Source organism: Mytilus californianus, unplaced genomic scaffold (genome assembly GCF_021869535.1).
Source record: "Mytilus californianus isolate M0D057914Y unplaced genomic scaffold, xbMytCali1.0.p SCAF_1, whole genome shotgun sequence".
In the NCBI taxonomy this organism is placed as follows: Eukaryota; Metazoa; Mollusca; class Bivalvia; order Mytilida; family Mytilidae; genus Mytilus; species Mytilus californianus.
Window position 1 is genome coordinate 16,283,805 of NW_026262581.1, and position 144,179 is coordinate 16,427,983.

The window sequence follows — 144,179 nt, forward strand, 5'->3', positions numbered from 1 at the left end:
TACATTAAAATTATGGAAATCCTTTGACGTAATCTTGACTCATTAAACAACATATAATTGATGATAGATGGACAAACAGACAGAGAGATTACTATAAGGCACGACTGACTAGTCAGGGAGACCCTTTATAAAAGGTGGGCACCAACAAAAGTTACAAAAATTCCCATTCTCTGTAATCATAAATTTAGCAAATTTGCTTTCTGTAGTTAGACAGTATTTGTATTTATTTTGAAATATATTTCAGGAAAAATGTAAACAGTTGACTAATCAAGAACCCACTGAATAATAAGTAAAACCAAATACCCTAAAAAGGCATATATTTAATTCTCAACAGGTAACATCACAGTGATAAATTATTGCACAATAATATACAGCGATAAAACTCTTAGTCTAGTGAATATCATATATACCATAAATGTTGGATTCAACCTTTGAACCTTTTAAACAATTTACCATCTAAAATCTGATTATAAGCAATGTTGTATTGAGTATAAAATGCAGCACTGAAACAGAATAAACTTAACAATTAGTACAGTTATAATAAACATCAGTTTGACTGTTCATATTCACTTTATTCATATCACTTTCGGTACTTTTTCGCACCTATCTCCTGGAAATAAAGCACCATTTTCTCACAACTAGCATGTGCTACATATATTTACAACCAAAACCATACATATGTTAACCTTATTTCTTGAAAGTGGTCAATTCTATCTTAATTTCAAAGTTGAAGCCAATATCCCTCAGGTAAGTCAATAGTTAAATCATCTGATTAACACATGTATTATTTTTCAGCGTAAAACAAACAGAACATGGTCTTCAGTGTAAAACAAACAGAACATGGTCTTCAGTGTAAAACAAACAGAACATGACCTGCCGTGTTTAATGAAAAGCTGAGGTATAACATACCCTGAGATAATGTTGACCAATGGCAAATAGTATTTCTATTAAAGTTAAGGTGAAGTATACATAATTGGCCTTTTTGGGGGATTTTTTGCGAAATTTTGTTACATTTAAAACTAGTTGAAATAGCATATGAATATTGGTAAATAAAGGTTATGAATAGCCTTTTAATTCCAGAGATACAATCAATTTAAAAATTCAATATCTGTTTAATAGATCTATATATGTATTAGAATGTATGTTAAAAGTGATTTTTATATGCTGTTTACATAGATTCTTTACATTGATAGATCTGTAAAACAGATACAAAATAGGAAAAAAAAAGACTGCAAACAAAATTTTATATAATCAGAAATACCCATACATTTCATTAAACAATTAATTTTATTATCATGAAGTTAATGTAAATCAATAAAAAGTTGACAACATCCATTATTTAGTTCCCAAAATTTTTACATTTATATTAAAAACTGCCTTAACATGCAGAAAGTTGAATGAATGAAAAGACAAATTTGAACTGCAATAATTTGTAGGTATACTGAAAAAAACAAGAGTGCACACACTGAAATGTCTCGCCTGTTTGACTTATCATTGAATTCATGTTGAAAGTCTGTAATATGAAGGTTTTACTACAATGGACATATGACAGATGGAAACTTCGTAACATAAGGTATCTGCTTGTTTTAAGCTGAATTGATGTAATTTGAGTTAGAGTATTTAAAGTATACACTATATGGTAAATCTAACTACTTATCTGAGGATAATATGGTTTGAAGTTTGTTAGTCTCACATCCAAAACACCTCACTAGGAAAATATAAATAAAGAGACACATCCATTTCCAAGTTTTGGTGTAAAAATACCTGTATTATCAATCTCTATAAAATTACAACCTTCTCAGATGCTACAATAATCATGGCTTAAATTAGAAGATAACATAAACATAGAGTTGCTTCTTGTGAAATCTTAGTTCTTCATTCCCTCCTAGAAACTATAATTAATTCTCTTTCAAAAGATATTTTAATTATTGATTTCATAACATTCTGTCTAAAATTTCACATGGAAAGTTCTGTGTAAATTATATATCAGTTGTTTACTCTTTCTGTACAATTCGAAAAATTCATAATTCAAGTTTATGACACCAAAGCATATAAAGTAAGCAGACTAAATATCAGGAAAGATATGACCATTATTATACCAAGCCACCATATGAAGAAATACCAAGAATTCCTTCAACAATCAATTATAAGTTGCTTCCACCAAAATAAAAATGAATGCATTATAACAGAGTTGTATCTAACCAAAAATTAAGGTTAAAAAACAACATTTAGAATGGTAACAATTAATTGCTGCCTTAAACAGTTCTAAATATAGATTTTTCATTAACCGCTTTCAGAACACAATAAATTTCTTGATCAGCACATCTTACAATTTATGGCACATACATTACAGTTACATTACCAATAATAAAACCGACATCAAATTATATAGGCTGTTAAATAAATGATAGAAGTATGGATATTTAATCTTAGAAATATACTGCTGGAAATACATCTCATTTACTCCTTTAGTCTCCATTATCAAATTACAGACTCTGTCAGTTATATTGTCACAGGTCTTATCATCGACATATCAAATCAGGAATAATTCGGTTGACACTGAATTACATTTTATTTATTCTGCCTCAATGAAAAAGCACATATGAGGTTAATGGATGATAGAAAATTGAAAAATTCCTTGGAGCGAGCTTATTCATAAATTCTATTACGAGTACCCAGTTCTTTATACATTATTATATATTTTAACACTCTGGACAATTTATGTGAATCCTGACCAAGAAATCATTCCGATATAAATAGAATTACTTGTACATTTCGTATGTATTGATTCTTGTAGTTATTTATAACAAATTCTTTAATAAAATATGTTTACACTAAAAGGAGGCACAGAGTACATTATGTATGTATTTAGTATTGTATATTTTCAGACTTTAAAAAGACAGTCAGCACTTCAGTTTAAAGGTGATGACTGTTTTTTTTTTTCCTATTAAGAACACTCATAACTCTGTCTTATATAATCAGGTAAAATATAAGTTGTATTCCATGCATGGTTCCAGGATTTGAGGTAAGTGGGGTTAACAATATCTCCCTAGAAATTTTGCCTAAATTTTTTTCACGCATTTTACGTCAAAAAGTGACATTTTTCCTACATTACTGGGAACTTGAACCGTAGCGCTCCAGCCTGAATCTGCACCCGTTTGAAATACATAATGAACACATAAGAGAAAATGGAAGACATTCTCTCTTTAAAGCAATCTATAACAAATTCAAATTTATTACTTAATACAATGGATAACTTTAAATTGAAGGAATTTTAAAACAGTTACTCATGAAATAATTAAAATAGCTGAAATGATTTATTTCAAATGTTTTTATTAATTAACAAAACTTAAGTAGAAGTTTCAGAGAATTTGTATCATTCACCATGTATCAATGTATATGCCCTAAACCAAGAATGTCTACTCTCCAACCCAATATCACCTATTCAAACCCCCTCAGCAGGAATATGCACTTTACATACTTTCAGTGATTTCATTACTGTTATTTTTGGAATTTTTCCATTTCAAATAGGCAAAAGGATATGTGGTTGTACCAGAGAAAAATTTGTAATTGAAAAGAAAAATTAACCAAAAATCTGAAACATAAGTTAGAGGGAGAGTTGCTCAAAAAGTTTATGATTTGTAATTTACTTTAAAACATCACTAAAATAGGAAAATAGAAAAAAATTGTAAGAAAAATTTAGCATTACCATTTTCTTGTACAGGTGGTTGTGAATGGTGACAATTTGATTATATAAGAGGATTACAATATAATTTTATTAAAGTCTAGAAGATCTTAATTACTGTAAATACAGAAATTATTGCAAGGTTTTTATTAATGTGAATAATGCAGTTTATTTTTAATTATTGTGGTGATAATGTTTGATAATGGTTGGTTTCATCAATTAGATATTGATACCATTATTGATGAGGACAGATATGTTTCAATAGTTGTAACAATTCCGTCATCTTTTCCTTGAATGTGAGCTACCGAATTAGACTTATCACTGGATTTGTACCTACATGAGCAACACGATGGATGCTACATGTGGAGCAGGATCTGCTTACCCTTCCAGAGCACCTAAGATTACCCATGGTTTCTGGTGGGATTAGTGTTGCTCTTTAGTTTTTTATGTTGTGATTTGCGGTCTTTTGGTCATCTTTTTTTTTTTTTGCAACGGCACTGTCAGTTCATTTTTTAACTTATAAGTTTGAATATCCCTTTGATATCTTCCTCCTCTATTTAAAGGGATTAAAATGTATCATTGGACATAACTTTTAAATCAAACCCTTTAAAGATGATGACCAAGTGATTTCAGAAATGATTGGTTTTTATATAATTTATTTTAAATGATGACACCAAGTGATGGCAGCAGTTCAAACTTAACCTCTTTCCTGCAGAAATTAAATCATCTAACTGATAAAAACTAGGTCAAGGTCATCAATCTACACACAAAACAAATTGATACCATATAGAAACTATGATGCTTTTTTATGGTCGATGAAAAAATTATATTGCACAAGTACATATAATTAGGAATAAAAGTCCATTTCCAGATAACATGATCTGAAAATACTTAAAAGGATAATGTTCTACTAAGCTTTCCAAGCAGAATAACTAAAATACATCTATAAGAAAACCTAAAGATCATAAATACAATTTAAGCTTTAAATCTATATTTGTAATAGTTTTAGATATTTCAAACGCAGGGGACTTTTACTTTTCTAAAAGCAGTGACATTTTCAAGAAAATAGAAGCTTTCAAAGATTGAGTATATAAAACATGATAAAGTATGATGAGTGTTATACAGCTCTGGAATGTAATAAAATGAAATATGAAGTAAAGCGATCAAATAGAAAAACAAGAAAAAAATGAAGTGTTGTAGTATAAATAATTTATCTGTTGAGCGTAAAATTTGGCTTTTCTTTAAATCTAAAATTCTTAAAGTGATATTTGTCTTCCATAAAATGACACTTTTTCACACATATTCACATCTTTGCATTGATAATTCAAGTCAGAAACAATAATCACTGTACAAGTGAATGCAAATACTCTCTTTTCTCAAAAAACTCTTCTTCTTTGCATGATTTGTCCTTTTATATCAACAGGATATGGACATAACTTGTGAATAATCTCAATGTCTAGTATGCTGACTAAGTTGGTGTCAGGATTCTTTACTTATTACATGTTTATTTGTAGCTTCGGAGAGTTTATTTTTCTCCTCTGATATGTCTGAATAGGAATGACTGACACCTGTATTAGACTCTGTGTTGACTTTTTTTGCTGCACGAGCACCTGTTTCTTCTTTAAGCTTTTCATTATGAGCATCTACAGTTTGTAGTTTGCTCAATCGTACAACTTCCAAAGACATCGCTTCAAGATTCTAAAATACAGAAAGAAATTATAATGTAATTTAATCTATTTTACATCCTGAAGAAATTTTGATATTTGTAATAAAAGACAGCAGATTATTTCTTTAGGCATTACACTATTTATGCAAAACATCAGTCCTGCTTTAGAGAAATTCATCATAGAGAATATTTAAACAGCAAAGAGATGTCTTGTTTTTTATGCAACAATATCACAGCAGTTTGATAGCCTGTCATATTGCAACATGTAATCATTGGAGTGAATATGACTAGAATTCATCTGAAAATCTACTAGTATAAACAATGTAACTTATACAAAACTCCATTGAGCATGACTAACAAGTTTGGCTTCAGCATCTTCTTGTAAATTAGTTTTCCAATGCTATTTCAAAATAAATATCAAAGGTCTATCATTTTTATTTTATTTTTCCACAAAGGTTAAATATTTGGAGAATGTAAAATTCTAATTTAAAGTCACTAATGTCATTATGGTCATTGATTGACAATTCAAATGGAAACTCTATAGAACCCTCACAAAAACATTTGTTCAAACAGGCTTTGTAATTTGCCATTTCAGAATGTTTTGGTATATTTTTTGCAGTTATTACCAAAAGAATGTATTAGATTCTAAAATGTTAAATTTGATTGCACTGATAAGTACTGTCGTTGAAGTTGCTATTTATCCTAACAGCAGTCATACTGTAAGGTCAACTATAGAGTTGAATTTTAATTCCAATTTAAGTTAGATTATACACCTTGTCCTTTGGTCTTTGATAGATAATTGTCTCATTGGCAATCATACAACATCGCTCCTTATTTTTATAATAACAGGGGCAAAGATTTATAAACCCTTGACTCATTACCGCTAAATTTATTCTTCAGTTTCTAAAATGAGTTGAATTTCCAAAATCAATGAACATCTCAACCAAAACAACTGTCAACAACTAAAAAATAAAGTCCTTGTCTTTTATAAATGCATTGTGCAAATTTGTTGATTTTTATTCTGGAAGTATGATGTCGACAATTATACCCATTCTGAACCCCAATTGATGATGCTTTTGTTAAAGACAAATCCATTAGAAGAAGAAAAGGTGAACATCTTTCAAAGTTATACGATCATGACAATTCTCCTAAAAAATCACATTTAATTAAACTTCTCCTGAACTTGCATAATAGGGTAGACATAGAACTGACACTTTCAATAATGACGATGACTTCTGAAATATCCTTACATCGTTGGCTTATGTCATGTGAACAATGACAATTGAGCGTGATGTATTTGACTATCTATCCGTCTAATTGAATCAATCTAGATTAAACCTATGCAATAATATAATCAATATAAACATTCCCTAATGTTTGTAGTTTTGAGAACTATTTTGAAGAAATAGATCTTGATGAATATTGGGCTTTTCAGGTTAAGTTTGGTTTGAAATGATTAAAAACAAAAACCAATGAGAAACTTCATATATGTTCTATACTATCCATTAATGATACAGCTGATACATAAACATTTCAAATTGTATTCGCTCTAGTGGAGTGGCACTTTGATAGTAAACATGTATATTCAGAGTAAAAATATGGCATATTGGTATTCATATGGTACAAGTATTATTACTGATATATAATATTGGAAAATCTGGGATTTATGAAAATAAAGGGAAGGGACTAAGGGCACTCAACACTGTCCCCAATCACCTTGCATTGACCTCCAATATGGCAGCAAAGGAAAATAACTCTTACCAGTACTCAATTTTTTTTGTCAATCAAAACTTTCTATACATATTATGTTGAAAATGAGGCTCTTTTAAATATAAATTATACCAGAACACACCCGCGGGTCCATGACTGAATTAAAGTACTGATGCCTTATTTTCAGCCTGGATTTTAAGTATTCGTAATGTTATCTGATGAAGTCATACTGATTGTAAGGTGCACAGTTTTCTCTGCTTTCAAAGTCTTTCTGTTTGAACTCGTCCTGGTTTTCTTACAACAATAAACTTACTATCAACTAAATATAATTTTTTTAACTAATTAACCAAAATTAATAGTTATATTGATGTGGAAGAAAACAGACTTGTTAAATAGTGTACTTTAGTGTAACATAGAAATAACACAACCACTGGAAGAATTCCTGGTTTTCTCCTGTTAGAGGAGTGATTTACAGAAGGTAATAGGTTATAACCGGAAACTACATGTGACATATACTATTGGTATTGGTATCGGATTCAACCTGGAACTTATTAATAATAAGTAATATTAATTATGTGGAAAAAAAAGGGCCTGGAATGGTGTAATTTTTAAACAACACCATTGTCCTATATTAGTTATATATAAAGTTGAATTCTTTGATTTGTCGTTTTGATGTCATGCCGGCTAACAAACAGGATCTCATTATTTTAGTAGTATAGATAAGTTACTTTTATAAATATTACTTTACATTTATACAGATTTTACTTGCATAAATTTTTTTCTCAGACATCAGATAATTCTTTCATAAAGCATAAAAATTAATTCCTGCTGAAACATTAGCTGTCTTCCTAAAGCACTTGAGAGTTAATATGGACACCTTTGAGTCAAAGATTAGTGTTTAAGGACTATAAATTATAATATTCCTTAAAAAACTTGAAGGCAGACATATATAAATGATTTTATTGAGACTTGAACTTATTTACAATTTGTTACCCAAAACAAACTACATATGCCTTCTATATCATTTGGTCTCTAATTGAAAGTTGTTCCATTAGCAATCATGCCATATCTTCTTATTTTTATACATTTGCTCCTTATATAATTGTTATTATCAGTTATTTTCATGTATTAAATAATTTATAGGAGTAATATTTCTGTCAAAATTTTAATGATTATATTTTATCTGTATAGTCTATCAAATTTTAAGGAATTCTTAATTTTTTTGTCACAAAATAATTTAAAGATTTATATTCATAGTACCGGTACATTAACAGGTTCTTGTTGTGATATGCATGTTATATTTGCCACTGGCCATTAAAAACCAATCTTACGGTATCACCATCATATTTCAATAAATAGGCAGTGTTTTTCAATTATTTATGTAGGTTTTAAGAAATGAAAAAAAATTACTCGAAGGAATAATTTTAAATGACATAGAAGCATGGACTATATGTAGTTTTTATAAACCCTGCTTTTTAATAGACCAATAGGTTAAGCCAGAATTTTAATCTGCTAGTTCACAAGGTAACAGTTCACAGGAAGGTATGTCACCCTACTCAGACTCTAATCTGCTAGTTCACAAGGTAACAGTTCGCAGGAAGATATGTCACCCTACTCAGACTCTAATCTGCTAGTTCACAAGGTAACAGTTCACAGGAAGATATGTCACCCTACTCACACTCTAATCTGCTAGTTCACAAGGTAACAGTTCGCAGGAAGATATGTCACCCTACTCAGACTCTAAGCTGCTAGTTCACAAGGCAACAGTTCGCAGGAAGATATGTCACCCTACTCAGACTCTAAGCTGCTAGTTCACAAGGTAACAGTTCGCAGGAAGATATGTCACCCTGCTCAGACTCTAAGCTGCTAGTTCACAAGGTAACAGTTCGTAGGAAGATATGTCACCCTACTCAGACTCTAAGCTGCACGTTCACAAGGTAACAGTTCACAGGAAGATATGTCACCCTACTCAGAATCTAAGCTGCACTTTCACAAGGTAACAGTTCGCAGGAATATATGTCACCCTACTCAGACTCTAAGCTGCACGTTCACAAGGTAACAGTTTGCAGGAAGATATGTCACCCTACTCAGACTCTAAGCTGCACGTTCACAAGGTAACAGTTCGTAGGAAGATATGTCACCCTACTCAGACTCTAAGTTGCTAGTTCACAAGGTAACAGTTCGCAGGAAGATATGTCACCCTACTCAGCCTCTAAGCTGCACGTTCATTGCTCTTACACCAAGATACTGCATGCATAACAGAAAAGCAGCAAATACCAAATATCAAGTCCAAGGTTTAACCAAGCCTGGAATTAACCATATGCTGTAAAACTAAAACATAATCTAATTCTTTTCTTAAATGTTACCAAATTCTTAGCATTCCTAATGGTTTTTATGTCAACATACATCATAACTTCACTAAGAATCAGTCTATTTTCTATAAATTCTGTAGATGTATAATGGATAAAAAGTAGTCATAATCTGATATTTTGTAAAAACAGATAATCAAATAGGATAAAATATCAATAAAAAGATTGGTCAATATTTATAGAGCATTCTTTTTTTTCCTATATAATAATTCTCAATAGATTGAAAGCAGCACTAAAATTGTACATAGAGCAAAATCAATTCTAAAGCCACGTTCTCCTCACTGCAATGATAGTAGTAATCTACCCAAACTCAAGTTTCTATTTTCATGTCTTTCACGTGGAAGTGGGAAGTCCTCTGGGAGATGAACCATTACGTTAACTATATTAATGCCAAAAAGTAACAGAAAATTTGATAGATGTGCTTTCAAAGCATTTAGATCTAGTGTTATATAATTTTCCTGCAATCGATTATTTTACTCTAAGGGCAAATTATGGACAAGAATAGATCGATAGAAACTGATGAAGATAAGCAGATTTTGTTTTAAAAAATAGTTTTTACATGACTATACATCAATAAAGTGATATTAAAATCCTTACTTGATACACATTTCATTTACTTCTGATAGTATTCATTAGAATCAATTTAATTAGGATTAATCTTAAAAATGTTCAAATATCAAAAGGAGGCTATTTTTCACGTAAAATTTAAAACTGATATTTGGAACTATGAAAGTATGTACAAAAAACAAAAGTCAGAGGGTCCAAAAAGCCTAAAATGCTAAAAAGTTCCCGATTTACAGTACTTGAAATTGCATTGTGTTTTATTGGATTTCAAAATGGTGATTCAGAATTTGAAGGCGATGGAAGTATATTAATGCCACAACGTTACCTCATGAATGGCTTTTAGGGATTTGAATACCCAATTAGAAAAAGGGTAGTTCATGGTTCTCCCATATAATTGAACATCAAACTTAAAAATTCAATATGTTGTTTACTATCATTTGAACACCTAACATCCCCCCCCCCCTCCCCAAAAAAAAAAGAAAATCCTTGAATATCACATTAAGAGACATTTTGGCCACTCTGATCTGTAACTATTAATTACACAATAACATACAAAAATTCAACTTCATATAAGGGAAAGGAAAAAGTCACTTCTTTGAGATTTTCAAGGATCATGCGGATAAAAATAGCTATTTCATCAACAATTAAAATTTGTGGTTTTCCTATACCCATGCATTCATATCCCGCAAATATTAATGAATCCACAATATACAAGAATTGGAAACGAAACTACCATTTTGCAAGTTTTCAACCCATCTATTTATGACAATAACTATCATCTTAGTCTGTAAGATAACCATCAAATAATGAAGTTTCAAGCAGTGGGAAATCTAGTGACAAAATATTACCTCCCCTGTAAACACTGAAAACTAGATCTTCTCAATGTTTATCCGGTTTTAGCAAGGGCTCTATCAATTATGAATTTACAGGAAAACATTCTTGTAAATAGTAAAAATAAAAATAAGTTGAAATAAAAACAAAACTTCCATTTAATGTTATCAGTTTCCTCCTTAAATAGAAAACAATGAGTACAGCAGGCTGTATAGAAGCTTGATGTACAATTGGTTTAAAATGTTGCTATGCGAATAAATTCCTGGAATACCAACTTCAATTTATTTTTCTACTGGCTGTATACCTCTCTGGAACATGCTAATTATCTGTATTTATATGCAGCTAGATCAGAGAAAGTCAGGGAAAGAATTCCAAAGGAATCGTTAGATATGCAGCAAAGATTAGCAATTTTTAAATTATGTAACTAAGCAAATTCAAACTGACCTTATCCCAATGTAAACATTGAATGTGAATAGATGGAGAAGACCTCAAATACATGAACAAAAATCGAGATGACCTTATCCTAACATTGTATAAAAAAATGTAGAAAGATACCTACTTAAAAAGAATAGTTATCTTTAATTTTTTAACCTGCACAGACAGAATTTAAAATTATTAGATTCACAAAAATACAATATTTCTATATTGAATGTACATGTGACAAGAGCAGACCGGTGTACTCGAAAACTTAGATGTGAACAATAAGTATATTTTGGGGAATTGTAACATGCTAAGGACTTTGTGGAACACTCCGAAAATTAGTGACCCAAATGATCTTTAGATTTTGTATGTACATGATTTTTCCAATTTTTTTTATCAATATGTAGCAAAGATTAGCATTTTTAGGTTTCAGTTTCACCATCTTCTTATTTAATTATCTCGATAAATACCGAACATAAAACATTGTGTATTTGCATATATGTTTCTAATAACACAGTTTAACAAATAATTTCTTTATCATGTACAGTTATTATTTAGATATAACTTTTGATCAGTATTATCACCAGCATTGCATATGCTATTCATAAATATGATGTACATAGGCCAGTATTCTTAATATGGCATAATATACTAAACCCATCATCTAAAGGCACAACAATATTTCTTTCATGAAAATAATATCCGATTTACACAAAAAAAAGTGTTCTCATTTATAAATCCTACAATGGACTTGGAACTTCAATACATTTAAAGCAACCTGATTTAATATTTTACACTTTAACTTTCTTATTTGAATTGCTCTTATTTTTCTAATCATCAGCTGGGATATATGTTTATTGGCATAAGGTATGTGTCTGTGGCTCTTTTCACAAAAATACTTGAAAGTCATACACATTTCAGTAAGATTTTTTGTGAAAAGTGTCGCTGACTTCTAATTAAACACAAGAAACTTGTATTATAATATGCCAAGAATGCATTACTGTCAAGATGCTGTCTTATTATCATCTCAGATCATGTCTTTATTCTATTCAATGTAATTACCATAAAATTTAAATGTGATTATCAGTAAATAAACTTCACATTGGATTAAAAGAAGATATATTACTTCAAAGCAGTCGATTCTTTCACTTTAATGTCATTAAGAAAAGCAAATGGGTATTTAATGAATTATTCAATGACTAAATCCAAAACTGTAATGGCCAATGTATTGATAAAAGAGAAATAACTCTGTAGAAATACATAACGTCACTTACATAATGTATCCCCCCCCCCCACCCCCTTATGGAGCTACATATATGATAAATGTACCGTATATACTTTTTACAAGCATCAGTCCAAACGTTGGCTAACTAGAGGCCCCCCACTTTTTCAAAATCCTGGATCCGCACCTGAAAACTTCCCTATGCAAATTAATGAGAGAACCAAAAGTGCAATCAATATTAAGAGCAGGGTTTTAACTCATCATTATTAAAACAGGAAATCTTTTTACGTGGAGGGTACAATAACTATACAAATTTTTTTTGTTAGGAAAATGTGGTGTTCATTCAACCAGTTTAGTTAAAAAAAAACAATACATGAGAAAAATATCAAATGTGCTGAACCAGTCTAGGAGATGTTTTGCCGAATAAAACCAAGAAAAATGTGATGGCATGTCCTTGAATGTCTGTGATCAGCATGTTTTGAAATGATTTCTACTAATGTCGTTTTAATGAGAATATTGAAATGTCTCTTTTCAACACTTAAATCGCATCATTTAGCAATTTACAATATTGTAAACCCTCGTACTAGTCATTAATATTGCCCTTTTCTTGTTAAATCAGTTCTTCCATGTAAAGGATAAAATGACTTTCATAATGTCTTTACTCACAGACATTTTATTTTTCTGCACATTTGGAAAGTTTACCAGACTGTCTTGTAGAAAACATCAAATTTAATTTACAGAGAAGAAAAGAGTAATTTAATGAAAAGATGGCTTTAGGACATTTCAGCATAGACAAATTAATAAATTTATAATACATTTATATCTAAGGGCAGAAAGTTTGACTTGGAAAATACAATTTCAACATGCACTCTATCTGAATATGTGTACAATGAAATTAACTTCATTTGAGGCAATTCAAAAGAAATAAGTCTGCTGCACAAATTTATATGCAAATTGACATGATACTTCTAGTACAATGATATTAAACACTAACTTGTAAATATGTATTAATGCAGGTACATAACTCAGTTTCTTAATCATGTCTGGGATCAACAAACTTTGATTTAACTTATATAATTCATTGTAACAAGCATGAAAACCAAAGAAAGAAAACTGAATCTAGTCTCTAACTCAAGAATAATAAAGTGTTTGCCAAGTTTAAAAGTATCACAGGATATTATTGCATTAGATTTTCTTTTCATTTTTATGTATAAATATATTTTTTTCTTGAACAAAATACTGAATCATTTCAATTTCCATGAATAAGTAGTCAAGATTTTTAACATACTTTGTTTTTGAAAAATGAAACAATATGTCTGGCAACAAAAATTAAATTTGAAGATATTGTCTTTTCAAAAGTGCATACAAGTAGCTTGAGCACACAGTTATTTCAATGTGCATTTCTTTTTGACAAAAAAAATTAAAAATTAAAAAAATCACACCTGCTCTATCCAATAAAGCTTTTTACATGTAGTGTACTACTTTTGGGACAAATTGTATCAGAATTATAGAAAAGTCTATCGAACTCTAACTCAAAATATGAACAATAATTCAGTTTGACAGCTTCAGTTCAGACATACTAATTTTTGTCCTTTTCAAACTGGACCAAATCACTACTTCACCTAAATATTTTTACATGTAATTTTATCCCCCTACTTACTATTTTGTGCATAAAATATAAAGAAATAAATTTGAAAGGTGTATGAAAAAATTTGCAAGTTATACACTGTCCACACTAGGGACTCTATTTGTAAACAATGAATATCAAAGGACAATAACTGTGTCTTCAGACCAAGTCCTACTCCTTGTACTTTAAGAGTCAGTACATATAACAATGAATACCTAATAACAAGTCCTAATATGTTTCTGATGATTTGTCTTAATTTAATCAAATTTCTGGATCCTTGCTTCATTAACACCCTATTTTTAAATATATCAGGTCAATTGAATCCTCATTGAATTCTTTAGACTGAGGTCAGGATTTAATAAACTCACAGTAAACTTGACCAATCATTGGATTTTGGCCATGTACACTATGACAGATGTCACATATGAGTAGGAGGATATGCTAACCCTTCCAGAGTACCTAACAGTTAGTTTGGTATCTTCTTTTGGCCATGTACACTATGACAGATGTCACATATGAGAAGGAGGATATGCTAACCCTTCCAGAGTACCTAACAGTTAGTTTGGTATCTTCTTTTGGTCATGTACACTATGACAGATGTCACATATGAGAAGGAGGATATGCTAACCCTTCCAGAGTACCTAACAGTTAGTTTGGTATCTTCTACATGATATATTTACATATTGGTAATTTTCACATGTGTCTAGTTCATACTATGTTCGCTGCTGAATTTACATATTGGGAATTTTCACATGTGTCTAGTTCATGCTATGTTCGCTGATGAATTTTTCCAGCAGAATTTACCCTACATGAACATTTCACTTTTCATCATAAAGGCATGGTACAAGACCATAAAACGCAAATAACGAACACAGTGAAGATTCAACTGGCCCTTTAAGGGCCAAAGCACGAACAAAACCAGACGCAAAAATAACCTGATATACATATACTGGAATATCTTTACCAATACTAAGGTTCATTTTCCTCTGGTCTACATGTTGGTGACATTAAATAGTTGCTGTTTTAATTAAGGACCTTATATCCTCTAAAGCTTCAAACTTTTACATATGTTCAGCTATCAAGAATTTGATGCTGTAAAAACAGTGGTAGTTAAGTACAGAAATCATTTAATTATAATAGAGGTACAAAATGGATTTAAGTAAAATAAATTCACAGATTAACAGTCAAATTTTTTTATTAATTAACTGAACATGTTCTAAAAATGCGTTCTTAATTTTGGGTCTTTATGGTCTATAAGTGTCCTAACTATTTTGAATACAAAATGTTGGTCAATGGTACATAATAAGCATGCAAAGTTATCTTGAATTTTGATATGGATATTCAAATATCTGTTACTAATACAGCTTTATAAGATTATATTTCTTAATTGTCACATGTCAAACTATGAATGCTCCCTGCCAGACCTCATGGTTTTGTATTTTTAGTATTATCTTTTGAGTCATAAACCACATATTTACTAAACTTATAGATAGATAATTCCCCTTTAGAAGAGGAAAAGCCAACTGATACTTAGGTGATTGGTTCAATGATCAAGGTCACAATTTTCATCAACAAGTGTGCACATGCTTTTAAATGTCTCACCTGCTTTACTGAACATGATTGGATTTTATGTTCTAAGTCTTACCAATAACAGTTTTACATGTTCTTTTGAATTACTCGTCACAGACAAACGTGAACAGCAATTAAAGCCCTGTTCCTTTACTTAGGGTTTATAAAGTGCATGCCAAACTTTTGTGTCATAAATTAATACAACATATTCCTTAATTTCCATTATACTTATGTACAAAATAAAAATGCCAAAAACTATAAACTTCCATCACAGTTTGGGCATATAAGTTATTAACAGTAAAAATTGACCTGTTCTATATGCATATTTTTGGTTATAAGCAGTTAATATTTACCTATTCTAAACACATATTTTTGGTTATAAGCAGTTAATATTTACCTGTTCTAAACACATATTTTTGGTTATTATAAACATACTGCCCTTGGATAAAGGTGTTATGGTAGATTAACACATGAGGAATAAATGGGGAATGTGTCCATGGGACACAGATGATGCCCTCGCTTACATATCATATAAAGTTATAAAGGGACATAACTGAAGAACCGTAAAAGTGACGCTACCCAAATTTGTACTTGATCTGAGTTTTGTGGTAATAAGTATTGTGTATAAGTTTCATAAAATTTGGTTGAGGCAAACTTAAGTAAGAGAACGGAAACGAAAAATTCAGCATTTTTTCCATTTGTAAAGGGGCATAACTCTAAAACAGTAAAAGTGACACCCCAAAATTCAAACTAGATCTGTATTTTGTGGTAATAAGCATTGTGTATAAGTTTCATAACATTTGGTTGAAGCTAACTTAAGTTAGAGAACAGAAACGAAAAATTCAGCAATTTTTCCATTTGTAAAGGGGCATAACTCTAGAACGGTTAAAGTGACATCACCAAAATTCAAACTTGATCTGTGTTTTGTTGTAATAAGCATTGTCTATAAGTTTCATAACATTTGGTTGAGGCAAACTAAAGTAAGAGAACGGAAACGAAAAATTCAGCATTTTTTCCATTTGTAAAGGGGCACAACTCTAAAACAGTAAAAGTGACACCACCAAAATTCAAACTTGATCTGTATTTTGTGGTAAAAAGCGTTGTGTATAAGTTTCATAACATTTGGTTGAGAATAACTTAAGTTAGAGAATGGAAACGAAAAATTCAGCAATTTTTCCATTTGTAAAGGGGCATAACTCTAGAACGGTTAAAGTGACACCACCAAAATTCAAACTTGATCTGTATTTTGTGGTAATAAGCATTGTGTATAAGTTTCATAACATTTGGTTGAGGCAAACTAAAGTAAAAGAACGGAAACGAAAAATTCAGCAATTTTTCCATTTGTAATTGGGCATAACTCTAGAATGGTAAAAGTGACGCCACCATAAACTTAATGCCCCCTCCGCTACGGTGGGGGCATAAAAAATTTTCACCCAAGACGAAGTTTTTCAACAAGTGTGTTAATCACCCCAACACCTTCATCCAAGGGCAGTACGTCTTTTTATTATACTGAATGCCTTATGATTCAAGTGTGCACTATGTTATTAGAAGGACAATTGTAAAAAAATTTCAAAAATTATCACCCGAGACGAAGTTTTTCAACAAGTGTGTTAATCACCCCAACACCTTCATCCAAGGGCAGTATGTTTTTTTATTATACTGAATGCCTTATGATTCAAGTGTGCACTATATTATTAGAAGGACAATTGTAAAAAAATAAAGTCATAAATTAAGATAGTTTACTAATAGCAACCACAAAACGACGGAAATGATGTAAAAAAAGAATCGGTAAACCTCGGCCAGAGCAGGTGTTAATTGTTCCAGATTGGCAAACTTCGGGCTCAGCCGGTGTTAATTTTAGGCATTAGCACCCGTTGCTATGGATGGGCAGGGCTTATGAAAGGTTAGTGAAAATTAACAAATGCCGCATGTCTAATGAAATAAATGGATAATATAAGAAATTTGTATAAAGTATAAGAAAAGCAGTTAATATCTACCTGTTCTAAACACATATTTTTGGTGAGGGTTTCCTCTAACATTCTCTGTAATTTTTTATTCATATCTTTAAGATTTTGTTCATCTGTTTTATTAACAAGGTCTAAAACTTTTTTCAATGTTAGTTTGTCATCTTGTGGCTGATGTATTTTGGCATCTGAAATACATGAAAAAATCAATTTCAGTACTGTGCAACAATGATGTTTATTCCACTGTTTATACATATTGATAGTTTAATCAATATTTGATTGGTTGAGACTATCCCACGTGTCATTGAACACATCTTCATATTCCCTTCTCAGGATCATATTCCCCTCTGAAATGTCGGGATCACATCGTGTGATGTTACGCGCGGTTAATGTACATAATGCTTTGAACTTCTATTTCTTCTTAAAATAGTGATAGCAAAAATCATTATCATGTTCAAATTTATTTCAGACGATAAAACAAAAAGACTTATAATGAACTTTTGGTCCGTACTGTTTATCAATGTGTATGTCATGATAAGTTTAACTTATAAAAACAAGTGGATAAGATAAAAAAAATTATACAAAATAATAATTAATGTATTGATAGTAAACAAAGCATAGGCAGTGGAATAAAACATTCGTTTCCCCTTGCCTCAGGAGATATGAAGATTTGCTCACCCTAGAAAAAATCATATTTCCCTCGGGCAGAGCCCTCGTGAAATATGACTATTCTTGGGTGAACAAATCTTCATATCTCCCTCAGGCATGGGAAATAAATGTATAGTATTCCATTTATGCAATGAAGTATCCAAATTTTAGATTCAGTTATTGTTGAAGGATATCACTTTGTTTTAACTTACTTACTTAGCTTTGTTTATTATTGTAAGTTTTAATTTCTATTATTACTGTAAATTCAGAAATTATTGCGAGGTTTTTATTAATGCGAATAACGCGACTGGGTGAGTATCGCAATAATATGAACTCGCATTCTGATATCTGGCACATATGTCTAATATTATGCTGTAATAAAGGCATACTTTGTAAAATATTTATGAACAGAACATTTAAAGAGAAAAATATAATTATACATTAGGCAATACTATTGACAAGAAAAGGCTTCAATAATTTACAATTGACCCTTTAGGGAAGTTGAGATAAAATACCAATTCCTTACCATTTTTGGTTCCAGTATCTCTGACATAATGTTCTATGATCTTGGTTTTCTGTATTAAGTCTTCGGCCATAGCTGAGTTACTTGTTTCTAAGTGTGAAACCTAAAATATAATTAAAACATGATCATTTCACTCCACTTGTGCAAAAAATAAAATTGAGAATGGAAACAGGGAATGCGTCAAAGAGACAACAACCCGACCAAAGAGCAGAAAACAGCCCAAGGCCACCAATGGGTCTTCAACACAGCGAGAAAATCCTGCATCCGAAGGCAGGCTTCACCTGGCCCCTAAACAATAATGTATACTAGTTCAGTGAAAATGGACGTCACACTAAACTCCAAAAGACTACTGTAATGTTTTTAAATTATCTTTTAAGGAGATAGACATGAGTCATTGGGTGAGACAAAGTTTAAAAAGAACTTGAAAGCATAAGACTACATACAACCATTTTCCCATGTTTTTCAATATTACTCAATTCACTTTGAAGTTGAAAGGGTGGAACATAAATTGTTAAATTCTCAATCCAAGAATAGACTACACATTACAAGACTTTAAGGTCAAATTTCCAGTCATCTCTGACTCAGCCAAGTTTCGTAAGTAAGAGATTGGAAATCTTAGCCTTACATGTGTTACATTATGTTTCTCATATACCTTTTCTTCCAAGTTCCATTTGGCTTGCTGTAAATTTCCTAATCTATTTAACAATTCATTGTGTTCTTCTTCATGGATATCATTGGACGTTGATGGGAAGGGATCACATTTTTCTGGTGACTATAATATAAAACATTTATTAACTATCAAATAATGACAATTTTAAAAAAGAAAAAATATAAATTTTAATTACAAAAGTCAACTAATATTTGTAAATGTTTTATTTTAATAATAAAATATATATTCACTGAAGCAAGAAATTATAATTTGGTTTTACAAAAGATACAAAGAATAACAATGTTCCTGCAACATCATATCCAGTACTGTTATAACATAACAGTGCAACACCTGCATGGGAGGTATTTCTAAGACATTGCAAAACATTTTTGTGGTTTAATTTTTTGTTTGTTTGGGGGTGGGGGTACGTTCATGAAAAGTGCTATGTTGCCTTTATGTAACATTTAATGTCCAATAGCAAATATAACATGCATATTCAGGACAAAAAAATGTTAACGTCATATGCATATTTCCTACATCTGACAAACAGGAAAAGTCCAATGTTTAGTGTGTTAGCACAAATAACATAATCCTGTTGAATACATTTGGCTGAATACTAGCCAACCAGTCTTTGCCCCTACTCATATAAGCTGCATTCTTAGAAGAAAAGGATTAGATATCAATTTTAGTCTATTTTTAATTTACTTTGGATTCATTTATTTTCATTGGTATCAATTTTCATGGTATGAAAAAATAAGATATTTCCAGGGTACACAATTTTGTGGTTTTAACATTTATTCTATAAAATTTAAAGTAACTTTAAATTGGTATTTCTGCAAATATTTAAATTTGTGGTTTCTCAGTACCCACGAAAATTGGTATCCCATGAATATGAATGAATCCATACTTATTTAATTTTAAGTTTTGGCTTGCCCTGGTTCAGAACGGAAACTGTAACTTCCTGCTTAAAGAAAAGTACACCACCTTAAGACCACTGAGTTGATTTGAAGCTTAAAGACAAGTACACCACCTGAAGACCACTGAGTTGATTTGAAGCTTAAAGAAAAGTACACCACCTTAAGACCACTGAGTTGATTTAAGGCTTAAAGAAAAGTACACCACCTTAAGACCACTGAGTTGATTTGAATCTTCTGTTATATGCTCTGAAAGGATAAAACAATTTCTGATTTAAGGAGCAGGAATATATTGCTCTTATAATCCCTTTTCAGATTTTCTAAGAAATGACCTACTGAATGAAAACTGGATTTTTCATATTTTGATGGTAAAACAGTGAATGTGAGTTTGCTAAATAACTAACCTGTGGTGAACTGACTACACTAGTGTTGGCTTGACTATACCCTGTATTCCATGAAGATACTGAGCAAAAATAACTAACCTGAGGTGAACTGAAAACACTAGTGTTGGCTTGACTATACCCTGTATTCCATGAAGATACTGTTCTAAAAAACTAACCTGAGGTGAACTGACAACACTAGTGTTGGCTTGACTATACCCTGTATTCCATGGAGTACTGAGCTAAAATAACTAGCCTGAGGTGAACTGACAACACCAGTGTTGGCTTGACTATACCCTGTATTCCATGAAGATACTGAGCTAAAATAACTAACCTGAGGTGAACTGACAACACTAGTGGCTTGACTATACCCTGTATTCCATGAAGATACTGAGCTAAAATAACTAACCTGAAGTGAACTGACAACACTAGTGTTGGCTTGACTATACACTGTATTCCATGAAGATACTGAGCTAAAAAACTAACCTGATGTGAACTGACAACAATAGTGTTGGCTTGACTATACCCTGTATTCCATGAAGATACTGAGCTAAAATAACTAACCTGTGGTGAACTGACAACACCAGTGTTGGCTTGACTATACCCTGTATTCCATGAAGATACTGAACTAAAAAACTAACCTGAGGTGAACTGACAACACTAGTGTTGGCTTGACTATACCCTGTATTCCATGAAGATACTGAACTAAAAAACTAACCTGAGGTGAACTGACAACACTAGTGTTGGCTTGACTTTACCCTGTATTCCATGGAGTACTGAGCTAAAATAACTAACCTGAGGCGAACTGACAACACCAGTGTTGGCTTGACTATACCCTGTATTCCATGGAGTACTGAGCTAAAAATAACTAACCTGAGGTGAACTGACAACACCAGTGTTGGCTTTACTATACCCTGTATTCCATGAAGATACTGAGCTAAAATAACCTGTATTCCACAAAGATACTGAGCTCAATAACTAACCTGAGGTGAACTGACAACACTAGTGGCTTGACTATACCCTGTATTCCATGAAGATACTGAGCTAAAATAACTAACCTGAGGTGAACTGACAACACTAGTGTTGGCTTGACTATACCCTGTATTCCATGAAGATACTGAGCTAAAATAACTAATCTGAGGTGAACTGACAACACTAGTGTTGGCTTGACTATCCCCTGTATTCCATGAAGATACTGAGCTAAAAAACTTAACTGAGGTGAACTGACAACACTAGTGTTGGCTTGACTATACCCTGTATTCCATGAAGATACTGTTCTAAAAAACTAACCTGAGGTGAACTGACAACACTAGTGTTGGCTTGACTATACCCTGTATTCCATGGAGTACTGAGCTAAAATAACTAGCCTGAGGTGAACTGACAACACCAGTGTTGGCTTGACTATACCCTGTATTCCATGAAGATACTGAGCTAAAATAACTAACCTGAGGTGAACTGACAACACTAGTGGCTTGACTATACCCTGTATTCCATTAAGATACTGAGCTAAAATAACTAACCCGAGGTGAACTGACAACACTAGTGTTGGCTTGACTATACCCTGTATTCCATGAAGATACTGAGCTAAAATAACTAACCTGTGGTGAACTGACAACACCAGTGTTGGCTTGACTATACCCTGTACTCCATGAAGATACTGAGCTAAAATAACTAACCTGAGGTAAACTGACAACACTAGTGTTGGCTTGACTATATCCTGTATTCCATGAAGATACTGAGCTAAATAACCTGTATTCCACAAAGATACTGAGCTCAATAACTAACCTGAGGTGAACTGACTACACTAGTGTTGGCTTGACTATATCCTGTATTCCACAAAGATACTGAGCTAAATAACCTGTATTCCACCAAGATACTGAGCTAAATAACTAACCTGAGGTGAACTGACTACACTAGTGTTGGCTTGACTATACACTGTATTCCATGAAGATACTGAGCTAAAAAACTAACCTGAGGTGAACTGACAACACTAGTGTTGGCTTGACTATATCCTGTATTCCATGGAGATACTGAGCTAAATAACTAACCTGAGGTGAACTGACAACACTAGTGTTGGCTTGACTATACCCTGTATTCCATGAAGATACTGAGCTAAAATAACTAACCTGTGGTGAACTGACAACACTTGTGTTGGCTTGACTATACCCTGTATTCCACCAAGATACTGAGCTAAAATAACTTACCTGTGGTGAACTGACAACACTTGTGTTGGCTTGACTATACCCTGTATTCCATGAAGATACTGAGCTAAAATAACTAACCTGACGTGAACTGACAACACTTGTGTTGGCTTGACTATACCCTGTATTCCATGAAGATACTGAGCTAAAATAACTAACCTGTGGTGAACTGACAACACTTGTGTTGGCCTGACTATACCATGTATTCCATGAAAGATACTAAGCTAAAATAAGTAACCTGAGGTGAACTGACAACACTTGTGTTGGCTTGACTATACCCTGTATTCCATGAAGATACTGAGCTAAAATAACTAACCTGTGGTGAACTGACAACACTTGTTTTGGCTTGACTATACCCTGTATTCCATGAAGATACTGAAATAAATTTACTAACCTGAGGTGAACTGACAACGCTAGTGTTGGCTTGACTATATCCTGTATTCCACGAAGATACTGAGCTAAAATAATAAGAAGCAGACAGCAACTTGTAAAAAACCTTGTACCAAAAATCAAAGAAAAAAAATGAAATATATAATCCTGCTTTTGTTTGTCAAATGTGTGGGGGTTTATTTTTTGAAATAAGATATCACAAAGGTCTTTAATAAGAATTAACAATGCATTGTGTTGGAATTCAAGGTTTATTTGCATAAAATTTAAAAACAGACTTTTTGCTGGCTACACAAATCTATTTATTATTTGGTTGTTCTTTTATCTGTTATTCTTTATGCTATTCAAAAATTTATATTTGGAGTAAAACTTCTTTTTTATCATGAAACACATTATGGAAATGTTGTCAGCCTGTCCTGCTTTAGGCAGAAATGTTGATACAATCATTATTTTATGGTCTTATAGTTAATATCAGTTAAATTTTTCATGTGAACATTAAACAATATACCTTCTATCTTCTATCAATGAATCATTTCTGTCCACAGAACTCAGCAACTCTTCTACACCTATTAATTGATAGGAAATTTGTTTAGAAATATAAATGTACAATACATTTTTTTAATTGTGGATGTTTTGCCTGAAAAAGCCTGGCAAAAATTTCTAGCAGAACATGTGTACAATTTACATTGTAGCATGAATATGTATTCCTTTAAACTGATCAATGGTAAAGCATCAGGGTCTGTGTATAACCTGACCGATCATTATCATTTTGATCCAATTCATAATTGCAATGTTGCCAACCAGATTCTTACCTATTTTTGTTGACATTAATTTTAAAAATATGGTAAGTACATAGTTAAAGAAAACATTTTGAATCTGTCATTGAATTCCAAAAAGAAAAAAAATGTCCAACTGATTGCCCCTACTGTATATAGAAACTTCTATATATTTAAAATGATACTTTCTTATTTTGACTTTATTTTCTTGATATGAAAGTTACATGATGTAAATACCATACTTATCATTGATTCATCAGATATTTATATTTGGATGGGAGATAGAGTTTTTACAACATCTACTTAATTTTCATGCAGAATAACAACAAAATAATGAAAAGCTGGTTAGGTAGGAACAAAAGAATAAAAGGTTTAAAACAAATTATGGGTTTAAAATCAAGAATGGATAAGCATTGCTACACAATAAGAGCTATCAAAAGCATTTCAAAGGAACAAAGCTTTTCAACAAAAGAGTTTTTTTTTGTAAGGTTTGGGTGTAAACTTGATCAATATTTTGAAAGTCAGATGAGATAAAGTACTGTATCTTAAATAATTCTGATAGAGAATAATCTTAATAATGGTACTATAATACTTTTGATATTTTTTTGTGGACTGCTCTCTTAAATTTTAGATTAAAAATATCAATATTGGTGCTCTACATCATTAAGATAGGCAGCCCTATAAGCGAGTCAGCTTGGTCACTAAATGAAATTCTGTGTAGGAATGAACTAAGGAGCAGTCAAGCAAAATAATCTGGAAACTTTTATTCAAAATTGAAACAAAACCACATGGTGAAAGCAATAATTTTAATTTCAGATAGCTTATACTGTTATTTTCCCTCGACATTCCAAATTTAAGGTTTGTGATCATGATGTGATTTCTGAATAAGTCGGTCAATCAATTTCAAATAGTCACATTCTTCTTTCCTAATATACATGTATTCTGAAATATTAACAGCCTTCATGAACAATTTTTACTTTCTATCTAAAGTCTAAGCTAGTCAAAACCATTCCAAGAAAATCAGAGTGTTTTATTTGTACATCATGAATAAACTATTATTCACTAAAAAATGTAGTAAATACTGTGTACAGCATTTGTACAGGAGGATGACTCAAACAAGGAAAAATCCAGCCTTATACAGACAACAGTCCTCTATTAAAGATCATCAAAGGCTATTTTTATCAACACTTGAATAAGACCTCTCATATAAAAAAAAACATTTCATTTTGACAATCATTTTAAATGGCTATATTTTCAGTGGAAATGGGATGCCTCAAACAATAGGAACTACTAGTACTGTATATAATTAATACATTCATGCATACAGATGCTGTCAGAACTATCAACAAAGTTAACAAATTAAATGAGATAAATTTATATACAGTAAATGTTATTTTAAATATGTACATGCAATGCTGGATATTTTATCTGAAGATATATCGGAGAATAAGAGATGGTGTCAAATTTACCTGAATAAGACCCTTTAACAATATGTACAAGTATCAACTATATTTATAAATCTACTGTGTACTGTAAATTCACAATACTTTGTGTGCATTTATTATTGAGATTGTTAAACAATGGTCACAAAAGAGATTAATTTTTACGATAACAGAAAATGCTGCACACAAATAAAACTATAAACATGTAAAACGCAACTTGTTTATTTTACCACATCTATCACATTGCAATTTTTGCAATAATAAAAACATCCCAAAAATTTCTGCATTTACAGTATATAAATAGCAACATCATTAAATATATGTAATACTGTAGAAGTATCAATTTATGTGTACTAATTTTTTTAAATTTCTGTCATACTCAAAATGCTAAATATAGTATCTTAAAAATAAAATACTTGACAATACAGCCAAAAATATGTGCAAATCTGTTCTTATATAACAATGGCATGAAAATAAATATTTGTTATAAAGTCAGTAGTAACTATAAAACAAACATTTAACAAAGAGCAGGAATATTTATTCAAGATGAAATGGTATAGTGAAGAGTTAACTCACTCATAATAAAAAGAGCTGTCCATTCCCCTCACCCCAACCAAACCAATTAAATCTTTTCCTAGAATAGCCCTCACTTATCCAAATTTCACCCACTTTAAAACAAAGTCCTTTCATTGGTATTGAAAACCCAAAAATCATTTTAATATGAAAATAAAATAGTATGTACACATTAACATTATATAATGAAACCTTTGTAATAAAACAGCGATATCAGTTAATTAATTTAGGAGAATTTGAAAATGAAGAATGCCTACCTGTCCAATCATAAGAAGAATTAGCATTAATTTTAATATTTTGTTATGGAAGTCTATTAAATAAATAACAAGTTGTACAATTCCATTATGTACTGTGGATTCTGTGAAAGTTCAAATCACTTGTCCAGATTTGGCACAAATTTTGTTGAATTTTTATTTTATTTTTTTTATTGTGTTCAACTTTGTAATTGATTTGGCTTCCAACAGTTTTGATTTAAGTGCCACTGATTAGTATTATGTAGACAAAACATGGGTCTGGCGTACTAAATTATAAATTATATGCCTGTTACTTTTGATGAGTTTTAAGTACCAGATTTAGAGTGGTTCCAAATAAAATGACAAACACCATATTATCACTATTATAACCATGCTTCATTCAGATGGGGTATTAACAAGAGGTATGATATGTATTACGATATCTTACTTTTGTTATGTTTTGTATCAGTTAACACTTCCTGAAGTTTATCTTGTAATTTCTCTGCTCTTTTTCTCTCTGCATGTAACTGCCTTTTCAGATCTTTTAACTGAAACAAAAATATGTAATTATGAATAAATAAGTAGGTGGTTGCGAAAAAATAAGCTATACCCCTCCAAGAGTTACAACTAAAGCAATTAGAAAGAAAATATCTTTTACATGACTATGCAAGGTGGCAAAAAATTATATTACAAACTTTTCCAAGAAATAGATAATTTTTTAGTCCTTTGTATCTATCATAATTTTGAAATCGAAAAAACAGAGTGTAAAGTTTGCTTCTTTCCAACGACAAAAAATATTAAATTTATTTAACTTTTTATTATTTCATGTCAAAACGCAAAAAAAATCAGTTTAAACATTAATTTTAATTTCACTTACTGTTTTCAAACCTTTCTTCTCATGAATTTTTTTCTCATCCACACCATCTTTTAATTCCTGAAACAAAATAATTACTGCAAATCTAAGAACAAAATATTAGCAAAATATAATTTGACCTATATTGAATATTAATTTTATCAAATCCTCAATTCGGAAAACTTTAACCAAAATAACTTAGTCGATATATGACCCTGTTGTACAATGGATACATTAACACCTTAATGCCTAATATAAATTTCTATTATAAAGAAAAATCGTCAATATCATTTGGAATTAACTCAGGATTTCATATCTCCTTAAAATTAGCCATAAGCTCATTGGATCTCTCGCCCAGAGAGCACAAATCAAAATCCAGGATTCATGACAATTGACAAATTTATTTGTAAAAAGAGTTCATACCTGTGTGGAGTATGAGAGATTGATTATAGGTAGGGCCTGAATTATTCAGGTTAGGAAATTTTTGTCACTTGAAAGCCATTTGACAATAGACCAATTAAGAAATAGTGTTGCATTAGTTCAGACATTTTCATTGGTCCAGATGTCATTTACAAGGATGCTGAGACTGTCCAACATAATTTACAAGAACAAAAGTTGGATTTCTAAATGGTCTTTTGAGTTTTTTGTATGCCAATAACACAAGTAACAATACCTGTTTTAGCTTTTCTACTTTCTGTTTTTCATCATCTAGTTCTGTCTGAAGGGTCTTTTCTTTTTCAACATATTCCTGCAAAATTAGTGTTTCTTTATTAAGAAATCATGATTGTACAAGCATTTGATATTAAAGTTATATCTGTTGTGATATGTGCAGGTTTTAAATAGTAATAACAGGATGTTGTGCAGCACATACCCCCACTTGTAATTCAAAGTATCAGATAACGACAGAAGGAGGATGACAGATCCTGAAAATGGTCACACATTACAACGCATCACTGTGAAGCTGCTAACCAAGTATGGAGTGTTTCTGTTTAGTAGTACTTGAGAAAACTTTAAGTTCATTCAATTCATTGAAAATATATAAGAAGTAGGTGTCTGAAAGATTCAAAAAGTGTTTCTCACTTAACAACTCACCACTGCCAAGCTACTGACCAAGTATGAATTCTTTTTGTTTCTGTAGTACTTGAGACAAATGTGATGAAAAATCAATATTGAAAAATTCAAAATATCAGCAAACAAATTCTGAAAAGATGCAACAACTCATCACTTCAAAGCTGCTGATCAAGTATGAAGTCTTTCTGGTCAGTAGTATGTGAGAAATATCATGAAAGTAGTAGCTACTATACATTGTGGTTGTGGTACACAATAAAGCAATAAAATAAAACAAGATTTTGTGTTAGCCATGTTTCAATACAGTATTAGGACACAAATCTGACAGAATCTGTTGGGATCAGTTGTTTTCAAACAGTAAGAATAATATAGAGGTGAAAGATACCAAAGGTACATTCAAACTCTTAAGTCAGAAAATAAACTGACAATGCCATGGCGAAAAAAGTACACAAAACACAACATAGAAAACTAATGCATATCATACATTTTGCCATCTGTATCTTTACAATCCCCAAAGGAAACTGACCGTGTACAATGACAGTAAATAAATGTATATCAATTGGTCTTTCTGCCAATCATATCACATCTAATTTTTATATTTGAAAAGTAAATACATGTATATTACCTTTATTCTAGAAGAATGATCTTCTGCTGCACCTTCTTTCTCTGTCTGGTATTTTTCCTCTAAAGTAGCTATTTCTATATCATGTTTCTGGAGGATTTCTGTCATCTCTGCCTCTCTCTGTTCTTTATACAAATTAAACTGATCCTGCCAAAAAAAATTATACTTTTGATCCCTCGTAGTAAATTTTTGGTTTCTTTGGTCTATATCACATTTCTCAAAAGGAACAATGTCTTATCTTAACCTTATCCTCTGGTCTTCCTATCATTGGCAATCATACAGCATCTTATTTCTATTTTAGTGATTTCTTTTTTTTTTTCTTGTAGTGGGGGAGAGGTTCTCTATTTTAAAACAAAAGTAAACACACAAATTTTTAATAGACTTTATGTTGATTGTTAATAACTTGGGACAAATGAAATAGCTTTTAATATACCGTATCCCCTGCAGTCCATTTTGAACAAGAGTGCACACGCTGAAATGTCTCACCTGCTTTATTGACCATTAATTTTATGTTAATAGTCCTAAATATAAAGCTTTACTACAATTATCACATAAACTTAACATGTTCCAAGAAAATGAGGTCAAGGTCAGATAAACTAAACTGGAAATTCATGTACACCTTACAATCATTCCATACACCAAATACAGTTGACCTATTGCTTATAGTTTCTAAGAAACAAACTTAATCAAGAAAACTTAACATTGACCAATGAACCATGAAAATGAGGTCAAGTTTAGATGATACCTGCCAGACAGTCATATACACCTTACAATCATTCCATACACTAAATATAGTTGACCTATTGCTTATAGTTTAAGAAAAACAGACCAAAACAAAACAAGAGTGCACACGCTGAAATGTCTCACCTTCTATACTGACCATTGATTTTATGTTGATAGTCCTAAATATAAAGTTTTACTACAAGTATCATATCAACATTTAGGATCCAAGAAAATGAGGTCAAGGTCAGATAAACCAAGCCGGAAATACATGTACACCTTTAATACAATCATTCCATACAACAAATATAGATGACCTAGTGCTTATAGTATAAAAGAAACAGACCAAACCATGGAAATTTCATATTGACAAATGAACCATGAAAATGAGGTCAAGGTCAGATGAACCCTGCCAGACAGACATGTACACCTTAAAATCATTCTATGCATCAAATATAGTTGACCTATTGCTTATAGTATCTAAGAAACAAAGTTAACCAGGAAAACTGAACATTGATCAATGAACCATGAAAATGAGGTTGAGGTCAGATGATACCTGCTAGACAGACATATACACCTTACAATCATTCCATACACCAAATATAGTTGACCTATTGCTTAAAGTTTAAGAAAAACAGACCAAAACACAAAAACTTAACTTTTACCACTGAACCATGAAAATGAGGTCAAGGTCAGATGACACCTACCTGTTTGACATGTACACCTTACAATCATTATATACACCGAATATAATAGACCTATTGCTTATAGTATCTGAGATATGGACTTGACCACGAAAACTTAACCTTGTTCACTGATCCATGAAATGAGGTCGAGGTCAAGTGAAAACTGTCTGACAGGCATGAGGACCTTGCAAGGTACGCACATACCAAATATAGTTATCCTATTACTCATAATAAGAGAGAAATTAACATTACAAATAATCTTTTTCAAGTAGTCACTGAACCATGAAAATGAGGTCAAGAACAGTGGACATATGACAGACGGAAACTTCACAACATAAGGCATCTATATACAAAGTATGAAGCATCCAGGTCTTCTACCTTCTGAAATATTTAGCTTTTAAGAAGTTAGTTAACGCCGCTGCCAGATCACTATCCCTATGTCAAGCTTTCTGCAACAGAAGTCGCAGGCTCAACAAAAACCTTAACACTAAACCATGAAAATGAGGTCAAGGACAGATGACACCTACGAGTTGGACATGTACATCTTACAATCAATCCATACATCAAATAAAGTAGACATATTGCTTATAGTATCTGATATATGGATATATGATATATGGAAACTTCATAACATAAGGCATCTATATACAAAGTATGAAGTATCTAGGTCTTCCACCTTCTAAAATATAAAGCTTTGAAGTAACTAGTTAACGCAGCTGCCGGATCACTATCCCTATGTCGAGCTTTCTGCGACAGAAGTCGCAGGCTCGACAATAAAATCATGACCAGACAATTTTAAATTGAGGGAGTGTATTTCAAAAAAATAAGAAATATAAAACCTAAAAGCCCTCCTCTATTTGAAAATAAAATTCCAAGAAAACATAAAATTTGATCTCATGGGCATGACAGATAAATAGCTACGGTCAAAGTTATAAGGAACATTAAAAAAAAGTATTGGAACTGACTGCTGTGAAAATGAAGCCATTTGATAATATTCAGTGTGCAGACATGTTTCAGGCAACTGGCATTTTGTCTCCTTTTTTAATTTTTTTGCAGTTTTTGTAACAGGTACATGAGTTTGCTTAATTTGATGTTTTCATGTACAATGTATGCTTGCATTTTTTGTATTTAAATAATAACTAATACTACTGTACAACTGGTCAATTTTCCTTAAAATTGTACCTCAGTTTCTTTCAACCTTCTTTCTAACCATCCTTTGGCTTCTTCTAAACTGCTGACCTGCTGTTTTATCTCCTCAAACTGGGACTTCATCTTCTCTAACTCAATTACTCTTTTCTGCAAAATTATAAATATACTTGTAATAATTGAATCATTCTTTAAACTTTTAGTTTACAGATTTTTCATTTAGAATATTTGAGAATTAACAAATAATACTGCACACACTTCCCCCTTGTTACCTTTTCTCTTGAAACACATATTGGTTGACCAAAAACAATATCACTCTATTTAGTAATCCAACCTGAATGACCTGAGATTGTAAGCTTATTGAATCAGGATAATCTCCCTTTATGGATAAACAGATTAATATTTCAATTAAAGATGGGAAATGGTAAATTCATTATCAATGGAATAAATGATAAACTAACAAGATGACCATAAATGGTCTGCAGTTTTTAGAGTATTCATGTATATATACCACATACTAAATAAATTCTTTTTTAATAAATTGATTGCATATTAAATCAAATATTTATTATAATAGACATATTATTCTCTCCGAAGTCAGAAACCTCTTGTTAGTTATGTCTTAATGTCTTTTTTATTTACTATATGTGTTGAAGGTAGATCTTTGATAGGCTCTCCGAAGTCAGAAACCTCTTGTTAGTTATGTCTTAATGTCTTTGTTATTTACTATATGTGTTGAAGGTAGATCTTTGATAGGCTCTGTTAAACTTCTTCGCAACCTTCTGAAGATTTAGAGTTTGACCTATTGTTTAGACATTGCATTGCCCTTATAATAAAGACCATATGTGACGTCTAGATATCTTTTGATATTTTATTTGCCTTTTTAGGTTGCTGCCTCATTGATACAAAAGATAATAAAGGTGAGACATCAGAAATACAATTACATACATGTTCAGCATTTAGTTTGTCTTGTAGATTTCTGATTTCTATTTCTTGTTCTTCTTCCATTAGACGTAACATTTCCTGATGGCTGGCACTGTCTCTCTGGTATTTATTAGCTAACTCATCTAACATAGACTTTCTCTTTTCTGCAACCTAAAACATCAAATTCAATAAGTTTACTTTCTACTAGTCTTTATTTCTTTATCTTACCAACAAATATTTTTGAACTAAAATGTCTAAAGTAAAGCAATTAAGAAGAGGTTACTTGTGGTAAAGAATGGTCTTATTTTTTGTCTTACATAATAAACTAAGATATGTCTTTCCTGAGTGTTATTTAGATAGTATATTATAAATGCAAATGTAATTTAAATGGCAACACTTTTATATATTAACTATGCAAAAGTTTCAAATGCAATGGACCATGACTGAGGGGACTTGGACTAATAACATCCATTCAAACAAGAAGACATGGTCAACCTATGCTTCTTGAAAAATACATTTCAGTCTTAGATACATGATTTTTTTCATTAGTTATTATTGGCTTTGAACTAGCTGTCAGTAACTGTGAGTACTCACAGATCTATACTTAGTGTATTTCTGTTGTGTGGATGTATAAGTACCCATCCACGTCCACTCTGTGATTTTGTTAAATGTATTTCTATTTCTATCCATCTGATGAGTTAAGCCTTTTTCAACTGATTTTTATAGTTTGTTCTTATCTTGTACTGTTACACCACTGTCCCAAGTTAGGGGGAGGGTTGGCGCCTTTAAACAAGTTTAACCCTGCCACATTCTGTATGTGCCTGTCCCAAGTCAGGAGCCTGTAATTCAGTGGTTGTCGTTTGTTGCTGTGTAACATATTTGTTTTTCGTTCATTATTTTGTACTTAAATTAGGCCTTTAGTTTTCTCGTTTGAATTGTTTTACATTTGTAATTTTGGGGCCTTTTATAGCTGACTATGCGGTATGTGCTTTGCTCATTGTTGAAGACCGTACGGTGACCTATACATTGACCTATAGTTGTTAATTTCTGTGTTATTTGGTCTCTTGTCGAGAGTTGTCTTATTGGCAATCATACCACATCTTCTTATTTTTATATTCACAGATGATGGATGGTCAACACCCCATCACTATACAATGCTGTGTTCAGCAATAGTGCTGCAGTAGGGTTTAAAAAGAAATAATAAAATCCTTACCTTATTAACTTCTTGCCATTGTTGTATATGTCCTTCTCTCTCTTGTTGTAAAGCATATAACTGGTCTAGAGTTTCCTGGTTAGCATTTTTACAGGCCTGTAATTAATTTTCATACATAATAAAATAATAATTCCATTTTCAAATCTTTTTTTAAGGTAGATAGGGTGTCTTCCTCCATCTTGGATTTTGAAATACCAGAAAATAATCGGTCTAGACCTTTAATAAAATGTGCAAATTTTGAGAGTAGTGGGTAATTCATGTGTAAGAATTTACATTTTAATATAGAAAATGACATGTTTAATCATATTTATGGTTGTATTTTACAAAAAACAGAATACTTTTGTTTGATTCAATTTTTTCCAACTTGGCCACATAAGGGGAGGCAACTCAAATGTAAGGGCAGATAATTCAAATATTGTTACTTTTACAATGGGTAGGCCACAGACCACAATTAAATTCCCCTATTAGTTCTTTATAACGTTTTGTTTCATTAAAAAAATTGCACCTTGCATTTTTGTCAAATCTTTTGTGTGTGTAATGTATAGTACTAGTCCAAAAATATATCCAAAATTCAGAAAGATTGAACCAATGACTCTTACAAATTTAGCCAATACACCTCCATACCCCTATGGACAAGTCAAGAGATGTTCCGAAAACTGTAAATATCACCTTTTTGCACCTGGCCTAATCACTCTTTCCATATCAAAATCAGTTAAAATTCAACATCCAAAAGTTTATTTCACCTCTCTTCTTTTATTTCCACCCAAAAAAAACTAAGAAATGAGTGACGAAGGGAAAGAAAAAAAATTAAGAAAAACTACACTCTAATTAAAAGGAACTATATTCGTGGACAACGAAAAGCGGGATCATTAATTGTGGTCTTGGGCCTATTAGGGGTCTAAAACTTGACCAATTATAATAAAACTTGGCATGATTTAAGCTTAGTGTATTATAAAACAGTTTACAAAGTTTCAAAGCCATATGATACCAATTATAAAATATGTGGCATTTTTTATATCTGAACTTTGGGTGCTGAATTGTGGCGTTGAATTAGAACAATTTCAACTATCAAATTTGGGCTTCTAAAAACCAAAAAATACCAAAACTTACATTTTTTAATGTTTCTATGCATAAGTTATCACCTATTAAAAGCAACAGATAGCATACTTTATGTTTCAGACTTATAAAAAATGGCCAGAAGTAAATTTTATATGAGCCTGTGCCAAAAAATAGAGGTTTTCAAATGAAGTCAGGCCTTATATGAAATGTAATATTTTTCACGTACCACAATTTTCTGAAGTTGTTAAGTTATAAAAAAACCTTTTACATGTTATAAATGTACTTTTAATGGAAATATAAGTTTCAAATAGCATAACACATGTGAATAAAATGGTCTTCAGCAATGTCAAGCTTAAAAAAACAGGTTGTCAATTTAGGTCGTTCCCCACATTTGCATATTAAAAAGCATATAAATGATATGGTAGATAGAGATATGCTTCTTTTTGCTCAAATCTTTGTTTAGATATGATAAAACATGGAGCCTGGATGTAACATGACTGTCACTTTCAACTATATATGTAGACAGTATGATTTGATGCAAAGTTATTTACTTTACTTTTTAAAACCGGCATGAAATTTCAGCCTCAAAAGGCCAATATTTTAACCACTAGCTATCAAACAAAAGAAAATAAAGGTAGTCTGTGAAACAGACAAGGTCAAACAACCAGTAATAAGTGCTTTTGATACAGATTCAGTGAAATCTGCTAAAAGGAATTCAACTTGTATGTGCATAGAACCTCATTTTTCACTTGCTTCATACTGACCGTTAGACTAAGACCATTAAAGCAGCACATTTTGCACTCTTATTCTGATTTTATCTACTTTTTTTTGTGTTCAGTGTTCAAAAATGAGTTAAACATCTACATTAGACACCACAAACACAAATAAAAAACCAGAAAAATCTGTCAGAGAGAAAGTAAGCATGCTACTTTTGTAAAAATATTGAAACAACTGAAAAAGTTCAATTTTGGGCATGTAGGCTGAAATGTCACTTTTTTACAAAATTTCTATCAAATAAAAGTGGAAATCATTTATTCTCATGTAGTTTGACAAATTAATACCAATAGATCATTCAGGGAAGTTGTCAAAGTACAAATTCAATATTTCCTGAATTCACCTCTTAGGCCACAGACCACAATTAAATTCCCCTATTAGTTCTTTATAACGTTTTGTTTCATTAAAAAAATTGCACCTTGCATTTTTGTCAAATCTTTTGTGTGTGTAATGTATAGTACTAGTCCAAAAATATATCCAAAATTCAGAAAGATTGAACCAATGACTCTTACAAATTTAGCCAATACACCTCCATACCCCTATGGACAAGTCAAGAGATGTTCCGAAAACTGTAAATATCACCTTTTTACACCTGGCCTAATCACTCTTTCCATATCAAAATCAGTTAAAATTCAACATCCAAAAGTTTATTTCACCTCTCTTCTTTTATTTCCACCCAAAAAAAACTAAGAAATGAGTGACGAAGGGAAAGAAAAAAAATTAAGAAAAACTACACTCTAATTAAAAGGAACTATATTCGTGGACAACGAAAAGCGGGATCATTAATTGTGGTCTTGGGCCAGAATGTGTTAGGAATTTATCTATTTTATTATGTAGCAAGAAAACGGGCTCGGTGACCCCATTTTTTCTTTTTCTTATCTGAAAGTATAATATTAGAGCTATCTTCTCATATTTTATCTCAAAATTCTATGGTGCAGTTTTCGTTTTATAGCAGAAAATTGCGTTTTCCATGCATAATCTATACAAAATCTGTCAATTTTGCACAACCTGTAGCGTGAAAATAAGCCCTGTGACCCATTCTTTTTATTATTTTTTCCAAAAAAGCATGATATAAACTACATTTTGGCAAATTATTAAAAAATTCTATGGATTATAATTTAGACACCCCATCTACCTTAAACATGTAAACAACTATCCGCTCAAATAAGGTATGTTGTCCTTAAATTGCTACAAGTTTTTAAGATTCTTGTGATATGGAAAATAGAGTTTATGCTCTAATCGTCTTAAACAGCATTATTTAGCTGCTTTTTGTTGAGCCTGCGACTTTTGTCGCAAAAGCGAGACATAGCAATCCTACATTCCGTCTGCGTCGTCGGCCACAAATATTCACTCTGTGGTTAAAAGTTTTTGAAATCATAATAATTTTCTAAAACTATCCTTGATTTATACCAAACTTGGACATAAGCTTGTTTATGATCATAAGATAGTATCCAGAAGTAAATTTTGTACAAAAAAAATCCTGTTTATCCGTATTTTACTTATAAATGGACTTAGTTTTTCTGCCAGTTAACATTACATTCACTCTGTGGTTAAGGTTTTTAAAATTTTAATAACTTTCTTAAACTATCCTGGATTTGTACCAAACTTGGACAGAAGCTTGTTTATGATCAAAAGCTAGTATCTAGAAGGAAATTTTGTCAAAATTTATTTCCTGTTTTTCCGTATTTTACTTATAAATGGACTTAGTTTTTCTTCCAGTTAACATGACAATCAGTCTGCAGTTAAAATTTTTTAATCATGTATTAGATTCATAAACCATCCTGGATTTTTACCAAACTTGGATAGAAGCTTCTTACAATCAAAAGATTCTATCTAGAGGTAAATTTTTAATAATTTTTTCCCCATTTTTGTTGAGCCTGCGACTGACAGCAAAAGTAGGTGAGACACTGGGTTCCGCGGAACCCTTACGAAATTTTTATACAAATGTTTCCTTTGTATTTTAAATGAAAATTTGTAACATCAATTTCATATCAATTTCTTTTCAATTTTAAGTTACTTTATACAAACCTGTAACTGAGTAACGAGATCACCCTTCTCTAGTAACAGTTTGGAATTTTTGTTCCGTAGTTCCTCTAATTGTTGATCATATTTTGTAGAACATTCTTTGACTTTCTGACTATTTACAATGTCAGATGCATCAATCTAATAAGAAAAAGTATAATTTACAAGTACATGTGTATCAATATTTTAATAAATGTTGATCGTAGAGAGCTTTTGAAGATAACCTCTTTAAAAAACAATTTCAATCTTGACCTCCATTTTGTCATCAGTAAAAATATACTAAAATTTGAAAAGCTTTGATTGAACGGTTTATAAGTTACTGCACAGAAACTGCCCACTGTAGCACACCATTTTAATGACTGGTGTTTTCCTTCAGAAAACTTGGCTAAAAAGTGTGAACTAACCTGTTGCTGAAGAGTTTGTAGTTTACTATGTAAATGTTTGACAGTCTGGTCTGATGAGTCATGACTTTCTTCTAATGACTGAAAAAAACAATTACACTTTATCAATATACTCAAATTCATATGTTTTTTTCCTGATTGTTGGATAATGTTATGATTACAACCAATCCTATATCTTAAAAAGGTATATTATAAAAGAGATACAAATTTTAGAAAAACTGGAATCATTATCTTTCGGTTTGCTTCAATATCAAAACCATTCCTGCCCACAAAATATAAAACCTAAAAAAATTCTTCAATCCTATAAGGGTTTGTGGTAAAACTCTTGTTCTAGGAGACTGAAATGCCTAGTAAAAGTTCTGTCATTTCTTCATTAGAAGTCTGTCTCAAACAAACGGCCCTTCACAGAAAAAAGATAGCTTTCTACATTCTTCCACTATAAGTTCACACTAATATATTAATAGCCCTCTTTTCACAAAGTATAACTGATGTTTGTATGGAATCAAATTAACTTTCATTGAAAAAATCATGAATGTCTCCTGCACATTTTTCTTCATTTGCAATTTCCGATTAAAGATTTTAATGAAAGAGATATAAGACTATTAACTTGCCTGTTTACTTCTTTGAATTTCTTGCTGCAGTTTATTTATTTGGTCAGTATAATATATTTTGTCTCTGTCTCTACTTGATTGGGATTCTTCTAGTTTTAGGCTATAAATGAAAAGAAAATAAACGTATAAACAAGTATGTGCAAATTACCAGAAGTATAAGTGTATAACAGGATCAAACTTGGAGAAACAAAAATTTTTCCGGATTTGGTTTATTTGCAAATAAATGGGGAATGTGTCCATGGGACACAGATGATGCCCCCGCTTGCATATCATATAAAGCTATAAAGGGACAAAACTGAAGAAAGTTAAAAGTGACACGACCAAAATCTGTAATTGATTTGAGTATTGTGGTAATAAGTATTGTGTATAAGTTTCATAACATTTGGTTGAGGCAAACTTACGTTAGAGAACAGAAACGAAAAAATTCAGCAATTTTTCCATTTGTAAAGGGGCATAACTCTAGAACAGTAAAAGTGATACCACCAAAATTCCATCTTGATCTGTGTTTTGTGATAATAAGCATTGTGTATAAGTTTCATAACATTTGGTTGAGGCAAACTAAAGTTAAAGAACGAAAACGAAAAATCAGCAATTTTCCATTTGTAAAGGGGCATAACTCTTAAACGGTTAAAGAGACACCACCAAAAATTCAAAATTGATCTGTGTTTTGTGGTAATAACATTGTGTACAAGTTTCATAACATTTGGTTGAGGCAAACTAAAGTTAGAGAACAGAAAAAAAATTTCAGCAATTTTTCCATTTGGAAAGGGGCATAACTCTTGAACAGTTAAATTGACACCACCAAAATTCAAACTTGATCTGTGTTTTGTGGTAATAAGCATTTTGTATAAGTTTCATAACATTTGGTTGAAGCAAACTAAAGTTAGAGAGCGGAAACCAACTTTGGGACGTACGGACGGACGGACGTACGTACAGACAGACAAGGGTAAAACTTAATGCCCCGTCCGCTACGGATATTTGTCTCAACAAATATCTCATGGTTTCTCTCCAATGAAACCTTTTATCAAAAGTTCTCAATTTAAATTTTCAAAATCAAAGATTTAGAGTAATTAGGAATATTTGAAATTAGAAATAAAGAACAAACTTCATATTCTTTCTTTATGCAATAAAAGACTAATGCTATTTGTTTATAAAAATATACAATAAATGAAAAAAAAACTTTAGCGAGCAGGCTCACATTTACCACAACCCACACAATAAATATGGAAAATGTTACCATCCCTCTCTTTAACAAATGTGCTTCGCCCAGCACAGCTGGATACGACCGCAGAGGTCCAACCCTGAACAGTTGGGGCAAAAATGGACACAATACTCAAGCTTGATACAGGTCTGAATTTGGATTGAAATTAAATTTTTGACACATTATAGGTTTCTGACACAGAATAAATATAGTCAAAGAACTTGAAATTGGTTATATGATTTGAATTTATATTCAATTGAAGATTTCTTGCTGTTGTGCAATACACTGTGCTGATGTGCAATACTTAGTAAATCTGTTTTCAGACTATATACAAAGAATTAGCATAATAAATTGTTACCCCCTATTTTTTTGGGGGGAAATTTGATAATTTCTTACATCTTGAGGAAAAAAATTGACCCCCTCCCCTAAAACCCCTAAAAAAAACAAGTTATTGTCCTGAAACTAGAAAAATGCTTGTTTTGGGCCCCTTTTTGGCCCCTTATTCCTAAACGGTTGGGACCATCACTCCCAAATACAATCCCAACCTTCCTTTTGTAATATTGAACCTTTTGCTTAAATTTCATAGAAATCCATACACTTAAACTAAAGTAATTGTCCGGAAACCAAATGTCTTCGGACGACGACTACGTGATAGCAATATACGAAATCATTTTTTTTGCGGTTGTATAAAAATAGCCCCTCATTCTAGATTATCTTTACTGGATTATATTTTTACAAAAGATTTAGATTGGTCTGATAACTGAACTCATCTATGATTTTTGCCAGTGGAAAAGTTATTTCCAATTTGGAAAGAATCAGACAAATTGTGATGAATAACTAAACTTTGATCAGGATGTCTTTTGTACTTTACCTCAAACTATATAACTGTTAGAAGAAAATCTTTATCTACTCTCAAAACCTAATAATTATATATTAAAAACTCTCCAAGTATCACTCTTTAAATTCATTGTAAAACAACTTGGAAGAGTTTGAAGTAATGTTTTATTTTCCAATAAAATGAAACACCAATCGAAGCCAGTGCTTTCCATGACAAAGTTTAAGCAATGCTTAGGATAATATAAAACTTTTTGTCACAAAACTTTAAAACATTCCACAATTTATTGATTGATTGGTGTTTAACACCACCATCAGTACTATTGGCTATGGCTATTTCGTGGCAGTCAGTTTTATTGTTGGAAGAAACTGAGTGCATAGAGAGAACCACCAACCTTCACAGGAAAAATGACAACACTAATCAATTAAGAATGAAATGCATCTGCCATGTGCCAGATTTTTAAATTGAAAACAATTCATTAATCTCTTTATATTTAATATTACGAACACATGGAAAAGTGATAAATAAGTGCTTATATTTTACATAATTTAGTATATCATATTTCTTACTTTGTTTCTTTAAATAGTTTTTCCTTTTCTTCTTGTAAATGGATGAAGCTACAAAAAATATCAACCTTTTAGTAGAAAATTAGTTAAATTATAGTTATTTGTCTCTTCATAATTATAAAACCATGAGAGAACCTATTTAAAGACCATGGTATTTGTCATCTTTTTTTATCAAGCAGATTCATCAGGAAACACTGAAATGTTTTGGGATACTGTTCAGTTGGAATATATCGAATCAGTTAACATACACCGATTTATATTTTTTTATTGTACATTACTATTTTCCTTGGTTCCTAATAAAGGAAGTCAAGTGCTTTCCTCTAGCATGTAAAATTCAGTACCAACTATATAAAGGTCAGTCATATAATTGTAGAGATGCTTGTTTCACTTAGAAGGATTAATTTAGACAACTAAAAATTTTCTCATTCTTTTGATTTTTACAACATACCTTTCTTGTTTCTTCTTTAACTTTTCTGATGTCTATAGAAATAAATAAATAGCACTTAAAATTTATACAATTAGCTACACATCAATTTTTTGTTTGTTTGATTGTGATAAAAGGAAATATTTGGCAAGGTCCATTACAAGGAAATTCTACATAGTTGCCAACTCACATGATATTCGCGTGTAATACAAGCTTTTTCAACGGTTTACACGCGAAGATTTTGTCACATGGCGTGTACACACTTTTCACCACTTTACACATCATTACATGTTTTTCGTTGTTTTGATTTTTTGGTTGTTAGTGATATCGCGATTCTAGGGTCTTTTCATTATTAGACGATAAATACTGAAGACTTCGAAGTATTTGTTGGGTCGTCATTGTTTATTTTTCGATATGGACGAACAACAAAAGCCCTTCAGGTAAGTTTGCAAGTAGTTTTTAAGGTTGTTTTACTTTCTTTCTTTCAAATTCACTTTAGGGAAATGTCCAGCAGAAAGAGATCGCTTTCTGGACCTGTACCGTCGTCTTAAGAGCGGAGTGCTAAGCGAAAACATTACGTGTGTACATACCAAAAAAGTTGGGAGTCCGAATCGGGCATATTAATTACAAAGTATTATGCATCTTAAACATTATCAATCATTTGCAAGCATAAAAACATGTGTGAGAGGAGAACTAGCTATTTGATAAAGCATTCAATGGTATTCAAATTATAAAATTATTTTTCTTTTTCAGTTTCAAATCTAGCAAACAGATTTCCACAGGCCATAGGGGATGGGAATACCATATAACTGTTGGATCAGTTCTCAGAGTATCAGCTGTCTTCTCCTGATGAACTACCCAGCTTTGACCAGGAAATAGCAACATTCTGGGGAGCAATGGCATATATAGATGACATTTTTAATGACAAAAAACATTATGACATACTTTCAAAGCTTGCTAAAGCTATTTTAGTACACATACACTCTATCTTTATCACATGTGGTTTTATTACCTTATCTAATTCTTCTTGTAAATGATCCACTTTTACTTTGTTTTCATTCTATAAATCATGTAGAATAAAAGAAAAAAAAATATAATATACATGTATCTAATGATAACAAGTTCATACAAATATTGAATTACCAACAATAATGTGAACTTTAATATATGAATATGCAGCTTAAGTTTCAGTGTTCTCCCCCAGGGTACTGTAGCACCATGATGTTATCTGAATAGGTTTTAATTACAATGTATTGTTAATTTATGCTAAATTTAAGGAAAATGTGCCATTTCAAATCCTGTGGTGCTATTTGAATAAAAAAGCTAGGGAGCACACTGTTGTAATTATCAGCTAAATCTGTAAAATAATATTTGAAACCAAAACCATGCATAAATAAACCAATTTATCTTTTGCAGCAAATTGTTTCAATATTATTTTTTTCTAAAGCTCTTAAAGTACAATGTACTATAAGATATTTAAAATGACAATGCTCAGGTACAACCACTTGCCTTTGTTGAATTTACCTCAGATTAACATATTCTCTACCTAACCAATTTTTGTTTCAACATCTGGCTTTTTTCACTGCCTCTGATGAAATTAAAACAGAATATACAAGAAGTTGTATGAAAATTGATTGACGAAGTATGGTTTTGGTTGTAAAAAAATTAAGATTTACCTAATGCAAAAATTAAACTTTAACCTTGAATGGCTTAGATTATAGACATTGCAAGCACAATAAAACACTGCAAGTGTTTTTATCCCTTTATCAGACAGAAAAGGTAGATCGGGTTTTCTAAGGGTTTTAGTTGTCCCTGTAAGTAAAATCAAACAAGCCTCACACCTCTTTTTATTCATATCATATACTTTTTGCTTTAAAATTTTTGACAGATAGGGGCCAAGTTTAAACTGAAAGGTCTTTCAAATATTCATGTATATGCATACTATTTAAATGCTGCTAGGAAGGGATGCAGGATATAAGAAATATCTTTGAGGGTTAAAAGTCAAGTTTAAGGTAGGTTTTATTCATACTTTACCTTTTGTTTCTGTCAATAAAATCAATTGAAATTTAGAATACTTGCTCTTCTTAATGAAAAAATATTGTATTAAGCTTTAACTCATTTAATTTTACGATTGTAAAGGCTCCACTTAGTATGTATCTAGGATACTTACCAATGATCTTATTAAATATTATAAAAGAACAGTGTTCTAATGTCCCCTGTTACAGCACATATTTTTATGTACAAGGGCAGACAACCCAATAATTATCTATTTTAACTGCAAAGATCATTCATTTTTCCATGACATGGTTAATATAAACCTTCTATAAAATTTTCATAAAAATCTGACAAGACATGTACACCTGTAGACCTTACAATACAATATTTCAAATAATCATATTTTTAAGAGGAGCAACTCACATAAAATATTTGATTGTCGCTGATTTTATAACATTACTGATATAAACCTTTGATATAAGTTTCATAAAATCCAACAAGAAATGTGGACATGTGATGATATCTTAAATGTCATTTTGAACCAATTGAGACACAAAAAAATTGAAATAAGATTCCTTTTTGAACCCCTTACAGATAAAAAGGCAATGCATGGTGAATAAAAGTTGGTCTCTTGGGAGGCATTCAACCAATACACTTCTAGAATTTTTTAAACTGGAATTTGATATCTTATTTGCATCCCATTGGATGCCATAACATTGAAACCTAATCAGAGAAAAAATAAGACAGGAGTATCCAAACTCCAGCCTAATATATGATAAATTCAAGAGTAGGTCATGCAAAGGTATGGAAATTTTGTTACAAAAATCAATCATTTTATGAGGACTTGGAAGTTTAGGGCATTATTTTTTTTAAAAACTGGTAAAGTCATAACAAACATCACAATATAAACAAACTTATGTCAACAGTTTTATAGCATGCAACAATTACAAAACATTTTGTACCTGTTTCAGTAAAAACATTTTTTATAAAGAGCTTTTTCAAAGAATAAAGTACCATAACTCCTCAATGTCATATCAGAAATTTATAAAAAAAACTAAAGGGAGGTTATTTTAATAGATATAAACCAGTCACCAAATTTTATTGAAAACTGCTCAAAGCACTTTTGAGTTATTGTCTGAAAAACTGGAAAATCCCCCTTTTTTAATGAATAAAACCCCATAACTCAGAAAATCTAAAATGTATAATGTCGAAAGAGAGCTCACGTCAATAGATATAAACAATTCACCAAAGTTTCATGAAAACTGCTATAAGCATTTTTGAGTTATAGTCCGAAAAATTGGAAAATCCCCCTTTTTTAATGAATAAAACCCCATAACTCAGAAACGTAAAAATCTAAAATTCAAAAAAATCGAAAGGGAGCTCACGTCAATAGATATAAACAGTTCACCAAAGTTTCATGAAAACTGCTCAAAGTGTTTTTGAGTTATTGTCCGACATGTTGACAACGGACGGAGGGACGGACAGAGGTATACCATAATACGTCCCGTAAACGGGCGTATAAAAATGACAAATGTATGCATTACAGGTATACCATGAAGAAGATATAGTTATCATAACTTAAAAAAAAAAATTATCTTATAGCTTTAAGGTTAATGAAATCTTCCTGTGTGAGCTCTATTCATATTGAAGATATCAATGATGTAAGACAAATACATATCAATTTCAGAAATAAACCCACCTCTATTGTAGATAACTTCTCTCGCAGCATTCTCTTTTCTTCTAGCTCTGTGTCCAGTTGTAATTTGAGCACTGAAATGACAATCAATACAGTGTATTTTATTCAAAAATAGAAAGTATTAAAGTAAATTCAAGTGTGTAAACCTGAAACTTTATAAATGATTAATAAACTGTTGTTGATTACATTAAACATACATTTGTTGTTGGTTGGTGTTCCATATATTTTAACCCTTCTCCGACAATTCCTTTTATTCATATGTAGATAAGAAAAATAAATAAAAGTAGCATTCCTGTTTTAAAGTTTTAAACATATGATAGTTACAATCTTTAAAAATTTTAATATCTTATTAAACTTATTGCTCAAAAACATTTTGTTGATGTATTTGAATTCTAAGATACATATTTTCTGTCGTAAGTATATATGTATTTGATTGATGAAATAATTGTTGATAATGGACTGAAACAGTGACTATTTCTTCCATTTTTCATAACATATCTGTACTAGGGTGGAATAGGGTTATTAAAGTGGGAGTCTTTTTCAGTTTTGAATTCAAATTTGAATGCAGAAAGAAATTATAGATTTTATCCAGCGCAAAAAGAAGAAATGCACAGTTCTAGACTAAATATCACTTTCTTTTCATGAAGAATTCATACTTTTATTTCCCATTCTTCTACCAACCTTCCTTTTTTACTAGCACATACATAAGCATCATTTACACCCCTCAAGTAAAGGTATATGAAACATTAGAACAATTGCTTCCTGAACAGTAAACAATAGGATTATGCTTTACCATTAATTTCATGCCCATGTTCCTCTGAAGAAACCTGCACTTCATCTTCAACCTTTAATGCTCTTATTGATGGTTCTGAAAATAAAACTTTCACTGTAATTATATTAAAATTAAATATTACTCTCAGTTTAAAAAGTTTGAACATATGGTTACTGATGAATAAAATGTATCTATTGTATACATGTATTTGACAATATTAGTCCTATTGCAATAAATAGTATTGTATGAAATATATTTTCCCTTATGTACCCCCAATCATACTTTTATACTTATTAATCCTTCCAAGTTCTTTTTTTATAGTTGTTTCATACAGCAAAAAAATAAATAAATAAATAAAAAGGCAAGCAATGTGTTTCATTTTCAAATCTCATTAAAGAGATAAGTTATTGTTGCATACCAGTACCGATTTCTTCCTGCTGACCACTTTCCTCATTCTCTTTAGCACCAGTAGTGGAGGACTCTGTTTTGTGTAGCTGATCATGTAATTTATCAAACTTATCCTGGCAAGCTACAAAAAATGTTTTTAAAATAAATATAACTCTTTGTATCACAAGGAGATCTTAACTACAAAATTCCTTATACTAAAATCCACGTTAAAAGATATTATACATTCAAAATCCTACACAGATGGTTTAATATGTGCAGGTGCCATCTTTGAATCAGGGTTATGACCAGGATCTGGATATTTTTTCACACAATTTTTGTAATTTTTGGGATGACTTGACAGTAAAAGTCCTTTTTCAAACTCTGAATTTCATACTACATTTACCTAATCAACGAAGTTATATTGACAGTTTCATCACATTAAATTCATGAAATTTCTTACCGTTTTTTTTTTAAAAACAAATTCAAAAACGATTTATGGAATGCAACCTATTAAAATTAAAATGATTTGAATGACTTAAAACTGTTAATTTCTCAGGAATCAACAATTATACTTTCCATTTTGAGAAATGTAAATAAAATAATAAACAGAAGTTAGAAGTTAATCATAAATTATGAGTGATTCTAGATTCATCTAGGGAGTTATGATGTTTTGTTAACAAACCTGTTAAGTTTTTCTGTAAGACCGTATTTTGTCTACTGATTTCATCCTCCAGCTCTGTGTTTTTCTATGTTTTGTTAACATACCTGTTAGATTTTTCTGTAAGACGGTATTTTGTGCCTGTAATCTTCTGATTTCATCCTCCAGCTCTGTGTTGTCTATGTGTTGAGTGTTGACAGCTGTATCTTTAGCACTCTGTACTTCTTTTAATTCCTTTTCTAGAACTTCATTTGTTGCCACCAACTTAAAATATATGATGAAATAATAAATGTTTATTTTTTTGTCATCTGAAGTGTGAACACAATATTAAAAGATAACGAATTAAACATGTTGTTTGTAATATGCCAACGAGACAGCAACCCAAGGGCCCAAAAACCAATCAAGTGGTGATTATACAGTCTTCAGAAGTTAGAAAATGACTATCCAACATGTCAAACTCTATTAATTATACAAAGCCTCAAAAATGTGATATACTTATTATCTCATGACCACAAACTCCAAAATTGACAAAAATGTAGGAGCATGTACCTCAAACTTGGGGATACATTCTACATGTACCCCATTGGCAATAGTGATGATACTATTTCACACAAAAACTCATTTTAATGTCTTTTTCTGTAATTTCTAAGCCACAGACAACTGGAAAATCAATTATTGATTTAATCAATTTATCAAAAACCAAAAAAATAGATTTTTTTATTCATAAGTATTGAAATTTCTATCATATAATAAGTACCAATAACCTGGTTTTCTGCTTATTGATTCTTATCAATTATGGACTTTTGACAAAGTCAATGTTATATATGGACCTGTTCAGATTATATTGACCGAGGAAGAAGTCCGAGGTTAAATATAATTTAACAGGTCCATATATAGCATACTGACTGAATGAAAGTCCTTAATTTATATATTACATGTATATATATGTTAGTTTGAAAATGATATTGACTCGATGTTACTATTTTTGGAAATGATATTGACTCAATGTTACTATTTTTGGAAATGATATTGACTCAATGTTACTATTTTTAGTAACATGGAGTCAATATCATTTTTAATAAACTGCTTTGCTGAGCGCAGCTGGATACGCCCGCATAGGTCCAACCCTGAACAGTTGGGGCAAAAATGGACACAATATTCAAGCTTGATTCAGGTCTGAATTTGGATTGTAATTAAATATTTGACATATTATAGGTTTCTGAATAAATGTAGTCAAAGAACTTGAAATTGGTTATATGAATTGAATTTATATTCAATTAAAGATTTCTTGCTGTTGTGCAATACTTAGTATATCTGTTGTCAGCCTATAAACAAATAAAGTTCAATTAATTTTCAATGTCATATTAGAAATAAATGAAAATAAAAAAGGAGCTTACATCAATAGATATAAACAATTCACCAAAGTTTCATGAGAATTGGTGAGAGCATTTTTGAGTTATTGTCCGAAAACTGGAAAATCACCCCTTTTTTTAATGAATAAAACCCCATAACTTAGAAATGTAAAATGTAAAATTTATAAAATTTTAAAGAGAGCTTACATCAATACATACAAACAATTCAACAAAGTTTCATAAGAATTGCTGAAAGCCTTTTAGAGTTTTTGTCTGAAAACTGGAAAATCCCCCCTTTTTTTATGAATAAAACCCTGTAACTCGGAAACGTAAAATCTAAAATTTATAAAAATCGAAAGGGAGCTCATGTCAATAGTTAAACAATTCACCAAAGTTTCTTGCAAGTTGGTGAAAGCATTCTTGACTTATTGTCCGAAAACTGGAAAATTACCCTTTTTTTTATGAATAAAACCCCATAACTCGGAAACTTAAAATCTAAATTTAAAAAAAAAACGAAAGGGAGCTCACGTCAATAGATATAAACAATTCACCAAAGTTTTATACAAATTGGTGAAAGCATTTTTGAGTTAATGTCCAACATGTTGACGATGGACAGACGGACGGACAACGGTATACCATAATACGTCCCGTAAACGGGCGTATAAAAATTCTATAGTAAACCCCTCCCTTCCTCAGGCCCCTCCAAATACCCCTAAATAGACCCCAATGCACAAACAAAAGATCAATGGCTCCGCTAGACATGTTAAGTCTAATATTTTATGAAACCCTCTAAGTAAAACTGACAAACGGTCAAAGTTGTCTTCTTAGACGGTTTGAGTGGATTCGGTCTGACTTGTCTTGGGGACGAGTTGTCCACATTACTTAAAACATCCCATCAACGTTGATTTTCGCATCTGTTTCATGACCTTGTTCATTCATAAAATAACAACAACCTTATTTGGCAAGATAAGTTAAAAATTACCGCCCACTTATATAACTTTATTTCCTCTATCATATAGATTTGTTGTACATGAACAATATTCCTGCGCATTTTGCCATTTAGGAAATATAAACGACTTGTAATTACTGATTTTCGGCGATGAAATATTTCATACAATTGTTCTTTGACATCGTAGCCAAAAGCACAGGGGATAATAAACTACGTACGGATTTCTATTGAGCACTACTTCCTATGTGCAACTTCAAAAGTTTTGGGTAGTTCGATGATCATTTAAGGTTTTTCTGGTCATATTTTTTGTATTCCAGAAATAAAAGTATTAAAAAAATGTCCAATTAGTTATAAATAACATAATAGCCCAATAGATAATAACAATGGCACGTATTTCAGCATTTATTGGGTAGAACACAAATCTAGGGTGCTCGCATAAGGCAGCTTAACTGCCTAATAAAATTTATAAAATTCTAAAGGGAGCTTACATCAATAGATATAATCAATTCACCAAAGTTTCATAAGAATTGCTGAAAGCATTTTTGAGTTATTGTCTGAAAACTGGAAAATCACCCCTTTTTTAATGAATAAAACCCCATAACTCGGAAATGTAAAATCTAAAATTTATAAAATTCTAAAGGGAGCTTACATCAATAGATATCAACAATTCATCAAAGTTTCATGAGAACTGCTGAAAGCATTTTTGAGTTATTGTCCGAAAACTGGAATATCCCCCTTTTTTTTATGAATAAAACCCCGTAACTTGGAAACGTAAAATCTAAAATTTATAAATTGAAAGGGAGCTCATGTCAATAGATATAAACAATTAACCAAAATTTCTTGCAAGTTGGTGAAAGCATTCTTGAGTTATTGTCCGAAAACTGGAAAATTCCCCTTTTTTTAATGAATAAAACCCCATAACTCGGAAACGTAAAATCTAAAATTTATAAAAAATGAAAGGGAGCGCACGTCAATAGATATAAACAATTCACCAAAGTTTTATGCAAATTGGTTAAAGCGTTTTTGAGTTAATGTCCGACATGTTGACGACGGACGGACAGACGGACAATGGTATACCATAATACGCCCTGTAAACGGGCGTATATAAATAGTAACATCGAGTCAATATGTCAAAATAGTGAAAAAATACAAAATATATATTGGGAAAAACTTGACCAAATAAACCAATGAAAAACAAGAAGCATCAAACCATATGTAATATTGTAAAATATTTGCTGTGAAGCTTTTTGTCAAGTGAGAGCACAAAATGTATTCAAAAAGGATTCATGATGGGTCAAGCAGATAATATTTTACAACATCACTATTTTGGGTATTTTTCCTTTGATCTTTTTTTGTGACAATTTTTCATATTGTGCTAGTCACTTAAGATAGAAAATCATTGCTAGAAACTAAGGGAGCACATGCTGTTGTCAAGGTAAACATCCACAACATCACAAGCAAATTAGCGACAAATAGATTATCATTGGTCTTTTGAACTCAAGGATGTTGCCCTTCAATGAGATTGTAGCTGAAAACACCCTCTCGTTTGAAAAACCATCGATAATCTATAAATATCAAAATAATGAAAATGTGATTATCAATTTGTCTGATTTTATTTGTGTTTTTTCCTGACAGAAACAATTGTTTCTTTGTTTCTCCAGTAAACCAAAAGAAAACATGATAACTTCTGGTCAAACTTATCAACTTAGTGTTCAAACATACAACACATGTGACAAGTTTGGGTCAAAGTTATTATGGTAGGATCAACATATTTGATCCACAATGCCATCATATGCAATTTTTTATAAAAAGCTGAGCAGAATTAATTGATACAGGCAGAGGGAAGACATATAAGAGAAATATAAATATTATAGGAGATTACATGCAAAATATCTAAACCAAAAATTTGTATAAGCTGCTTTAAGTCCAATGATAAGAGTTTTCTAAATTATCCTTTTATGTTTCAGTGGACTAAATAATCCAGTTAAGTTTAGAAAGTTTGACAAATTACAATTACAGGTCACATGTCAATCATATACAAATAGTTAGTTGTCATATTGATAAGTTTCAAAATTATTTTATGAATTAAAAAAAAAGAGAAATTTTATTTTAAAAGCTAAAAATATGAACTATCTCCACTTTCAAGGGTAACACCTTCCTCATATTATTTTTTGCAGATAAAACTTACAGCAGTGAGTTCTTGCATCAATGTTTGATTCTGTAGTCTAAAGTCATCTTCCTGACTCAGTAATTTTCTCTGTAAGTTATCATTTTCTTGTAATAGTACTTCTACTTCCTGTCAAAGATAACAATTCTCCTCAGTATAAACCAATCAAGTGCTAGCCAATCTTCTTGTAACAAGTTTGTCAAAAATATTTTCAAAAATAATTAAAAATGTACTAGAATTGATGATATTCTGGTGAAACAGACTAAGGTTATTGATATAGATGACCTTACCTTAGATTTACCGAGAGGTCATCATGGGTTATTTGGGTGTCTGTATCAGACATTCTTAAATTGTTTGTGGTAAAATTAATATAGAACTGAGTCAACTGACTCCTTGCAAGAAAAAGTTCATTCACATATGTATTATTTATATTGACTTGTACATTTGAGAATCTCATCATTATTAAATTATTTTACTTATATGTACAATAATAATTTGTACCCTGTATACAACGTGAAAGACCAGACAACTCTGTATACTTTTAACCAGTGTAAATCAATCCTTTGGTTTTCTGTTTTGAATTGTTTCACATTTTGTCACAGCAGAATCTGTCATAGCTTACTGTTTGGTATGTGTGTTGCTCATTGTTGAAGGCTCTACAATGACTTGTAACTGTTCACGTCTTTGTCCTTTGGTCTATGGATAGTTGTCTAATTGACAATAATACCACAGCTCTATATTTGTTATATTTAAAGGTGTTAATCAAAAGTCGACAAGCAAGACTTTTTCTGCCATGACTCCAAACTTTAAATCTGTACTCTTTAAAATATCTGTGTTATATACTGTAAATTCAGAAATTATTGCGAGGTTTTTATTAATATGACTGGATGACTATCGCAATAATAAGAACTCGCATTCTGATGTAAGTTACATATATCTGTATGCAGATTTTTATGATATCACAATAATTAATCTCGCATTTTTGTCCACTCTTGAAAAATCGCATTTATAAATGCACGCAATAATTTCTGAATTTACAGTACAAAAACTATTAAATATGTTGGATTTACCTTGGCCTTTTTGCTCTTCTGAATTGCCTGAAAAATAAAAATAGATCTTTACTGGTCAGGAAAAGGTATCCTCCTATACTGACATTACTGGAAAAAAAACATTTTTTTCTTGAATACTAACAGGGTACATGGCAAACTGCTGAAATAAATACATTACTTCTTGAGCAATGCACAGAAATTTTACACTATTTTTAGTAGTGCTTATTGAAACATTCCTGCTAAGAAAAGGTTAAAAAAATATTAATCATATTGCAAAATTACCCAAGAAGTATTCCTTTATAAACCACATCTGGTATCCTTTAAATGTGTTTTCCAGGTGGTCCATGTAGTAACAATAAGAAAATATTTCCAAAGTAATTCTTTCCATAGATTTCTTCAAATGTTATTATGTATATGGTCAAAATATCTTAATATACATATAGTATTTAAATCTTGTTTCATCTGGATCAATTTTTTTGCAGTAAAATGCTTTTTTTTCAAACTGCTTGAATCATATTGTTCTATAACATCTTTGTAAATGTTAAACAAACTTTCAGCTTAATAACATCAAAATGGATAACATCATGGACAATGGATCATGTTTGTACTTACAAATCAAGCTGATACTATGGAGATTTAAGTTAATTTTCATCAGAGTACAAAATATTATCTGATATAGCTAGCTATCCTGCTATTTTTCTTATTTCATATTTATCTCAGGTCAAGTTGCAAACTCCCAAAACAATACATCTAATATGTCTTTTCTGGTTACCCTATTCTTGTCCTGCTATAGTAGTATATACATGTATATAATCTGATGTTCAGTAGTTGTCGTTTGTTGATGTGGTTCATAAGTGTTTCTCGTTTCTCGTTTTTTATATAGATTAGACCGTTGGTTTTCCCGTTTGAATGGTTTTACACTAGTAATTTTTTGGGGCCCTTTATAGCTTACTGTTCGGTGTGAGCCAAGGCTCCGTGTTGAAGACCGTACTGTGACCTATAATGGTTTACTTTTATAAATTTTGACTTGGATGGAGAGTTGTCTCATTGGCACTCATACCACATCTTCTTATATCTATGTATTTAAACCTCAATTCAAAGGTCACCTCTCTCATATATTTTCTATGGTCCCAAAAGGGACATTTATATACATGTACTTGATATATAATTAAACTATAACTCTATAACCTTACCTTGTTTGCATTCTGTAGTTGCCTGTCTATATTTTCAATTTTCTCATTTGAAGCAATGTTTTCTAAAACAAACAAACAAATCAGTCAATGTAAATGATAGATTTAATCTTCTTTACAAAATGTCAAAATTTTTATGCTAAAAAGGCAAAATGCAACAAAGCTAATTTAAGCATCAGAAAAAACCTAATTCATATAAAAAAATAATCTTATAAGTGCTCTTAAATTATATATAATTACTGACAGGATTTAATATAAAATACGATCATTCTCCTTCATCCCTTTAGACCCTCTCAAAACTCCAAAACAGTCATAATATTTGAATATAAGCACCAAAGAAAAAGAACTATTATTCAATATCTTACAAGGAACATTTCTGTGGGTTTTTTTTTTTTTTTGGGGGGGGGGGGGGGGGGCTGCCTAAGTAGTTTTTCTAGATTTATTTTACATATATATTTCAAAGGAGGTCAACTGTAAAAATTAAGAAGTAACACAACTGCTGCAACAATTGCACTTACAAGTATTAAATAATTCTCACAGAATAGTTTTGTCATATCATATTTTAACTCTTTGATTTCAATGAAATTTTTCTGCATTACTTTACATAAAATAATTTGAAATTTTGAACAATTATTTAAATCTAAAATACTCATATTGAATAATGATGAGCATGAAAACATAATCAAGTAAGGATCTTCCCTAACAAATATCAAGTTCTTTTTATTCAGTGATTAACATGAAGGAAAAGAAATGCTAAATTATTATGAGGATATAGAACATGTACAAACTATTGATAATAGTTGAATCATAGGTTTCTGGTTAACATGGTTAATGGATACATTATAAATGATATCTAGATCCAATACATGTATTAACTTCTGTGTTTTACATGTATATTTATATAAAGCAATAAATGTTTAGAATATCTTTGCTGACAACTCATTTATGGATGCCTAATTTAATCAAGCATTCTGTGAGTATTGCCTTGCAATACATAGTCCCCAACCAGTTAAAAATTCATTGTACTGGAACAAAATGCTAACTTGATCTATAACTTGTCATGGTGTAAACTATATAACAAATATCTTGTCAATATCTTCAAGCATGACGAAAAAAAGTGGGAAATTGATTATTTGAGTGAATTTTCTAAGTCCAAGGACCATAACTCTGCACAAAATCATTAGACCGGACCAAAATTCGAACTTGATCTGTAACTTGTCATGATAAAACTGTATACCAATCATCAAATCAATATCTTCAAGCATGACAAAAAAAGTGTGGAAAACTGATTATTTGAGTGAATTTTCTAAGTTCAAGGACCATAACTCTGCACAAAATCATCAGACCAGAACAAAATTCGAACTTGATCTGTAACTTGTTATGATAAAACAAACGGACCGATGGAGTGCAAACCTCAAGTCCCTTCGACTTCGTCACTAGGGGACTTATAATAGTTTTATTTGGTAGTTAGAATGTGCTATATGGGATGATAGTTTTGTATCAACAAAGACAAATTTAGACAAATTACATTTACAGCTATATCATTTTGGTGGACCACTAACCAACTGGAAATTGAGCCCTGGCAACATACTTTTTGGAATAATCCAATATTTTTTTTGTTTCATTATGTATGTGAGAAAGTAGATATTTATGCATCTCCTTCCTTCCCCCTTTTGATTGATTTATTGATTTTTGGTGTTTTAACGCCACTTTTAAGCACCGCTTTTGGGCTATTTCGTGGCGGCCAGTTTTTATTGGTGGAGGAAGCCGGAGTGCCCGGAGAAAACCACGACCTTCGATAGGAAAACTGACAATTCTAGTCAATTAAGATTGGAGTCAAGTGCACCCGCACGAGCAGGGTTCGAACTCCGGAGTTCAGTGTTGACTGGCTAGTGATTACAGTAGTAACTACTTAGACCACTCGGCCACAGAGGCCCCCCCCCCTCCCTTCCCCCTTTTGAAAACTGTTTCTACCTAATGAAAATATAATGAATGCTTTCTGACAAATTTCAGTTTTTGTGATTAAAAATAGACAGAGAAACATCACAAATATAAAATCATCACATAAATCACTGAATGTACATTATCCAAGACAAAACAAATCATTATTATCTGTTTGGCTGAAAAATTTAAAATCAGATATACATGTACAAGATTCCTATGATGATACTGGTAAGTTTATTGTAATCTTAAGATTTTCAGGATTTATTCATACCTCTTTCAAGCTTCTTGCACTTGCCATCCAATTCATAGTTTGTTGTTCTCAAATCAATTAATTGCAACTGAAAAAAATAATGATCTGCTGTCATTTAATGGACCTTTGAATTCATCTTTCATATCAAGTTATTTAGGTAAGTATTCAGACCAAGTCAAATGTTCATTCCCCTACGTTCCTACTCTGAATACCTTTGGTTAGGTAATACAATGTAGAAAGGCAATTATTTGCATGATGATGGTATGGACTATGGTAAAGATATTTATATTCTTAATGTGCTTTAACTTTCAGAACATTAATACATGTACATGTAGACTAAAAAAATGTAGTTCTAGAATGAATTTAAACTAGATCAGAGGCTGATTTAGTGGGGGCAGGGTATCCCCCTCCCTTTTATAGAGCTACATTTATGGTTAATGCATAGACTTTTTACATGTTCCATTCCAAGCATTGCCCCCCTTTTTCAAAATCATGGATCCACATCTGAACAAGGCAAATGATGAAACCTTTCAGACATTGCAAAACAAAGGTTGTTGCTAGTAAAGCTACATGTATTGCAGCGTTATGAATTCTTTATGCTTATTGCAAAATGAAAGTTTTTTTGTAATTTTAAGTATAGTGTAATACAAATACATGTATCTTTTTTACTTTTTAAATTCAGATGATTTACTTTTGAATGATTTAAAGAGTGGAAATTCAAATGTATATATCAGACAGCTAAAAAACAGCATTCCATGGGAACCAACTGCTCCTCTTCTTGTCGACTTGTTCCTTTATTCATATGAGGCTGACTTCATACAGGAACTTCTTAGGATGAAAGAAAAGAAGATAGCAGAATCCTTTGACTTTTTCCGCTATATAGATGATGTTCTCTCAATAAATAATTCAAAGTTTGGTGACTATCTTGAAAGCATCTAACCCATTCAGCTTAAGATAAAGGATACGACAGATACAATTAAGTCTGCCTCATATCTTGACTTACATCTAAAAATTGACAATGAGGGTTGATTGAAAACATAATTTTACAACAAAAGTGATGATTTCAGCTTCCCAATTGTGAACTTTCCATTTCCCTGTAGCAACATTTTAGCAGCGCCTAAATATGAAGTACATATCTCCCAGTTGATACGATATTCCAGTGCTTGTATTTCCTATCATGATTTCCTTGATAGAGTGCTGCTGCTCACAAGGAAGCTATTAAACCAAGAGCTGCAAGTGGTGAAGTTGAAATCATCCCTTCGTAAATTTAATGAACGCCATCACAATTTGCCTTTGGTTGACCATTATGGATTATCTGTTTCACAGATGACGACCGATAGGTTCCAATTGTCATAACTATAATCCCATCCCCTTTTCCCTGAATGTGACCTGCCAAATGAGACTTATCACCGGGTTTGTACTTACTATAGCAACACGACAGGTGCAACATGTAGAGCAGGATCTGCTTACCCTTCCAGAGCACCTGAGATCACCCCATTTTTGGTGGGGTTTGTGTTGCTGAGTCTTTAGTTTTCTATGTTGTGTTTTGTGTACTGTTGTTTGTCTTTTGGTCTTTTTCTTTTTTAAAAACAGGGCGTTGTGATTTCATTTTCGACTTACGTGTTTGAATGTCCCTTTAGTATCATTCGCCTCTCTTTTTTAATAACTGACATAAGAATATATAAGGTTTATTTATCTTCTATATGAAAACTTCCATCCTATTAAAATTTTGTAATCAATTTGTCAACCAATCCAAACAGCATTGACTTTGAAGAACAGATAGAGGTTTGAAAGTTCAAATCCTTTTTATTGATTTTGCGGTCCTGCCATTGGTTTTGCCTTGAATCATAATCCAACAGACTGAATAGAGATCAACAGTTACCCAAATAAGTAAAATATAACTAAATCGAAGGATTGTTACTCATTTGGGAAGTAGAACAATTTCTATAGTCTGCATCATGTATAAATGGCACCAGGTTTTGGTCCAAAATTTTGAAACTATCAATCACTTTTACTCAGAAATGTCATTTTTCACTTAGCAAAATTTAAACTGTTTTAATTTGGAATGACAGAAACTATAGTCCCTTTTCTTATGAAAGATTGAGTTATACCAATTTACCCGAGGACAGTCAGCATAAATGACTTCATTAAACAAGCAACTCTTCCTGTTACTTAATAACATAAGAATTGCTACATCGAAAATGTTCTTTAAAATGCATGAAGTTGAAAGTTGTCTATACAGTCCTCTAATAGACAGTTTCCAACTTCAATTTTATGAATCAACTCCCCAGTCAGAAGAAAATGCTTGGTTGGACATTGTGATATGAAGTTGCTGGCTTTAGGACTTCAATTTTTTTCGATAAAAAGCACCAGTTAGGAATTCATGTATTTTGTGGGTAGTGTTGTATAACTGGAGATTTAATAGTAGTCTAACTGGTTGAGTTAGGGAAGATTTTTTTGGCTCAATTGCTTAGAGAGCTGCCTTTAGATCCCGAGATTGAGGGATAGTATTAGTAGTCCCCATTCGAATGGATTCGCTCAGAAACTATTCATTTCGTCACAATCATGTAAAGCGTCTTCTTTCTTCATTTGTAAATGATTTGTTGGCAATTTGGGCTAAAGTCAGTTATAGGCACCTGCATTCGGTGAAATTCATCCTCAGACAGGGAGGACGACATTTCTGTTGACGTTTTTCTCTGATCTTTTCATTGAACAACGAAAAATACCGGAGGTTCTCCGAACATTCCAATCAATCTAAGTACCAGCAAATATATTTTATAAAACAAATACAATAACGACCAATAAATGTTTTTGGAAAGATATGTTATACTTTAACTTAAGAGACGGAAACAACTGAAAGAAATAGAGTTTAGATTGTACAGCTTGTTCTGTCTTTTGCAATATTTCATCTGTAACGATTTGGCGAAAGGATTGATGTTAAATTTAGTGACTCCTTTATAATGATATGATGGGAGTTTTTAACGACGTTGACTGGCTATACAGCCCTCGCACGGTCGGTTTTATAATATGCATAGCTTTAATTTGTTTTATTCTAAAATAATGACGTCATCATAACTTGCTTTTAACAGAATCTATTAAAAGAATTATATCAAACCAGAGTATATCCTTTAGGTCCTCTTGAATACTAAGTTCTTGAAAAGTGAGTAGATGTTTTTTGATAAAATGACACTTGTTAACTTCTCCTGCTAGAGGAGTTAGATAAATGCTAGATGTTTTTGTATATTGTTAATGATGTTATACACCATATTTATTTATTTACAAGTCTAAACATCCGAACAATCTTTCAATCATACTGTCACAGGTCCTTCCCTTGAAGAAATTTTAATAACTGAGAATTTCTTATATCATTGAGTAGTGAGAATAATTTTATACTAATTGTCTCACTTGGCATCCATCGTCAGTCTTCACTCTAAATTCGTCTGTTACGTCACGATTAGTTGTTTTGAATTGGACATGCTAGTCATACGGTGATAAAAGAATTGCATCAAGGCCAATTTGTAGACATTTTCAGATAACAAGGGGGGACTGACGAATCCAAACCCGAACCTCCTGCTACAACTTTTAAGAGTTACATGTGTAAAGTTTCTTTGTGTTTTTTATGTGCACGTTTGAATGCCAAATTCTCAGTATTGATTCCTGTGGCACAATAAATATCATCATTCGTATTAGGTACTAATAATCAAAGATGTAACCAAATGTGTATGACCGTATAGTGAAGTCTTCAAATTTCACCCATTCAGTCACTTTTTTATTCCGTGTAATAAAAAATAATCGGATTCTGTGCTTCTTTCTTTCAAATACGGTTCTAATGGAATACCTTAACTTGAACTCGGATCCAAGACAAGTTGGATAAAGAAAACTTGGATCAGTTTGAAAGACAACTCGAACAACTTATTACTTCTAGGGAGACAAGTATATATCTTATTTTTTTCATAATTTCAATGCATATAAAGATATTTGTTGTTGTATTCAAAGATGTTTGTTTTTCATGAGTTATTCAGAGTTTTTTTTAAACTGTTCCAAGTCAGTCTTTAAATTGGTATGAAATAGGAGAAATATCTTTGTACACATGTTCTTTGTTTTCTCCGACTGTTTATGACGTCTTTAAACGTGAACTAATTGATATGTTAGTCTTGGCCATGATAAATGATTTTTTCATTAGTTGCATATTGTCTTTGAACTAGCTTCCAGCTGGGACTATTATACAACAATATATTATGTCCCAGCTTTCAGTGACTGCGAGATCATCATCATTTCCTTTTTTCTCAAGTTCGGTACTTTGTGCCTTGAGTTGTATTGTATGTGCTTTGTGTCGATGAGATGAGTCAAACCTATTAGAACTGTATAGTTTATTCTTTTATTGTGCTGTTACACTAATGTCCCAGGTTAGGGAAGGGTTGGGCATCCGCTGTCAACGTATATTTGTTATGCCTAAAAGAAGTTCCCCTGGAGTTCTGTAAGAACAAATATTCTATATATATATATATATGAGTCTAAAAGATTGTGTAACAATACCGATAAATAGATGGAAAACAAAACACTAAAAAGTGTTGAATATCATCGCACAAAGATGGAAAAACTGAACAGATGATATAAATTATACAATAATTGCAAATATTTCGGCTCAACAAATGGCCTTCCTCAGTGTTAAAAGTTTTAACAATACTGATATATAATGTATAAGGTGTAAACATAGATCAGTAATAATACAGGTAAGTTTTGGTCGATTGATTTTAATCCAAAATCCTGAATATCATAATATAAACATTAGACTGTAAATTTAATTATTTCTTTCTATTGATTCCATCTGGATGGAGGACACCCAGTGTTTTTATCCAAAACTTCTCCCGATTCTCTCTTTGCCTATTTTGCCATGTACAATCCTGTTCGATCACAAGGATCTTCATGTGATCAAAATCTTTCAGATTGTGATCTGGTAACCTGAAGTGTTGACTGACAGGAATATACGTTTTTTTTTGTGAGGTCACTCCTGTGGCCATTAAGGCGTTTGTGAAATGGCTGCATAGATTCACCAACATATTGGAGACAACATATAGGACACTCAAGAACGTAAATCACGTTTGAGCTTTTGCAGAAGATCTTGTATGTCTTTTCTGTGGTCTTACTGTGAAATGTTGATGAATGCTGCAATTGGTTGCAACATTTGCAGCGCTTATCCCACAAGGCTGGCAATTACCTACAGTATGGTTAGGTTTGTAGGTACTGTAGGTAATTGCCAGCCTTGTGGGGATAATCATATTTGTTTTTCGTTTATTGTTTTGTACATAAATTAGGCAATTAATTTTCTTTCTCGTTTGATTTGATTTACATTTTTCATGACGGGGCCTTGTATAGCTTGCTTCGCGGTATAGGTTTTGATCATTGTTGAAGGCCGTACGGCGACCTATAGTTGCTAATTTCTGTGTCAGTTGGTCTCTGGTTGGAAGTTTTCTCATTGGCAATCAAACCACATCTTCTTGTTTTTATATTGTGTCAAAAACAACTTAAAGATCTGCGTAGAAATTTTCAAAATTCTCTTCTTACTGAGTTTGTTTGTCACGTTTTGATTCAATAGATTATCAAATTACTGATGTGTTATTTAAGGAAAGATTATAAGCACAAGCCCTGGTTTAACTCTAATATAATGGTTGAGAATCATTTGGAAACAGATTTAGGGGAGCCATTGAGAACAACAAACATTATAATGTTGAGTGTAAATTAAGAGACCTCAGCTGTCTAATTTGATAATCTAATTGAGTCAGTTATACAATTTTGTTGAAATTATAAAGACTGACAATCATGCTGTTGATTATTGAGATTCCAATTTAGTACGCCATGTTGACGTATATCTAGGTGTTTAATTAATTTACTCATCAAGCAGTTATATAATGTGATTTACACACCCCAAAAACGCCAAAAAATCAAAGTCGGGTCTGTGTTTCATAAAACATCTTACGACTTAAATTCCTCGTATGCCTTGACAAGATTAGTATACTTATATTATCAGTCGTTAAAAAAATATGAAAAGGAGGCCTGCTATATTTAGTGAGGTTTGCAGGCCTGTTGTGTTTTGTGAGGTTCTTGTGAAACGCAGGACTGGTATGAGTAGTGAGGTTTGCAAGTCTATGGAGTTGGCGAGGTTTTTGTGAAACGCAGGCATGGTATGTTTAGTGAGGTTTTTATTGTGAAATTTTAGTTACTGTAATGTACTATAAAGTATCATAAGTCTACTGGAAGAGAAATGAGCGTTATTATTTAACTTATATAGTTAAAAAAAACGGTGTTAAGCTCAGGTGATTCAGAAGACCAGGATCTACTAGAGGCACCCTTCGTGTTTCTCGTCAAATTATAATGCCTGGTTACTTTAGTATCTATAAATGTGTTAAAAACTTCAATGATAAACCGGTTATTTTTTTAGCTTGGTATCTTCTGGAAAAGTTCGGTTTACACCGGCTGTAAATGAGATTTATTTTATTACAGGGCACTTTCTTTCAGGCAAGACAAGACAAGATGAAGATTTAAATTGTAGTAATGGGTTAGAAATGTTTCTTCATACAGTCTAGTGGTTTATTCCGTCTGTAGTTATTTGTTACTTGTTTTTGAGTTTCCTATTAAAGGTTCTGGATTTAGTTTTATCACTAAGATGACGGGTATAATGTGTCATCTTGACTTTTTATAATTCTGTAATATTTTCAACTTTAGGTTTTCGAGTGCTTGGTATTTGTTTTGTACATTGTATACCACGACAATGGCTTTATGTGGAACTTCGGTGAAATTCCTGACATTTTGTATCAACGCCTCAGCTGAATTTAACTCCCTAGGACTTTAAATACATGTGACTTAAATTGGCAGAACACTTCCTGGAATGATAAGTAAACTTAAATTTGTTTGGTTTTATAATCCCTAACTAATTAGATCTAGATTAGTCGTATAACTTTTCATACCTTACTTTTATAAAAGATTTATTTTCTGGAGGTGCACTTGTCTTCGTGTCACTGTTTATTTGATTTATAAAGAATGATTGTTTGCCAAAATATTTGACTATACAGAAATGTGACAATAGGTTCTACTAAATCAACACATTTTCCAGATTGTCAATTAAGAAGTTCTGATATTTTATTTCTGAACTTCTTAATAGTTATAGGTTCAATGATGATAAACAGTCAATGGTGCCTCTCCATTCTGTGGTGACTGTTTATGTGCCACAACTTCATGGAAACATGTCATTGCCATGAACATATCATACCGACAAAGGGCGTTATGATAATATTTAGGTTCAAAATAAAAGTGATTCAATTATTTTTTTTTCTTGAAGACTGTTGGACTACCTGCTGTAAAAATAATAATATGCTTCATTTTTTGTACATAAATTAGGCCGTTAGTTTTCTCGTTTGAATTGTTTTACATTGTCATTTCGGGGCCTTTTACAGCTGACTGTGCGGTATGGGCTTTGCTCATTGTTGAAGGCCGTACGGTGACCTATAGTTGTTAATTTCTGTGTCATTTGGTCTCTTGTGGAGAGTTGTCTCATTGGCAATCATACCACATCTTCTTTTTATATTCCTTTCAAAAACGGTTACTAAATATTCAACTACAAGTAAATCGTGGTATATCGCACCATTATTCTAGTAAAACTCTTCAAATTCATATTTTTATCCGTTATTAGTTCACATCACCACTCATTAAAGAGATAGTCCCTTTATTTTTTTAATTTTGGACTTTGTGAACAACAAAAACATCGTTCTGATAATCCTGTTGCACTATGTTTGAATTGTGGGTCATTACCCCAACAAAATTGTCATAAATATGGAGTTTCGATTAAAAATAAAGTTGATGTTGGGTAAACTATGGAATGTCAAACAATGCATGATGAAGGCAAATCCTGGTTTACGATTTACATCAAATAAAAATCAAGTAGTCTGCTGAGCTGAATGGATACAAAATGAACAGCTCAGTTTTTGACGAAATTGCTTGATTCTTAATGTGTAGACAATAGGATCAAACAGTGCATTGATAACCAGAAACCAGTTACCAACTACCAGAGCTGCAATGGTACTTGCGGTATTTTCATTCAGAATAGCAATTAATGCTGTACAACATCTTGGAAGGATAGAAGCTAGACCTAGCACAATGATGACCCCCAGAGTTAACACATTTCGCTTCATTCGTTTGGTTGATTCCTTTCCATGGCCAGATTGACCTTGTTGACCTTGTGGAGTAGAAGATGCCGGTGCAGTTGCATGTTGAATTTTTTTATGTATACTTATGACGCGTGCAATTGTTAGAGAATAGAAAGCAACGATAAGCACTGTTAGCAGCATGGCAGGGATATCAAATGACAGTATTCTGACCATCGAAGATAATGCAATACAGGAATTTTCCTTTCTTACGTGTTCTGTTATTGGCGCTATACTTGGATAGATGTGTGCAACAACGAAAGACACGGTTATCGCCTTACCGCTGGTTAATTGTCTCAAGACTCTGTTAGAAATTTGCAACGTGGCATTAAATCGTTCCAAGCATATCGTCAGCTTCTGATAAATTGAAAATAATACTGTTCCTGCACATAATGTCTTCACCATTGAACATAAACTGATATATGCGGTGGCATCTAGTGTGCTTTTTAAATATTTTTCAACTATCACAAATATAAGAATTTCTAAACCTATAACAGCATTACTAATGCTCAGGTATAATGCCAAACAGTAAAATCGTTTCTTACGCAGGGTCGTCGATCGCAGTAATATTATAAATGATAAGACGTTCAGAATTACAGCAAACGTCGACAGAAGGGTTGCAAACAATGGCATCATATCCATGGTACGACCAAAGCAGTATTCCTGGTAGAAAAGGTCCCTTGTCACATGATTCTGGTTAAAACATTGCTTTTATGAACTTTCTGTCAGTCTCCTAAACTGTGCTACAAATGAAAAAAAATGTTTTTTATTAATAAACCCACGACCAATGACCAGTATATAACTTGTATATATATATATATAGTTTATGTACATCTGTTTACTTAGAGTTATAGAATTGGTAATTCGTCATGTTCCCGACAATTTTTTCTTATGTATATTCAGGAACATATATACTGTTCCCAGGTATATTTGGATGCCTACACGACAAGCATATCAATATTGTTTATTATTTCATTGTGAATTGCATATTAAATTAGACATATACAAAGTTACATTATACTTGATTCCTTTTAAGGTGGATCACCACTATATATTTTATCAGATATATTTTCTTATACTTTGCCAAAATAGAGATTTTGCCATGCTTTTTTAAAAAATATAATCAAAAGTATGGGTCACCGTGCTGTTTTTCAAACTACAAGTCGTCCAAAACTGCCCAATTTGGCATATATTATTCATGAAAAAACATCTATGAGATAGAATTTTGAAATAAAATATGAGAAGATAGGTTTCATAATATGCTTTAAGAAAATAAAAAGAAAAAATGGTGTCACCGAACTCGTTTGCTTGCTACAATTAAAAATGAAAATTTCACTTTATTTCCTGTATAAAAATTTTACTACAAAGGTTATCTCCCCTTATATGGCTAAGTTGAAAAATTGAATCAAACAAAACAAAAATCTAGTTTTTGATAAAACAGTCTTAATAATACAATAAATCACTTATTTTTCTTTACTTAAACGAACATTTTTACATAGTAATTGTTAATCAACTTTGACTCGTTGAACTATAACAGAAAATCGAGAAAAAAAATAAGGCATTTATCTCTTTTATATTCTGAAATATTGCTGATTGAATTCTCTCAAAATTTCTAGTACCGGTACATAGATTTTTCTTGAAAAAATATATGTTGTTGATATATAAATTTCCGTTTCAATAAATATATTATAATAGGGTCACCGACTTCGTTTTCGGTGTATTGACCAATCTGTAACCTAGTTGGTATTGAAAAACGTTAAAAATATCGACGTTTTATGGCCGCTTATAACGCGATGACGTTATGCTTATTTCGACGTTTTGTGGTATTTTTTTTCACCTAGAACACCACTTTGAATTTATATAGCGTAAAAAAACGAAGTCGGTGACCCTATTATTACTTTAAATCAATAAAACGTAAATTTATATATTGATCAACAAGATATGAATTTAAAAAAAATCTATGTACTAGAAATTGGAGATTTTATGATTTTAAGACAAAAGAAAGAACGATTTTCGCCAATTTTAAACGCTCTCTATACAAATGCTCAGCTATTTTGAGAGATTTCAATCGGTAATATTTCAGAAAATATAAGAGATAAATGCATTTTTTCGATTTTTAGTTACAGTTCAACGAGCCAAAGTTATGTGCAAAATTTTACCCAAAAGTTTGACATGGCCCATTTACTGTTTGTCGTCCACTTATGAGTTTGAATATCCCTTTGGTATCGTCCGCCACTCTTTCGCATTGAAACAAGTACTATTGAACAAATCATATTAGATTGTCCTAAATTTGACGCTTAAAATCTAGCAATTCTGAAATTGAGATACAGTAAATGACTACTGACAACAGCATGACACGACAGCAACATGTTGACACTGAAACGTTGAACGAAAATGTATTAAACACGACTGTGGTCACAGTATCGCGAAACTTGATTTTATTTACCACGTTAAAGAGTTAGCTCTTATTGCTTGGAAACTCTCAAGAGTTATATGTAATATTTCTACAAGCTCTAGTCACAAGTATCTTGATGACGAAAAAAAATTGGATGAAAATAAATACGTTATGTATCATACCTGAAGGAAATTTTCAGTCCTATCCAAATGTTGTCCCTTGAAACACAAAATTTGTACAATATTCAATAAATCGAAATCTCAAAATATCCACTTTATCTAAAAATGAAGGTATGTTTTGTTTAATCGAAGTATGCTCAACAAAATAAAATAAAAGATAAACAGCATATTTAAACTTTACAAATACCTTGTGAGGAATAATATTCCCACAGTAGCTTGACATGTAAATGATAGAAGCAATTCAGATGAATATTATCTTATAGATCGGTGAACTTTCTGGGTTGTTTTCTAATTTGGATTGATATTTACCACATACTTATTTAGTTGAATATCTAATGAAAGGATTAATACTAAATTGTAGGAATAATACACAATTAAATCATCTACCCTCTTGATTATCACTTTTATATTTTAGATATTATTATGTCCCGTCACAGCCATTATCAGCTATTTACACTATTTGCAGGGATCATTATGGCCAAGTAGTTCAAATCAGTATTGGGGACGATCATTTGATTTTCTGGGGATGGGTGTGTGTGAAAGGGGCGGAGGATATATTTTTTCACGTCGCTTAGCCTGCTATATTATTTCACACGTGGGGCAGCATATTTTATTCGTTAATCCTGTCTTATGTAAGATTATTCCTTTGTAAAGAGACCAGGATGTTCATTTTCAAACTATACCTCCCCCTAAAATCAATGGTCGTCCCCTAACCATGTACTTGAATGATTAAACTACTAATATACGAAATTCTGCAACAGCAAGATTTTGATACCTCTTTACTGAGATCTTAACCATAGCCTACGGAAACTGCATCCTTGCTGAACCAATCTATAAAATTTAGCTTAAAATGAATTGCATGTATTGAAGTAGAGAACCTCAGCCTAATAACAATTCATATACCAAATGTAGTAGACTTATCAATGTCTACTTTGATAGAAGGGGGGGCGTTTTGATAACTGATGGGCTGACGGACGGATCGACTGGCGAGTCAAAACTGTATTCCCTGCCACTTAGAATTCGTAGCTGAGTATAATTAAGGGTTTTATGGATGCATAAAATATGCTGTTTCAATAAAATCATCCCGGGAGAATTGTGCCTGAAGTTTTAGACTATTTCTATGGTATTTTGTGATGTTTTCTTATCAAATGTTTTTGAAGATTACTGTACTTAAATTTCATAAAAATTTAAGGCAAATATTGACCTTTTGTAAACCTGCCCCTTTTTATAACAAAACCCATATGTAATGTAATTGAATGTCTGTACGAATCAATTCTCAACATTACACAATAACATGTATGTCTCTTCTGCTTATGACTTTGCTGTCTACAAAAAAGTACATTCGCCGATATTATATTGTAGAACAGCATTTTTTCTCATCAACTAAATCGATGAAATTGATTGAAATATTTTATCTATGGAAGTTACTTCGGTAAAGTATCACTGGACTGAGCACCCTATTAAGGCTCCGTGCACTAACTGAGACGTTCATTGTTATGCATTATCTTTAGATTTATAAACAGAATAAACACATGTTCATATGAACTGTAATGTAGGATGGCTGAAGCATTCGCATAATCTACATAATAAATATCAGCATATGATATCATTAAGCATAATATAGACTGCCAAAGGGCACTTAGAGCTTTTCGTTTTCATTGCAAGCAAACATTTGTTTTTTCCCTGCAAGACATCCAAATAAAAGATTAACTCTATTTTACTAGAAAACTGCCATCAGGTGTTTAACCTGTTTTAATCATGTATTGCCTACTGAAGAGGTACCAGTACAAATTGTCTCTCATTTATATTTATATTCATGTAAAGTGGCAAATCTCATAAGGCCTAACAGACTACCAATTTGTCTTGCATTGTTCAACTTAATCATTATTTGATAAAATCAAAATTTTGATCTATCTAATAACAGAAATTAACATCTGCATGCTCCACTAGTATTTGCAATAACGCATTCGTTTCAAAAGTTCGTCATTTATATCTTTCTGTCACAGGCACTGTTAATAAAGGTATATTAATTTTTACAGTGCAAGGCCCAGTGCGTTCTCTAGCATAACTTCAAAAACAAAATTCTACGCTAACTTTTTAGTTTCAAATTCAGTTGAAATATCATATTTCTTTCAATCAACACACTCTTTTTTAATAAATTTCTCCGAGAAAGAAGACATACAAAATCATGAACACACATAATGGGGTTACCATTTTAAAATGAATTTTAGATTGGTATTTATTTCTTTTACATATTGTCAACCAGTCATTGGGAGTCTAGGCAGAAAACATGTTCAATATAGAACATGACATACACAAGAAAGTCTGATGACATCGTCGTCGGTAAACTTCCTCGCGTATTAATCTTCATTTTGTACAATCACTTGCAAATTGGAAACCAAACTTGCTGTTGGTCAGAAATTTAATATGGCTGCCAGGACCAAACATATTTTCTAATTGCCAAAAATTGAAAGGTCTTTTGATGAAACGCTTGGCATATTGAATTGGGAGTTTTAGGTTTTGGTTTGATTCCAAATCAAAGAAGATTGCTATTTCGGATCATGGTGTAACATAGAACCCTGTGTGACATGCATACAAAAAGTATCTCAGAAAACTACTACCTCATTAAAATGAATTCTTGCACTTATGATAATAGGTTAATCCTATACTTATTAGCATTATAATTTGCAGGTTTCTTTTCGTGAACTAAACTTAGAAATATTAACTACCTCCATAGTGTAACATACTAACAAAATATGGGAAATACATACACCAGCTGCTAAGAAACCATCTGAAACTTTAAAACCAAATGATGCACAATTGCACCAGGAATGCTCCTCTGTTAATCTTGAGTGTTTGGTGAATACCTAAAATTCTCAATTTAACTACATTGGAAATACATACACATGTCTTCATCTCTGAAACCATCTCGAACATTTAAACCTTACAATATCTTGAATAAATGATACTAGAGTGATCCTATATCAATTTTGAGGTGTCTGTGTCTATCTGAAATCCAAGATGGCTGTCATCGTGGAACACAGTTTAACATGGAACCATACGAGAAATCATTTAAACACCTATTCTCAGAAATCTACAGACTCACTAAACAAGACAATACATAAATGATATTAAGATGGTGAACACCATACTAAATATTCATTGTAGTCATATTCAAACGGGGGTCAAATAAAAGGGATAATTCTTCCATAATATATTACTATTTGTATCATGCAAAATGCACTATGAAAGTCCAAAAGTACCATGACTCCATATCCAGCAATTACTATCCACACTGATCAGTGTCCACACTTGTTAAGAAAAAAAAATGAAGCAGATAAATATATATGTGTAACCTTTAATATATCAATAATACATGCATATAAATAACAAGAACCATAAAACACGGTTTAAATAAAACAAAGCACTGAAAAGTATTTTATCACAGATTATTCAAAGCACTAGTTATAAATCACCATTTATATCACAGTTCTAAAATCTCATAGCTTTCCTGGCAAATCTGCGTTTTTCTCCAGCTGTCCATGACTTTGACTTGACTCGGAAATGGCGCAAATCTTCTGAGTGGTCGGAATGAAGCATTGGTCGATAGCTCACTGGGTCACATAGATCTGGCTGTTCATTAAAGAAAGCCTTGTAGCCACTATCTAGTAAATAAATTTCTGGAAAGTTCAGTGATGGATAGTTTTCTTTATTGAGTTCACGGTCTTTGCTTCTTAGGAATCTTAACATTTTAGGACCTCTTTCAGATGAAAACTCACAGTGGAAGATGACGATCTGTTTGTGTTTAGTCGGTTGACGAAGCAAAGTTAGAATGGTTTCATGCAAATACATATTTTCTGCTCCTCTGATATGTCCGCCTGCAAATTCGTATGGGTATCGGCAGTCGATGATCTTGTAGTCACTGATTACGTCATCGTAGTCTCCATTAAAAACATTAGCAAGTGTCTGCGGAGTTATGCTTTTCAAATCGGAATGTTTTCCAGTGACAGTTGGTAAAGTATGTATTCTACTACCATCAGCTATGAAATCGTCGTTCTCTTCAAGTTTGGTTACCACAGCCTTTATATCGGTACAAACTTTTGGTCGTTTTGAACATCTTGAGTTGTCATCTTCTTGACGCTGTCTCTTGGCAGATTTCGTCAAGCTATGTGTAAAAGTAATATGATCATCCATACCAAGACCGGAATCCTCGTCATCATCAGGAAACAGACTTCGTCTGATGTTTGGAGTCATCACAGACATAAGGTCATCAGCCTTTACTGGAGTAGAATCAAAACTCAGAGTAGATACAGAGGATGAGATTGCATCAAATTCATCGTCTGTGTCGAATAATTTTTTTGAAAGCATAATTGTTGTTTCTGTGATTTCTGACTGTCAAGTTTAACTATTTGAATGTTTTATGTGGAATTTGAAATATTATGAATTTTATATTAAATTTTTGAATTGACAATAAGTGATATCGGTCTTTAATTGGGAACTCGTGCTCATCTCATTACTCAAGAGTGTTTAAGTAGTGTTCAACTCGGGGTCGACCTTGTAAAGCTTTTGTTAATTATTTAATTAATCGCCAATCAATGTCTATAATTGAATTTGTTGGATCTAAAAGATTTTCAAATCATTACGTATCCATCAAAGGCTTCATAATTGATTGCAATCATGGCACAAAGTAATAAATGCACAGGAGTATGAAAAATGTTCACATACTAAAAGCGTAAATAAAGAAAATAAATCAAAATTAGATCACATACAAAAATAAATGTTATTGAATGAATGCCGCCAATAGGTATAATCGCGACAATAAGTTTATGATGCAAAGTATTCAGTATTGAAAAAGCGTAGATAAAATTGAAATAAAAATATTTTAAAAATCCGGGCAACATGAATGAAATGAGTTTAAGAAGACAATAACACTAGTATCAATGATACTGCACTATCCGGGAATAAAACATACTTTTTATATAAGGAACATTACAGATAAGAAAGCAGGAATTGCATGTTAACATTTTTTTTCTTTCTACTCTAAATTACGTTCCCAAAAAAAGGAAAAATATTTATGTCAGTTTGAAAATTTTTCACTGTAAAGAATGATTGATTGGTTGCTGCAAGCCCAAATCGCAAGTAGTTCATGCATATTCAGGACGACGGTAAAAAATAGGAGTGCAAATCCTAAACAAGATGAAAATTGAAGGATTTTAAACATACGCAAAATCTGAGTAGAATGTTTTACTTAGCTTAAAATTTCAACAAAGAGAACTAAACAAAACAAGAGGCTCACAAGAGTTTGAATCGCTCATCTGGTAAATTCAACCCTGAACAGCTCAAGAGACTCGGTCGGTATTATTTCAGATAAGTTTATAACTACAGATGATTTTGCTGTTTATCAAATAGATACAAGAAGATGTGGTATGAGTGCCAATGAGACAACTCTCCATCCAAGTCAAAATTTATAAAAGTAAACCATTATAGGTCACAGTACGGTCTTCAACACGGAGCCTTGGCTCACACCGAACAGTAAGCTATAAAGGGCCCCAAAAAATTACTAGTGTAAAACCATTCAAACGGGAAATCCCCATTAAATTTTCAAAACAGATTATCTTGTAGTTTAAGAGAAGATTTTTCAAAAAAGATGGCCCATCAAAATCTAAACAATTTATGTCATCCTATCGGAACCAAAAGAGGAAGGTTAATAAAATACATACATTATATCATTCCATGGAAAGTTTTAGCTAAAGTTGACTGATGAGTAGTTTAGTTATACATGTTTTATTTCGAAATACACAAAAGAATCAGTCATAAGTTGTTCCAACATACACAAGTCCTCTTCAGTTAATAAACAAACATTATAATCAAATCAAATCAAATATTTTATTGTCGTATAAACTTTACAGTTTGTGACCAACATGTATTAACACAATAAACATATAATAAACATATATATACGCACATATCAAACAAACACAATAAAAACAGCATCAGAATTTATAAAAACAAACAAGCTGTTAAAGAGTCCACTGCCCTCAGTTCTAATGACTTTTTCAAGAAGGATCCTATCTTATTTGTTTGTAAAGGCGTTGATGGATTTAGTAAATAATGAATTTTTTCTTCTTCATTTAAATTATTAAAGTTATTATTTTCAGTACATATGTGTTCAAAAAAGGCATTTCTTAGTGTTTTATTATAATCACAATAGAGTAAAAAATGTTTCTCATCCTCTAGTATTTTACATTTATGACAAAGTCTTTCCTCTCTTGGGATTTTAAAATATCTCCCCTTTTCAATTAACAGGGAGTGATCACTTAGTCTAAATTTAGTGATCAATCTCCTTGTCTGAAAATTAGATATATTTAGATAAGATTCTAGTTTGCAATCTTTTTTAAGTTTTTTATATAGATAAAATTTACTTTTATCATCAATGTTTTCAAATCTAGTTTCAATTAAATCTTCATATCTATTTTTCATTTTTAACTTTATATCGTTTTTTATTTTGTTTACATCTTTTATGTCCTTTATTATACTACACATGCATCAGCAATACATATATAAAGAAATATCTTAAATGTAAAACAAAAGTCAATTGTGTGAGAAAAAAAAAGATGGTACAGATGAAAGTGCTTACAATGCAATTTTCAATATAATTTATATTTCCAAGGGCCATAAGTTTTTTAAAAATAACTGATCAGCTCTGATTTTCGAATTTGTTTGAGACATTGCTTATATAAACCTTTTGATATTAATTTCATAAAAATCATGAACCCCCACCAAAATCAACAGGTATTCTCATGTTCTCTGTAAGGATAAGCAGATCCTGCTTAACTAGTGGTACCTGTCATGTTGTTCATTTTAAATACAAATTCTGCGATAAGTCTCATTTGGTGATGTCATAATTGAGGAAAAGAGGATGGGGTTTTGGTTACGACAATTGGAACATATCTGTGGTATTTACAGATATTCCATAATGGTCAACCAACTCATGATGGCGTCCTTAACTTTTGAAGGGATATCTTCAACCCTTGGTTCAATCACGTCTTGTAAGCAGCAAACCTCTATCAAAGAAATCATGATAGTAAACGCTGGGACATAATATATTCCCAGAAAAATGCAAGCTCTTGGAAATCACATCAACTTGGAGGTATATACTCCATAGCAGATGCTGCTGTAATGTTGATACATAGAAATGGAAAGTTCACAATTGTCCCTTTTGTGGTCAAGTTTTGTTCCCAACCAACCCTAATTTTCAGTTTCTAGATGTTAATCAAGATATGAGGCGAAAACTGTTTCTGTGGTATCCTTTATTTCAAGTTCGAAGGGAAAGATGTGCTCAACATAGTCACCAAACTTTGTGGTTTGTATGCCCATTTTGTAATGTCTAATACTTTTTGGTAATTCCTGTTACCTATTTTCTTTAGGAAAAATGAACAAGAAACTGGACTGTGTGCGAAAAAATTAAGTTACTAGTTAGCTGTGATAAAAGGTCAAGATTAGTTGACCAACGTCAGATGTACATGTATACGTTACAGTATTTTAGGCCAAAAAACAGTAGACTTTATTGAAGGAAAGAGAGTAGAAATATATGGGTCTATTTATCATTTTATTATGAAATATAAACAATTAATTCATATCACAGTCCAGAATTTGAGAGCAAATATAAAAAATGTTGCTGTTCCATTATGGCACAAAAGTTTTTAACACCATTTCATTGATGAACCACACAAATAAATAAAGGGCTGTTATGACTTGGTTTTTCTAATAAATGTTGAATAAGCATCAATAAATGCTGTAGGAGCCTCCCATTGTGGATAGTGACCTATCTTAGGGTCAAGAACTGTGATACCATGCTGTGGTACTGATTTCCTGAAAATAGTATGTAGAACTTTATATTAAGGTCATTAAGGTAATGAATGCATTTATCATACTTTAGAATAAAATATATACTTTTCAAAAAGGTGATCGACTTCAGTAGAAACTTTTTAACTCTGCAATAAGATCTTTGAATATTTTTTTATCAGTATTAACATTGATTTTGATATTAATAAACTAAAACATATAAACTCAATGTATTGCCATACAGTTTGAACTCTTATTGTCCTACATCCTGTTGACAATTATGTTTTGTCATTGCACAAGGTCATGTGTTTCTTATACTGTTTATGATATCTTTATTAAATCCATTGGATGTGTACTGATTGATATTTTAGGCTGGGAAAAATAATTTATTTGTTAGTTATGATTGGCTTAGTACTAAATTTCAGCAACTTCTTGTACTCTATCAATGGTACTTTGTGTCTAACGTCTTTTTTGAGTTTTTTTATGCTTTGTGTCGATTCGATGAGTCAAGACTTTTTCAACCGATTTTTACTGTTTGTTATGTTGTGCTGTTACACTGCTGTTCCAGATCAGGGAGAGTGTTGACCGAACAAAAACATGTTTTACCCCACTGTATATGCCTGTCTCAAGTCAGGAGCTTGTAATTCAGTGGTTGTCTTTCTTCGCTGACTATCATATTTATTTTTCCTTTATTGTATTTTCCATAAATCAGGCCAACAGGTTTCTAGTTTCAATTATTTTAAGTTTTGTCATGGTGAGGTATAATTTAGCTTACTAAACTGTATGTGTTTTGCTCACTTTTGAAGGCTATGGTTGCTTACACCTAAATAATTTGCCAATATCAGGTTCTGTGCAAATGCAAAATTACTTTATATGAATTATGAATAATGCAAATCAACCAAGTCAAACTATAACAAAGTAATGATTTCAAATGGTACAAATTTTAAAATATCACCAAAAAACAAAATGTTCATTATGGCATATTTTTATACCTACCTAGAAAAAACATTATTTTTCAAGATTGATTGAGATTTCTATGTGTATTTTACATTGAAACAGAAAACTTAACATCTGAAATTATTGTATTTTTTACCTGAATAATAAATATTGAATTAAATCAAACTAAACTTCAAATTATGTGACTGAAATTCACTAATCTGGTTGAAAAGTGTAAAGTATATTCATTTGACATTTAAATAGATATAACATAAACAACTTTTAAATGCACTGATAAAAATGCCCTGTCATTTCAAGATTACTGTCAACATACTTTTACTGTTTGTTCCAATGATGTTCTAATACACCACTGTCCCAGATGATAGGAAGGGATGAAAGTTCACAAACTTGTTTAATCCAGCCACATTCTTATGTTTTGTCCAAAGCCAGAAGCTTGTAGCCCAGTGGTTTAGCAGTTGCTGTCTGTTATAATTGTTTCTTTCTTTATTGTTCATAGCTTAACTTTAAATTTATGTTTTTTCTTTTGAACTGTTTCAAATTTTGCTTTTCCAGAGCTTTTTATAGCTTACTATACAGATGGATTTTGCACATTGTTGAAGGCCAAACATTGACCTGTAGTTGTTTAAATCCTTGTCCATTGCTCTTTATTAGATTTCTCTCTATTGGCAATCATACCCAATCTCCATAATTCTATATATCAAAAAAATATTTTAAAGTCTCTAAAAAGAAATGAATACTCACTTGTAGAAGTCAATAAAAGAATCTGGATTTACTGGGTCTGCTGGGCCAAAAATCATATGAACTAAAAACAATACACACATTAAAAAGATCACTGCTTAAAAAGCTTTTAAAACTTTGAAACTATTTTTTTTTTTTAACATTGTTTCAATAAATATTGAATTGTTGCTTTGACAAGATTGTTTTCTAATAAAAACTAGTTATTGCATGTTCGTTTCTGAATATTTTTCTAGTTATTATTACATATACTTGTTTGTTATCTTTATCAACCACACTTGCAATAAAATGCATTAGTATTAAAAAAAAAAACATACTATAGATTCTTTATCTACGTATTCTTTAAGAACTTAAATAGTTCTTGTTTAACTTTTTTTTTTTTTTATCTCATTGTTTGTATTGTATTATGAAAAATTATTGATGTTGTAATGTTTATGCCCTTTGGGGCCCATAATTGGAAATAAAATATCTTATCTTATCTTATCTTATACTGAACTTAAAGGGAGATAATTTTAAAGCAAAATAACTGATGTAAAGTGTAACCCAGATAATCTCCGATTTATATAATGTATCCAACTTTTTTTCTACAGAATTTTAACCTACCAAACAATTAAATTTTAAAATTTCTTTTCTTAACACATAGCAAATAGTTTTAAAAATAATGATTAGAACAAATTAACTACTAAATGCCTTTATTATAATAGAATATTGAAGTTACACAGCTTTATAAAAGGTATAACTAGGTATTTTATTTTCATAACTTTTTGTGAAACAGAAAATCAATCATATGAATTGGATGGTAGAAATATTTTTAGAGTGCTATTTCAAAACTATTATTGAGACCATAACAGTAAATCTCAGCACTTTTTAATACTAACTACTACTTTTCTCTAGTAATGGCTATAACTTTTCAGCAGTCAGTTTGAAGAAATGAATTCAAAGTGCTGCTTTAAAGTTTTTTGGCAATTAGAAAAGCACAGTGACAAATATTTAAGCCAATTATGTCAAGGGTTAATCTACATTAATCTTTTATCCATACCTTTAACTGGTGTATTTTTCAAGGCACCAACCCATCTGTCCTTGAACTCTGTTCTTTGTGTAATATATTGCATTAGTCTATAAAAACATAAAAAATGAAAGTTGGGTATATTATTGGTATACAAGTATTGATCCATACTGCTTACAGCATAAGATATCCAGCTTACAAGATCTCACTGTAGTGGAAAATATTTTTAACATGAGTTCACAAATAAAAAAAATCCAACTCAGCATATCAGCTAAGTACAAAGAAGTGGGTAATATAAATAAGAAGATGTGGTATGAGTGCCAATGAGACAACTCTCCATCCAAGTCACAATGTGTAAAAAGTTAACAATAATAGGCTATATGAATTTAACAGGTTATATTCTTGAGAATGCATGTAATATTTGTCACTGGATTTTTATCAATTAATACATCAATCTCTAATATTTTTTTATCTTTTAAAATAGCAATACAGTTTCATGCCAGTTAATGAGGCAAGATACCATTAATATAATCTATAAACTATTGTCAAAGCTATCTTCATACTTGGATTTCAAACGGTCACCAATGACAAATCGTATCCTAGCATACATCATGCATTATTTCTTCTTTTTTTTTTAAATTTATAGTTTCCTTATATCTTTCTGACAGATTCTGGTTATAAAAATTATCATTTAAGTAAATGAATTACATAAGCAGAGTATAATATATCATAAATTCAAGTGATAATCAACAAAATTTATTAATAGTACATTTTGACCCAAATGTTCAAAGAACAAAACTATTTGCTTTTCATTGTGAAAACACATGAAATAACAAATATATTTTACCTGTGACTAATGACGTGACCATTTTTGTGTAATATAATTACAAAGAAGTCCCACAAGTCATCTTCTAATGGAACTGTTTCAGGTCCAAATATTTCACCAAAGCTAAATGATAAAATGATTCCATGACTGATTCCTTTATACGAGTGTATGTTTTGCAAAGATATGCATCATAATTAATATGGGATATACAAAAGTGCAAAAACAAAACCACAGTCAATTGGGGTCTTGAAGTCTTTGTTTAACTAAAATACCTCCAGTTATTTCAACACATTAAATTTCACTGACTTATAGTTATATGAATGAGAAAAAATATTTGATGAAAAAGAAGTTGTTGGAGTGTATTCTTTCTTCTCTCCATATCATATTTTTTCTGTTTAAATATTATAAACAAGTTACATATTTAATTAATTTTGTATCTTCCAGAACAAGCACGCACAAAATCCTCTGTGTTTCCAGTTGATTTATTTATGAAGACATATCAGGGAAAAACTGGTGCTGCTGCCATTTTCTACCTATTACTGTAAATTCAGAAATTATTGCATGCATTTCTTATTATGATTTTTGAAGAATAGACCAAAATGCGAGATTTATTATTTATTATTACACAATTATATTTTTCATATTATTGCGATTCTCACCCAATCTAATTATTGAAATAAATAAAAACCTCCCAATAATTTCTAAATTTACAGTACTTGGCTTGAGATCTAATTTGAAAGATTTACTCACGCTGTTTTAAATATAAAGAAGAATGTAACTCTTGAGGCTATTGGTCCAGCATAAGGGTTTAAAAGTAACTAAAAATAAAGTAGCACTGTAATGTCAGTAAAGGACATGTAATTGTACACTCAGGATGTCAGCCCTAAATTTTGTATATGCATTAAAGTCTAGGTAAAGGAATTGCACAGACTTAAGGGAAAGACAAATTACTGGACTTCACAGTATATTAGGCTTTTTTTTTCAAACAACATACAGAAATAGGATTTTGCATATTCCTAAGGACAAGGTACATTTTTAAGCATGTGCAGGTCAAATATTCAAGATTTGCATAATTTGCCATTTGTTGTTTTATTAAAGTTCATACATTCAGCATTTAATTAATTCTGAAATCAGAGATAGTTTGAAATATATTTGATAATAAGACCAATTTGGCCCAGAAATGTTCTTGTCCTTTTACTTTCAACAAGATTAGATAATTTCCTATATTTGATGATAATTTCATATATTTGCTCTTGTACTTTAAATACATGCATACTTTTTGATATTAAACTAAAGCTGGGAAATGCAGTCAAGCCAAATATCCTCAACAGAGACTCATTTTAAGGGGAAGGAACTCCTCCACTAAACTATTTCTATTTTCAAGAATGCTTCTAAAAGTACATAATTCATTATGTTACTTGGAAAAAGGAAGTGTTGATTAAATAATGTACTTACTTTTTGAATGGGTCTAGGGGCATAAGTTTCTGGAAAGATGCCTTAAAAAGTAAAATATATAAGAGTACATAATTCATTATTTTACTTGGAAAAAGGAAGTGTTAATTAAATAATGTACTTACTTTTTGAATGGGTCTAGGGGCATAAGTTTCTGGAAAGATGCCTTAAAAAGTAAAATATATAAGAGTACATAATTCATTATTTTACTTGGAAAAAGGAAGTGTTAATTAAATAATGTACTTACTTTCTGAATGGGTCTAGGGGTATTAGTTTCTGGGAAGATGCCTTAAAAAGTAAAATATATAAGAGATATACTAACATTTGGTCTATTGTATTAGTTTTCTCGTTTGAATTGTTTTACATTTGTCATTTCAGGGCCTTTTATAGCTAATTTATTATATGCGGTATGGGCTTTGCTCATTGTTGATGGCCATACGGTGACCTATAGTTGTTAATTTCTGTGTCATTTGTTCTATTGTGGAGAGTTGTCTCCATGGCAATCATACCACATCTTCTTTTTATAACACAATAACAAAACTTGATGGATAAACAAAAATCTGAAAGGGGTATTAGCTCTAGCATATCTGTTCACTTATTTGACTAAAATTCTTATGTTTGATTATAACATACTAAAACAAATATCCAAATTACCAAAAAAGTCCAAAAGAACCAATTTAATTAACAATGCATGGACTTATTATAATTTATCCAAATTTTGGTGTATTTTAGATTAGACACCTTCTTATTAACAAACAAAGTCTGTTGATGGTCACATGACCCATTATAAACCTAAATATAAATATATATAGACATAGAAGCACATGCAATCGTAAAATGAAGATTTCTCAAGGTCTTTTTGATTTCATGTCATAAATAAGAAAATATGTGAATAATCGTTTCACCATTTTTTGTGGGTAGAATCCGTCAACGAAATGGTCTTACCTAGTGGCTCTCTTGTTTCACTTTTCAGTGGTGGCCTTTTCTTTTTAATAACTGAACATGCTCAGCACATGTGTAACCTGTCTCTAGCTAAGTGTCAAATTAAAGGTCACATGACTGTATTCAAATGACACGGAATTGTTGACTTGCAAGCAAATAATACAGCAGCAATGTTTTTGAGATTATTTTGACCAAATCGAACCAAACTCACTTAACTTAAATACGGAAATATCATTTCAATATTCAACTTTTAAAATGTTTGAAACAAACAAAAAAAAGCCTATCTTATTTTTTTGTCTTAATCATAGCTAATGCCTCAAAAAGGAAATTATATTACAAGTTCATTTCCTATCGTTAATTATCCATTTTTAGATTGTGACGTTCCCTTGTCACCATCTTATGATGTTTGTGTATGTAACAACGTATTTGATTTTTACGAAAGAAATCGCTGTATTACTGAAAAATTATTACACCAGGGTTTTTGATATCACAAACTTGTCAAAACATTTACTAAATTTTATCATCGGTACAAGGACATCAATCGTAAATAAAAATCAACGTGCAGACATCTTATACCTTCAGGTATTTCACATCCAATCTTTTATGGTAATATTCTATACAAAGCACAAAAATGTCGTAATTCACCTCAAAAGCTAACCAAACCTTTAAACAGACTTATTCAGAAGGGATATAGTTATGATACTGTTGTCAGGTCATTAAACTTAAAGATGACATTTTTTGGAATTAATATTGATTCACTTATAGGATCTTTGCATCGGAAATAAACACATTTATTCTAAAACCAGTTGTTGGCATGATACAGGTTATGTTCTTCTCGTATATTTTATGATGGTATGATACTAAACCCTTAACGAGAGGGATTGTGCTTGATTTTCATATGATGAAGACATAATCTTTCAATCAGTTTAGTTGAGGTCTGGAGCTTGCATGTCAGTAACTGCTAGTAGTCCTTTGTTAATTTATGTTGATCATTGTCATTTTGCTTAGTTTCTTCTGTTACCTATTCTATCATCAGACTCAGACTTCTTTTGAACTGAGTTTTACTGTGCATATTGCTGTGTGTTTGTTTATTCTACATTGGCTAGAGGTAAAGGGGAAGGTTGAGATCTAACAAAACATGTTTAACCCCGCCGCATTTTTGCGCCTGTCCCAAGTCAGGAACCTCTGGCCTTTGTTAGTTTTGTATGTTTTTATTAATTTTGGTTCATTTATATGTTTCAGAGTTTAGTGTGACGTCCATTTTCTAGTACACATTTTTGTTTAGGGGCTAGCTGAAGACCGCCTCCGGGTGCTGTATTTTTTTGCTGCATTGAAGACCCAATGGTAGCCTTTGGCTGTTTTATGCTCTTAGGTCGGGTTGTTGTCTCTTTGAAACATTCCCCATTTCCATTCTCAATTTTAAGTACAAATTATATTCAACAACAATTTTTTTTTCTTTCGGACAAATATTTCTGCAAAAAAAAATTTCAACCTGAACGACTCAATCATCCTAGGACGTCATTGGCTATAGTCAGCAAAAATATCTTTAAGTTTGCTATGATTGTAAATATAATATTCAGCAAACAAATTTTCATAACTTATTATTTGGAGAAAAAACATGAGACATCTCATTCTTAAATACGGTAATCTTTTAATATTTGTCACTTGATGTAAAGCATACATCAGTTAATGGTTTAAATACTGTGGATTCATTATATTTCGTGGGATACTAATTTTTGTGGATTTCATGGGTACAGTTCAACTACCATTTTAAATGTTCAAGGAAGTACAAATTCTCTATAGGATTGTATGCACACTTTCGCAAAACCACGAAATCACGTATCCACGAAAATACAATTTTTCCTTAATCTAAAAAAAAAATGGTACACACAAAAAATAAAGAATCCACAGTACTCTGGATTAAACATTTTTATTTTATTACCTCCATTAGACAGACAAAGTGTCTGTATTCCTGGAATTCTGTCTTTGTTTTCTTTATTATTGTATCTAAAATTAAATAAATAGGTAACAGAGAGAGAGCTGTAATCCCAAGACATGTCTGTCCTATTATTAATCATTATAAAATTATGTGGATCTTTTTGTGAACATCCTAATTTTTGTATCAAACTGCTACACAAGTGTACTTATGTTCAAAAACTTGACAATAGTACCAAAAAAATTATAATTAAATTCAACATGTGACAATAGAAGTTTTTTGACATGCTTACTTAATATTATGAAATTAATTGTTTTTACCAACAAGATAGTCTATAACCAATGGATGGTTTAAGAAAACATTTTATAAGAGGTATATTCAAGTTACCGGGGGTAAGTGATTAAAACTCACCAAGAAATTAGAGATATATTAATACCCAAAACAAAAAGTACTTTTATTTTTTTTTGTTACAATACAAGCAAATGCTTGGAGAAGACATAAATAAGTGTACAATTTATGACTTATCCATTTTTCATTTGGAACAATAAATATGTTTAAACTATGTGGAAAGACTATATTTTAAGTCAAAAAATTACTAGTTCACAGATATATATGCTAAACAGAGCTATCTCCCCTCATCTATTAATTTGTACCATTTATAGAAAATCAAATTGCATTTACTTTTTATCAACAATAAACTGAGATTTAGTTTCTATTGGTGTATAAGATAGTATATTAATAAATCAAAGTGTTTTCCTTATCAATATATAAATATCGTGAAATTTCCAAAATTATATAAAAAGTATATGTACAAGTTTGCTTTCAAGATGTGAAAATTTTCATAGTTTCCAAAGAAATATATGGTGAAAAAAAACTCAGTTCTGTTAACAGATATAAAAGTACATGACAGAATTGTGTAACAAAGTAAAAAAAAGATAGCTTTCATCTAAAACTTCTGAAAAATTAATAGAAAAATGCAGGATTACTATTCTGATTTATTATAATTAAATGGCTGAGTTATCTCCCCATATATATCAAATTCTTTAAAGTTGTAAATGAACTGAAAGGTTTTCTGTAATTCATCTCAGGCATTCATGATATTAAGAAATATTAAATATAGCAAATATCAAATAGACTATTTAAGTATTGATGAAAAGTGTAATTATCAGTTTTGATTGAGAGCTTTAATAATTCTCTTTCAGCACATGGTATCTATCAATTGAGGAAATTATAGTTGAAGCCAAGTTTCCCAAAATTCCAGGAGCCTGAAAGTTCCAATAACTTCTATTAAATTAAGCTACTTTGACCTTTTATGAATATACCTTGCAAGCAATTCTAATGCAACTGTATCTCCATAGTCATGTGCCAAGATATGAACTTTGGTGACCTTAAGTTCCTTCAAAATTCTCTCCCCTATATCTGCCTGTTCCATTATAGTATATGTTTGGTTATCCTGAAAATTAAATGTTCAGAATGTCAACAAGTTATTCAAAAGCTATTCAATATTCATATTTTGGTGTCTGTAAGAATCTATATGCCTTTCCTTTAATATTTAGTTGTTTAAAATTATAATCTCACACAGAATGAAACTAAAACTTGATCTGTAACTTTCGATGATATGACCATATACCAAATATTTAATCAATTTATTCAGGTATTATAGAAAAAGTATAGGAAACTTTCATGAAGAACTTACAAACTGACTGACTAACTGTGAATAACCATCACAGGACTTATAATGTTCTCAAGAGATAGGCCTATATGTACAAAAACTAATAAATTGAACTTCAAAGGTGAAGGTCAATGTTAGTCTTGATAACACGAAACACATTATCTTATGGTGATACACCAACATACTTAATACTTCAAAGGTTCTAGCCTGGACACATGTATAAGAAGAACAATTCTGGCAAAAGACAATGGTGTCTCTCTTCCTTGAAAAAAAATAAGGCATAACAAAAATAAAAGAAAACTTTCTGGTGGGATTCGTGGAGCTCCATCTTTCTATGTAACATTTTGTTGTTTTTTTTCTTTTTGCCATGGTGTTATTTGTGTTATTTTGACATGTGGTTATTGATTTTCCCCTTGGTATTGTCATCCCTCTTTAAAAAAAAAGAATAGCTAGACAATGTATAAAGAAAAATTATAATCTCAACATATAGTAAATTTTGTAATTGTAAATGATTGATATACTTACAGGTTTATCACTAAAACCAAACCCAATATAGTCATACAGTATAATTTTGGAAAAGTGTTCTTTCAGACCATCCAATATCTGAAATCATAATTGTTTACCTATTAATTTTCCATTCAGAGCTCAGAAAGATAAACTTTTTTTAAGCTATGAATATCACATCCAAAGACAAAATTAAAAATAGGACATACTGGCATAACCCTTATGATACATGGTAAAAAATTCGTATCTAAATGATCTAAACACGAATTTTCAGAATGATTGTGATTTTTTCAGGCAAAGGTCCTAGCGGTTTTCACTTAGTACTACATTTTAATTATAAATGATTGTGTTAAATGGTAAAAGGGTCTGTCTATCAATGGAAGGTCTGATTTTTTTCATGATTTTTTTCCAAACAAGAGCACACACACTGAAATGTCTCACCTACTATAATGATCATGATTGAATTTATGTTGAAAGTCTTTTGAGAAAAATGTTACAACAAGTCTTAAATAAAATTAACATTATCAATGATCAATGTAAATGAAGTCTTAAAAACTTATATACCTCTTATAAAAGGCCAAGGCTAATGAAATTTTGCAAGCTCTGCAACCATGCTCTTGGTCCTTTGTTAATTTTTAGAGTGAACTAATTGATTAACCTCTAGTAAAATTTCTTAAAAAAAAAGACATTACCATTGTGTATCTAGAAAGTTTACTTGCTCTTCAGACTAATCAGTTTAGTGGACTTCTGGGAAGTTGGGAAAGACAAATAGATTAAGGAGGTCATTCAGTGACCTACAGTTGATTACTGGTATACTATTTGGTCTCTGGTGGAGAGTTGTCTCATTGCATTGGGAATTATACTGCATCTTCTTATTTCTATAAGTCAAGATGACTGATTTGTACATGATTCATTGACTTGTCAAATTAATCAAACTTTGGACAGAAAAATGTTTAAAGATATCATTATCCAATCATAACTAGATATAGGATATCCATGAAGACAAAGTACTGTACTCCCATCATTTGACTAACCTTTATCCAATCATAACTAGACGTAGAATATCCATGAAAACAAAGTAATGTACTCCCATCATTTGACTAACCTTTATCCAATTATAACTAGATGTAGGATATCCATGAAGACAGAGTAATGTACTCCCATCATTAGACTAACTTTTATCCAATCATAAATAGACGTAGGACATCCATGAAGACAAAGTTATGTACTCCCATCATTTGACTAACCTTTATCCAATCATAACTAGACGTAGAATATCCATGAAAACAAAGTAATGTACTCCCATCATTTGACTTACCTTTATCCAATCATAACTAGAAGTAGGATATCCATGAAAACTAAGTAATGTACTCCCATCATTTAACTAACTTTTATCCAATCATAACTAGAAGTAGGATATCCATGAAGACAAAGTAATGTACTCCCATCATTTGAAAAACCTTATCAAATCATAACTAGAAGTAGGATATCAATGAAGACAATATAAAGATCTCCCATCATTTGACTTACCTTTATCCAATCATAACTAGACAAAGGATATCCATGAAAACTAAGTAATGTACTCCCATCATTTGACTTACCTTTATCCAATCATAACTAGAAGTAGGATATCCATGAAGACAAAGTAATGTACTCCCATCATTTAACTAACTTTTATCCAATCATAACTAGAAGTAGGATATCCATGAAGACTAAGTAATGTTCTCCCATCATTTAACTAACTTTTATCCAATCATAACTAGATGTAGGATATTCATAAAGACAAAGTTATGTACTCTCATCATTTGACTAACCTTTATCCAATCATAACTAGAAGTATGATATCCATGAAGACAAAGTAATGTACTCACATCATTTGAATAACCTTATCAAATCATAACTAGACATAGGATATCCATGAAGACAAAGTAATGTACTCACATCATTTGAATAACCTTATCAAATCATAACTAGACATAGGATATCCATTAAGACAAAGTAATGTAATCCCATCATTTGACTAACCTTTATCCAATCATAACTACAAGTTCGATATCCGCGAAGACAAAGTAATGTATTCCCATCATTTGAATAACTTAATCCAATTATAACTAGACGTAGTATATCCATGAAGACAATATAATGTAATCCCATCATTTGACTAACCTTTATCCAATCATAACTAGACATAAGATATCCATGAAGACAAAGTAATGTACTCCCATCATTTCACTAACCTTTTTTTTTTTAATTTATCATATTTTATTGAAAACTGTACATTTGTTAGTTATAAAACATCTAGTACCGGTACCTTATCCCGGCCTCGTTAACATTAGTAAATAACATATTTATACAGCTGTTAGTATTTGTTAGTAATGTACATACAATTTTCCATTTTTAAAAATTATATACCATGTCAGTAATATCAAAAAGAAGCTTACCATTAAGATTATCAAACATATGATTATCTTATATAACAAATGCACAGGTTATGAAAAATATATAGTTTGTGTTGTTTGAGTAGTAAAATATAAAGATATATGTTTAAGTATGTCTATAGATTTTTTTTCGTAATCAAATAATGAAGGAGAGAAAAAAAAAAAATAATAATAATACTAATAATTGAAAGAAAAATAATCAGAAGAATTTTATTGAAATTAAAAGTTGTTTGTTTGTTTTGGTTATTTATTGCACAGATGAATTATGTTGTATTTTCTCATATAAGAGCCAATATAGCATATGACAATTCTATTTCTACTAATTTATGTACACATATACATTGTAAAAAATAACTGATCATTCACTGAAAAGAGTGGCAAAAGCATTCCAACTCTTGTCAAAAATATCTTTTCTTTTATTTTTAACAGCAATTAATTTTTCAGTGCTGTATAAAGACTTTATTTTACTTTGCACTGCCTGCAATGTTAACGCTTTCTTAAAATATTCGCAGTTGAAAATATATTGTTTTATTTGCAAATATAGGATATCCATGAAGACAAAGTAATGTACTCCCATCATTTGACTAACCTTTATCCAATCATAACTAGACGTAGAATATCCATGAAAACAAAGTAATGTACTCCCATCATTTGACTAACCTTTATCCAATCATAACTAGACGTAGGATATCCATGAAGACAAAGTAATGTACTCCCATCATTTGACTAACCTTTATCCAATCATAACTAGAAGTAGGATATCCATAAAGATAAAGTAATGTACTCCCATCATTTGACTTAACTTTATCCAATATCATATCTAGAAGTAGGATATCCATGAAGACAATATAAAGATCTCCCATCATTTGACTTACCTTTATCCAATCATAACTAGGCGTAGGATATCCATGAAGACAAAGTAATGTACTCCCATCATTTGACTAACCTTTATCCAATCATAACTAGACGTAGGATATCCATGAAAACAAAGTAATGTTCTCTCATCATTTGACTAACCTTCATCCAATCATAACTAGACGTAGGATATCCATGAAGACAAAGTAATGTACTGCCATCATTTGTTTTCCCATTTTCCACTGAAAAAAAGCATAAATCAATATTGTTATTTATTCTATTCAAAAATAATATCATTTTTGTAGTACAAATTTTCATGAGATTTCCATTTTTGCGAATCCACATAAAATATATTTTTCATTAATTTGTGTAGTAAAGAGTCTACTATGAATCTCAAAATCTTTAAAGATTCAATATTTTTTTCACAAACCAAGATAATTAGATTCCATTGTGAGTATTCGGTAATTCAGTACTTTTACTGTTTTTTTACATCAAAAAGAACTGAACTTACATTTGGGTGACAATAATGATGAATATTTATATAAATATCTGCATAGTTTCTGTTGCATTATCATCCTGACGATGTCTATCATTGGATGTCATAGAAGATTCAAACCATTGTAAATAATCATTTAAAACTTATCATTTAAACTAATACTTGGCTAAATAAATGGACTGTGCTCATAAACGATGTAACATTTCCAAATTGGTAGAAATACTTATCATTTGTATTGAGAAATGAGAATATCAAAACACTAAAATATGAATGTTATCCAGATATTTTCATCAAAGCACATGAAAAAGGATGACTTATCTCCCCTTTTTAGACACTGTTTCAAGTCTTTAAAAATTAGTTGTAGTTGGCGCAAATGTACTTTTACACAATGTAATTGATATCATATGCATATTAGGACTAAATTAAATGCATCAGGTATGAAAGTTCTTGATCTCTGCTCAATAAACATGTATTCATAAACATTTATAGCTTACTTTTCGGTGTGAGCCAAGGCTCAGTGTTGAAGACCGCACTGTGACCTATAATGGTTTACTTTTATAAATTTTGACTTGGATGGAGAGTTGTCTCATTGGCACTCATACCACATCTTCTTATATCTATGTAGTAAATATTTGAAAATTTAATTAAAATGGAGAAGTGTGGAATATGCAATGTGATGTATTGAAATAATCCCTTAAGCAAATAATTGCTTTGAAGATTTGCATTAAAAAACTGGCTTTATATGAAGTCAAAATGTATGGTCAACCTTTTCATGCTGCTACAACAAAATATTAGACAAATGATATAAATTAGTTTATAACTAAATTAAAACTACATGTAGTTGAAAGCAGAGATCATAAAGAGCTTGAATATTGCTGCGGCAGTTTAAGAGTGAAATTTAAAACTTTCTGTTATTATCTAATTATCACAAAAACATAGTAAAAAGGGCATAATGGCAAATAATAAAAACCTAGAATCTTAATACCTTCACTTAGACCATAATAAAAAAAATCCCAAATTCTTATCCCAAACACTTTGCTCAATTTTTTTTTAGCCAAATTAACTTTGATTTTTATTCAGCAAGGAGTTTTCACCAAATATTAAAATAAATAAGTAATTCAATGATAGTTTTCAATAGCCTGTCAACAATGAGGTTGTGATTTCCAACCCTGCTTGTGATATGTGCATTCAACTCATATAATATTATGGACTAGGACTGCCAGTATTCCTCACAGGCACTTTTTTTTTCAGAAAAAACAATTCCATGGATAGAAAAACAAAGTTTAATATTCAGGTATATATGAAATTTTTGTCAGAGACAAGTGCCTGTGGTGTTCATGAAGAAGATTGGCGATTCTCTCCAGGTATTCCTCCCTTCCTCACCAATAAAAATGGCTGTAAAGATATAGCCAAGAGTGCTGAAAGTGGCATTGAACAGCAACAATCAATAAAAACATGCCAGAATCATTAAGATTTTAACCATCTTTCATACATTCCTTCCTTGATTATGATAATGAAATCCAAGTCTTAACTAACTATTGCATTTACTGTACATTTTGGATTTTGGATGTCCTTCTTTGACACTTTGACATGATTAAAAGTTTTCAACAAAAGGTTGGTAAGTGTTATTACCCCTGTAAAATATCTGGTAGCTCTTGTATTGAAGATACTTCCCTCCTTCTTTCCATGCTATCACCTTAGGAGTCAAGTGCGGTTCTGGATACATAATAAATATCACACCTATGATGACAACACTCACAGCTATCCATGTTTTCAAACCCATTTTCTTCTTGTTTTAACAATGATGCATCAGGAAGTCTGTATTTGTATAAATGAAATACATGTCAATTATTCATATCATTATACAAGCCTAGCATTTACCAGTAAGCAGACTAGTAACAGAATAACCTTTCTATCAATGTCATAGGTACATGGGGACAGGATAATGTTTTTAGCCCTCTCCCTTTTTCTCAAAATCCATTATGTTTTAGTTTTCTTTTGAATTCAATAATTTCGTGTTTTTCCGTGTTATATTAACATAAATATACTAGAAATAACATGTATTTACTATTTGCTATCAATTCCTTGTTTACTATCCACAGTAGTCACTAATAATATATATATAGTAGGTATATTTATGTTAATGTGTTTATTCAAGTATGAAAAGGTTCAACAACAATACGTTTATAACCAGTAACTTCATCTGAGGAAGCAAGTGATGTTTAACCTTGTATTCAGTAATTTACACATATTTTTTTAAATTTGTCTCCTTCCTGTGGACAAAATGGTTACGATATAACAAAGTTTTTCACTCAGATTTCTATGTTAAATGTAACGCTCAATCTTTTAGTGAATTAACCTGTCAATAGGTAAACATTAAAAATCCAAAAATACATTTATAAGTTAATGTTTTCAAACTTCATTAATCCACCGTTATATTTAACTAATTTCTTATAATGTATAATTGAAAAAAATGTAGATTTGAGAATTTGCCTAATTTCGGTGAACTCGATATGTTTGAGGTCTTTGCGTTCCGTTCGTTGTGGCATACTGCAAATGACTTCTTTGTGGTTTTTGGATAAAATAGCAGGGAATGTTCAGTTGTTCACGAAAAACACCTTTGCCACGAAAAATAAGCATATTAAAGATAACTCTTCTTTGTTTAAATGTTACAAGTTATTGGTACAATATCTTTTGACACGACCCTCTTATAGGACTTTAGCTCAGCCTCCGGTCTGCATACACTACCTGAGTTTATCATGTGACATGATCTTTGTTTTCATCACGTGAAAAGAAAATGGCTGCTTACTTGATTTGTTTTGTTTTGCTGTGTTCTTATGTTAATTCATTGAAATACGATCCGACATGGGATTCTTTAGATGCAAGACCACTCCCACCATGGTTTGATGATGCCAAGTTTGGTGTATTTGTAAACTGGGGTTTATATTCTGTACCAGCCTTTTCATCGGAGTGGTTTTGGTGGCAATGGAAAGGCCAACCAATGCCGGCTATTGTGGATTACATGCAGAAAAACTACCGTCCAGATTTTACTTATGCAGATTTTGCAGCTATGTTCACAACAGAATTTTTTGTTCCAGAGGAATGGGCTGAAATGTTCCAGAACTCTGGTGCAAAGTAAGAATACAAATCCTGCAAAACATAGTACAGAAAAGAATGTTTTTTTAGAGAACAATTGACTGGAACAAACTACCTGATAACATCATAAACTGTACATCAGTAGACTCTTTCACATACCTGTCAACTGACCTGTATTCTGCGAGTGACACCCGTAAATTTCACCTCTCACACAGGATTTTTAAATACCTGCCAGGTCGTTAAATAACCCAGGAATTCCGTAAATGACCAGTTTTCACCTGGATTCTTGAGCCCTCAAACTTTTTAGGTATGAAATGATAGATTTCATAAGTGATTTTCCTTTGAAATACTGGCAAATTGGTAATAGACGTATTTACACTTGTTTGCTAATTTGTCCGCCATTTAATACGTAAAATCACACAAGTTCCCGTAAATTTGACATCACAATTTAAAAAATTTGACGTCATAATGAAAAAGTGATTGTTGCTTGACGTCAAAAGGTTAACTTATTCAGAGCAGATCTAAGGTCATTCGGAGACAAAATTCAGCTAAATTTCAAAAATGTAAATAATTTATTCTTCCTGAACAGGAAGTTCAACTACATTTTGATTGATTGATTGTTGGTGTTTTAACGCCACTTTAAAGCGCCATTTTTGGGCTATTTTGTGGCTGTCAGTTTTTTATGGGTGGAGGAAGCCGGAGTGCCCAGAGAAAACCACCGACCTTTGATAGGAAAACTGACAATCCTAGTCAAGTAAGATTGGAGTCGAGTACACCCGCAAGAGCGGGGTTGGAACTCACAACCTCAGTGTTGACTGGCTAGTGATTACAGTAGTAGAACTACTTAGACCACCTGGCCACCGAGGCCCCAACTACATTTTGTAGCTGTGTTAACTGTCAAATTACAAGTATGGTATGTGACCCATTAAGTGAATGGCTTCACTTGACAGCTTTGGTGTCAAACACACTGCTAATTAACAATACTTAACTTACATGTAGTTTATTAAAGGTCAGAAATGAATTGTGTATTTCAAAGTATTTCAACATTTGAGTTACATCCTCTTTTTTGCCACTTTTCACAGTATACTCCTCAAATTGATGTTTTTTTGTAAAAAGATTAAATCTTAAACAAATTGAATGCAAAAACATATCAGAATATTACTTCCCGGTAAAAGATTTTTTTCTATCTTGTAACATTTAAAGAATTGATATTTTGAAAAAAAAAAAATTTCATGACCTGCATTTTCATTTTCATAGATTGACAGGTACATTTGTACATGCTCTCAAATCTGCAATCTCAAAACATCAATATTAAAGTCAGCTATTCACATCAAACTGATTGTACATTTGTAATTTTCATTTTTCCTCTATTTTTAATTTGTACATATATCATTCAGGGGTACTACTTGTACAAGTAATTTTTATTTACTTGAAGAAGTAATTATAATATACTTATATTTTATAGTGTGTCTTTCTATGTTGTGATGTTACACTATTGTTTCAGGAAAAAGGGTGAAGGTTTGGTACCATTAAAATGTTTAAACCCGCTGCATTTGTTTGCACCTGTCCTAAGTCAGGAATCTGATGTTCAGTAGTTGTCGTTTGTTGATGTGGTTCATAAGTGTTTCTCGTTTCTCGTTTTTTATATAGATTAGACCGTTGGTTTTCCCATTTGAATGGTTTTACACTAGTAATTTTTTGGGGCCCTTTATAGCTTACTGTTCGGTGTGAGCCAAGGCTCTGTGTTGAAGACCGTACTGTGACCTATAATGGTTTACTTTTATAAATTTTGACTTGGATGGAGAGTTGTCTCATTGGCACTCATACCACAACTTCTTATATCTATTATATAAGTAAATTTGTAGTATACTTATACAAGTGTATTTTATTTACTTGAATAAGTAAATTATTTTTTGGCCTAGTTATGTCCCTTAGACATTCAGATTTTTTTTTACTTATACAATTAAAAAAGTCATCCTATCTTCTTTTCTTGAATTCTTAGAACTTCTTTAATTTGCTCTAACAGAGTTTTGAATTGTCTGTCCTTTGCAGATGTCTTTACTATTCATTTAAGTGTAATTTCATGGACAATGAAAATCTCATTTGTCTGTTATCTTTAGAACACTGCTCATTTACAAGCCCCAAAGGAGCAATTTTTGAAGGCCTTGCGCAAATACTTAAGATCTTTGCCCAATCAGTTTCTTTGTAATATACAGTTTTTTGTACAAGTAAATTTTTAAGAAAATTAAGGGGAGATCATTCAAACAATATAATTAACTTGTATAAGTATATTTTATTTACTTCTTCAAGTAAATAAAGATTACTTGTACAAGTAGTACCCCTGACTGTATATCATGTATATAAATCTATAGATATAAGAAGATGTGGTAAAAAACAGTGGTATGAGTGCCAATGAGACAACTCTCCATCCAAGTCAAAATTTATAAAAGTAAACCATTATAGGTCACAGTACGGTCTTTGCCTTGTTATAAGTTATCCTCCAGTGACATAACCTTCAATTTGTTGAAGGCGTTCACTATATGATTGAAGTAGAAGTATGTCCAAAATATAATTAAAATTCTAGCTTAATACATGTATACATAGTACAATGAGCAGAACACATGGAACAGGTTTAAACTAAAATTGTTGTTTATATACTGTCAAGTCTCCAAAAAGTTACAAAAGTGGCAAAATAATCAGTTTATTGACGGTGGCCGCAAAATGGTAGAAATAAAAGTAGAAGTCCAGTACTTTTTTTTTTTATGTTCTTTGTTTGTCCTGTAAGTCCATGCACATTATAAACATACTGAAAGAAGAATATATGCGACCAACACCATACATGTAGCTGGATTTAGCCCCCTGCCAAAGTTTTAAATTTTTCAAATGAAATTTCAGTTCAATATTTGGTAGCTATAACTATAAGTATTATCTACCAATTTGAATTTACTTTTTGTAAGATGAGTTACAGAGTGTTTATAACATCAGTGAATAAAAGACTCTAACTGTGATGAAATGCAAAAAAAAAAATGTAACATAAGAATTGAGTATTGGAAGTGAACAGGATAATGCACAAATGTAGTTTAATAAATTCTAAAATGCATATACATGTATCAATGTATAGTGTTGGCACTTTTATCATGATTTTGGGATATTATTTCTTCACCATGTTCACTAGTAAATGTAAAAATTGATTTCATAATTTTATTCTGGAGTGATTATTCATTATGTCTACCGTACATGTTCTATAGACAATCAAGTTAAAGAATGCATTTCCAAATAATAAGTGAAAACAGAAATTTCATTTAAGTTGTAAATGGAAATGATTTTTTATTGTATACACATATTTCAGCTGAGCTAAAACATGAACATAGCCATATTAAGCAAGCTATAATCATAATAATTGCTCAAACTGTAGATTTATTGTACAGAACGAGATAAATTATCAGGGCTTCATCACTGGTTCATGTGTTTTTGTAAATATTTTTTCTGTATATTCTGGTACTTTTTCCAGTGGATGTAATCCAAATGCAGGGAGCTTGGTATCAGGTCGTTCCGGCCCCATTCCAAACCTGCCACAAGTTAATCTGTCCCAAGTCTTTGCTGCCTCAAGACGGCTCAAGTCAATCTAGCTCCATACATGTAGTTAAATCCCTATGAATAATAACTATAGAAATCAGAGGGGTTAGTGACATATGTGATTCATGGCAAGTGGAATTTGCACTTGAAAAATTTGTGTAAATTTCGTTGATGATCAGAGGATTATTAGGAAACAGTATTGATGACTAATGACATTCTGCAAATCAAAACAACATTTTTCATGTTGAGTAGTTTTTATACGATGGCAAAAAAATTTTGAGGTCGTATATTGGTATGACGTTGGCGTCGTCGTCCGAAGACACATTGGTTTTCGCACTCTAACTTTAGTTTAAGTGAATGGATCTCTATGAAATTTTACCATAAGGTTCAATACCACAAAAGGAAGGTGGGGATTGATTTTGGGGGTTATGGTACCAACAGTTAAGGAATTAGGGGCCAAAATTAAGCATTTTTGTAACTTCCAGACATAACTTGTGTGTTAGTGTATGGATTTCTCTGACATTGTACATGTACCACAAGGTTCCATATCACAAAGGGAATGCTGGGATTGATTTTGGGGGTAATTGCCTCCAAATTTTAGAAATTAGGGCCAAACAAGCATTTTTATAGTTTCATGTCAATAACTTGTGTGTAAGTGTGTGTGGATCTCTCTGACATTGTACCACAAGGTTCCATATCACAAAGGGAATGCTGGGATTGATTTTGGGGGTAATTGCCTCCAAATTTTAGGAATTAGGGGCCAAAAAGGGGCAAAAATAAGCATTTTTCTAGTTTCATGACAATAACTTGTGTTCAAGTGTATGGATCTTTATGAAATTGTACTACAAGGTTCCATATCACAAAAGGAAAGCTGGAATTGAGTTTGGGGGTAATTGCCCAAAACGTTTAGGAATAAGGGGCCAAAAAGGAGCCAAAAATAAGCATTTTTCTAGTTTCCAGACAATAACTTGTGTTCAAGTGTATGGATCTCTCTGAAATTGTACTGCAAGGTACCATACCACAAAGGGAAGGCTGGGATTGATTTTGGGGGTAAATCCTTCAAAATTTTAGGAATTAGGGGTCATAAAAGGGCAAAAAAACAAGCATTTTTCTAGTTTCAGGACAATAACTTGTGTGTAAATGTATGGATCTTTATGAAATTGTACTGCAAGGTTCCATATCACAAAGGGAAAGCTGGGTTTGAGTTTGGGGGTAATTCCCTAAAGGTTTAGGAATTTGGGGCCAAAAAACAAGCATTTTTCTAGTTTCCAGACAATAACTTGTGTTCAAGTAATGGATCTCTCTGAAATTGTACTGTGAGGTACCATACCACAAAGGGAAGGCTGGGATTGAGTTTGGGGGTGATGAATCATAAGGGGGTTCAAAAAATTTGGGGGGGGGGAGATTTTTTTTCCTTTTTTATTTTCTTTAAAATTTTCCATTTTCAATTGGTTATTTCTGATTTATATATAAAAGCAAATAATAATGATATGGTTTGAATAGGTAAATTAGAAATTTTTAAGTTCTTAGACCACATTCATTCTGTGTTAGAAACCTATGCTGTGTCAAATATTTAATTACAATCCAAATTCAGTGCTGTATCAGGCTTGAATATTGTGTCCATACTTGCCCCAACTGTTCAGGGTTCGACCTCTGTGGTCGTATCAAGCTGCGCCCCAGCGGAGCATTTTATTATAACATCAAATTATTCAAATGTCATGATTATCCGCATTACAGAGGGCAGACCTTATTCCCAGTACCCTATTTGGGAATTTGCAAGACCTAAGCTGAGATTTTGCGACCATTGAATAACTGATGTCATACAACAATTACTTTTGCTCTGTCAGTGTCTGTGGTGTGAGACATTTTTAACTTTGAATTTAGCTCACCATCACAAACGTCCAGTTATTTCCATCACTTGGTGTATATTGACTGTTGCCATCTGTTCACTTTAGTTTTTAATCATTTCAATTGAAACTACATGTAACAAATTTATGTACTATAAATGCAGAAATTATTGCGAGGTTTTTATTAATGCGAATAATGCAACCAGGTGAGTATCGCAATAATAAGAACTCGCATTTTGATAACTGAAACATAGATCTTTATGCAGATGTTTGTGTAATCGCAATAATTAAACTCACAATTTTGTCCATTCGTGAAAAATCACAATAATAAATGCACGCAATAATTTCTGAATTTACAGTATTATAAATCCCTTCCTGAATATTTTTTACTACATGTATTGGATAGTTTGTCATTTTGCTATTTAACATACCTTGTAGATAAATGTAAAAATATAATTTGGTATGATTTTAGGTTGATTTGAATTCTTTGCTTTTATATTATAGATATGTTGTATTAAGCAGTAAACATCATGAAGGATACACCATGTGGCCATCCAAGTATTCCTTTAACTGGAATTCTAATGCAACTGGTCCTAAAAGAGATCTTGTTGGTAAGAATTTTTACAACAATACTGTATGTTATATGAATAAAGGGAGAATTGTGGGGTTGACCTTAGGTACATTTTTAGCTCACTTGGCCCTCTGGGCCAGGTGAGTTTTTCTCATCATTTAGCGTCCTTTGTGTCATCTGTTAACTTTAAAGGGGCATTAGCTACGAGATATAAAAAAAATAAAATTTGATTTATTTTTGTTCAATCATTAATGAAAGTAAAAAAGTGAAATAATAAATTTCGCTTTTTAACAACCAGTTTGGTTCAGTTTTGTCAAAATAAGCAAAGAAACATTGCTAAAGAATTATTCACTTGGAAGTGAATAATTTGACCTCATTGAATCCGTATTCATGTATACTTTAATTGATTCCTATAGCTAGAGATGGGTTATGCATGAACTAGGCGTGTTCAGTTATTAAATGGAAAAGAATGTAAACATTGGAAGTGAAACAAGGGATAAACATTTGGTTGACTGTTTCGATCTAAAAAAACTCATTCTTATTCAGGTAAAAACGATTATAAACATCTTTTTTTAACCTATAATATGAAATCAAACAGACCTAGAAAATCCAATTGCACGAGTTCGCAATCTATTTATATCTATGTTTATGTTTATATTTTGTTATATGACCGTCAGTAGTCTTCGGAGATCACATCAATGGTTAATTAGATGGCGTCTAGACTAAAATACACACGAAATGCTAATACATACTATCGAGTCTATGCACCGTAAATTGTTTATTTTAAACTTTTTATAATTTGAATGTGTTTTAAAATCAAATATAAGAATTTGAGTCAAATCGGTGAACATGAATTTGATAGCTAATTTCCCTTTGACAAAAATGTTCTCCTCTGAAACTACTAAGCCAAATCTCACCAAACTTGGACACTAGTATCATTTGGGTATCTAGTTTAAAGAAAAATGTGTTTGATAACCCTGTAAGTCAACCAACAAAAATTGACGAAATTTCACAATTGCCATCCTTTAGTAATGGTTATTGATTGAGAAATGGCGCTTTATGTCGTTTCTGTGCATTAAGTTGAGAATAGTTCAACCAAATTGAATGCTTTTCATATTTTAATATGTTGTTGCTTATGACAAAATTGAGGTTAATACAATGATTTTCACTGTTGCCTTTCAGGATATATTAATGCAATAAAAACCTGGTCTGCTTTCATTTTGACAGCTATTTTGTTGTTTTAATACAACCCTAGGTTTTTATTTCCAGTTATTATGTTAATTATTTACTGTATTGAAAAGAAATGTATATAATGTAAACAATTACAATTTTGAATTTTTTTTACAGGTGAGTTAGCCGCTGCAGTCAGAGCTAAAACACAGATGAAGTTTGGATTGTATCACTCATTGTTTGAATGGTTTAATCCAGTTTATTTGAATGACAAACACTCAGGATTTCAGAAGCAAGACTTTGTCAGGGTATTGTTTTTAGAAACTAATTACTATTTTGAACCAATGCATGCATATAAACTAAACTAAGTCCTCTGTGTATGTTTTTTTTTACTAAGATAATCCCAAAAAATATTTCATTCATTGATTGTCAATTGAAAACTTTGGCTGCTAATAAACTTTCAATTTTTCATTACTTGTTGAAGTATTGCCATTTTAATTTCAACAAATTATTTTACTATCAAAATTTCTTAAAGGCCAGACATATCTCTGCGTCAACAGTTTACTTTTAGATTTATGGTCTACATAAACATATATTTTAAACTAAGGATTAGCATACGAACAGCAAAGTTAGATATACAAGTGACATGAAACAAACATAATTAGCAGGCACAAGTATAAGCTAAGCTGTTGTTGTTTGTTTTGATGACATGTGGTGGATATTAGGAAATTTGATTCTTCAAATGTAACACCATTATAACAGCATTTATTATAGGCAAAACCCTACATTATTGATTTCTTAGGGCATGACACGTTTTTTTTAAATAACACCATCAAAGCTCTAATAAAAAGTTTAGAAAATCAAACTCATCAAAACAATATGATCATTGACAAACCAAATGATTCAAAACAGTCAGGGTCATGCCTTGTAATGTCAGATAATGGGCAAACAGTTTAGGAATTAAGGGCCTAAAAGGGGCCAAAAACAACAATTTTTGTAGTTTCCAGACAATAACTTGTGTGTAAGTGTATGGATCTCTCTTATATTGTACCATAAGGTTCCATATCACTAAGGGAAGGCTGGGATTGAGTTTGGGGGTAATTTCCTCAAACATGTAGGAATTAGGGGCCAAAAACATGCATTATTCTAGTTTCCAAACAATAACTTGTGTTAGATGTGTATGGATCTCTCCGAGATTTTACTACAAGGTTCCATACTACAAAGGAAAGAATTGGATCGAGTCTTGGGGTAATTGCGGCGGGGGGGGGGGGGTGTTCCAATTTTTTTAAGGAATTCATATTTTTTTCAAAAATTTTCAAATTTCAAATTTTGTAAAAGTTTCAAGAAGTAATCTTCAATTGCACAGTATTGCGCAGTAGATTTGTAAGATCTTTTACCACATTTATTTTGTGTCAGAAACCTATATTATGTCAAAAATTTGATCACAATCAAAATTCAGACAGTATCAAGCTTGAATATTATATCCAAATTTGCCCCAACTGTTCAGGGTTTGACCTCTGCGGTCGTATCAGGCTGGGCTCAGCGAAGCATTTTATTATACAAATATGAGTATGCTTTTAGTATTTGCAAAAGTGATCTCAAAATGATTTAACATTTTTTAGACCAAGACTATGCCTGAATTATATGAACTGGTGAATGCGTACAAACCTGAAGTTATATGGTCTGATGGAGACTGGGAGGCTGCTGATGCCTACTGGAATTCAACCAACTTCCTGGCTTGGCTTTATAATGAAAGGTCAGTATTAACTTCAGTTATAACTACAGAATAGAATGCCACAATTGGTCATTTTTTTCACAGTTATCATAATTTTTGTGGTATTTTGTAAAGTACAAAAATCTGGTTAGAATCTATTTACTAAATGACCAGTGAAAAAATCATTTCAGTAAAACTTTGTTTTGACAGTGATTATGACAATCAACTGCACAAGTGTGTTTAGACTGAGATTGCCCCTTTGATATCTTTCCTTTTTTGATTAAGTTTATGAGGAATAGTGAATTCTTAAATCTGTTTAGCAGTTAAGCATATGGTGACATTAACAAGTCAAAATAGACATATATTTGAATTTATTACATGGCAGATTTAAATGTAGCATTGGATCAAATTCAATTGGCAGATTTAAATGTAGCATTGGATCAAATTAAATTTTAGTAGCAAATTTACCTATAAAGGATATTTTACTAACATCAACATTTTTGTATGAGATTTCCTGTAGCAAAATATATGTTTGGGTGAGGCTGTTGCTCATATCATATCTTTAAGACATTGTACATGTATATGAAATTTTCCATCATTATTCACAAGAATCAGATAAAAACTAGACAAAGTGATGCCCCCACACTCCACTCTGAAGTAACTGTATTATAACAAAGTCAATGTAGGACTTTCTTTGAGATATTATTGTGTCTTGGAGACACAAATGATGCCCCCGTAAATGCAATGTGTTATTTTGATATACACAAAGTTGAGCATGGGAGCACATAGGTCTATGGTTCACTGTAGGAGGAGTTATCCGGAAACCCTATGCACCTCTTATGCAAGTATATACTCCACAAAAATGACAAAGTTCAACTCTCTCCCAAAAAAGCAAATATTAATAAAAATCAAAACCCTGACCTCATGTACACCTTCAATATATGTACAAACACCCAGCAAAGTGAAAACTTTCTAGCATTCAAACTGTAGGAGGAGTTATCCGGAAACACTATGCACCTCTTATGCAAGTAAATACTCCAAAAAATGACAAAGTTCAACTATCTCCCAAAAGAGCAAATATTGATAAAAATCAAAACCCTGACCACATGCACACCTTCAATATATTCAAACAGCCAGCAAAGGGAAAACTCCCTAGCATTCAAACTGTTGGAGGAGTTATCTGGAATAACTATGTACCCATAATGGGACAGATGGAAGGATAGACAGACGGATGGACGGACAGACAGACAGGGGTAAAACAATATGCCCCCCAACTTTTAGTTGCAGGGGCATAAAAATTTAGTAGCTGCTTCATTTTCAAGACTTTTTTTAATATTTCTCAATTCTAGAAATAACTAAAGTTTATATTTTTCTAAATTTTCACACAACACTGGTTAAAGAGTAGGTATCCTTGTAATTTGGTTGGTACTTTGGACCTGTGTAAATTTCACAGTGAAAACTATACAACTTGTTCAATTGTTTTGCTCAACTTTGCAGTCCAGTAAAAGATACAGTAGTGACCAATGACAGATGGGGACATGGATGTCCCTGTAAACATGGTGGATATTTTTCATGTACTGATAGATTTAATCCAGGTATTAGCAATGTGATAAATGTTAATTTTATTTAGTTTTCTATATATTATTTTGTGGACTTGTTTGTCTTTTCATGTTGTTTTTATATGACCGCAAAAAATTTTTTGCGTCATATAATGCTATCATGTCGTCGTCTGCGTTGTCCGAAGACGCATTTGTTTCCGGACAATAACTTTAGTTTAAGTGAATGGATCTCTATAGATTTTTACCAGAAGGTTCAATACCACTAAAGGAAGGTTGGGATTAATTTTGGGGGTTATGGTTCCAAACGTTGAGCAAATTAAGGGGTCAAAAAGGGGCCAAAAAGAAGCATTTTTGTAGTTTGTGGACAATAACTTGTATGTTAGTGTATGGATCTGTCTGAAAATTTTCCACAAGGTTCCATATCACAAAGGGAATGCTGGGAATTAGTTTGGGGTTAATTGCCCATTTGATATTTGGTGTATTATTTTATCATGACAAGTTACAGGTCAAGTTCGATTTTCACGATTTTGGCTTTTCTCCTTGTTCAGTCAAGGCCCTTTCCCTAGAATTAAATTTTTGGTGAAATACTTAAAAAATACTAGATTTCTGTTCAAAGGGAAATAACTCATATTTTAACTTTCCCTAGAATTAAATTTTTGATGAAATACTTATTAATTACTAGATTTCTGTTCAAAAGGAAATTACTCATTTTTTAAAAGATTTGTAAAAGACATTGTATTAAGATAAATGACATTTTGGATTTTTTTCCTTTTCTTTAGTAAATTGTTTGAAGAATTTAGTGGTAGGTTTATTATTTTATGTAGTTTACACCATGACAAGTTATAGATCAAGTTAGAATTTCGTTCCATTACAATGATATTTTAACCGGTAGGGGACTATGTATTGCCATGCAATACTCACAGAATTCTTGTTAGTTTTGAATGTCCCCTTGGTATCTTCTGCCTGTTTTGTTTTCTATGTACAGGCATGGTTTTCTCTGTACAGGCATGGTTTTCTCTGTACAGGCATGGTTTTCTCTTACAGGCATGGTTTTATCTGTACAGGCATGGTTTTCTCTTACAGGCATGGTTCTCTCTTACAGGCATGGTTTCCTCTTACAGGCATGGTTTTCATTATTTTTATAAAATTGAATACTGTGAAATCTTCACTATTCCTGGGGCATACTACTTCTACGACTAGGGAAAATTTAAAGAGTCAAATCTAGACTCTTCATTTATGATGCAATATATTGTTAGAAATACCAAGAGCTATACCGGTACACATGTATCTGCTTAAAGTATTGAAAATCTATTTGGCTTTTCTTGAAAGACAGGATGCACACAAACTAAGTAAAAAGTGAAATAACAAAAATACGGAACTCCAAGGAAAGTTCAAAACGGAAAGTCCCTTATCAAATGGCAAAGTTAAAAGCTCAAACACATTAAACTAATGGAAAACAACTGTCATATTGCTGACTTGGTACAGGCATTTCCATATGTAGAAAACAGTGGATTAAACCTGATTTTATAGCTAGCTAAACCTCTCACTTGTATGACAATCACATAAAATTCCAATATATTGACAACAATGTGTGAACAAAACAAACATACACAAACTCACTTGAATTACAAAGTATGACTAACATTAAAATTAATTACATGGAATGAGGTTAAAGGACACTAACACTCAAGTAATGTACACTGTATAATATGCAGTATTTTTTTTAGGAGAAGAATGTAAATAATAAGTTAATTTCAAAAGTGAATATTTTATGTTATTTTAAAGGCAAGCTGCAGAACCACAAATGGGAGAATGCTATGACAATAGACAAATTTTCCTGGGGATACCGCAAAAATGCTAGGATTGAAGATTTCCTAACAATAGAGGATCTTATATCACAGCTTACTTCTACTGTCAGGTAATAAAAAAAGGACTGGGTATTCCTTAAATATTTTCGTGCTAGTTTTAGGTCCAATTTTTTGTCTCCTGTTGGAAGAAAGTAGCAAAGGCTTAACATCACTATCCTAAATTCTGTTGTCAGCTTTGCCTGCATTGTCAACAGTAAGGTTCAGTCTGTGGGGAGAGTGTTTTAGACATCAATAACTCTGTCAAATCTTCATGGAATTTAAAAAAAAACTTAGACAGAAGTATTTTGCTGATCAAGAGACAGCATCCAGAAAAAATTTTGAAAATATTTATTTCCTTTTTCTGTATTTTACTGACAGATTGACTTCTTTTATTTGCACTAACAGTTTAATACAGTCTGAGGTTAATTTTTTTTAGACTTATTAACATTGTCAAATCTTTATGGAAGTTTAAAAAGCTAAGAAAGAAGCTCCTTCACAATCAAGAAGCACCCTGAGCAATGTTTTGATTTTTCTTCTTATTCAATTTTGTGTATTTAACTGATAATTGGAGTTTTCTGGCAGACAACATTTCACTGTTAATTTTTTGGCAGACAACATTTCACGTTTACGGCAACAGCAGCAGTCAACATTATGAGTTTACACTGACAGATCCAGTCACAGGCAACAGCAGTGATCCCAAAAAAAATTGTTCTTGTATTTGTGGGTTGTTGGTTAAAGTTTTTATTTAGAAGCTTATCCAATGGAAGCAGTTCTTTCTTTTTGGGATATTATTACCCATTTTCATTCTACAGGTTAAATGTTTGTTTGATGGTTGTTTGAATGGTTATTTTTAATGATTTGATTTTTTTATTTGCCCTTTAAGGTGGTACCTAACACTACAGGGAGATAACTCTGTAAAAATCAGCTAAACGTTTTAATTACGTTGTATTGTTAAGGAAATATTAAGCTTCTCAATGATCAAAATTAGTGTTTGTCAAACTGCTATATAACCAACGAAATTTTTCTGATAAAGTGGTTGGTTCAAATTTTTTGAAATTTTTATATTTTTGTCAAAGGGTCAAAGTAAACATTTTGTCAAAATTTTATGAAAATTAAACGAGCCAAATTAGAATGAAGTCAAGGTGTTGGGTACCACCTTAAGGTGACATATTTCATTTTGTTCAAATGAGTATACTTTTATGTAACTATATGTTTTTCCACTTCCTGTATTTAGCTGTGGAGGTAATATGTTGATGAGTGTTGGTCCTACAAAATATGGAACGATTAGTCCTCTTTATCAAGAGAGACTCCATCAGATGGGACAATGGCTTCGTGTAAATGGAGATGGAATCTATGGAACTAAACCCTGGGTTCACCAGAATGACACTGTTGTTAAAAACGTGTGGTATGTAGAAATTGTTTAATAGTGTACTAACAACCTGATCACTTGGATAACAAAACTATTTAAAGAAGAGATTATTAACAATTAGTAAAGTTTAAAAATAAGTGGAAATGATTTAGTTCATTATTTTAATGTAAATAGATTATACCTTCAGGCTGTAATTTTGTTTAAAACTGATTTTTTTCTACTAAATAACAAAATTGTTTCATAGGGGATAAGCTGTTTCTTGAATATACCTGTTTGTTTTAAAATACCTTTCTGAAAACTTCCAACACTACACATAAAAGATATACCATAAATATTAATAAATATATAAATGAAAGTAAACCAAGTGTTATTTGAAAAATAAATGATGTTATTTGTATAAAGGTTTCTGTGATGATAATGGCAATGCTGTTAATGTACCGGTAGTAGGACTTTTCTCTACTAACATGTTTGCAGTTTGATAGAATTCCTTAGAAACAATTTAAGTAATCAAGGTGTCCTGAGGAACTCATATTTACAGGGGAATGCGTATCAGTGCATTTTGCCCACTATTAAATAGTTAAATACCACTGATAAATCTGCTCTTACAATGCCTATACATATGATGATAGCAGTTGTGAGACAAAAAAAAAATCTGAGTTGTTTTTTATTCCTGTGTTGAATTTTTTTTTTAGACCATGACTTACATCTTATTTTCATGGTTTTTGTAATCTTAAAAATTGAAGTAGTGTAGGATACTGAATACATCTTTTGCTAGGTATACAATGAAGAAGGGGTCTACAGAAACTGATGTCTATGCAATACTGCTGGAATGGCCCGACAATAACTTGGTAAAACTTGGAGCACCTATAACATCGAAGGATACAACTGTCAGCATGTTGGGATATCCCGAAAAAGTAACATGGACAGCTGGAGCTGGTGGGAAAGGAATTAATATACAGATACCACCCTTATCTGTGAAAACTGTTCCATGTGAATGGGCATGGACTTTTAAAATGACAGGTTTACAGAATTAATCATGATTTGAGGAAGATATTCAAAATTAATTTAGAGTGTTTGAGGAAAGAGACATCAGATATTTCAGGGATTTCCTATGTATTTCAACTTATTTTTCAAAATTTCAAAAAGAAACAGCAAAAAAAAGCTATCTTAGTGTGGGGAATTGGCTGGAAAGTTATGATCGATTAATCTGAATAATAGAACAGCATGCTCTGATTTAATTTCAAGTAAAATCATTTTTTTGATTTATATGCAAGTAATGTAGGAATTTAGTTCACAATGACGCACTTTTCCTTATGTAATACTCGTGCAGGTCATATGTTGTATTGTAGAAGAATTACTCAAACATTCAGATCCATAAATACACCTTACTCACTACTGTATGCTTAAAACATGTAAAAAGGGTGTATATGTGCAAAATGGATAATTTATAGGTGTTTAAAGGCATTCCTTACATTGACAAAGAGGTGTCAAAAGGTTTCCTAAAAGAAAATTATAGAATATTTATACTTTATTGATTATAAAATACTGAAAATTATAATGGATAATCAGAACATCATTAGTTTGGTGATTTTGAATATCAATTTTAATTTTATGTTCAAAATGTTTTTTAATGGATACCCGAAACAAAGCACAAAAACCATAGAAGTAAAATTATAACCAGTTAGGTCTGAGTTATCCCATTTTGTCTGACAAACTTCAATTTTTAACTAAAACTGGTGAAAAATAGGAACTCATAATTTAAAAAATTTAGTTTCCTCAATTACCTTAACATGTTTATCAAACTTCAAACACTGTTAATACTTGATACTGTGTTTAACATGAAAAATGCATCTTTTTGCCAGTAATACATGTATAGGAAAAGTCCAAAATACTTTGACATCAGTAAAAATATGACACAACTTTCTATTGGAAAGGCTAGAAGATGGCGGAGACAAAAAATAGACTGTTGCAGTTGGATGATTTAAATCTTTGTAGGAAGTTGAAAAAATGGGTTTTAGTGTGGAAAAATATTTGTTTTATTGTCTGCCCCATTGTGATATAAGCATGGATTCAATTATATTACACTCTTCCTGTTTTATACTTCTGCTCTGAAATCTTTAAATTATATCTTCTTATCAATTTTGATTTTTTTTTAAATGGGACCAAACCATGTTCACAATGCATCTTTTGAAGAGCTTATTAGTTAACAAAAAGTTATTTTTAATAAACCAATCTTGTTTGGTGGTTACTGAGTACATATAGACCTGGTGACTGTGTCATGTTACACAGAATTTAAAACCAATCTTAAAATTGGTTTTTTCTGATTTTTTTTTAAGTTTGCCTTAAATTTTATAATTTCTCAAACTTCATTGTGAAATGAAGATTTAGAGATTTTTATCATTATTAAAGATAAAATGAAACGGTAACAATTTTTTCTTGTGAACTTCTGCTAGATTGAACTAAATTGCAGCTTAGTTGAATCATGTATTTTAAAATATATTGAACAAGTGTGTAGTATACCATGTAATATTATAACAAGTGGGTTGTTTACAGATAAATGGAATCATGTAATTTATAAATATTACAGAACATAAGTGATATGCTATTTAATATTATAAAAATTGGGTTGTTTTTAGCTAAATGGAATCATGTAATGTATAAATATTATAGAACATGTGTGAAATGCTATTTAACATTATTGCAAGTGTTTTTGTCTTGCCTGCGACTTTTATCACAGAATGCGAGACATATGGATTACAATCAACCGGAACCAGACATTGACCTCATTTCATAGATCAGTGATCAAGTTTAAGTTGTCTTCAAGTCCACATCTCAGAAAGTATAACCAAAAGGTCAACTTTATTTGGTGAATGAAATGATAGTAAGGTGTACTATCTGTCAGGGTTCATTTGATATTTGACTTTATTTTCATAGTTCATTAGTCATGTTGATTTTTCAGGGTTATCTCTGTTTCTCAGATACTTTAAGCAATAGGTCAACTTTATTTGTTGAAAGGAATGATAACATGGTGTACATGTTGTCTGACAGGGTTCATCTGACCTTTGATCCCATTTTAATTTTAATGACTCATTGGTTTATGTTCCATTTTCGTATTTAGGTCTGTTTCTCAAATACAATAAGCAATAGGCTAATTATATTTGGTGCATAATATGATTGTAAGGTGAACATTTCTGTTGACAGGGTTCATCTGACCTTAACCTCATTTACATGGATTAATGTTAAGTTTATCTGATACTTGTAGTATTAAAACCTTCATAATACTGACTTTCAACATAAATTCAACCATGATGATTATATGATGAGAACAGCAGGTGAAACATTTCAGCATGTACACTCTTGTTTTTATGAGATTACATATCATATAATACTTGTTACTGGGTCATAAAATAATCTACTGGGCTACAGTATGTGTAAATAGAAAGTAACTAAATTTTTTTATTATTTATACTCATAATAATGTGTATACACATTTGTATTGAAAAGTGCCATATATAGTTATATATAATGAAAATTCATGATCTGTAGTGCTAGGAAAAAAATAATGTCATAATTCTGAATGAAGTTACAATATTATGACACTAATTTATAATTCATATGAGCAAAACATTAATATTTTTTCATCTATGATATTGATGGTATTATCAGTACAACAATAAACATTTTTAGGTCTATTGTATATAGATGCTACAGAGGATTGTTGTATAGATTAATGATATTTAATATCATATATATACATATTAACTAAAACCTTGGGAAAAAAATAAGTATGGATAAAATATGTTGGGTAAAATAAATAAAATGTGCATCTGAAAAAAAAATCATTAGTTTTTCATATTAGGAATCTAATTCAGCCTGGTAGCTTATGTTTATTAAATTAATTAATTTCTTCCATGTTGTAAACATTCAATGTTACAAAATTATTAAAATATAATTATAACAAGTCACAATTTGAAAGGTTACATATCTTCATTTTAAATATGTAGTTACAAATATGCAGTATATAAAGGAAAGAATTATTGACATTTTGCTATTTAATAAAGATTGGATAAAATTATTGACCATTTGAGACTGTATCATTGTAAGTAAGTGCAAAACGTACATTAATTGCTTACAGCCACTTCATTTGAACTTTGGTGGATAGTTGTCTCATTGGCAATCATACACGTCTCCTTATTTTTATATTGAGATGGAGATGGTCATTGTAAAAAAAAAGTTCCATCATAAAAAGGTAAGGGATAACTCAAATCGATACTAGTATAGTCATTATGAGCCCATTTTGTGTAAATGATTGTCCATTACTATACATTCCAATGATTTGTTGATTTGTTTGTTTTTACTATTTTACATTATTGCATAATGTTGAAATCCTTTTTGATTTTTTTATAAACTAATTTACATTTTTGTATTTTGTTGAAATCCTAGTTTTTATTAAAATAAATGTTTATACTCAAAGACTATTTGTTATAAGGCAATACATTCTTACAGTAGCATTACCATTAGCCAAACATGTATGTGAGAAACATGTTAAAAGGCAATACATTCTTACAGTTACATTACCATTAGCCAAACATGTATGTGAGAAACATGTTATAAGGCAATACATTCTTACAGTAACATTACCATTAGCCAAACATGTATGTGAGAAACATGTTATAAGGCAATACATTCTTACAGTAACATTACCATTAGCCAAACATGTATGTGAGAAACATGTTATAAGGCAATACATTCTTACAGTAACATTACCATTAGCCAAACATGTATGTGAGAAACATGTTATAAGGCAATACATTCTTACAGTTACATTACCATTAGCCAAACATGTATGTGAGAAACATGTTATAAGGCAATACATTCTTACAGTAACATTACCATTAGCCAAACATGTATGTGAGAAACATGTTATAAGGCAATACATTCTTACAGTAACATTACCATTAGCCAAACATGTATGTGAGAAACATGTTATAAGGCAATACATTCTTACAGTTACATTACCATTAGCCAAACATGTATGTGAGAAACATGTTATAAGGCAATACATTCTTACAGTAACATTACCATTAGCCAAACATGTATGTGAGAAACATGTTATAAAGCAATACATTCTTACAGTTACATTACCATTAGCCAAACATGTATGTGAGAAACATGTTATAAGGCAATACATTCTTACAGTAACATTACCATTAGCCAAACATGTATGTGAGAAACATGTTATAAAGCAATACATTCTTACAGTAACATTACCATTAGCCAAACATGTATGTGAGAAACATGTTATAAAGCAATACATTCTTACAGTTACATTATCATTAGCCAAACATGTATGTGAGAAACATGAAACCTTTGAGTGTTCTTAGTTTAACAAGTTCAATCATTAATTTAAAAACCAATTAAAAAATCAGTTGTATGTTTGTTGTTTACAAACATAAAAAATCTAGATGTTCACAAAACTTGAAGTATAAGAGGCTCTGAGATAAGTCTGTGTTGTTCATTTTCTACATAAGGAAATGCCTGTTCCAAGTCAGGAATATGACAGTTGTTTTCCATTCGTTTGATGTGTTTAAGCTTTTGATTTGATAAAGGACTTTCCGTTTTGAATTTTCCTTGGAGTTCGGTATTTTTGTTATTTTTACTTTTTGTTTAAGAACAAGTTCAAAAATTTAAGTTTCTTCTGCATGAATTAACATCTTGCTATTGAGGCTTGAACCAATAAGAATATCAAAAAGTAATGTTCCCATAATTCTAAACCATTTGAGAATATGTCTTTTATTACCACAGTGCCTTGAACTTGTTAAAATCTTATTTCAAAGTATAAAGTCCGCATACTGATGTCAGTTGAAAATATATGTCATGTCCAAACAGACAAGTAAAAGCAATTAGACTGGTAAAGTCCAAATGGGAGTATGACTTGGTGCACCAACATGTGCAAGGATCTCCTGCTCATAATCCATTTCCCATAATATAATTCCAAAATCAGTTGGAAATGGCAACGGTGAGAACATGATAAACATGTAATAATGCCAAATGGACTTCAATGGAAAGATTGGATCTATTACAGAGCTAATATCCCTAGTTCATTATGAAATTGAAACATTGTAGCAATCCACTAATTTGTAAGGGTGACAATGGAATTGTTCTTCCACATAACTCTGCTGGAGGGGATTTCCAGTTATGAATATATCAGCAGAGACATGTAAACCCTGTATGTATGTTAGGACAAAGGATATGTAATTACTCCAGAATGGTAATAGAAAAACAAAGGATATGGAGTATCCATCCATGACACAAAATCAGTACATGAACAGCAAAAAACAAACACACAAAAAGCAAAGGAACAGCGCTTTTATTGCTGTTCTTCATCTCAAAGTTACAGTGAGGCCTTCAACACAGAGAAAAAAAACTCTTACCTAACTGCAAGTTTAAGACGGTCCCTAGCATCAGTTTGAGCGGAAAAGCGGAATTCTATGCAAAATGATTTGGAAAGACTTTGTAAGATGAAACACCACCAAATTGGACCCGAAATAAGTTTACCATAAGAAAACTGAAATCATAAAGTTTGCTATAGAGCTGAGTTTTAGATCATTCATCTGTTTCAATTTCAAGGAACAGATCAAGATATAAAGTGGATTTTCTTGGCACTTTGTAGGTCTATTATCCACTAGATGATCACTAATTAGTATATATTTTTTTTATCATAATCAAAATTTCAAATTAGCATATCTAAAAAAAAAAATTATATGATTGAAAATAACTTATATGTATAGGTTTTGTATCAATTTTACTTAACATGAAAATAAGAACAAGTCATCTAACAGGTGCTATGTTATTTCCATTAGGAAATCAACCTTCTGATGAAACAAAAAACCTGTCAATAACAAAAAAAGAGAGAGATGATATCAAGGAGCCCATATAAATCATAAGTCAAAGAACAACAAATAAACACCATTTCCAAAAGAAAAACATCAATAATACAAACAAATGTAAAAAAAAACACATAACACAAAAGGCTAAAAATTGAGCAACACAAACTCTAACAAATATTGTGGGTTGCTGTTCTGCTAGTGATACATGTGTTACTCCTTACAAGTAAAATTCTGTAATAAGTCGTGTTTGTGATATATGTTTTCAATCAAAAGTTCTTATAGGAAAATCAAAAACAATACTTCTAAGAAAAAATTTGTAAGGGTTCCGCGGAACCCAGTGTCTCGCCTACTTTTTCTGTTAATCGCAGGCTCAACAAAAATGAGGAAATAAATCAATAAAAATATTCCTCTTGATACTATCTTTTGATTGTAAGTAGCTTCTGTCCAAGTTTGGTAAAAATCCAGGATAGTTTATGAATCTAATAAATGTTTAAAAACTTTAACTGCAGACTGAATGTAATGTTAACTGGAAGAAAACAAAATTTCCTTCTAGATACTAGCATTTGATCATAAACAAGCTTCTGTCCAAGTTTGGTACAAATCCAAAATAGTATAAGAAAGTTATTAAAATTTTAAAAACTTGAACCACAGAGTGAATGTGTTGTTTCCTGGCAGAAAATCTAAGTCCATTTAAAAGTAAAATACGGAAAAAATGGATTTATTTTTTTACAAAATTTCCTTCTAGATACTAGCTTTTGATCATAAACAAGCTTCTGTCCAAGTTTGGTACAAATCCAAAATAGTATAAGAAAGTTATCAAAATTTTAAAAACTTTAACCACAAGGTGAATGTGTTGTTTCCTGGCAGAAAATCTAAGTCCATTTAAAAGTAAACTAAAGAAAAAATGGATTTATTTTTTTACAAAATTTACTTCTGGATACTATCTTTTGATCATAAACAAGCTTCTGTCTAAGTTTGGTACAAACCTAGGATAGTTTAAGAAAGTTATTAAAATTTTAAAAAACTTTAACCACAGAGTGAATGTAATGTTTCCTCGCAGAAAAACTAAGTCCATTTATAAGTAAAATACGGAAAAACAGGAGTTTTTTTTTTAAATTTACTTCTGGATACTATGATATCTTATGATCATAAACAAGCTTCTGTCCAAGTTTGGTACAAATCCAGGATAGTTTGAGAAAGTTATTAAAATTTTAAAAACTTTAACCACAGAGTGAATGTTATATTTCCTGGCAGAAAAAACTAAGTCCATTTATAAGTAAAATACGGAAAAACAGGAATTATTTTTTACAAAATTTACTTCTGGATACTATCTTATGATCATAAACAAGCTTCTGTCCAAGTTTGGTAAAAATCCAGGATAGTTTAAGAAAGTTATTAAAATTTCAAAAACTTTAACCACAGAGTGAATATTTGTGGACGCCGCCGCCGCCGACGACGACGACGACGACGCCGACGGAATGTAGGATCGCTATGTCTCGCTTTTTCGACAAAAGTCGAAGGCTCGACAAAAACCATGTGTTTTTCCCTTGTTGATAAATGCGAATATATTGCCCTTTTTTTTATGGGTGTATGTTGACGATTTTTTTCGTGTTAGTTTATGTCTGAGCGCTTCACCATCTTTTTGATATCATAAAGCTACCACACAAATTAAAATAACCCAAATCTTAAATAAATAAATATACTAGATAATAAGCATATTATAACAATAATCATTCAATGCATTTTACAATGCAGTTTAAAATGTCAAACTTGAAAGCCTTAATTTTTCCTTTTGGTGAAAATGGTGACTGTTAAATTTCACCTCAATTAACAGACTAATATTCAAAACTAAGTGCCGCATTTATCACAAAATTTATGCTTTATTAACCTAAACTTCTCTATATTTGTTTTTTAATCAACCCCAATCAGTTTGTAGATCTGTTATCCACTAATTAGTATGCCAGCTTTAGCTGGCACTTATGGTAGAAGCATCGAATTGGAATAAAGAACGATAACTCTCTCTACATGATCAATCTAAAAAGTTTCGTCATTCTCGTTAAATCTCGTACGATTTAAAAAAAAAAAAATCGAAGTTGATCAAGTCAAGTTATCTAACTCTTAAAAATTTTTTTTTATCTTTTTTTTCCTTAAATTTATTAAATAAATATTGTATTCTTGCTTTGCTCCAAATATAAAGTCAATTCTTCAAATAATGACAACGAAATTAGCATTGGAATATCCGTCAGGACATTGTCAGGACATTAGTTTAACCCTAATATTTTTAATGGCTACCAGATTCTCGTTTAATCGCGATCTTGAAAAAACGGGACAAAACGGAATAAATTCGATGTTAAATACGACATGAATTTTTATTTGTTTACAAAAACAAGAATTTAGAAATTTTAGTAACTTGTGCAGTTTATTTAAATTTTATTGTACCACGGAAATAACCGAAGTTTGGACAACAACATCTTACGCCATGTAACATATATTTCATCGTCTGCTTCATTTTTCCACTATCAGTGACAAATCTCCTAAATTACCACAGGTACTTCATTTAAAAGTCACAATATCATAATTAATGATAACATTTGTAGTTTAAAAGTTCCGTCCAGCCATGGGAACACAGAAAAACCCTCTGCAAGCAATAAATTTAAGGAGAAACGTAGCCGGAGGTGAAGCCTGAAGGTAGTAAAATCTGCTACAGAATTTCCCATAATCCATATCAAGTTACAGTGATAATGAAGTTGGTTATACTGTGGTATGTGGTCACTGTTATTCCTAGCTAACAGACAAATGCATGTGAAATTCAAAACTTAACAAAAGTTTAAAAAAAAAATATATATTCAAATTCACAATCTTCTAATTTTGTATACTGTCACTGTACTTCCTTTGACAAACTCTCAACAAATCTTGTCATTAATTATGACACATATCTACCTTAAACAGTCCCAGGAGACTGTTTTTTTTTCACTCTCTAAGTTTAATCATAGTAAAAGGAGACTTGAGTCTGAGTGATACATTTAGGTATAATTTGTATGCTCCCATATTGTCCAAAATTGGATTTTATGGGAATTACGATGGAGTTATGATAACCCATGATAATACCATGACTTTTGATAGGTATAGAGCATGTTACTTCGAAGTATGTGGGCTTCATACATCCTTTGAAATTCAAGCTGCAGACACATTATTTGGAGGCAATATAAATATTTGCCTCCCGCAGTCACCTGTATATTTTATGCGTCAGTTTAAACCTGATCAAAACATTTTCACTTTACCTAATACTTTAATCAGGTGTACATTTCAACCTATTAAAGCAATAAACAATTATGGCTATAACGTCACAGTACCTAAATTGCACCAAGTACCCAATTTTCACCCTATGTTTATGTATGTATTCAACAAAAATAACTGCAGAAATCACAAGTTTTTTTTGAGACAAAACAATTTGTATTGTTATGATTTGACATTATACACGTCTTTCAACATATGTTAATATATTTAAATATACACAAATCGTTCACAGTGAGAATATACATGTATCAACAGATGAAGCATTCCTGGGAAAAAGTAAATCTACGAAAACATCAGTGTCGTCACCATGCGAAGTTATCTAATTATCATCTTTTAAAAATGTTAGCAACTTCACAACTACAAGTTAATTTTTCATGACCAAAATAAAATAAAGTACAAACAAAACAGCAATAAAATGCTTCGCCAAGCACAGCCTGATACAACCACAGATGTAGATTTAGCATATAAAAAAACACCAAAAATTTTATGTCAGTTGAAATCAAACATATTTTAATTTTGGACCCTTCAAACTTTAATATGGACTAATTTGAAAACAGGTATCGGGTGAGCCCAAACATTTCTATTCAGCAGCAGTCTCAAACTACATATCTCCTTAATTTCATATGATAGTCCCACAAAAATGTTGAAAATGTGTACATTTAAATTTTTTTCTAGATTCTCTCATGTCATGCATGTGAAAGCGGTACCTTTTTGGTCACTATTTATGTGTTGCGTCTAAATATGAATTGTAACACTTTATAGTGACTGACCAGGTCAAACAACTACTTCTCAAGAAACATGCAGAAAAAGAAGACAACTTGGAACAGCACCAGCCATGCCAGACTATGTAGGAATAAAAACTCAGGCAAATCGGAATAGCATGGAAGATATGTTAGTGATATGTCCTTGTGAATAGTAAGGAAAGCTATCAATAATTCTGCAATTTTATCAGGTTTATCGCACATTTGCTGTTCAAATTTTCACACAATCAGTGAATCGTTCAAAAAGGCTAAACTAACGTTTTATTATTAGCTGATTACTGAAAGTTTCAAACAATGACAAGTGTTTCATTCATGAAATAACGTGTGCATTTCTGCGAAAAAAAACATGTGCAATTTTGTGAATTAAAGGGAAAGAAGATCCTTTAGCGGTGCACTTGTGCATGTCAATTGCGAACTAACCCAATACATTTTCTTTATCATGATCAGTTCACTGATAATGACGTCGACATTATCAAGGACAAGGAGTACACATCAAAGGAAAAATGCACAAATTACCGATAAAATAATTTACACACACTGTTTGGTGTGTATCATCTGCCATATCAGTATTTGTTGCATTTATACATAAATGAGAAATAATCAATGTAAAAATGGTAAATTTTTGGAGAAAAAACCCAAAAATTATGGAAAAAAAACCAAAAATGTTGTTTTTGACTACTGACTCCTAAACTGTTGGTACCATAAACCCCAAAATCAATTCTAACCTTCCTTTTGTGTATTGAACCTCCTGGTACAATTTCATACATTGTCATAGAGATCCATTTACTTAAAGTTATTGTCCGGAAACCAAATGTGTCTTCGGACAGCAACAGCGACATGATAGCATTACTCGAAAGCAAATTTTTGACATATTCCCCATTTCGATTCTCAATTTTATTTTGCCGTCGTATAAAAACTTGAAAAGTAAGCTAATAAAACAAATTATGCAAGAAATGACATAAAACCGACTCTGAATTAGTACATGAAATTGATGTACAAATTAACCCACAAAAAGAAGATGATCAGGAATATATTTATACTGCTGAGCAGTGTTCTCCCCTCAAATTTTAAATAACATCCTAGAAAATAGCAAAATCTTTAGATTATCAACTTAACAATCCTATTTATGGTTCCTTATATGCTTAGATGTAAATGAAAAACCTGATCAAAACATTATTCTAAACAGGCTCACTGTAAATTCAAACTCTTCTTTTAACAATCAGAATGATCCTCTTGCTGATCACATATATATGAGATGCAGGAAACTGGGAATACAATATGAACAAACAGCTAATTTAGAAAGTAAAAATATTTCAACAAACAGAAAGCGTTATTTGCAACACTAAATAAAAAAAACAGCTACAACTTTTAGATATTGATGAAAAATATATTCCAAATCCTCCACCTTTTCATGAAAATCAACAAAAAATTAATTTAATGAAGTTATGGATTGTATAAAAGTATTCATAGTTTTGAAATTAAACAAATGTCTTATTGTTTTAAATTTTGTAAAATTTGCAAAGAAAGAAAAATGGATATGAAAATGCACAAGTTAATGATTGTAAGCATTGTCATTTATATAAATCACCAATAAATTCATTTTCAGCAGAAAACAATAAGGGAGCAACAATTTAGCTCCAAAGGGGGGAGTATGGTTTTTGTTTGAGACAGATTTTTTACACGTGAAGCACTTCAATGCTATTAATCAAAATTATTTAGTCAAAATATAACACTATAAGGTATGGGGAAAATCTGGATTCAGAATATTTTTTTTGTCCTCTGCTTGAACAGAGTATTTTTTGTCATCAGTTTTTAAAGAAACATACTAGTCCAAATAATTATGACATCCAGGAAGGCTATTTTAAATTTTTGCTTTGACGCCTTCCTGCGACGCACCAAAGCAAAAAATAAAATACCATACCCCCTTCTGCCTTTTGAAGTTCAATGATCTTTCCCTAAACATTTTCCATCTAAACTTATTATTATATTTTAGACAAAAACTATAAATAGGACATTCGTCCTGAACATGCATGAAATGTTTGCCACTGGGCGTTAAGCAAACCAACAATCAATCAATATGTAGGACATAGTTTTGGTAAGCTGGCATTCAAGGTAGCGCCTTCCTCATATTATGCCAGCTTTAGCTGGCACTTATGGTAGAAGCATCGAATTGGAATAAAGAACGATAACTCTCTCTACATGACCAATCTAAAAAGTTTCGTCACTCTCGTTAAATCTCGTACGATTTTTTTAAATTTTTTTTTCGAAGTTGATCAAGTCAAGTTATCTAACTCTTAAAAATATTTTTTTTCTTTTTTTTCCTTAAATTTATTAAATAAATATTGTATTCTTGCTTGGCTACAAATATAAAGTCAATTCTTCAAATAATGAAAACGAAATTAGCATTGGAATATCCGTCAGGACATTGTCAGGACATTAGTTTAACCCTTATATTTTTAATGGCTGCCAGATTCTCGTTTAATCGCGATCTTGAAAAAACGGGACAAAACGGAATAAATTCAATATAAAAATACGACATGAATTTTTATTTGTTCACAAAAACAAGAATTTAGAAATTTAAGTAACTTGTGTAGTTTATTTAAATTCTATTGTACCACGGAATTAACCGAAGTTTGGACAACAACATCTTACGCCATGAATGTTTCATCGTCTGCTTCATCTCATCCCATTATCAGTGACAAATTTCCAAAATAACCACAGGTACTTCATTTAAAAGTCACAATATCATAATTTATGATAACATTTGTAGTTTAAAAGTTCCGTCCAGCCATGGGAACACAGAAAAACCCTCTGCAAGCAATAAATTTCGGGAGGTAGTAAAATCCGGTGCTCTGGCACTGCCTCTGGACAGTCTGGTTGACCATGACTACTATTATTCATCTGCTACAGAATTCCCCATATCAATTTACAGTGATAATGAAGTTGGTTATACAGTTACTGTTGAATGTGATCACGGTTATTCCTGTACCTCACAGACAAATGCAGGTGAAATTCAAAACTTAACAAAAGTTTTCAACAAAAAAAATATCCTGTACTTCCTTTGACAAACTCTCAACAAATCTTGTCATTAATTATGACACATATCTACCTTAAACAGTCCAAGGAGATGGAGACTGTTTTTTTTTCACTCTCTAAGTTTAATCATAAAACAGCTGTAAAAGAAGACTTGAGTCTGAGTGATACATTTATATAGTGTATGCACCCATATTGTCAAAAATAGGATTTTATGGGAAGATGGAGTTATGATAACCCATGATAATACCTTGACTTTTGATAGGTATAGGGAAGTATGTGGGCTACATCCTTTGAAATTCAAGCTGCCAACACATTATTTGGATGCAATATAAATAATTGCCTCCCGCAGTCGGCTGCATATTTTATGCGTCAGTTTAAACCTGATCAAAACATATTCCCTCTACTGAATACTTTTATCAGGTGCACATTTCAACCTATTAAAGCAATAAACACTTATGGCTATAACGTCACAGTTCCCAAATTGCACCGAGTACCCAATTTGCACCTATTCAACAAAAATAACTGCGGAAATCTTACAAGTTTTCTTTGAGACTAAACAATTTGTATTGCTATGATTTGACATTATACATGTCTTTCAACATTGGTTAATATATTTAAATATACACAAATCGTTCACAATGAGAATATATCAACAGATGAAGCATTCCCGGGAAAAAGAATTTAGAAATTTAAGTAACTTGTGTAGTTTATTTAAATTCTATTGTACCACGGAATTAACCGAAGTTTGGACAACAACATCTTACGCCATGAATGTTTCATCGTCTGCTTCATCTCATCCCATTATCAGTGACAAATTTCCAAAATAACCACAGGTACTTCATTTAAAAGTCACAATATCATAATTTATGATAACATTTGTAGTTTAAAAGTTCCGTCCAGCCATGGGAACACAGAAAAACCCTCTGCAAGCAATAAATTTCGGGAGGTAGTAAAATCCGGTGCTCTGGCACTGCCTCTGGACAGTCTGGTTGACCATGACTACTATTATTCATCTGCTACAGAATTTCCCATATCAATTTACAGTGATAATGAAGTTGGTTATACAGTTACTGTTGAATGTGATCACGGTTATTCCTGTACCTCACAGACAAATGCAGGTGAAATTCAAAACTTAACAAAAGTTTTCATCAAAAATAATATCCTGTACTTCCTTTGACAAACTCTCAACAAATCTTGTCATTAATTATGACACATATCTACCTTAAACAGTCCAAGGAGATGGAGACTGTTTTTTTTTTCGCTCTCTAAGTTTAATCATAAAACAGCTGTAAAAGAAGACTTGAGTCTGAGTGATACATTTATATAGTGTATGCACCCATATTGTCAAAAATAGGATTTTATGGGAAGATGGAGTTATGATAACCCATGATAATACCTTGACTTTTGATAGGTATAGGGAAGTATGTGGGCTACATCCTTTGAAATTCAAGCTGCCAACACATTATTTGGATGCAATATAAATAATTGCCTCCCGCAGTCGGCTGCATATTTTATGCGTCAGTTTAAACCTGATCAAAACATATTCCCTCTACTGAATACTTTTATCAGGTGCACATTTCAACCTATTAAAGCAATAAACACTTATGGCTATAACGTCACAGTTCCCAAATTGCACCGAGTACCCAATTTGCACCTATTCAACAAAAATAACTGCGGAAATCTTACAAGTTTTCTTTGAGACTAAACAATTTGTATTGCTATGATTTGACATTATACATGTCTTTCAACATTGGTTAATATATTTAAATATACACAAATCGTTCACAATGAGAATATATCAACAGATGAAGCATTCCCGGGAAAAAGTAAATCTACGAAAACGTCAGTGTTGTCACCATGTGATGTTATCTAATTATCATCTTTTAAAAATATAAGCAACTTCACAACTACAAGTTAATTTTCATGACCAAAATAAAATAAAGTACAAACAAAAAAGCAATAAAATGCTTCGCCAAGCACAGCCTGATACAACCGCAGATATAGATTTAGCATATAAAAAACACCAAAAATTTTTAATATGTCAGTTGAAATCAAACATATTTTAATTTTGGACCCTTCAAACTTTAATATGGACTAATTTGAAAACAGGTATCAGGTGAGCCCGAACAATTCTATTCAGCAGCAGTCTCCAACTACATATCTCCTTAATTTTATATGATAGTCCCACAAAAATGTTGAAAAATTATGTGTACATTTGATTTTTTTTTCTAGATTCTCTCATGTCATACATGTGAAAGCGGTACCTTTTTGGTCACTATTTATGTGTTGTGTCTAAATATGAATTGTAACACTTTATAGTGACTGACCAGGTCAAACAAATACTTCTCAAGAAACATGCAGAGAAAGAAGACAACTTGGAACAGCACCAGCCATGCCAGACTATGTATGAATAAAAACTCAGATAGGAATAGCATGGACGATATGTTAGTTATATGTCCTTGTGAATAGTAAGGAAAGCTATCAATAATTCTGCAGATATAACACAATTTTATCAGGTTTATCGTACATGTCATTTCCTGTTCAAATTTTCACACAATCAGTGAATCGTTCAAAAAGGCTAAACTAACTTTTTATTACTGAAAGTTTCTAACAATCATGATCATGACAATGACAAGTGTTTCATTCATGAAATAACTCGTGCGTTTCTGCGAAAAAAATCATGTGCAATTTTGTGAATTAAAGGGAAAGAAGATCCTTTTGCGGTGCACTCGCGCATGTCAATTGCGAACTGACCCAATATATTTTCTTTATCATGACCAGTTCACTGATACTGACGTCGACATTATCAAGCAGTACACATAAAAAAAAAATGCCCAAATTACCGATAAAATAATTTACACACCCTGTTTCGTGTGTATCTCCTGCCATATCAGTATTTGTTGCATTTATATAAAAATGAGAAATAATCAATGTAAAAATGGTAAATTTTTGGAGAAAAAACCCAAAAATTATGGAAAAAACAACCCAAAAATGTTGTTTTTGACCACTGACTCCTAAACTGTTGGTACCCGACATTTGATAACCCCCAAAATCAATTCTAACCTTCCTTTTGTGTATTGAAGTTGAACCTTCTGGTACAATTTCATACATTGTCATAGATATCCATTTACTTAAACTAAAGTGATTGTCTGGAAACCAAATGTGTCTTCGGACAACAGCGACATGATTGCATTACTCATAGCAAATTTTTGACATATTCCCCATTTCCATTCTGAATTTTATTTTGCCGTCGTATAAAAACTTGAAAAGTAAGCTAATAAAACAAAATGCAAAAATGACATAAAACTGACTCTGAATTAGTACATGAAATTAATGTAGAAACCCACAAACAGAAGATGATCAGGAATATATTTATACTGCTGAGCACTGATTTCCCCTCAAATTTTAAAAAGCATCCTAGAAAATAGCAAAATCTTTAGATTATCAACTTAACAATCCTATTTATGGTTCCTTATGCTTAGATCAAAATGAAAAACCTGATCAAAACATTATTCTAAACAGGCTCACTGTAAATTCAAACTCTTCTTTTAACAATCAGAATGATCCTCTTGCTGATCACATATATATATGAGATGCAGGAAACTGGGAATACAATATGAACATCCAGCTAATTAAGAAAGTAAAAATAGTTCAACAAACAGGAAGCGTTGTTTGCAATACTAAATAAAAAAAACAGCTACAACTTTCAGATATTAATGAAAAAGAAATTCCAAATCCTCCACCTTTTCATGAAAATCAACAAAAAATTAATTTAATAAAGTTATGGATTGTATAACAGTATTCACGGTTTTGAAATTAAACAAATGTCTTATTGTTTTAAATTTTGTAAAATTTGCAAAGAAAGAAAAATGGATTTGAAAATGGAACAAGATAATGCATTGTCATTTAGATAAATCAACAATAAATTTATTTTCAGCAGAAAACAATATGGACAATAAGGGTGCAACTATTTAGCTTCAAAAGGGCGCGTGGGGGTATAAATTTTTGTTTGAGTTTCACGCAAAGGGCTACAACGCTATCAATCAAAATTATTTGGTCAAAAACTAACACTAGAAGGTTTAGGAATAATCTGGATTCAGAATATTTTTTTGTCCTCGATCTGCTTGATTAATATTTTTTTTCATCAATTTGGGAATCAGAATATTTTTGAAGAAAAAAAACATACTCCATCCTGCCTTTGGAAGTTCAATGATCATTCCCTTAACATTTTCCATCTGAACTTATTATTTTATTTTAGACAAAAACTATATGTAGGACATTCGTCCTGAACATGCATGAAATATTTGCCACTGGACGTTAAGCAAACCAACAATCAATCAATATTTAGGACATAGTCTTGGTAAGCTGGCATTCAAGGTAGCGCCTTCCTCATATTAACCTAAACTTCTCTATATTTGTTTTTTAATCAACCCCAATCAGTTTGTAGATCTGTTATCCACTAATTAGTATGCCAGCTTTAGCTGGCACTTATGGTAGAAGCATCGAATTGGAATAAAGAACGATAACTCTCTCTACATGATCAATCTAAAAAGTTTCGTCATTCTCGTTAAATCTCGTACGATTTTTTAAAAAAAAATTCGAAGTTGATCAAGTCAAGTTATCTAACTCTTAAAAATATTTTTTATCTTTTTTTTCCTTAAATTTATTAAATAAATATTGTATTCTTGCTTTGCTCCAAATATAAAGTCAATTCTTCAAATAATGACAACGAAATTAGCATTGGAATATCCGTCAGGACATTGTCAGGACATTAGTTTAACCCTAATATTTTTAATGGCTGCCAGATTCTCGTTTAATCGCGATCTTGAAAAAACGGGACAAAACGGAATAAATTCGATGTTAAATACGACATGAATTTTTATTTGTTTACAAAAACAAGAATTTAGAAATTTAAGAAACTTGTGTAGTTTATTTAAATTTTATTGTACCACGGAAATAACCGAAGTTTGGACAACAACATCTTACGCCATGTTTCATCGTCTGCTTCATCTTTCCATTATCAGTGACATATTTCCTAAATAACCACAGGTACTTCATTTAAAAGTTACAATATCATAATTTATGATAACATTTGTAGTGTAAAAGTTCCGTCCAGCCATGGGAACACAGAAAACCCCTCTGCAAGCAATAAATTTCGGGAGAAACGTAGCCGGAGGTAGTAAAATCCGGTGCTCTGCCTCTGGTTGACCATGACTACTATTATTCATCTGCTACAGAATTTCCCATATCAAGTTACAGTGATAATAAATTTGGTTATACTGTTGAATGTGATCACGGTTATTCCTGTAGCTCACAGACAAATGCAGGTGAAATTCAAACTTAACAAAAGTTTTATTTTAAACAAAAAAAATATATTCAATTCACTATCTGTAGACTGTACTTCCTTTGACAAACTCTCAACAAATCTTGTCATTAATTATAACACATATACATCTACCTTAAACATTCCCAGGAGATGGATACTGTTTTTTTTTTCACTCTCTAAGTTTGATCATAAAACAACTGTAAAAGGAGACTTGAGTCTGAGTGATCCATTTATAGGTACTGTACATATATATTGTATGCACCCATATTGTCCAAAATAGGATTTTATGCGGGAAGATGGAGTTATGATAACCCATGATAATACCATGACTTTTGATAGGTATAGAGCATGTTACTTGGAAGTATGTGGGCTACATCCTTTGAAATTAAAGCTGCCGACACATTATTTGGATGCAATATAAATAATTGCCTCCCGCAGTCGCCTGTATATTTTATGCGTCAGTTTAAACCTGACCAAAACATTTTCCCTCTACTGAATACTTTTATCAGGTGCACATTTCAACCTATTAAAGCAATAAACACTTATGGCTATAATGTCACAGTTCCCAAATTGCACCGAGTACCCAATTTGCACCTATTCAACAAAAATAACTGCGGAAATCTTACAAGTTTTCTTTGAGTCTAAACAATTTGTATTGTTATGATTTGACATTATACATGTCTTTCAACATCGGTAAAAATATTATATTTAAATATACACAAATCGTTCACAATTTGAATATATCAACAGATGAAGCATTCCCGGGAAAAAGTAAATCTACGAAAACGTCAGTGTTGTCACCATATGCGAAGTTATCTAATTATCATCTTTTAAAAATGTAAGCAACTTCACAACTACAAGTTAATTTTCATGACCAAAATAAAATAAAGTACAAACAAAAAAGCAATAAAATGCTTCGCCAATCACAGCCTATTACAACCGCAGATGTAGATTTAGCATATAAAAAACACCAAAAGTTTTATGTCAGTTGAAATCAAACATATTTTAATTTTGGACCCTTCAAACTTTAATATGGACTAACTTTAAAACATGTATCAGGTGAGCCGGAACATTTCTATTCAGCAGCAGTCTCCAATTACATATCTCCTTAATTTTATATGATAGTCCCACAAAAATGTTAAAAATTATGTGTAAATTTAATTTTTTTCTAGATTCTCTCATGTCATACATGTGAAAGCGGTACCTTTTTGGTCACTATTTATGTGTTGCGTCTAAATATGAATTGTAACACTTAATAGTGACTGACCAGGTCAAATAAATACTTCTCAAGAAACATGCAGAGAAAGAAGACAACTTGGAACAGCACCAACCATGCCAGACTATGTATGAATAAAAAACTCAGATCGGAATAGCATGGACGATATGTTAGTTGTATGTCCTTGTGAATAGTAAGGAAAGCTATCAATAATTCTGCAGATAACGCAATTTTATCAGGTTTATCGTACATTTTCTGTTCAAATTTTCACACAATCAGTGAATCGTTCAAAAAGGCTAAACTAACTTTTTATTACTGAAAGTTTCAAACAATGACAAGTGTTTCATTCATGAAATAACTCGTGCGTTTCTGCGAAAAAAATCATGTGCAATTTTGTGAATTAAAGGGAAAGAAGATCCTTTTGCTGTACACTCGCGCATGTCAATTGCGAACTGACCCAATATATTTTCTTTATCATGACCAGTTCACTGATACTGACGTCGACATTATCAAGAAGTACACATCAAAGGAAAAATGCACAAATTACCGATAAAATAATTTACACAACCTGTTTCGTGTGTATCTCCTGTCATATCAGTATTTGTTGCATTTATATATAAATGAGAAATAATCAATGTAAAAATGGTAAATTTTTGGAGAAAAAAAACAACCCAACAATGTTGTTTTTGACCACTGACTCCTAAACTGTTGGTACCATATGATAACCCCCAAAATCAATTCTAACCTTCCTTTTGTGTATTGAAGTTGAACCTTCTGGTACAATTTCATACATTGTCATAGAGATCCATTTACTTAAACTAAAGTTATTGTCCGGAAACCAAATGTGTCTTCGGACAACAACAGAGACATGATTGCATTACTCGAAAGCAAATTTTTGACATATTCCCCATTTCCATTCTGAATTTTATTTTGCCGTCGTATAAAAACTTGAAAAGTAAGCTAATAAAACAAAATGCAAAAATGACATAAACTGACTCTGAATTAGTACATGAAATTGATGTAGAAACCCACAAACAGAAGATGATCAGGAATACATTTATACTGCTGAAACTGGGAATACAATATGAACATCCAGCTAATTCAGAAAGTAAAGATAATTCAACAAACAGAAAGCATTGTTTGCAATACTAAATAAAAAAAAAAAAACAGCTACAACTTTTAGATATTGATGAAAAAGATATTCCAAATCCTCCACCTTTTCATGAAAATCAACAAAACTTCATTAATTTAATAAAGTTATAGATTGTATAACAGTATTCATAGTTTTGAAATTAAACAAATGTCTTATTGTTTTAAATTTTGTAAAATTTGCAAAGAAAGAAAAATGGATTTGAAAATGGCACAAGATAATAAATTTAAGCATTGTCATTTAGATAAATCACCAATAAATTTATTTTCAGCAGAAAACATTATGGACAATAAGGGTGCAACCATTTAGCTTCAAACGGGCGGGAGGGGGGTATGGTTTTTTGTTTGAGTTAGATTTTTTTTCATGCAAAGGGCTTCAACACTATCAATCAAAATTATTTGGTAAAAAATTAACACTAGAAGGTATGGGGTAAATCTGGATTCAGAATATTTTTTTGTCCTCTGCTTGATTAGATTATTTTTTTTTCCATCAATTTGGGAATCAGAATATTTTTGAAGAAAAAAAAACATACTCCATCCTGCCTTTTGAAGTTCAATGATCGTTCCCTTAACATTTTCCATCTGAACTTATTATTTTATTTTAGACATTCGTCCTGAACATGCATGAAATATTTGCCACTGGACGTTAAGCAAACCAACAATCAATCAATATGTAGGACATAGTCTTGGTAAGCTGGCATTCAAGGTTGCACCTTCCTCATATTATATATTTTAATCATAATTTCAAATCAGCATTTCTAACAAAAAATTATATGATCAAAAATAACTTATATGCCAGCTTTAGCTGGCACTTATGGTAGAAGCATCGAATTGGAATAACTCTCTCTACATGAGCATTCTAAAAAGTTTCGTCACTCTCGTTAAATCTCGTACGATTTTTTTTTTTAATTTTCGAAGTAGATCAAGTCAAGTTATTTAACTCTTAAAAATATTTGTTTTCTTTTTTTTCATTATATTTATTAAACAAACATTGTATTCTTGCTTGGCTCCAAATATAAGGTCCATTCTTCAAATAATGAAAACGAAATTAGCATTGGAATATCCGTAACGACAATTTCAGGACATTAGTTTAACCCTTATATTTTTGATGGCTGCCAGATTCTCGTTTAATCGCGATCTTGAAAAAACGGGACAAAACGGAATAAATTTGATGTTAAATGTGACATGAATTCTTATTTGTTTACAAAAACAAGAATTTAGAAATTTTAGTAACTTGTGCAGTTTATTTCAATTTTATTGTACCACGGAAATAACCGAAGTTTGGACAACAACATCTTACGCCATGTTTCGTCGTCTGCTTCATCTTTCCATTATCAGTGACAAATCTCCTAAATTACCACAGGTACTTCATTTAAAAGTCACAATATCATAATTAATGATAACATTTGAGTGTAAAAGTTCCGTCCAGCCATGGGAACACAGAAAAACCCTCTGCAGTGCAAGCAATAAATTTTGGGAGAAACGTAGCCGGAGGCGGAGGTGAACACAGAACAGGTCAGGAATAACCACCAATTGGTGGATTATACCTCAATTGACGTTCAATCCACCAATTGACATGTAATGGTATAGACCAATTGATGTATAATTTTTTTTTTAAAGCAAATTATTCAACCAAAATGGAGCATTGTTTTCTTAAAACCATATAACTGTATGAAAACATGTCAAACATTCCTAGTTTAGTATAGTGACATAACATATTGCATTTAATCAATAATTGTATTTGCAGTTTCTTCTATTATTATCTTGTCAATTCTTGGTCAATAGTACAGATGTTTCAACAAAAGAATTGTTGTACACATGCATTCTCAAGAGATGCAGCAGGCTTTGACAAAACTGAAACTTTCAGAGGACTCAATAATGGTCATAAAATAGCCTTTTAATAGGTTGTTAGTTGCAAAATGATGCTCCTATCTAACACTAGCATTTTATAACAAAAAAATTGCATTATACGCCAATTGGTCTATACCAATATATGTCAATTGGTGGATAATACGTCAATTGAGGTATAATCCATCAATTGGTGGTTATTCCTGACCTGGTGAAGGTAGTAAAATCTGCCACAGAATTTCCCATATCAAGTTACAGTGATAATGAAGTTGGTTATACTGTGGAATGTGGTCACTGTTATTCCTAGCTAACAGACAAATGCAGGTGTAATTCAAAACTTAACAAAAGTTTAAAAAAAATATATATATATTCAAATTCACAATCTTCTAATTTGGAGACTGTCACTGTACTTCCTATGACAAACTCTCAACAAATCTTGTCATTAATTATGACCCATATCTACCTTAAACAGTCCCAGGAGATGGAGACTGTTTTTTTTTCACTCTCTAAGTTTAATCATAGTAAAAGGAGACTTGAGTCTGAGTGATACATTTAGGTATATATTGTATGCTCCCATATTGTCCAAAATTGGATTTTATGGGAATTACAATGGAGTTATGATAACCCATGATAATACCATGACTTTTGATAGGTATAGAGCATGTTACTTGGAAGTATGTGGGCTACATACATCTTTTGAAATTCAAGCTGCAGACACATTTTTTGGAGGCAATATAAATATTTGCCTCCAGCAGTCACCAGTATATTTTATGCGTCAGTTTAAACCTGATCAAAACATTTTCACTTTACCGAATACTTTTATCAGGTGCACATTTCAACCTATTATAGCAATAAACAATTATGGCTATAACGTCACAGTACCCAAATTGCACCAAGTACCCAATTTTCACCCTATGTGTATGTATGTATTCAACAAAAATAACTGCAGAAATCTAACAAGTTTTTTTTGAGACACAAATCGTTCACAGTGAGAATATACATGTATCAACAGATGAAGCATTCCTGGGAAAAAGTAAATCTACGAAAACATCAGTGTCGTCACCATGCGAAGTTATCTAATTATCATCTTTTAAAAATGTTAGCAACTTCACAACTACAAGTTAATTTTCATGACCAAAATAAAATAAAGTACAAACAAAACAGCAATAAAATGCTTCGCCAAGCACAGCCTGATACAACCACAGATGTAGATTAAGCATATAAAAAACACCAAAAATTTTATGTCAGTTGAAATCAAACATATTTTAATTTTGGACCCTTCAAACTTTAATATGGACTGATTTGAAAACAGGTATCAGGTGAGCCCAAACATTTCTATTCAGCAGCAGTCTCCAACTACATATCTCCTTAATTTTATATGATAGTCCCACAAAAATGTTGAAAATGTGTACATTTAATTTTTTTTCTAGATTCTCTCATGTCATGCATGTGAAAGCGGTACCTTTTTGGTCACTATTTATGTGTTGCGTCTTAATATGAATTGTAACACTTTATAGTGACTGACCAGGTCAAACAAATACTTCTCAAGAAACATGCAGCAAAAGAAGACAACTTGGAACAGCACCAGCCATGCCAGACTATGTAGGAATAAAAACTCAAATCGGAATAGCATGGACGATATGTTAGTGATATGTCCTTGTGAATAGTAAGGAAAGCTATCAATAATTCCGCAATTTTATCAGGTTAATCGTACATTTTCTGTTCAAATTTTCACACAATCAGTGACTCGTTCAAAAAGGCTAAACTAACGTTTTATTACCAGCTGATTACTGTGAAAGTTTCAAACAATGACAAGTGTTTCATTCATGAAATAACGTGTGCGTTTCTGTGAAAAAAATCATGTGCAATTTTGTGATTTAAAGGGAAAGAAGATCCTTTTGCGGTGCACTTGTGCATGTCAATTGCGAACTAACCCAGTATATTTTCTTTATCATGACCAGTCCACTGATAATGACGTCAACATTATCAAGGACAAGGAGTATACACATCAAAGGAAAAATGCACAAATTACCGATAAAATGAATTACACACACTGTTTCGTGTGTATCACCTCCCATATCAGTATTTGTTGCATTTATATATAAATGAGAAATAATAAATGTAAAAATGGTAAATTTTTGGAGAAAAAACCCAAAAATTATGGAAAAAAAACAACCCAAAAATGTTGTTTTTGACCACTGACTCCTAAACTGTTGGTACCATAACCCCCAAAATCAATTCTAACATTCCTTTTGTGTATTGAACCTTCTTTCATACATTGTCATAGAGATCCATTTACTTAAACTAAAGTTATTGTCCGGAAACCAAATGTGTCTTCAGACAGCAACAGCGACATGATAGCATTACTCGAAAGCAAATTTTTGACATATTCCCCATTTCGATTCTCAGTTTTATATTGCCGTCGTATAAAAACTTGAAAAGTAAGCTAATAAAACAAATTATGCAAGAAATGACATAAAACCGACTCTGAATTAGTACATGAAATTGATGTAGAAACCCACAAAAAGAAGATGATCAGGAATACATTTATACTGCTGAGCAGTGTTCTCCCCTCAAATTTTAAATAGCATCCTAGAAAATAGATGAATCTTTAGATTATCAACTTAACAATCCTATTCATGGTTCCTTATATGCTTAGATGAAAATAAAAAACCTGATCAAAACATTATTCTAAGCAGGCTCACTGTAAATTCAAACTCTTCTTTTAACAATCAGAATGATCCTCTTATATGAGATGCAGGAAACCTGGAATACAATATGAACAACCAGCTAATTTAGAAAGTAAAAATAATTCAACAAACAGAAAGCGTTGTTTGCAATACTAAATAAAAAAAATCGCTATAACTTTTAGATATTGATGAAAAAGATATTCCAAATCCTCCACCTTTTCATGAAAATCAACAAAAAAGTAATTTAATAAAGTTATGGATTGTATAACTGTACAGTATTCATAGTTTTGAAATTAAACAAATGTCTTATTGTTTTAAATTTTATAAAATTTGCAAAGAAAGAAAAATGGATATGAAAATGCACAAGATAATGAATGTAAGCATTGTCATTTATATAAATCACCTTTTTCAGCAGAAAACAATAAGGGAGCAACCATTTAGCTTCAAAGGGGGGTATGGTTTTTTGTTTGAGTCAGATTTTTTACACGTGAAGCACTTCAATGCTATCAATCAAAATTATTTAGTCAAAATATAAACTCTAGAAGGTATGGGGAAAATCTGGATTCAGAATATTTTTTTTTGTCCTCTGCTTGAACAGAGTATTTTTGTCATCAATTTTTAAAGAAAAATACTAGTCCAAATAATTATGACGTCCAGGAAGGCTATTTTAAATTTTTGCTTTGATGCTTCCTGCGACACACCAAAAAAAAATACCATACCTCCTTCTGCCTTTTGAAGTTCAATGATCTTTCCCTAAACATTTTCCATCTAAACTTATTATTTTATTTTAGACAAAAACTATATGTAGGACATTCGTCCTGAACATGCATGAAATATTTGCCACTGGGCGTTAAGCAAACCAACAATCAATCAATATGTAGGACATAGTTTTGGTAAGCTGGCATTCAAGGTAGCGCCTTCCTCATATTATATTGCATATGCTTAATATGCGGAAATTTGGTATGAGTTGGTAAAAGTACAAGTTAGGAAAAAGCCAGTCCATTCCTTAATTATTATGCCAGCTTTAGCTGGCACTTATGGTAGAAGCATCGAATTGGAATAAAGAACGATAACTCTCTCTACATGATCAATCTAAAAAGTTTCGTCACTCTCGTTAAATCTCGTACAATTTTTTTTTTTTAAATTTCGAAGTTGATCAAGTCAAGTTATCTAACTCTTAAAATTTATTTTTTCTTTTTTTTTTTCATTATATTTATTAAATAAATATTGTATTCTTGCTTGGCTACAAATATAAAGTCAATTCTTCAAATAATGAAAACGAAATTAGCATTGGAATATCCGTCAGGACATTTTCAGGACATTAGTTTAACCCTTATATTTTTAATGGCTGCCAGATTCTCGTTTAATCGCGATCTTGAAAAAACGGGACAAAACGGAATAAATTCGCTGTTTAATACGACAAGAATTTTTATTTGTTTACAAAAACAAGAATTTAGAAATTTTAGTAACCTGTGTAGTTTATTTAAATTTTTTTGTTCCACGGAAATAACCGAAGTTTAGACAACAACATCTTACGCCATGTTTCAGTTTTATCGTCTGCTTCATCTTTCCATCATCAGTGACAAATTTCCTAAATAACCACAGGTACTTCATTTAAAAGTTACAATATCATAATTTATGATAACATTAGTAGTGTAAAAGTTCCGTCCAGCCATGGGAACACAGAAAAACCCTTTGCAAGCAATAAATTTCGGGAGAAACGTTAACGTAGCCGGAGGAAGTAAAATCCGGTGCTCTGCCTTTGCCAAAAGGCTTTGGTTGACCATGACCACTATTATTCATCTGCTACAGAATTTCCCAGACCCATATCAAGTTACAGTGATAATGAAGTTGGTTATACTGTTGAATGTGATCACGGTTATTCCTGTAGCTCACAGACAAATGCAGGTGAAATTCAAGACTTAACAAAAGTTTTAAACAAAGAAAATATATACTTTCACTATCTGTAGACTGTACTTCCTTTGACAAACTCTCAACAAATCTTGACATTAATTATGACACATATCTACCTTAAACAGTCCCAGGAGTTTCATCATAAATTAAAACAGCTGTAAAAGGAGACTTGAGTCTGAGTCAGAGTGATACATTTATAGGTACATATATATTGTATGCACCCATATTGTCCAAAATAGGATTTTATGGGAAGATGGAGTTATAATAACCCATGATAATACCATGACTTTTGATAGGTATAGAGCATGTTACTTGGAAGTATGTGGGCTACATCCTTTGAAATTCAAGCTGCCGACACATTATTTGGATGCAATATAAATAATTGCCTCCCGCAGTCCCCTGTATATTTCATGCGTCAGTTTAAACCTGATCAAAACATTTTCCCTCTACTGAATACTTTTATCAGGTGCACATTTCAACCTATTAAAGCAATAAACACTTATGGCTATAACGTCACAGTTCCCAAATTGCACCGAGTACCCAATTTGCACATATTCAACAAAAATAACTGCGGAAATCTTACAAGTTTTCTTTGAGACTAAACAATTTGTATTGTTATGATTTGACATTATACATGTCTTTTAACATCTGTTAATATATTTAGATATACACAAATCGTTCACAATGAGAATATATCAACAGATGAAGCATTCCCGGGAAAAAGTAAATCTACGAAAACGTCAGTGTTGTCACCATGCGAAGTTATCTAATTATCATCTTTTAAAAATGTTAGCAATTTCAAAACTACAATTTCATTTTCATGACCAAAATAAAATAAAGTACAAACAAAAAAGCAATAAAATGCTTCGCCAATCACAGCCTGATACAACCACAGATGTAGATTTAGCATATAAAAAACACCAAAAATTTTATGTCAGTTGAAATCAAACATATTTTAATTTTGGACCCTTCAAACTTTAATATGGACTTATTTGAAAATGGGTATAATGTGAGCCCGAACATTTCTATTCAGCAGCAGTCTCCAAGTACATATCTCCTTAATTTTATATGATAGTCCCACAAAAATGTTGAAAATGTGTACATTTAATTTTTTTTCTAGATTCTCTCATGTCATACATGTGAAAGCGGTACCTTTTTGGTCACTATTTATGTGTTGCGTCTAAATATGAATTGTAACACTTTATAGTGACTGACCAGGTCAAACAAATACTTCTCAAGAAACATGCAGAGAAGAAGACAACTTGAACAGCACCAGCCATGCAAGACTATGTTTGAATAAAAACTCAGATCGGAATAGCATGGACGATATGTTAGTTATATGTCCTAGTGAATTGTAAGGGAAGCTATCGATAATTCTGCAGATAACGCAATTTTATCACTGAGGTTTATTGTACATTTTCTGTTCAAATTTTCACACAATCAGTGAATCGTCCAAAAAGGCTAAACTAACTTTTTATTACCAGCTGATTACTAAAAGTTTCAAACAATGACAAGTGTTTCATTCATGAAATAACTTGTGCGTTTCTGCGAAAAAAATCATGTGCAATTTTATGAATTAAAGGGAAAGAAGATCCTTTTGCGGTGCACTCGTGCATGTCAATTGCGAACTGACCCAATATATTTTCTTTATCATGACCAGTTCACTGATACTGACGTTGACATTATCAAGAAGTACACATCAAAGGAAAAATGCACAGATTACCGTTAAAATAATTTACACACCCTGTTTCGTGTGTATCACCTGCCATATCAGTATTTGTTGCATTTATATATAAATGAGAAATAATCAATGTAAAAATGGTAAATATTTGGAGAAAAAGACCCAAAAAAAATGTTGTTTTTGACCACGGACTCCTAAACTGTTGGTACAATAATTACGACAACCCCCAAAATCAATTCTAACCTTCCTTTTGTGTATTGAAGTTGAACCTTCTGGTACAATTTCATACATTGTCATAGAGATCCATTTACTTAAACTAAAGTTATTGTCCGGAAACCAAATGTGCCTTCGGACAACAACAGTGACATGATTGCATTACTCGAAAGCAAATTTTTGACATATTCCCCATTTCCATTCTGAATTTTATTTTGCCGTCGCATAAAAACTTGAAAAGTAAGCTAATAAAACAAAATGCAAAAATGACATAAAACTGACTCTGAATAAGTACATGAAATTGATGTAGAAACCCACAAACAGAAAATGATCAGGAATACATTTATACTGCTGAGCAGTGTTCTCCCCTCAAATTTTAATTAGCATCCCAGCAAATAGCAAAATCTTTAGATTATCAACTTAACAATCCTATTTATGGTTCCTTGTGCTTAGATCAAAATGAAAAACCTGATCAAAACATTCTTCTAAACAGGCTCACTGTAAATTCAAACTCTTCTTTTTTAACAATCAGAAAGATCCTCTTGCTGATTACATATATATGAGATGCAGGAAACTGGGAATACAATATGAACAACCAGCTAATTTAGAAAGTAAAAATAATTCAACAAACAGAAAGCGTTGTTTGCAATACTAAATAAAAAAAACAGCTACAACTTTTAGATATTGATGAAAAAGATATTCCAAATCCTCCACCTTTTCATGAAAATAAACAAAAAATTAATTTAATATAAAGTTATGGATTGTATAACAGTATTCATAGTTTTGAAATTAAACAAATGTCTTATTGTTTTAAATTTTGTAAAATTTGCAAAGAAAGAAAAATGGATATGAAAATGCACAAGATAATGAATGTAAGCATTGTCATTTATATAAATCACCAATAAATTCAGTTTCAGCAGAAAACAATGAGGGAGCAACCATTTAGCTTCAGTGGGGGGAGGTATGGTTTTTTGTTTGAGTCAAATTTTTTACACGTGAAGCGCTTCAATGCTATCAATCAAAATTATTTTAAATAGTCAAAATATTACACTAGAAGGTAAGGGGAAAATCTGGATTCCGAATATTTTTTTATGTCCTCTGCTTGAACAGAGTATTTTTTTTTTCCATCAATTTTTTAAGAAAAATACTAGTCCAAATAATTATGATGTCTAGGTAGGCTATTTTAAATTTTTGCTCTGACGCCTTCCTGCGACACTTCAAAGCAAAAAAATACCATACCCCTCCTGCCTTTTAAAGTTCAATGATCTTTCCCTAAACATTTTCCATCTGAACTTATTATTTTATTTCAGACAAAAACTATACAGATATGTAGGACATTCGTCCTGAACATGCATGAAATATTTGCCACTGGACGTTAAGCAACCAACAATCAATCAATATATAGGACATAGTTTTGGTATAAAGCTGGCATTTAAGGTAGCGCCTTCCTCATATTAAATTTCTTGATATTAAGCTATCTTTGAATGATCCCACAACAAACAACAACAACAAAAATGAAGAATTATTAACAATTGATAAAAAAACATGCAGATTTGTGTATTTGCCCAATTTCGGTGAGCTCGATGTGAGTGTGGTCTATGCGACCGTTGTGGCATACTTCTTATAAATGACTTCTTTGAGGTTTATAGATAAAATGACAGAGAATATTCAAAATAACTTTGCCACGAATATTTAGCATCGTATTGATAGTTCCGCTATGTTTTCATGTAAAAAATCTCTTGTCGCTTCCAACTTTTAGCCCAGCCTCTGGCTCTGGTCTGCATGTAAATTACTAATACCTGAGTTTACATATCATGTGACATGATCGTTTTCATCACGTGAAAACAAAATGGCCACTTACCTGGTTTGTTTTGTCTTGTTGTTTTCGTTTGTTAATTCATTGAAATACGACCCAACATGGGATTCTTTAGACGCAAGACCACTTCCATCATGGTATGATGATGCTAAGCTTGGTATATTTATTCACTGGGGTGTATTTTCTGTACCAGCCTTTTCATCGGAGTGGTTTTGGTGGCAATGGAAAGGCAAACCAATGCCGGCTGTTGTGGATTACATGCAGAAAAACTACCGTCCAGATTTTACTTATGCAGATTTTGCAGCTATGTTCACAACAGAATTTTTTGTTCCAGAGGAATGGGCAGAAATGTTTCAGGATTCTGGTGCAAAGTAAGAATTGTTCTTCTTCAGTGCAGTCCTCTAATTGAGTACATGTATTTGCAGTCCTCTAATTGAGTACATGTATTATCGCACTATTGCTGGGTGTGACAATTAAGGTGAAGGAAAATATTTATATGTGCAAGTTAAAAAAAGTCTGATGTTTTGATTATGAGAAACTGCAGCTCAGTACCCCTTGCTGAAAGTATCTTGTGAGGTACTGTCACAGTCAAGCACTTGTCTGAAAATAAATAACCTATATGCAAAGTACCTTAAACTGTTAAAATAACACAAGGTACCCAACTTGCATTTTTGATAAATGACACTTGATTGTGAACTTCTTTTATATTGTAAATTACAGTTGTCTATCTCACTGAAACTTGTTATGTCATAAACCTATATTAAATTATCTACAAAAGGTTCAGTATAACAAAAATATTTCTGTTGTTGGAATCATTTGCAGCAGGCTTTCCTTGCAAGTCAACGGTAAATTATATTGTCCTTTTCGCTGAGAGAAGACAAAATAATTTATGGTTGACCTAGGCCTACTTGGAAACGATTTAGAGATAATGTCAAGCAAAATTTTGAAAATATATTTTTGCCTTTGTCAGTATTTCACTTTTTAAAATATAGATGGACTTTTTTTTTGCAGTAAACATTTACAGACAGTCTGGGATTAAGTTATTTTGACATAATAAATTTGTAGACCTTCATTTATTGTTATTAAACTTGGACAGAAGCTAATCTTCAAGATAAAGAAATAGCATCTGAAGAAAAATATTGATTTAAAATAAAATCTTTTAACAGCGAATATTACACATTTACACATGACAGCAGCAATCACAGGCGAGAACCCCTCACAAAATTTTTGATTCCTTGGAGTTTGCTATTTTTGCTAATACTTTTTCATCACCTTGCCACTTATCATACATTTCTACATGTAGATTGATTTTTATTCACTGCATTTATATTATAGATACATTGTATTAGTCAGTAAACATCATGAAGGTTACACGAATTGGCCATCCAAGTATTCCTTTAACTGGAATTCTAATGCTACTGGTCCTAACAGAGATCTTGTTGGTAAGAATTTTATAATACTGTTTGTTACTATTATTATTATTTTAGGGAGATGTGGGGTTACACCTTGGTAGAAGTCATTGAAAAAACAACTCGACAATATAGTATATAAGACATATACATCTATTGATCAATATTATACTCAGTTATCAACAACTGAATAGAAAATTCAATGTAATTGAAAACACTCTATACATTTATGAGTTATGTGATGAATAAGCATTTTATGATATTTAAAAAAAAATATATGTTGGACATTTTATATAATCGGTGTTTTTTTCTTTTGTCCAATTTACATGTTGCTCAAAATTTCTTCTAGCTTTTATGTCTTATGGAAGTAGCTAAAAAAATATAGTTAACAATTCTTATGATCATATATCATAAGTACTTTTTTTTGTACATCAGAAGATAGAAAAAGTAAATTTGACTTTAAAATAAAGTCATTAGTACTGAAAATTTATTATTTAACTTTGCTACTATACTATTGAGATATTATACATATCTATATTGATAAATGTAGACTTTATATATAAGAATACAATGTACATTATATTGTTTTTTTTTAAACAAGAAGCAAATGACATAATTTTGTGTTTCTTGGTTCAGTGACTACTTGAAAAAAAAGTTAAGATTTTTTGTAATGTTAATTTCTCTCTTATTATGAGGAATAGGATAACTATATTTAGTATGTGCATACCTTGCAAGGTCCTCATGCCTGTCAGACAGTTTTCATCTGACCTCGACCTCATTTCATGGATCAGTGAACAAGGTTAAGTTTTTATGGTCAAGTCCATATCTTGTTCTTTATTATTTGAACATGCATAATGAAAAACACACTATCAAAAGTAACATAAATTATGTTATGTAAAAATGAGTTTTTTATTATTGTATATATTTTACAGGAGAGTTAGCTGCTGCAGTTAGAGCGAAAACACAGATGAAGTTTGGATTATATCACTCTCTGTTTGAATGGTTTAACCCAAGATATTTGGATGACAAAGAGTCAGGATTTAAGAAACAAGACTTTGTCAGGGTAATGTTTTTAGAAACTGATTAATATATTTGTTTCATCATCTATCATGTCTATTCAAGCATTTTCTTTAGATTTATTGTTCACATGTAACATATATTTTAAACTACGGGTAAGCATACCAATAGTAAAAACAGACCTGTTTTAGTTTTTGCTACCTGACATGTAGTGGATATTTGGAATTTGTTTTTTTCAAATGAAACAGATGATAGCTGCATTTCATGGAGGGAAATAACCTATGATTTTAGTGTGCATGACACATGAGTGTCTGAATAGGGTTTACTTTAGAGAATAATGGACCAAACAAATAGAAAAAAATAGCCTATAAAATATAAGAATACAAAAATTAATACCCAATTCAGATCCTCCCACTGTTTCACAATCAAGTCTCTCATTATGAAAGCCCTGGTTAAAAGTTTAGGATTAAGCCAAATTTATTAAAACCTTTTATCATCAAAACAGAATGTTCCAAATACAATGAAATAGTACAGCCATTGCCTTGTAAGTTCAACTTTGCAGCCTTAGATATTGCATTGTTATATTATTTTTTAAAATGAAAATTTGTTCAAAATGTATTTTTATGCCCCACTTAGGGGCATTATTTTTTTTGGTCTGTGGGTCTGTTCGTTCGTTTGTTCGTTCGTTTGTTTGTTCGTCAGTCCCACTTCAGGTTAAAATTTTTGGTTAAAGTTTTTGGTCAAGGTAGCTTTTGATGAAGTTGAAGTCCAATCAACTTGAAACTTAGTGCACATGTTCCCTTTGATATGATCTTTCTAATTTTAATGCCAAATTAGAGTTTTGACCCCAATTTCACGGTCCACTGAACATAGAAAATGATAGTGCCTGCTTCAGGTTAAAGTTTTTGGTCAAGGTAGTTTTTGATGAAGTTGAAGTTCAATCAACTTGAAACTTAGTACACATGTTCCCTATGATATAATCTTTCTTATTGTAATGCCAAATTAGAGTTTTGACCCCAATTTCTTGGTCCACTGAACATAGAAAATGATAGTGCCTGCTTCAGGTTAAAGTTTTTGGTCAAGGTAGTTTTTGATGAAGTTGAAGTCCAATCAACTTGAAACTTAGTACACATGCTCCCTTTGATATGATCTTTCTTATTTTAATGCCAAATAAAGAGTTTTGACCCCAATTTCACTGTCCACTGAACATAGAAAATGATAGTGCGAGTGGGGCATCCTATACTATGGACACATTCTTGTTTGATTATACATGTACTTATAACTGTGATGCATTATTTTAGCATGAATTCATGGATAAGTAAATGTCTATTTTTATCCCATATATCTTTTTTTTTTGGATTACAGATCCTTGTACAATTAAATAATCAACAAATTATCTACATAAGGTTAGAAAGAGATTAAGACATTTTTATACAAATATGAAAATACTGTTAGTATTTGCAAAAGTGATCTCAAAATGATATAACATTTTTTAGACTAAGACTATGCCTGAATTATATGAACTGGTGAATGCATACAAACCTGAAGTTATATGGTCTGATGGAGACTGGGAGGCTGCTGATGCCTACTGGAATTCAACCAACTTCCTGGCTTGGCTTTATAATGAAAGGTCAGTATTAACTTCAATTATCAGAGTAACTACAGATAAAATGTTCCAACCAGTAAAAGGCAGCCATTTTTCACTGTATTCAAATTTTTGTTATAATTCATATGCATTTTAAATTGCAAAAAGTACAACCCACAAATAATATAAAAAGTAGCAGACTGAGTGAGCCCTTAGATTTGTAATGGTTTAAATCTGTGTACAAATTGGCCAGGATTTTAATGAACTTAAATTTTCTAAACATTTATGTAAAAATTTGTTGCACAGTGAAATTTACAAACACACAGGTATGTTGCTGTTGAGATTGCCCTAATGGTATCTAAGTTTGTGAGGAATATTGAATTCTTACTTCTGTTCAGCAGTTGGGTATATGGTGTAATTAACAAGTCAAAATATATATATTTGAATCACATGGCAAATTAACATGTAGCATTGGTTAATATTAAACTTGAGCAACAGGTTTATCCATAAATGATATTTTACTAACATTAACAAAGTTACATTTTTGTATAAGATGCCCCTCATCAAAGTATATTTAAGAGTAAGGTGGTTTCACTTTCACCTATCTAAATATAAGACATTGAATGTAAAATTTACCATCATTTATTCTCATAAATTGTTTTCACAAGTATCAGATAAAGAGGATTATGCTACTGCTTAACTTTTTTTTATGTAATTCTCAATTTTAGAATTAACTAAAGTTTACATAATTGAGAATTTTCACACCAGACTGGTTAGAGTAAATATCCTTGTTATTATAAGGGAGACTGAGATACTAAATTATATAACAATAAAATTATTTCTTCTCACAATTGGACTTGCCATGGCAAAAAAGGATGATTCCCTTGACTCGCCTTTGAAAAATTCCTTTGTGAGAACCCTGTGTGTAAATTTAACAGTTATATTTATACATGTTCAACTTGTTCAAGCCTTTTGTTCAACATTACAGTCCAGTAAAAGATACAGTAGTGACCAATGATAGATGGGGATCTGGATGTTCCTGTAAACATGGTGGATTTTATACATGTTCTGATCGATATAATCCAGGTATTTACACTGTTATATATGCTTATTCTCTGTTATACATGTTCTGATTGATATAATCCAGGTATTTACAATGTTATATATGCTTATTCTCTGTTATACATGTTCTGATTGATATAATCCAGGTAATTACAATGTTATATATGCTTATTCTCTGTTATACATGTTCTGATCGATATAATCCAGGTAATTACAATGTTATATATGCTTATTCTCTGTTATACATGTTCTGATTGATATAATCCAGGTAATTACAATGTTATATATGCTTATTCTCTGTTATACATGTTCTGATTGATATAATCCAGGTAATTACAATGTTATATATGCTTATTCTCTGTTATACATGTTCTGATTGATATAATTCAGGTAATTACAATGTTATATATGCTTATTCTCTGTTATACATGTTCTGATCGATATAATCCAGGTATTTACAATGTTATATATGCTTATTCTCTCTTACTTGCATGGTTTTCATTACTTTTAAAAAATTGGATAGAGTGAAAGGGTTATTATACCTTGGGGTACTACATGTACGTCCACTACTAGAGTTAATTCATAGAGTCAAATTTAGTTTCTTTTTATTTATTGATGCACTGAATGTTTAAGATACCAATAGCATAATAATGGTGTATCTGTTCAGCATTGGAAATCCATTTAGATTTTCTTGAAAGATAGGAAGCAAACAAACTAAATAAACTCACTTAAATTATAAAGTATGATTATGCAATAAACAAATTGAAAAATCAATAACATGGAATGAGGATAAATTGCAATAACAGTCAAGTAATTTACATTGTGAAATATGAAGTATCAATTTAGGAGAAGTAGAATATAAGAATAATTAATTCATTTCAAAAGTGAATAAAAGATTTTTATGTTATTTTTAAGGCAAGGTGCAGAAACACAAATGGGAGAACGCTATGACAATAGACAAATATTCCTGGGGATACCGCAGAAATGCTAGGCTTGAAGACTACCTTACAATAGAGGATCTTTTAAAACAGTTTATTTCTACTGTCAGGTAATAAAGAAAGCACTGGGTATTCCTTAATAAAAAATTTCATGCTAGTACGTAAGTCTGCTTTTTTGTCTCCAAGAAAAAGAAGAAAGTCACCATGTCTGATATGGGATCCTACATTCCTTTGTGGGCTTTATAGAATAAGGAGATGTATGATTGCCTATGAAACAACTTACCACCAGAGACCTGCTTTGTCATCATTTAGACATCAGAAACTTAATGGAATTTAAAGAAACTTGACCCAGCAATTGTTCTATTTTTTTATTTGCTCATTAATGGTACATATTTCATTTTGTACAAACGAGTATAAATTTAATAAACTTAATGTATTTTTTTAATATTTACATTTAGCTGCGGAGGTAATATGTTGATGAATGTTGGTCCTACAAAATATGGAAAGATTAGTCCTATTTATGAAGAGAGACTCCGTCAGATGGGACAATGGCTGCGAGTAAATGGAGATGGAATCTATGGAACTAAACCCTGGGTTCACCAGAATGACACTGTAGTTAAAAATGTGTGGTATGTGAAAATAGTTTACTGATGTACAACCAATCATTAAATTTTAATTTAAAAATATATTTTAACAAATAATAATTAACTTTTAGATAAATTTCGAACTAAGATAAAAAATATCTAGTTCATTATTTTGTAAATAGAAATATTTCTGTGTGTGCACTTTTGTTTACTGAATAACCACTAACTTGTCATATAGGTGATGAACAGTTTCTTGATTATACCAGTATGTTTTAAAATACCTTTTTCTGAAAACTTCCAACACTACACATATAAAAGATATACCATAAATATTGATAAATTTATGAATGAAAGTTTATCAAGTCTTATTGAAAAAATTTAAGGCCATATGATTTGTATAAAAGTATCTGGGGTGATAATGCAAATACAGATAATGTACTGGATAGATTTTTCGCTACTAACACTTTTCCAGAATTCCCTAGAAACATTTTAAGTTCAACATTTTACAGGGGAAATTGCATCAGTGTATTTTATCCACTAGCAGTTAAATACCATTTATAAATCTGCTTGTAGAATGCTTATGATAATAACAATTGTGAGACAAAAATAATATGACTTTTTTTATTTTTTTGTATTATATGTTTTTTTAGACAATGTCTTGCATCTTGTTATCAT

At 31.4% G+C, this 144,179-nt stretch overlaps 5 protein-coding genes across 8 annotated transcripts in view; 2 read left to right on the forward strand and 3 right to left on the reverse strand.

Annotated features, from left to right (window-relative positions):
• Positions 1-3,847: 3,847 nt before the first annotated feature.
• On the reverse strand, positions 3,848-58,582 carry LOC127699993 (GRIP1-associated protein 1-like). Its single transcript, XM_052203700.1, has 28 exons — positions 58,524-58,582; positions 55,909-55,975; positions 53,697-53,758; positions 52,525-52,551; positions 51,476-51,583; positions 47,094-47,250; positions 46,360-46,470; positions 45,963-46,037; positions 45,173-45,243; positions 42,491-42,538; positions 41,503-41,534; positions 41,058-41,105; positions 38,453-38,552; positions 37,845-37,922; positions 37,447-37,581; positions 33,586-33,681; positions 32,397-32,543; positions 31,485-31,598; positions 28,900-29,043; positions 27,880-27,954; positions 27,231-27,287; positions 26,802-26,901; positions 23,838-23,895; positions 23,337-23,400; positions 19,451-19,570; positions 18,802-18,901; positions 17,661-17,815; positions 3,848-5,383 (listed from the first exon to the last, which is right to left on the reverse strand). The coding sequence occupies exons 1-28, from the start codon at positions 58,563-58,565 to the stop codon at positions 5,165-5,167; spliced, it is 2,610 nt and encodes an 869-aa protein (XP_052059660.1). The 5' UTR covers positions 58,566-58,582; the 3' UTR covers positions 3,848-5,164.
• An 11,569-nt stretch (positions 58,583-70,151) lies between these two features.
• On the reverse strand, positions 70,152-71,027 carry LOC127700795 (M-phase inducer phosphatase-like). Its single transcript, XM_052204830.1, has one exon. It carries the CDS (start codon positions 71,025-71,027, stop codon positions 70,152-70,154), a length of 876 nt encoding a protein of 291 aa, XP_052060790.1.
• A 1,499-nt stretch (positions 71,028-72,526) lies between these two features.
• LOC127713009 (mesoderm-specific transcript protein-like) lies at positions 72,527-91,105 on the reverse strand. Of its 4 annotated transcripts, none has more exons than XM_052219766.1 (12): positions 91,072-91,105; positions 89,956-90,141; positions 87,990-88,069; positions 84,556-84,633; positions 83,681-83,811; positions 82,365-82,429; positions 79,484-79,524; positions 78,779-78,846; positions 78,050-78,151; positions 77,236-77,312; positions 76,203-76,263; positions 72,527-74,531 (listed from the first exon to the last, which is right to left on the reverse strand). In XM_052219766.1, exons 2-12 carry the CDS (start codon positions 90,104-90,106, stop codon positions 74,408-74,410), a joined length of 978 nt encoding a protein of 325 aa, XP_052075726.1. In that variant the 5' UTR covers positions 90,107-90,141; positions 91,072-91,105; the 3' UTR covers positions 72,527-74,407. The 4 variants fall into 4 exon arrangements, with proteins under 4 accessions (XP_052075726.1, XP_052075715.1, XP_052075588.1 ...); XM_052219755.1 differs by lacking the exon at positions 79,484-79,524 and adding an exon at positions 79,606-79,646; XM_052219628.1 differs by lacking the exon at positions 79,484-79,524 and adding an exon at positions 79,728-79,768.
• LOC127712909 (alpha-L-fucosidase-like) lies at positions 91,091-109,547 on the forward strand. Its single transcript, XM_052219532.1, has 8 exons — positions 91,091-91,458; positions 97,347-97,453; positions 98,761-98,891; positions 100,206-100,339; positions 101,795-101,892; positions 103,642-103,774; positions 104,938-105,108; positions 105,848-109,547. The coding sequence occupies exons 1-8, from the start codon at positions 91,121-91,123 to the stop codon at positions 106,104-106,106; spliced, it is 1,371 nt and encodes a 456-aa protein (XP_052075492.1). The 5' UTR covers positions 91,091-91,120; the 3' UTR covers positions 106,107-109,547.
• Positions 109,548-136,936: 27,389 nt separating this feature from the next.
• LOC127712804 (alpha-L-fucosidase-like) overlaps positions 136,937-144,179 on the forward strand; it is a 9,244-nt gene continuing 2,001 nt past the window's right edge. The window contains exons 1-7 of the mRNA XM_052219445.1: positions 136,937-137,280; positions 138,245-138,351; positions 139,251-139,381; positions 140,832-140,965; positions 141,909-142,006; positions 142,898-143,030; positions 143,379-143,549. Of these exons, the coding sequence (XP_052075405.1) occupies positions 136,943-137,280; positions 138,245-138,351; positions 139,251-139,381; positions 140,832-140,965; positions 141,909-142,006; positions 142,898-143,030; positions 143,379-143,549 (1,112 nt within the window). The 5' untranslated portion in view covers positions 136,937-136,942. The remainder of the gene's footprint in view (positions 137,281-138,244; positions 138,352-139,250; positions 139,382-140,831; positions 140,966-141,908; positions 142,007-142,897; positions 143,031-143,378; positions 143,550-144,179) is intronic.

Coding starts and splice junctions, on each gene's coding strand:
- LOC127699993 (XM_052203700.1), bottom strand. CDS start 58,565: ATGTCGTCCTCCCTGTCTGAGGATGAATTTCACCGAATGCAG. Junction 46,038..46,359: donor GCAGGAAGAAATCGGTACTG/GTATGCAACAAT, acceptor TTTTATTTTCAG/AACCATCAATAAGAGCATTA. Junction 41,106..41,502: donor TTAAAGAAGAAACAAGAAAG/GTATGTTGTAAA, acceptor TATTTTTTGTAG/CTTCATCCATTTACAAGAAG.
- LOC127700795 (XM_052204830.1), bottom strand. CDS start 71,027: ATGCTTTCAAAAAAATTATTCGACACAGACGATGAATTTGATGCAATC.
- LOC127713009 (XM_052219766.1), bottom strand. CDS start 90,106: ATGGGTTTGAAAACATGGATAGCTGTGAGTGTTGTCATCATAGGTGTG. Junction 83,812..84,555: donor TTGGTTTTAGTGATAAACCT/GTAAGTATATCA, acceptor TTTAATTTTCAG/GATAACCAAACATATACTAT. Junction 76,264..77,235: donor GAAAAATACACCAGTTAAAG/GTATGGATAAAA, acceptor TATTGTTTTTAG/TTCATATGATTTTTGGCCCA.
- LOC127712909 (XM_052219532.1), top strand. CDS start 91,121: ATGGCTGCTTACTTGATTTGTTTTGTTTTGCTGTGTTCTTATGTTAAT. Junction 97,454..98,760: donor TCCTAAAAGAGATCTTGTTG/GTAAGAATTTTT, acceptor TTTTTTTTACAG/GTGAGTTAGCCGCTGCAGTC. Junction 98,892..100,205: donor AGAAGCAAGACTTTGTCAGG/GTATTGTTTTTA, acceptor AACATTTTTTAG/ACCAAGACTATGCCTGAATT.